Source organism: Pyrgilauda ruficollis, unplaced genomic scaffold (assembly GCF_017590135.1).
Source record: "Pyrgilauda ruficollis isolate IOZ18807 unplaced genomic scaffold, ASM1759013v1 scaffold23, whole genome shotgun sequence".
NCBI lineage: Eukaryota > Metazoa > Chordata > Aves > Passeriformes > Passeridae > Pyrgilauda > Pyrgilauda ruficollis.
Genome location: NW_024522539.1, coordinates 8,817,625 through 8,946,084, shown reverse-complemented (window position 1 = coordinate 8,946,084; position 128,460 = coordinate 8,817,625). Strand labels below are relative to the sequence as shown.

Here is a 128,460-nt window from a genome sequence, read left to right as displayed (position 1 = left end):
GGGAATTTTTCTGGCTGGTCCAACTGTGCTGTCACACCTTCTCTAACACTCAAACAAGAGGAGCATGAGCATCAAGGAAGGGAAATGGACTGCTCCCTCCTGCAGGTGCTGATCACCTTGGGAGCAGTTTGGCAAAACTGCATCTCCTTTGCCTTTCATTTGCCAATCAGGAAAAATTGCTATAATCTGTCCCCTTGTCCCTGAATGTTAGAAGAGAGCTACATAACCCTGCTGAATTATGCACAGTGCTGATGCTCTAATGCCCAGAAGCTAAGCAAGATTATAGGGCAGATCAGGTTTCCCTGAAAGCACCTAGAGAAAATGCAGCCTGATCCCAGACACACGGAGGTAAATCTAGAGATAAAACAGAGTCCAGTGGCTCCTGCACTGCCAGGAGAGTCAATGGCAACTGTGCCGTGGTGGTGCACAATAATCTTGCCTCTCAAGAGGCTTATTTTTCAATTAGGCCCTGCTGGCTGGAATGTATTTTTGTGTTTACCATGGCCTATATTTTTCTTCAGAAAGCCTGGACTGCACTTAGTGGTAGCCAGTCCTCATTTGCTTGTGTGAAATGAAACAGCGATGCCAAAGTGTTATTTCTGTACAGCTCGCCCCTGACTAAGTACCCTGCCCTGCTAAAATGCACATTTACTACCAGAGATGGTGGAAGTGGCTAATACCTATGTTTTACTCCAAGTCTAATAAACAAACAGAAGAAATCATATCACCATCCTCCATGCATAACTCCTGTGTTATTTGTGACTATCATGAAAATTAATTAATGTTGTCTTTATCCTAACACAGAAGATGCCTTTTTTTAAAAATCAAATCATGCTTCAGCAGCTGGCTTTTTCTCCCCTGAAGTATGGGCATCCTTTTATTTTGGGGGGTTTTGTTGTATACAATATAATTCAAACTTTGTTTCATTAATAAAAGTACTGCTGAGGTAAAAGTTAAAAGCCCAACTATATTGTAAGACATTTCACACAGCTTTTGTCCAGGTTTAGCATGATCAGAGAGTGAATGCTTTTTGTCCAAAGTCATGCCTGAAGTTTGTTTCTGAAGAAATCCTTGAAATGATACATTTTTCTATTGAAAGTGTGCTCAAGAAAGATAAAACTACAGTAATAATTGCCAAAAGCTACCAGCCCCAAATGATTACATATTATTTTTTACATATGAAGAAAATTATTTTTTCCACAGTGAAGGCCTGGTTTTCAGTCATCATGTCATCTTGATTTATGAACGCCACTGAGACCTAAACCAAAGTACATTTAAGAATACTGCTTCAGTGGTTTTAATGGCATGAGCATTTAAATACAGCATAGAAAACCTCTGGAGTTTAGGTTTGTTTAGTGCAAGAGCTCTGTGGGGACACACATTCTCCTCAGATCAAGCTCATATTACTCATTTACCAGCCACACACTTGAAACACAAGCTCTGAAGTGAGCTGGGGGAGCATCAAGCCTGGGGTACACATATGCTCCTCTAAACCCCAGCTAAACTCCTGCAAGAATGAAAAGGAGCTTTACCCTAAATTGCCAACATGGGCAAATCCTATTTTTCCAGGCTTGCAGCTCAGAGGGCACTTCCATCAGAAGGAGTAATTTATTTTTATGTTCTAAGAGAAATGGGAGTAGAGAGGTGTTGTTACAGTGCTGGCAATGAAGGGAAGGAGCACGGCTGAGATAAAGGATTCTTTCATGGCTGTTCCCCCAGGTGTCCTGCAAAGGAGAGTAAGTGTTGAGACTTGACTGCTGGTCATCAAGTGACTTTATGGCCACATCACAGCCTGCAGGGTGGGAAACAAAAAGCAAAACCCAACCAAATTAAAAAAAAACAAAAAAACAAAACAAAAGAACAACCAAAAAAACCCACCAAAAACAAAAATAAAAAAACCCCAACAAAACAAATTCCTTTCTCCACAGACTCCAGGGACCTCCCCAGCATAGAACAAGCTGGCAGAATGCAGAGGCTGGAAGCAGTTAAGCAGCTGCCTCATTACACTGGCACAGCTTAAGCCCTTAAGTAAGGTGGACAGATCCAAGGGACAATAAACAAATCACTGTTTATTACATATCCTGCAGTCTGGGCAAATCCAATTGAAGAACCTCTTTAGACCCCACCCAGTAGGATTTTAGTTTTTAGAGACAAAATGGATTTAGTGCTAGATAATAAAAGCTAAGCCTAATCTTCCTTCTCTCCACACCTGCATTGAACATATTCTTACTACTGACCTAAAAATGGTTTTTTAAACCTGATACTGTTTTTACTCTTGCCTTCCTATCCCTGCCACTTCCTGGCACTTATTTCAGATACAGCTCTTTTACCAGTTTCTCATATTCTGAGCACTTCTGAAGACAAGAACTCTGAAAGCTACTTTAAAATGCTAAAAAAACAATTCTGCCACAGTTCCAGTCATTCTTCCAGAACTATAAAGAAAGTGAAAAGGATGTTTTCAAAAATAGAACCAGACATGCATGTTACATGCTCAGCTACAAATCACATTTAATGCTTTTGTGTCTCAGCTTCTATCTGTAAAACTGTGGTTCCCTGCCCTGTTTTCCTCTTCTGTGCTCTGCATTTTGGCTACAAAACCTACCAGGCAGCAGCTACTCCATATAAAGCTTAGGTATGGTGCATAAATCTCAGCTGGGGTCTGTATGTTGCAACACAATGTATTAGAAACATTCTGGTGAAGAAATTAATTTGTTTGTTGATTTTAAAATATTTTTAATAACCCAAAGATACTATGAAGGCAGTGACTTGTTTTAAACAGTGTCTTTACATCACTCCATAGTTAAATAGCATATATAAATATGTGGGATTCTTCAGCCTAGGAAGCTCTCAAAGCTAGACCTCCAGTAAACTGCAGTAAAACTAAGTGATTCTAATACTATGGGTATAGTAGAAAAAGCCTTAAAAATTTAAATGGCATAAAACCAGCCTCATCATAGCTAAGAGGTGTGGGTAGTCCAACACTGAACTATATAGAAGTGATTAAAAACTGAATTATATACAGGTGATTAAAAATAAGGAGACAATCTACTCAAACTAGATTTCACATCAATAAACCTTGTGCAGTTACTGTATAGAATGTGCTATTCATGTATTATTAATTGATTTTATAAACATTCTCACACACACCAAACAGTCATAGCAAGGGTGAGCGAAATTCCAGCCTTGGAAGTATTACAGTACTTACATTTTTTAAAAAACCCTAGTAGATGCAAAAATGTTAATGTAAACAACTAAAATTACATAGTTAGACATCTGAGTTTCAAAAAACATAAAAGGTAAAGTTGTTCTTTGCACCTACAGGAAAAGAAAATACAGTGGTAAGGGGAGGAATAGATGGGCCAACTATGATGGAAGAGGGGATGTACTGGTGAACAAAAGAATGACGGATCAGCTATTGCAAAAAAAGTATCTTATCAGAAATAAAGTTTAATTCTAGAAGTCTACTGAAAGGTCAGTGTCCTCAGTAGCTGAGAAGAGGAAACCATATAACTGAAGGTAAAACAAAAATCTATTTAAAAGTCATCTGTAATTGATGAGAACTGGAAGACAAAGATGGCATCACAGACTGTTGGCAAGAGAATCCCTCCATATGGCATCTATTTTTCATTAATGCTCCGGGGGAGGATCCTAGACATCCCAGCAGGTCCTGTCGTGACTTTGGATTCAAAGCTGTCCACACACTCAGCTGCTCTCTGGCCAAGCTCCACTTTTGCTGCACATAATGCCAACACAGCAGTGCCAGGAACAGGGTAATGAACGGCTTCTGTCTCTTCCATCACACCTCCCATACTACGTCTGGAAAGGTGGAAACCTGTCCCTGACCATGCCACCCAAGGCACGGCTCTGAAGACCTTCTCACATTCTTCCCATTTTCTACTGATAGTATAGAAACTTTTAGTATTTCCTCTGAAAGCTGCTCTTTGAACCCCTGGAGCTCATTGCTAATTCCTTCTCTCAACAATAGTTTATGCCTGAGAGCTCTTCACCCACTACACTGTTTATCATCAGCTATGGATTGGTTATTTTGGGACAGTTTCATTGTGGAACAGTGCATGGCAGTGACTTTGTAGTATTTTTGTCTGTGCCACTTGGGAAAAAAGCAGCTTATTCAGAGATCCCAGCTGAGTTCAGGATCCTTACAGCACCTACCAACATCTCAATGGAGCACATTGCTTGTAAGAGACAAGATGAGTTTAATATGACAATCTCAGTAAATTACACAAGAGTGCCTCAGTTTCAAGAGCTGAGAGGAGGTTATTAAACAAAGAAAATTACTGTAGGTAATAAAAATCACTGACACCTCAATGGGAATTGCCTGGGTTAATACAGACAGGGTGGAGAACACTACAGACTTGAAAACAAGAAAGGGTCAAAGAGGAGAATTTATTCAAATTCCTATGGATTAAGCTGCTAAATAAACCACATTTTTTCCTATGAGCATAACAGATATAAATACATAGGAGCAGTCAGTCCACTGCAGCATGCTGAGAGCACAAACAAATGTTGTAACGCATGAAGGATCTCGGGTGTGCAACATCTGCACCACGAGCGGCGTGGGGCAGTGCCTCGCTGGGGCTGCTGCTCCCGGTGTCCCCGGTGTCCCCGTGACCCTGCCAGCCCGCAGGCAGAGCAGGCTCTGCACACTGTGCTCCCAGGGCTGGTGATCTGCCAGCAGCTGACAAACTGCAGATTCCCATGCAGTAACAGCAGGGCCTTCTGTTTTAACTAGCAAAACACTATAGCAGAATCACTGATCTGTAGCTATGATTTTATTTAATTCGTTAAATTGTTTACTCTGTGTCCACATCTTACTCCATTTCCAAGTCAAATTAACACATCACTTCAGACTAGGATAAGCAATACATCCTGAATACTGATACAAGCTAGAATGTGATTACACTAAACTCAGTTTATAAATCTTCTTCTTTGACTCTTTGTCAGGAAACTTCACTATACACAGAAGGAAATAAAGGGATAAACCAAAGATCGTATACTGAAGAAACAACTAAAATGGGTATTTTAATTTACATTTGTAACTTTCTAAGAGCTTTCAAATTTATATGGCTTTAAATAATAATGATTTTGACAAAGACCATTTTTTCTTCTGTGAAAGGTATTAACAAGAAATTGAAAAGCTCAAGGAAAATGAGGTTCCATTTTTCACATTTGTGATGAGCCTACTCTGACTGTGCAGTGGGAGAGGTATTTATCATGCATAGCCTGTCCTCCTCCTTGGATGCTGTCCTCCAGTTTGGACTGGAAGCACTGTGTGTTAGAGGATCATTAACCAGGGTCATGTACATCATCTCTCCCTCACAAATGAACACTGTCAACACTGCAACAGCCACAGAGACACTGTATAATCAGGGCCCAATGTACACATTGTGGCTCGCACACGACAAAGCAGACAGACTAAACTGCGCAAAAGAAATCTGTTTTTCCCTGAAACATACTCGTTCCAAAGCAAGGGCAAGGCAATACCCTCACAGCTGCTGCAAGGCTCCTTGGAGCTGGTCTATCCCACATGCAAAGCACAGACCCTACACAGACACCTCTGGCCCTGAGGGATCCTGCCACCAAGAGTTATCACAAAATTCGATTACCTGGCTTCCAGATGGACAATGTCCTTATCCCTTGGATTACACAAAGTTTCAAGCACGTGACAGGAGCTTTACACTGTGAGTACATTATGAAAGAAGACTGGAACAAACACCATGTTACACTGCCTGGTACAAATCACGGTGTAGGGAATGAGAATTGTTTCATGGAGCAAAGATGTGGGTCATAGAGCCATGTCACCTGCTGCTTGCACATCCACACACTCCGAGAAAACACCGGCTGCACAGATTTACAAAGCAATCAGATTGCATGGTGAGAGGTATAGAGGTATATGGAAGAACTGTTTTCTTCACATGTATATTCCTGTCTCTGAGCTCTAAATGCAGTTATCTCTGACCACTATTGCACTGCTAAAATTACAGGAAACTAATTATTGAAACTGAATTAATGTCCATTAAGTTTTTCCCACACAATCCTGTCTCTTACATGGCACTCTTGACCCCTACCATTCTGGAAATTATTTTAGGTTCCTCTTTTTGCCATAAAAGAGAGGAATGCAATGCAGTACTGAAGAAAACTGAGTAAGATTTTCATCTCCTTCCAAGGGTCTCATGATCCACTCTTAAATCTTTTTCCATTACTATTTAATGGTATTATAATTACTGTTATTCTCCAGTGTTCAGAATAATCACAAAACAAATACAACCTTGATTATGCTCATATTATTATTTGTATTACAGGAGCAACAAGAGATTTTGAGCTTTACCAAAGGAACAGCAGAATGTGCATCTCCAAGAACCCCCAACTAATCTAGAATGAGAATGAGAATTTGTAGGTTATTATGAACAGAAAAGACTGGAGAGAAGGGGTAAAATAGAGAGGTTGGTACACCTTGTTTATATGCTCTTATTTTCTTACTTCAGAAGTCTGACATTTTTCTTTTGAAAAGATTCTTTCCTTCGTGAAAATGGACACATAGTGTAAGACATATAGGATAATCAGCAGTCCTACTCCATACAATTGGCTCAAACCTTAAGGTTCTTCTCTAAAATTAATTAATTGCTGCCAATCCAACATTTGCAACAGCCTTGATAGCTTATTCTCTGCTGCCAAACCTGCCTCCAGTCACACTTTTCTGGTGCAACTAAGAAGTCACAGATTTATTTATCCTCTAAAACTGTGGGCTGTATTTATCCTCTAAATCTGAACAAGCATGTAGCAGTAGACCAAAGGCTCCTTTGTGGAGAAAGCATATAATCTGGAAGGCAGACGGGTGTCTCTTCTGCTTGATGCTGTTCACAGACAGCAGAGCAAAGGAAAATAAGTGTTTGATTCACTCTCTCACGCACTACACTATCAAGTGAGTCAGTTAATCAGAAAACCTGATTTAAGCATTCTCAAGTAATTTCACTTAAACTGTGAAGTGTCATCCTCTTTTGGTATTTGCACTTTTTCCAGCAGTGACAATCCATGCAGCAGAGGGGCAGGTCTGAACTTCAGAGATGAAAGGTCCCAGTGATGACCATGAATTTATCCAAGTTAAATTTTATCTTTAATTAATGTCTTTATACTTTCTTTTCTGACACAGGAGAGCATGTCTCACATTTTGAAGCATTTTTTAATGCAGTCCAGAGATCTCTTCCTCTACAGAGCCAGCTCACCATATCCACTAACCTGACCGAGCATTTCTGGCAGCAGCTCCTCCTGGCTCAAAAGGCTGGAGCCTGGGCTCCCAGGGCTCCCACCTCAGCGTCAGCTGAACCTGGGGGAGGTCTCACAACACTTTGGACAAAGCTCTGTAGATAAGACAAGAGCTGGGAGCTGCAGTTGGCTGACCCTGGTGTCAAGGAGATGTGCCAGCCTCTCACAGCAATTACAAAGTGCTAGTCCTCCCTTGCTGCAAGGGTAATAGTTCAGCCACCAACACAAAAAATATTGGCAAGATGTAGCTGCCTTTGTAGAATCAGTTTACCTAACTAAGATGGGAAGGCAGAATAGATGAACTACTTACGAGCAGTTGATCAACTTTCTCATCTGAATTTGTATTTTAACCCACACAACTCTCAAAACAAACACATCAATAGATACTCTTTTTATATTTCACATCAATGGCCTTCATGTAAACCTATCATTTCAGAAGATGAATCTTTCCTGTTTGAAAATTTCAGATTGGCAGGACTCAGGAGTCCCACTAAGAGGGCCATAGGTAATATCATTTTACCACCTAGATTCACAGACTGCCAGCAAGAAATAACTGTGAAATTTATATTGCAAATTATTAGATTTACAGTCTTCGAAAACCTGACAGGTTTTTTCCCCATTCTGACTTGAGTGCTAAACAGCAGAGGAGGTGCTATAAAACATCAAGAGTCTATCACACCCTCTGTTCTGTGTATCTTCTTTCCCAGCAGAGTTTAGAAGGACATGCAGGACAAGCCTGCAAAGTCCATAAGCCAAGTATTGCTCCTAGCCCAATAAATTACCCTTCAACAAAATTATTCCATCCCTCCCCATCATGTTTTATTTACTTGATTTTTTAATTTGAGATGTTAACCTATTACATAAACCCAAGAGTAAAACAAATAAAGTCTGTTTCTTCAGATGGTCTGATCAAGGTAACATTGGATAATCACAGGGCAAAGCCTAAAACCCAGCCTGAAACCGCTAAGTCCTGAAAATGAGCTAACAGGATTTGCTTATTTATGTTTGGAAGTCCAAGTGTGTAAAACCTGGAGCACTTCACTAAATTCCTTCCCAGGCAAAAAGACCAAGTTCTTGAAGTGAGACCAGGTTCACTGAAGTGAGCAGGAATTATATGCAGCTGAGAAACCAAAGGTTTTCTATGGGTTTCCTGTGGAGGCCTACCTTACAGCAAGATCAGTGAAAAAAAAAAAAAGTTTCAAATTCAGATTTGCAAAGGCGGCCCCATAAAGCTGGCAGAACAGCTTATGGCAAGCTCTGGTATTTGCACATTCTTTTTGTCTTTAAGGGCATAAAAAGACACCTCCTCTGACAGGGTCACTTTCCTTGTTTTTGTGTATTTAGGATTTATATACTCTTCAGACTACTGAAAGTAGTGTTTAATTAGATCTTACACCTTCTCTGCTTTTACATACACAGGTACTTGACAACTGAAAGATAGGCCTTGCCTCACATCCTACAATTTAACCACAGCTATTGTCAAATTAATGTTTTCAGATGTTCTATTTTCACATTTATCTTCTGCCAGAAATATTGTCTGGAATGGTATTAAATAAAGGAAAAAATGTATTCCAGATGATATGTCACAGCAATCACAGCAAATAGAAATCATAGACTTTGAGAACATCATTATAAGCTGATCATCCCTTAAAAATATTTAACAAAAAGCTCCTGGGTCTGCTTTAGCAGCTGAACCTGAACTCAGCGAGGAAGTGACTGAACAGAATCAGACATTCTCATTAAGTAAAATTAGCCAAGTGCAATTTGCCTGGCTGGTTCTCTCTATGTATTAGCATTTGTATTCAGTCAGTGATGAGCATAATCAAGTTTTTCTGAACAAAAAGGAAAAATCTCCTCAAAACCCATAAACCCATCAGGTTTATTAGTAACAGTTTGCACTTCCATTGTAAAAAGGCAGTTAAGAAACTGAAGAAAATTGCCTGTTCAGAAGTGCATCTGAGTAGCTACCAGCAATCTTTCCTCATAGCAGGAACATGACCTCACATACATGCTGGCTGATTGCTGTCACATTTACTGGAGACAAAAGGAGACATTTCACTAAAGGGTAAATGCCAGGAGGCTACAAAGAGCTGCACAGGGCCTCACTGGAAGGGACAGGTTTGCCCTCAGATTGCAAAGATTGTATCACAAGGTCTTTTCCCTCCTTCCTCAATGAATGCACCTCTAAGGGCTGTCAGGCCCAAAAAACAGAAAAAGAAACGTGGTGGCATCTAAGGAGATAAGCATCAGCAACAATGCTGATGTGACAAACAGAGAGCAGAAACAACCCGAGAGCCTGGTCCTGCTGGAGGGCACTTACCTGCAACAGCAGCAGCAGAACTGAAGGCGAGAGGCTGCAACAGCACCCAGAGATTGCAGGAAGGTGGCTGCAGGGGCTGACCCCGTGTGCTTATACCTCCATCAAAAGTAACCCCACACCCCTTCTGAACATCAGAAGGGAAGCAAAAAACTTAGACTTTAAGACATGCCATGGAAAGTAGCACTGGTGAAATAAAAAGGTTCCACACAAATAGCTTGTTTTATAAAATTCAATTTAGTACTGCCCCTGTCAGACAGCTGGGCACAAAGTATGTCCTAACACATGTTGAGAGCTTTGAAATTTGTTATAAATTATGCCTTAGTGCATCCTGGTTTGCAAAGCATTACAGCAACAAAAGCTGACCAAAGGAACAGCATTGCTGCAGCCCTTCCCACATGCACTGCACACCTACAAGGTATTAGGAAAAAACCAACTTAATGACAATCACCTTGGAATTACAGTTTGTAACTCTGGTTATTCTCTTAAGGAAGACAACTGCTTTATCTGAGCAGCATGAAATGAGGCTTTGACCGCTGTTGTTTGTTCCTCTTTCCTTGGGTCCGTGGCTAACTGCTCTCTTTACAGCACGTTTCTATAGTGACCAACTGCTGAACTGATACTCAATATATTTCACTTTTCACCTGCCATACTTCAGATTTGGAAACTCAGAATGTTATTTAAACAATATTCCAAAAACGTACCCTCAGGCTGTAGTAAGAGATGGCACAGCGGACACTTCATCACTCTAACTTCCCCAGCTCTTGAAAGAACAAATAAATGCACCATTTACAGATGAATGAAAATTTATCACAGCTCAGTAACAATTACTTGAGAACCCAATATATAAAGGATCAGGAAGAAACAAATTTCCAATATCTCAGAGAAGTACCAGACTCCTCCTTTCAGGCAAGCATTTCATTTCTTCAGAAGCTTTTTTATTGTGCCTCAGTTGTATTAAGAGCACTTTGCCTCAAGTGCAGCCCCTTCCTAGAGAGTAACAACCAGGACAGCTTTTACAGGAGGATAAAGCATTGTGCTCCCCAAAGGAGACAGGGGAGCCCATTTTTAAACCCATCGAGATGGCAATGAATCATCCTCCCAAGACAAACACTAAAACATCACGAGTGGAATACAGTAGGTAGAAGTAATACAGAAACAATTTCAAAAACTCAACTGGTTCAAGTTTTACACATGCAAATAAACATTATGAGAGGGGAAACAGTGAAGTACTGAGCAGGAAGATCAGGTGTATTTATCTTCCTGGAAGCTGGAAGATATTAAACTGTGCTTTCTGCTAAATTGCTGCTGCCAGTTATTGACAAAGTTGTCAGTTATCCAGGATTATTTAGACTGATGATACCTGAAGAAATGAGGATTTAGAAATACTTAGGACTAAAAGGGGAGACAGGAATGCACTGCAGATGATAAGTGAAGTGGATTGAAAGAAAAAGAGCAAAGAGACAGTTTCAGAAGTTATAATTAAATACCCTTAATTAGCATATTACACTACTACAATGAAACCAACTTTCAAAGCTGGATTTTAGAAAATAAATATAACTGAGTGGATGAAAGACTAAGACCCTTCTATGCCATAAGACTGGCATAGAATTTATTCAGATAACTTCTATTTTGCTAATGTTTAAATAACGTAATTATACTTTAAAATTGCACTGACTGTGCAGGTCTGCAAGCAGTCAGATATTAAATCACCATTAGATGGATTTTACTGAAATTGGTCAGACCATGCATTAGGGAAAGAGGACAGTGCTTCATTTCAATAGTTGAGTAATCATGTAGCTTCATGCACATGGATAAAGCAGGTAGCAACAGCTAAAAGTTATATAGCAACTGGCACAATGTTTTTAAATTGGTCCTGGAATAAGAATTTATTTTGAGCAGGGATTTGTAAAGTGTCTTGAAATTCTGGGACGCAGCTTCTTACAGTATCACAAAGCTCTGCTCTATGAAAACATACTCTGCTGGAGTAAGGGATACTTGCTGCCACAATTTTTTCAATAGTATGAAAGATATTTTACCATGTTCATGAAGAGACAGTTGACAGGTTAGGATTTCAATGCAAGACTTGCAGGAGCTAGGCCTAAATCACAGTTTTGGCATTGTTTAGTCACCCATGTTATTTAGCTCTTCTCTACCTCTCTGCATATATGATGTGTCACAGTTGAGATGGCCGTGATACACAGAGCATCATCATACAATTTCAGAAGGCTACAACCCATAGAGTAACACCTTACCACCTCAGAAGGCTTCAAGCATCTGCCCATGCAGAGTAACATCATTCCACTTCAGAAGGTTTCAAGTGTCTGCCCACTCCCAGTCAACACAAACTGTGTGCCTACAGCAATGGACCAGCAGTTCCACCCTCCCAGGCATTTTACCAGGTTATCTAAATCCACAACCAAGGTATTACGGATATGATTGATACAGGGATATACAGCACAAAAAATATTGACATAAGAGGCTATCAAGTATGATTCTATTATTCCATATGGCAACATCCCAGTGTTACTTATACAACCATTCCAAAATAATTTTGGTTACTCATATTACATAAATTGCACATTCCCAGCATGTAAAGGCTTTATTTGCCACACTATCAGGAATTCAAGTTACTTTCATTGATCAGGAAGAACAGATGCAGAATGGCAGCTGAAGGTGTTTATGAAAGGTGAAGAAGCCAAGCAGAAGCCAGCAAAACCTAGGCAGAACATGCTGACAAGACAGAGAGGGCACTGAAAAACTAAATTGGCTATTTCAGGTAATCATCACTGAAGATCAATGGACTGCAGAGACTGTATCTGTCCACACAGCTCCTCCCTCAGTCTGTGTCTGAAGTCACAGGGAAGTGTAATGAAATACATTATTTCAACAGAGTATATAAGCATTAAAAAACTTTTTATAATGGCTGTTGCAGTATCCAATTCCAAATGTAATTTATAAATACAGAATTCCTCAGTCTTTTAAATGCAGTTTTCTACTTATCATTAGGAAATGAAAGGAAAAACCCCCAACAACAAACCACTAACAGTTAATCTTGGTTTGCTGGGCCTTAATCTTTCTGCAAGACACAGCACCCCTCTGCTGGGCAAGAGCAGATCCAGCATCAGGGAGGGGTGAACCAAAACTGATGGAAGAGTAAAACAAAATCAGCCTGCGCAGACTGAAAAGACAAGTAAGGAAAGAGGACTGAGACAATGTATGGCTGCCCACATGCCTGAGAAAATGAGGGCTCAGGTGCAAACCATTAAACAAACAGAATTCAGAATTTAGAATTTATTTCTCCAGAAAGTAAGATTCTTCATAACATCTTTGAAATTAGTCACCTTGAAGGAACTGCCATCTTGACAAACACCAGTTCTCTAACTACAAAAGCAACTGTTGCAATATTAGGGTAACAGGACACTGAAAGAGTTCCCTAAAGTGAAAGACTTTTGCCCATGAAAAAGCTGAATTATGATCTATGAAGCCTGTACTGCATCAATCTGGCAATGTATCAGCATAAATGCTTATGCATTCATAACATTGTTTTCCAGGAGAATGTATGACAAATCTTAAGCAAACCTTCAGGATAGTTTATCTTTTTTTCCTTTAGCCATTACTTTCTTTTTAACATGACAACCATAGGACAAATACAGGACAATTTCAGACATTAGCAGTGATGCAGAGTTAAAAACAAAGTCCTACCAGAACCATGTGTGGTATCACACACATCTTTGGGAAATGCAAGTTAAATCCTCTTCTGACCTCTGAAGCATGATAGATAGAGAAGTTCAGCCTTTTTCTCATCAGCCCTGAAATTGGAGTATATTTGCCCATTTCATTTCAAATTTCTTGTTTTGCTCTGTTCTACAAATGACTCAGCTCTGTTCTCTAGGGGTTGCATTACTACTCATTTTTAGACCAAGGAAAGATTGTAAAAAAAGGCTGTTTCAAAGTAGCATTCTACAAAGATACTTCTAGGAAACAACCCTTTTCTTTGTTAAAAATATAAACACAAACCAAAGCTTGATAATACTTTTTGTCCCTTTTATTAAAAACAGTCATTACAGGTGACATACAATTAGCAAAGATATATATATGAGCGAATCTCTACTTTTAAGGAAATTATTTACAGACTATTACAAAGTGACTCCACGTGTGCCATGATCATGACCTGCGCTGGTTTTTCATATTGAAAACTTCTGGTTTTCTTTCAGTTGCTCAGGTGATTCTACTTGCAGTTTGTCTGTGTGATCAACAACAGCACACTGGCTTCAAAAGACATTTATTTTAGATATGTGTAAGTGCCCACAGTGAAAAGCTGCACACAGTGCCTGCTGTGAGATATCAGACAGAACAGTCTCTTTTATGTCTCTGCCATCCAGGTTTGTCCTTTTGTACCACTTCCCACATGGAAGGCTGTCACTCCAAGCCCCTCACTTTGATAACCAACATTTGCTCCACTACAAAAAACATTTCCTAAACCATTTGTTTAGGGGCCAGGAAAGAGGACAAATCTTACCCACATGAAACCATCCAGAGCAGAAGGAAGTCTGTAGTGACAGAAGCAGACACAGAGTCTCAGTTTTCTAACCAAGCCTATAGAAAAACTTCAACTGTACAGCACCCATATTAACAAGGGGAGGGGAAAGAAGTATCTTCCTGTAGTCATTACCCACACTCTCAACAGCATTGCATTAAGTAAGAAAGAATATCAGTCCATGTAAATGCTTTTTCCTGTTTCCTGCTCTTGTTTTAGGTCAACTGGAAGCTTCTTTTTTCAGTTTTTCTAAAATCTCATCTGGTGTTGCTGATGCCGAAATCTTCACCACTTTGTCCCGTGATTTACCCCCCTGGTTTAGACAAACACAGAAAAAACCTATCTTTCAGAGAATCACCCTTTATGGTAAGAAAACAGTGCAATTTATAAAATGTTGATAAACAAATGAAGCAGTTTGCCCATGATTCAGGAAAAACAAGACTCACATCTTTTTGTCTCTACCCTTTCACAACATTTCCTTGGCCATCTTATCCTTTACTATTAGTCTTTAAAAGATTTCTATAACTACTCCAACAGAGTAAAACCAACAGGTAACAATAAAAAGCATCATTTTTCATTGTGCTCTTGTGTTTATAAACTATAAATGAAAACGGCTGGAAAGACTGACTTCAAGTACAATGAATTAATAAAACAAATTATTTATTCAGTGCAATGAATAAAACAAAGAGTTTCCACTCACCAAAGTCAAGACATGTAAAGTCTAATACAGAGAAACTCCTGAGGCCCAGCTACAACTCAAGTGCTTACATACACTCTCAGTTATGTGTGACAGTTAAATGTCAGAATCAAATACAGAAGTTATCAAAATAAAAAGTGAAAAACTATTAATAAAATGCACATTCTCTGCAGAACACAAATTCTGGGAACTCATTTGACATGAAAACAAGAGAATCTTGAAGAACACAGAAAATATGAATTACAGAGATTTGCAAAAGATTATCATGATAACTCTTCTGGTTAAAAGATCTCAAGATCAGCCATAGTTCTTCCTACACTAAGTTTGTTCTCAATGAATCATTCCAATAACTCAACTAAACTATTTATAAAGTGCTTTTCAGACTGAACTTGGAGTAGCTCCCCGTACTCAATGTGTAAGTTCCAAATTCTTGAATTTCAACTGCAGTAGGGCAAAACTGAAAGGAAAAAAAGGAAGTACCTTCTCTAAAATAACATCACTCTTCTTCACTTCAAGCACCTTAGCGAGGTAGCGACACAGCTCTGCATTTGCCTCCCCTTCCGATGGAGGTGCAGCAATAGCTACACCTACTGCCTCAGCCGTCACATCTATAGCAAATAGTGGGAGGATTTTATGCTCAAAATATTCAAAACATCACATCATAATTTCCTAAAAATGAATCTTTATGCTTCCAAAAGCATTTTAATTTAAAACCGAGTAAATGTATAGATTAGCAGGTGATGGCATTTTCACATTTCATGAATTCCCTTGACTGTCGGCCAGTACAATCAAATATAAACTCCTGACAATACAAGCAGTGAAGCCTTCATGCTGTAGCAGGGTGCAGCCATGAGTTACCAGCCTTCTCACAATGGGGGCACCGCTCTGAGCCCCCCTCAATGGCCCGTTCTTGTGCAGGTGTTGTCCTGCTTGGCACCACGTAACACAAATCAGGTTACACCCCCAGCTCCACCCCAAAAAGCCGCTTGTTGAATCAGTCTGCTCAGAGAGTTACGCTGTTAGGAAATTCCCAGTAAATTCCAGCGGGGCCTGGACACTGCCACAGTCCGTGGGCGTCCACACACGGGGGATGTGAAAGCAGCCCCAGTGCGTGCAGGAGCAAGGCCAGGGCTGTAGAGGGAGAACACGTTTTATCAGACCCAACTTTTATGGCTCTAATAAAACCGCACAGACCCTTGAGACACAAAGAGCCTGCACGAAACCACCGATGCCAACCGGAAGGATTTAGGATGAGGATTTACCCCGTGCTCAACGCGCCACCCAGCGCTACACAGGGGGGACGCGAACGAGCTACTCCTGCAGAGCCGAACTCCTCGCTTCAGTTTCCGGCTGGGATTTTGCGCGTTCCCTCCCTCCGCCCCTGTTCCTCAGGGTGCAGCGATGCAGCGCCCGGTGCCCCGGCCCACAGACCCACCTGTGACGGCGCTGCAGCGGGCGCCGGGCTTGGCGCGCACCGCCACCCTCACGGAGCCGCCGCCCGCCGCCACCACCGGTCCCGCGGCGGCGCCCGGCTCCGCGGGGCCCTTGGCGGCTGCTTTTCCCTGAAACAGAGGAACAGGCGCGGTCACCGCGGGCACCACTCGCCCCTATCTCCCTTCCCTCTCCTGGCCCTGCCCGCACCTTCCCGGGCATGGCCCCGCCGATCCGCACCGGCGCCGCCCGCACCCGCAGGAACCCAGCGAGGCTCGGCATGACCGGGGCGGCCCTTCCGGCAACCGCGCCGGGCCCGCCCCGAGGCGCCTGCGCGCTCCGCACGGCCCGGCCCTGTGCCCTCAGCGGCTCCTCCGGCACAGCCCGGCCTTGTGCCCTCAGCGGCTGCTCCCCCACGGCCCGGCCCTGTGCCCGCAGCGGCTGCTCCCTCACGGCCCGGCCGAGCCCCATCCCTGTCTCGGAACAGCGCCGTGCCCCGGGACAGGAGAGCGCTGGCGGAGTGTGCACAGAGCTGAACGTTTGACAGACACTTGTTCTACACACAGTCTTTGGACACCCCAAACCTGCGCGACCTACCCCTTAAGAAAGGAAATTTTCTTATTTTTTGTCCTGCATTCTCAAATTTTAGTATAACGTTGGAAAGGGTACAGGTCTTTGTACACGCAGCCATTCTGTTACTACATGGTACTACTGCAAAGCAATGAATACTATATACATACAGCAATTGCATCATATTATTGTATGCAATCTGTAAAACCCCTTGCACACCAATAATCCTTAGGTTTATACTCATTTTTTTTACTACTAAAATATCCAAAGATAAAATAACATCATTACAAGTCTCGTATTCTCATTTTCACATTATACATCTTTTATAGGCACATATGTATATATACAGTGGCTATTTGCATAACCAGTTCTATATTCCAAAGCAGCCCTTCTGAATTAAGAGAGATTCGGGAAAGATCTGTTTCTTGCTGAATTTGACTGAATGTTTATTTCTTCAGTGCTGCTGCAGATGTTCTCTGCAGTGCAAAGTTCATTAATTCTCCATGGCTCTTGGAAAAAGTCAAGATTATGGCAATATGAATGCAGCTTTGCTGACGTACTTCCAAAAAATACAGTAGCAATCCATGTCCATAGGGTCAATCCAAGGTCATTTTGGAAAGAAGTGCAAGATGGGACTGGGACTACAGCAGCAGCTTTACTGTCTTTTAAGGACAGATTGGAGAAAACATATACAAGTTGTTCATAACAAGTAAGGATTTTCCAGTTCAAAAAATGAATTTTACTACATAAGAAACAAAGGGGTGAAAACACAAAGTAATTTACCACAAGGTACTACTTAAAACAAACTTTTCAATATACAGAGTACTTATTCCATTAACATCTCGTTTAGAGGAAAAGCTAAATTACAATCTACCAATAATGATGCGGGAAAAAAAGCTTTTCTGGTACCCCTCAAACAAATTAAGGGGTTTTTTTACACATTAAAGTAATTTAACAGAATTTTTTAACTGCTGCCAATAGTGAGCTGAAGTCCACTGAGACACAAACATATTCCAGATCATCATGTGAAACTAAGTATAAAATATTATTTCTGGTATCTGTCCATCTTCTATTGAAGTACCATTGTTGTTACCTGGTGAACTATAAAAGACAAAGCATGTTTTGCTAGCAGTAGGAGATTCATGGATCACTTTCTTCAAACCTTTTGTTCCATAGTGGGAATCAGGACCCTGAAAAGCATCACAAGAGATTAGCAACAGAATGGAAGTGGGCAAGATCCAAAACCTGCTGATGGTCAAACACAACTGACTTGGGCTATTTTAGTATAACAAAAACATATTTCTCTGACAGCAGACTTAAACCAGTTGATTTTATCCAACTAGTAATGAATACTTTCTAGTATTTCTCCTTATCACACAGCTTGTCTGTATTCTTACTTAGTTCCCTGACTCAGCTGCTTTTTATGTGCAGTATTTTTCCAACCCAATGAACTCCGATTTCTGTATAGGGAATTATATTTAGAAGAACATTAAAATATTTTTGAGAAATAAATTTGTCCACAACACTAAGAGGAGACTTTCTGAGAACAATTAATTCTTGCCTATTATTTCAGCGCCAGTATATAAAAATAAGATTTTAAAAAAAGCTGCTTTCTTGAATTTAGCTAGTGTTTAGAATATCCTTGATAAAAGAAACCAAACTTAAATTTTGATAGAGAGCTGCCAGATTATGTTTTCTAGATAGTGCTTTTTTTCCCACACAGAACCAGTGACTTCCATTTGAACTATTCTAACTCCTACATCAAACAAAAAAGTGGGAAGGCACAAAGGATCCAGTTATGAATTCCATGCTGTGTCCCAGAAGAGGTGTAACAGTCTTAAAAATTACAGTGGACTTCGAACTACGTCCTTCTTTAGCCCTAAAATTAAAATAAATTCAAGATCTAGAAGACACTTTCCCATCCGAAGACTGATAAAAGAGTAACTCTTGCATCAAAGTAACACTTTCTGCTGTCCTGTCAGACATTCTTACTTTCAAGGTTGCACAAGCTGTGTAGCAAACCGTGGGCAGGATCTCTATGGGCTCCTTGAACATAACTCTGAAGGTACTGGCTGTTCCATCACAGCTAAATCCAGTGTCGTTCTGTCCCAGCGTCTGATTCTTCTCATAATCAATGATCTGGGCAAAAGCACGAACATTGTAGCTTTATGTATTTATGGCATGAGAAAGGTTCTGATTGTATGCACATGAGAAGGTTCCAAGCAAACACTTGCCTACCCCACCCAGCCTTGCTGCAAGGACAGTGCAATCTCAGCTGGAAAGGAGCTGTGATTTCCTGATACCACTGGAGCTGACGCAGCAGCTCGGAACGATGGCTTGCGAGTTTCACACGGGCTGTGGGCACTGTTCCAGCCAGGTTAAAGTCTGTGCTTGGGAGATGGAGAACAGCTCTCACACCTTCAGCTTCTGACCTTCATAAACAACACCTAATCCTGTGCTTAGGTTTGCTGATCTCTGTACACCTTCACAGCCCACATGAGGGAATCTCATTTGCTGCCTGTGGCTAGTTTAGAACACAAGTTTTTACAGATAATGTAGGCAGTCAATGACACCTTTGTAAAAGAAAACAGAAACTTGTGCTATGTTTTATACAATTTATTTCTAATCTTGATTCAGTATAAAAATTCTACTGAGATCACACAATATTTATTTTGCCTTCAGTTTCAGTGGCGAGTAAGAATCACTAGTTCCAGTGTAGTTAATAGCAGATTCCTTCCCATTTTGGACTGCAATCCTGATCCATGCTGCCCAACACCTCTTGCAGAAACTGGATACCAGAGCTTTAGAGCAGAGTACTTCTTGTGATTACTGCACTATGAAGAATCCTGTCAGCTTTAACAGTTTCTTATTAACCTTCCATATATCTTCTAGTATTACCCATCCATGAGATGAAGCTTTATTTTAGGCAAAATGTACTCTATTTTTTTCCCCAGCCACAATCAACAGAAATATGAACAATTATAAGCCCTTTTCACATAACAGATGTATTTGCAGTACACATTTATTACTATTTTATGGCAAGTTTTAAATGTTTAACTCTCTGAAGCTCTGCTTGTACTGATGTAGAGCCAAGAAGAAAGCTAGAGGCACAAGACTTAAATAACTGTCTGAAAATACTGTGACAAGAAAGTTTCAGGTTCATCTGTTATTAGGGGTACTTCCAGGGTAAAGAGAACCTAAATAAGATGGATGGCCTTAATATTAAGGTTTATTTAGCCTTTCAGTTTGAATTGGGAGGATTTTTTTCAAGTGAATCTTCCAATCATTCCCACTTAATATGCATTGGTTTACATTGAAAAAATCAGAATTCTTTTCAGATTAAATAATTCAAGCAAACATCCTGAGGGAACACACTGAATGCTTTCATCTGCTAACAAGAATTCAGCTGAGAGGTTCAAAAAAGGGTTTATGTGAAGTAAAAATCCCCAGGTATGTTTAGTATAGCTGCCAGGTTCCCGAGATCAACTCTTTTGTTCTATAGATCCTGTCTAGTGCACTATGCTACTCATTTACATGGATGTATAGTTTGACAAAACCAAACTGAAGATACTTCAAATAGAGGAATTTGAGCTTTTCAAGTGAGGAATGTAGAAAAGCCAAATTCCTTCAAAATGTCATTCCAGATACATTCTGTTTGAAACATCATTAAAAGGAAAGGCAAAACATTTTTTCATTAGGAGAAAGACACAAATCCCTATCCTTAAGTACAGAGTAGTCAGATAATAATCATCATCAAATAGGAAGCAGAAGACAATTTTTCATTTAAACAGAATGTCCATTAATGAACTGAAATTCCAGCACATGCTGGAAGTCTAGAAAGATATGGACAATAGAATTTCTGCCCCTACATGAAGTCACAGATTATTTATTTCACAAAATTTCTCATGCACCTAATAAATCAAGGTGACATGATAGTACCAAGTTAGGAAACACACAGCACAGGATAAAACTGTGCCAGTCATGGAATCCTAATATCTTGTTAAAAAGCTTAGAATCTAAACAAAACTAATCTCTACAAGAAAAATAATTCAAATAGACTGAAATTCCGCACTCAAAAAGGAAAAAAAAATATAGTGCTGGATCAATACTACTAGAAGACATTCCTGACCACAACATGCTAAGGGATCCAACAGGTTACAAGAGCAGGAAATATGATTTTAGTGGTGTCTTCAGTTGCCTGCTGGGACCAGGCAAGGGTCACATCAGGACATGAAGCAGGGGGACATTTTTAGATGCTATCACTGGCCACTTCATGAGCCTGCTAACCAATTGCTCAGCAGGAAGAAACGCAACCCTTGATTTGGTACTGAGTGATGAGCAGGATCAGATTCAAAATTTCATAATGGAAACACTATGTAACAGTGTCCATAATATACTGAGAGTCAACACTCCCACAGGAACAACAAAAGCAAATCCCCCACAGCTGTGCTAAACTTCAAAAAGAGAAAAATGAGGAAGCTTGCTCAAAAGAAACTAAAAAGGAACAATTAAGACAATTAAAAAGGAAAAATCAAATCTTTATAAGAAGCACACAGGCTACTGAAGGACATAACATACCCAAGTACAAAATCAGTACATACTTCCTATTAGGAAAGGCTTGAGAAAAGAGGAAAAAAGCTAAATGTTGGGAAACACCTGCACTGAAAATGATTGAAGGACAGGAGACTACAGGAGAAAGGGAGCAGCGTTCCACAGTGTTCTTTTGCCTAGACACCCACTTACACCCACTCGTGACAAAACACAGCTCAGACTCCTGGCCTGTCAATTGCTCCCTCCCAAATACAGACCAAAGCTTCTGCAAGCGCTACAAGTGTAGCTTCCTTCTGCAAGTTCCTACAAGTGTACAAGCCTATTTAAACATAATATACTGTACCTGTATATTAACTTGATAGTCTGTGGGTCCATGAATAGATCCATATAATCCAAATCCCACTATGGAAATTCTTCTGTTAACTGTGAACCTGGTAAGACACAAGAAAGGAATTCAAACAATTGTGGTGAATGTGTTACTTTATTTCAAGCAGGAAAAAGACTCCCACTGAAGAGTAGGGAAGTAAACTGAGAATGGCATTGCATTTTTTTTTAATATAATTTTTTGTTTAGATTTCAATACTAAGAAAAATGCTTTGCCAGCTTCAGGTTAAAGCTTTGCTAATTCCTCAAGATATTCAGTATTAATAAACAAAACATAACCAGATTCTTTTCAGTATCTCCAAAATAAAAACAGATCAAGACTTGGTATTTCAAAAAGAAATATACAGATCACACTCAACCATTCTAGAATTCACCCAATTCTCCCAAACCTCATTCTCATTTTTATTTCATGTGTGTAATAGCTAAAAAAAATAGGAAAGGATTAAATGTGTGCAACAGAGCCAGCATGTTTGCTACTGTATCTTATAGCAAAAAGTCAAAGTTGAATGATTTGTTCCCTTTCTCCCCACCCATTTCTGTCTCTCCTTCCAACAGTTTCTGAAGCCCCACCTGATGCGGTCGCTTGTCCCGCTGTAGCCCCAGCGACTCTCCACCTGCTGGAACCTGTTAATGCTGCATTCCTTTCCTCTAAGGCAACACCTGGGTCGGTCAATATAATCTACTTTAGGTTTAGGATTGACAGTAAAGTGCAGAAAGAGATTTACTACTTCCCGATCCGACAAGATTCCAGATTGAGCAGGGCCTGTGAAAACATAAAACTTCTAAGATGATCTGAAGGATTACTCCAGCTGTTGTACATATTCACAAACTGAAGACAACAATAATATTTTCCAATGGCCAGACCATAATCTGCAGAAGGTTTTGCTTTCATTTGTGCATCACAACTGTTATTAGTACAATATTAATAACAGAATTGAGCGTTAAGCATCTAAACACAGTTAAACTGTTAGACCATGAGACATGGTCTAACAGTAAGACGAAGAACTCCAAAACTCACCTGCTGCAAACTCTTCAATAGTCATTAATGGAAAACGGATTAAGGAAAGAGCTCTTCCAAGGACTTTCTGTTTGTTCTCGAATGTCACAGCCAGTTGTTGTCTTTGACATTCTGCTTCTGCCCAGCGAACAACAGCTCCAAAGAGCCTACTTTCCCGAATGCTGAGAGTGTCCCTTTCTAGAACTGCACATAATGTGTCTAAAGAAAACAATGTTAGCAGCTTTACATCAGTTTTCATCCAAGCCAGAAACAGTGCTACACTATGTAAGCTTAAAATATTAATTACACACTAACAACATTCATAACAAGACTATTAGCTTTGTCTTATTGTTATGTGTGTATATATATTACACATAATTTATCTTATCTAAAAAATAATCTCTCAACAACATATAGATGTCAAACTAAAAGTTAATTTTCCTGCTATGAATACAGGATATGAGCTTTCTTCTTGATTCCTAAGAGTGTAACTAATATAGTTATAATGTAACTAATATAGTTATAGTGATAACAAGTATCCTGAAGGATTTCCATTGCTAGGGCAAGATCTAAACTGAAAGTGACCAAACAGTGAATGCACACTACAAAAAAACCAGGCTGCTCATGATGACACTAAAAAACCAAGTTACTCACTATGACAGGGTCATATTCTTATCTGGGCAGCCACCTGCCAATCTGGATCAACTATAGCCACAAGCAGCAATGGTACACAAAAACCAGTTTAAAGATTAATGAAACCATCTTAAGCATTGACATATTTGCTATTCACAAAGCCTGAAGGTGAGGCAAGGTACACATTTAAAAAGCAACTTACCCTGTATTTATTACTCCTTCTGGCCTTCTTTGAGTAACAGGTATGCTCAAATTGTCATCGAATACAAGTCAAAAAATAAATGGGTTTCTTTATTCTGAATCTTCTGTCTTTGGGAATTTTTATCTGCCTTGAATTTAAGTAAGGCATGTTTGCAGTTATAGAAAATAGCATATTGGAAAGTCAAAACAGATTGAGACTTACCAAGACTAAAGATTGCTCAGTCTGAGTACAAATCCTACTGAACGTGAGTTAACAATGGCTTTAAAATTTCTTTATGCTGTGAAACACTTTCCTTCAGTCTGAATTTTTCCCACAATCCAGCTGAATTGGAGTAAAACCTTAGATACATATAGTAGCAATGAAATTGAGTAATTAAATTTACCACTGCTAGCTTTTGATAGAAGACTAAACAGAGAAACTAGCAGTTCATGTGTTCATTTTTTAAAGCAGATTTCATTAATTGTGCCTGATCTGTGCAACTTTGAATAGATAAATACCATGTTGCAACAGAACAGGTATGATTCCTGTTGCACACAAAAAGCAGTTATGGATGCCTCAGGCATGAGGCACAACCCTCAGCAAGTGAAAGCTTTGGCTTCTGTGAAGTGTGGTGTCACCAGAGTGGGAGCCCTGGGACACCGCCACTTCTCAAACGGGGACACAGTGCAGTGTGTGAAGCCCAGGAGTGAAGTTCAAAGGAAAGCACAGCAGGGGTGGATGGCCAAGAAGGGAAGAAGTGCTTGGGACTCTGCACACTCAGATGGGGGAAGGAACTATCCTGGGCTACTGTCACTTCATGCTTAGGACAAACAGAGTGACTTACCTATGTCGATATCTGTAAAGCCTTCTGCACTTATGGCATCCATAGTGCTTTTGTCTATTGTGTCGAGACAAAGACTAGCAAGCTGAGGTTCATCAAACAAACGAGCCTGGAAAGACAAAGAAATACATCTTAAGCATAAAGCTGACAAATTGCTAATCTTAAAAAGCAAGCGTTTTACCTCTAGTATAGACAGAAATTAAAATAAGTTGATTTGTGTAAGTACTCTTTGTGTTTACAACTTAAAGAGCACCTCAAATCTCAAAGGAGTAGATAATTAAGGAGAATTAGTAATTTCCCTCCAACTGGGAATTCTTCTAGTAAATCAAAACTAAGCTTAAATTTACCTACTTGAGTAAGCAGCATAAAGGCATTATCTGCTCGGAGATGCTTTGTTAGGAAATCCACACAATGTGCTTCCAGGGCAGGGACTGCATACTTTTTAGCAGTGTATAAAGTAGTCATGACTGTTTCTGGACCAATTTGAACTTCATCTGAATAAAGAAACCTATAAATCAATACACAAATACAGATCATGAAAACATATCTTTAGAGGGGCAGCCAAACACAGCAGTCTCTTTGCATTTAGAAAACAGGCCAAAGATCTGCACTGTGAACAGTGCAACAGCTGACCTCATAGCATCTTTATAAATAAAGAAGGTAAGTTAAAAGGTTCAAGAAAGACTATTATGTTAACCTAATGGCATACATTTGTTTTAAATATGTATTACTCCCTAGGACTGATCTGGCTGTACTAGTTATACATAGCTCCCCAACTGTAAACAACAGCTGAGCTGCAGAATTACTTAACCTATGAATGCATGCTCTCAGTTCATCAGGAAAATATCAATGCACAATCCTCTATGAAATTCATTTACTGACAGTGCACACTGGCTTCCCCTCCATGAGGGAATAGTGACAAGGACTTAGATTGTGAGAACATCTTATGCCAAAGTTACCCCTCTGTAGTATTCAGAGAGGAAAGGGAGTACATTCTAGCACATGACCTTGACTCTTCTACTCCTGCCACACTCTGGCTTGTCTTCACTGCCTGAGGCAAGAGGATTGGTTGAGATTTCAGCATAAGCTGTGAACCAGAAGATAGGAGCCTCCATCAATACCAGGAAAAAAAACTGTTCCCTGAGCAGTTGTTGTCTTCTTAAAAATAACTTTTCTTAGAGGTGACATTTAAGATAATTTTAGCAAAATTTCATCAGTCTTTCAGATAACAATCAAGAATAGTCTGTGATTTACAAAAATACATTTGTCTCCAACACACACAGGTAATTAAATATAATAGACCAGGGCATCCTAGCAAATGCAAAAATTCCACAATGAAAACCAAGTCTTTATATTTCATAATATTTGTTGTTCAGAACATCCTGGAAATGAATGACACACAGAGACAGAAGGTGTGTTTAGAAGGGTTTTTTAAATGTAGTCAGCAGTTTGTATCTAACAAGAGAAACTTGTGAAAATAACAGACTCGTTAAACGTCCTTGCAACACAGAGAAATTGAAGTAATACAAACCCAGAATTAAAGTTTCAACCAAAGTTCTTCACTGTTTATATTTCTTATATTCTAAGAAAACTCTAATTCTCAGTAGCTGCTAGCACACAAATAAATACGGTGTTCAACATTAAATTTGCTGCCACAACACAGGCACATATGTACCATCAAAAGACTCCAGTCTACTCAAACAGCCAGCTTGCACATCACTTTGGAGATGTGAATGATGCTCTAGATTCATTTTTTTTAACTGGATTTAAATTGAACAATGTTTAGGAAGAATTAATTTAATTAAATGCAATTTTTTTTTTAAAGTAGAAGTTTCATACTGAAGTTTCATCAGTTCAATTAGAACTGATTTATGAAAGCTATGAACTATTATTACCTGTTGATGAAAACAATGGGCTGACTTTTCATCACAACTGCTGACAAATTTACTTTTAAGAAACAAATATTTCACAGATATACTTTACATACTAAACTGACAAGCTCTTAATTAAAGCACTAGAACAGTGCATTTCTGTTTTGGTTCTAAGATTTAAAATAATCAGTTTAGAATGCCTGAACTTTTGTTGTATGACTTTATAGGAGCTTAGAGTCCAAATCACATAAAAGTTGATTAACAGGCTGTAAAAAAGCACTACTGCCATGCAAACTACAGTATATCTTTTACCTAACAACAAAAAAACCCCAAAAACCAAACATATCCCAAGTTGGTGTTAGAACATGATTTTAGTTTTACTCTTAAGTGAATTCAATCTGAAGCCAATGAAGTGACACACCATATGGGCTCGTGGGGCTTGTGTTTCACTTTCTGCTATACCTTCCAAAGAAGCAGGGTGCAGTCCTAGGTGTGTCTTCCCTCTACAAATTCCCTGCTCCTGTGTGCCAAGAGCTGGGTCTGTGCTACCTCTCCCCACTGTGGCAGGCCTGAACTAGCACAGCTTTATGTTTACACCTCTGCTCCTCCTCCACTCAACTCAGTGGGACTGACAATCACTTCTCCTTCCTCCTCTCCTTCCCTTTGAGACAGAAACAATCCAATTTTATTGGCATCCAGGATGAGGGAATGGGAAGCTGGGGATGTACGTGCATAGTGGAAGAACATTTTTGGTGACCATAACAAACAGTTTTTCCAAGTGACCAGTCAATCATTCACTCTGTATAAGCCTCTCATACATTTTATGCTATTTTTCTTTACTCTCAGGTTAGCACTTCCTTCTCCTCTTGTGTGAGGATCCTCTCAGTAGCTGAAATGTTTTCACCATTATAAAAGCATACAGGAATCTTTTTTTCAAGTTAGTCATGATTACCCCTTATTTACTGCTTGCCAAAATTCTCTGAAAAGATTTTTGGAAGACAGACTGTTAACTTGTGCCATATCATCACTTTTCTTTATTCTGTGATCAAAGGACAAGTTAACTTATTGTAAAATATGAATGAAAATTAAAAAAAAAAAAACAAAACTTAGTAAAACCAGCAAAAAGAAACCATAAAGCAGAAACCTACTGAGACAACCTGAATTTTCTTGATCAGTGCTATTCAATTTGTAGTTAGAAATACACACACAAAAACTGTTTCATTGGGAAATAGATTCAATCTTTGTGACTTTGATATTATTTCAGCTCTTAAGAATTTATCTGTCAAATTATTTTTTTCATAAAAAAATATTTTCCTTTAATTTACAAGTACCATTTGCCAGTAGATCCTTATGAAACACAAACTACAGACATGACTTAACAAATGACATAAGTAAATAAAATGGAAATGAGTTGAGGAATATTAAATAATTAGTAAATTATGCCTAGAAAGTTTTGCATTACTTAAACATTTCCTTTACTTGATGTCCATTTGCTATGTGTATTCAAAGACCCTGACTTAATTTCTAGCCAATATATCTCAAACTGGTATTTTCAAACATTACAGAAACGTCCTGTGAAATGTAATTATCATTATCTGAGTGATTTACTAATGACAGATAAAAGAGACCAACAGTGCAAGGTATCATTCCTGCCTCTTTCAGTCAACACCAGGAAAAGACCCCATGTTGTTTCCATCACAGAAAAAGCCCAGTACTGGCATGTATTACAAAAGTTCTCCCTGGATATGTTTTTAAGGTATTGCAATGTATATTTATTTCAATATAAGCTCAAAGAAATATACATAGCATGGAAGAATGTGCTGAAGAGCTGGCACAGCCAGCAAACCTGAGCTGTTTCAGCAGTCCAGCAGTGTGGGGATATCCAGACAAGACACAAGCACAGCCAGCTCACTGACGCAGGTCCCCAGCCTGCCAACACAAGTGCTTTTGTTTGCTTCTAACAACATCTCTCCATTCATTCTCCAGTGTTCAAATACCATCCTTCTTATCTTTACTTAGGAATCTCTTAGAAATCTCTGCTTCTGTGTTTCTATTTTTTTATCCAGACAAACTTGTATTACTATATCCACTTTTCACTGTCCAGTGTTTTTCCCACATATAGATATACAAACATATACAAGTGCACTGCCATTTACTTTTAACCTTCAGAACCAATTTGCTTGAAAGACACTTCCCACCGCCTCTTGCTCCTCTGCACAAAAAATCCACAAAGAACGCTCCATTTGCTAACAGCAACAGAAAGACATTGCTGCTCATGGGGTTTTTGTGCACATCACTTGCTTTATCTCCTGTGCCTGTGATTACCTGAGGACCAGGTGACACTTCTAACTGTTCCTATCTCTTAGGCCTCAGCAAAAGAAGAAAGCCTTGCCGAGACTTTGGAGTTTTTCCTGTTACAAAAAACTTTGAGACACTACATATTTCCAGGAAACAGTATTACTTGTTTCCCAAATGTTCAGTACAGAGAACTCTTACATATTTTATGGTTTACATTTTTTGCCTAGCAGAGTGGTTCTCTGATAAATACCTTATGGTTATACAGTTTAGTCATGTTACCACACCACAGCCCAAGGCACAAATAAACTATCAGCAATTGTTTCTATGATCACCATCAATTTTATTTGCTCTACACTGAGTAAAGAGAAATGGTAGGCCAACTCCTCAGTTTTGTGAACACGGGAACTAGCAGATCCTACTCTGCCCAAATCAGGAATCACTAACACACTTTATATCCTTTCTGCTATCACTGCGCTCCCAGTCTCACACTCAGATGGCCTGGGAGTAAAAATCAGCTGGTTACTGCCTTCTGCTGCATGTTCCCTCTCTGCCCAAGTATGATTACAATGGGTGTTACTATGGCAAAAAGATGTAACAACTTATTATCATCTCTGACAAAGAAAAGTGAACAGGATGATGATTAAGGCTCCAAAGTAAGTATCAAATTTCAAGGTAAGTGTCAAATGAAACTAAAACCTGGTACAACAGCCTCTGTCCCTTCTTAGTCACTATTAGAGGATGGCTGAATAGTTGCAACACCAAGGGGACCCACTAATTCCTATTATTTTACTTTAACAAACCAAAACACTGAATCGAAGAGCCCAACCAGACACCCACCGAGCGCTTCCCTAACCGGACAGTCAGCTACCATGGAATTAGGGCACTTCTCTCGGGAAAACAGCGCAGGGTAAAGAGCAAGAAGGGACCAAAACACGTTGGGGGGGCGGTGTGACCTTGCGTGGAGCCCACAAGGTATTTCCGCGCCTTCCCTGCATCCCCCTCCAGGGACGGGCAGCAGGGACAGGCCGGGCTCTGTGGGGACAGGAGCCGGACGGGGCCGCGGAGCGAGGAAAAGGCACGGGCGGCCAAGCGGGGCCGCGGCGCGGAGCCCCCGTCCGTGCGCGGCCGCCCCCGCCCCGCGCTGACCTGAGGAGCGCCAGGAAGGCGGCGGGCTCCACGTCGGGCAGCTCGATCTCGGCCGAGGTGGTGGCCATGCCGCCGTTGAACATCGCGTCGAACACGGCGCTGCCGGCCGCCAGCACGAACCGGTGGGCGGGGATGCGCTGCTGCCCGGGCCCGGGGGGCGCCGCCCCGCCGCCGCCGCGGGCGCTGCCCTTGCCCACCACGAAGTGCACGTCGCTGAGGAGCTCGTTGGAGAAGAGGAAGGCGAAGCGCTCCCGCAGCGAGCCCTTGGTGGCCTGCCAGTTGTACAGCGGCTCCCGATGCAACACCGCGCCGGCCTCGGCGGCGGTGACACCCGCGGCGGTGGCGGGCGGCGTCTCCGCGGGCGCCCCCCCGGGGAGGTGCCCGGGGTGTGCCCGGGGTGGTACCCGGGGTGTGCCCGGGGTGTGCCCGGGGAGGTACCCGGGGTGTGCCCGGGGTGGTACCCGGGGTGTGCCCGGGGTGTGCCCCGGGACTGCGCCACTCGCCGGGCCCGTCAAGGCGTCCGGGACCGGCCGTGCACAGGGAATGCGCTTCCAGAGCCGCGGAGAGGGAGCGGAGCGCCGCGGCAGGCACGGAACTGATAACGCTGCCCGTGGGAGCGAATACATGGCAGCGATTGTGCTCAGGCACGTGAAATGCAAATTCATTTTCATAAGGCCCGTTTCGCTGTGGTAACAGGGAGAACAAGGGCCGGTGACCTATTTTAAATATTTTTGAGGTGAAGTGGAAACATCGGCGGGTTTTAAGGCACGCACACCCTACAGTCCTTCTGCGCGTTCCGCGTGTGTGGACATTCGGTGTTTCAGCTCCCGGGGGGAGAAGTCAAAGCAGGGAGGCCGCGTGTGCCCCAGCAGCGCTGGAGCAGGCGTGCAGGAGCGGGTTAACCTGGGCACTGTCCTGCTCAGCTTTTAGCATACAGAGGGGAAGGGAACAAGAGGTGTTTGCGTTTTCGCAGTCCTGTCAAACCGCTGCAGAAGTGAGGCGATTCCTTTTGCCATCTGCTGGGGCTGTGCTGGAAGCACAGCGGCGATTTCCACGGAGCCGTTTGTCACCGCTCCCGACTTGTCAGCATTTATGGAAGCGTGTGGCTAAAAGAGGAATAGAACATGTCACCGCTCTGCATTCAGGTTTATAATTAGGACAAAACTGAGACCAGGCAAATGTGGTCCGTTTCGCAGAACAAGTTTTTGAGAACCTTTAGCAAGATGGAAGCAATTTCAGCAGGGTAAACTATAGTGGGAAAGGGCACCAGAAGATACAGTGTACCAACCAGAAAGCAGCAGCTAGCTCTGCACAGAGGCTATATTTAAAAATAAAATCATGCTGCTGACTTAGAAGAATGAAGGTATCATCTCTGCAGTTTTCTTCTCCCAAGGTGGACAAAGAAGGGAAGGAAGGAAAGCCCCACATTCCCCTGATAGCTTAGGGACAGAGATGTGAAACACTGACACCTTGGGCACAAATGGATAATTTTCATTTAAATGGGATTTTTTTTTTTTTTTAAGTGATGGGGTGGCCTGAGTATTAATGAGCATTTCTGTGATTGCTGTCTTTTTGCTTTCATCATTCTGTGCCCAATCACAGGTTAATCTGTCAGCTGAGAGCCAAGAGCCATGCCTGCTCTGCTTAGAGAGAACCTTCTTTGCAAAAAAAAGTGTCAGTAACACTCTAGAGGAAGTTAACAGGGGTGGAAGAGCACAGAGGAAAAAGGGAAAGCTACACCAGAGAAGTAAATGGAGGTCGGCTGGGGCAGACAAAGTGTGTAAGACAGCTTCAGGGATGGGAAATCAGTCATAAGAAGGCAAAGCTATGCAACGCAGGAAAAGAATGGAAAGACCTGTGTCATGGTCTGAGAAAGAAAATGGAGAGAGAAAATGAGGGGAAAGAAATAAAAATAAAATAAAATAAAAGTTAAAAATAAAAAGTCTAAAAAAAAAAAAGCAACTAAAAAACAGGAAAGGAGACATAGGCATGGGACAAAGAAAATGAGAAATGTGACCAGGATGTCCATCTGATCTGTTCAGCTAAATGCCAAATGCACTAATTGAAACAGTTTTGAAAGTGAGATCTAAGAAAATATTAAGTAACATATTTCCTTTTGACACTGGGCTTTTCTTCATGCAGACAATGAGCCTCAGACGTTTGTTTCACCTTGTAATCTTCGTGCTAGCTTCCTTGAAAAAAAAAAATCAGCCAAGTTTTCTTTGGCATTCTCAGTGGGTGGAACACAGCCATTTTTAAATGTGATGTCATGGGATTGTATTTGCCAGTCCAGATCAGAAATAATATACAATGCTTTTCCCAAAAGGGCTACACGTGAATGTCACTAAAATGCAATTCCATTATTTGCTTTCTCAGTGTGTTCAGGTTTTGTCTAGGAAATATAGCAGAAATTAATATAGGATAAAAAATATTTATGTAAGCAGTTCAAGAAGACATTGCTTTGTTTGATCTCACATATCAAAATGGTTACAAATCAAGGGCTGCAAACAAAAGTTCAACAGTATTATGTAGCTGTGAAGGTTGTCCTGATCTCTTGCCAGCAAAACAGAATGTCAGGGAGTGTCTACACTTTTGAGCAGCTAATTTTCAAGATCTACACAACAGCCTGAGCATGCCCATGCTGACCTGGTGCCTTTTTTCTGCGGAAATTCATGAAGGAAGTACTCTCCAAGGCTTGAGGTTCCTTCACCTGTCATCAGGGACAGAGAGGACACCGTGTGTTTACATGGACTGAGGAAGAAGCAGAGAATGCTGTGACACAGGAATGCCTGCCCAGTGGCCCTGGCCTCCCCTGCCCCTGGGCAAGTTCTCTGAGAGCCATCAAAAAAGTTTAGGTTTCTAAGAGTATTGTTTTCAACCATTTGTTCCTGAAATTATTTAAATTCTCCTCCCTTTCCTTCTTTTCCCCACATGAACTCAGCTTTGTGTACACTCCAAGGAGCTGTTTGTTGTTATGATCAGAGTTCTTGAGCTGGCTCATATTTTCACAGTGATTAGCAATTGTTCTCCTAAGCAGTGAGCATCCTTTCTCTGCTTCAGGAGGGAAGGGAATAATTCAGAGTAAATCACAGATTTGTTTCTGATTAAGCTTCCTGGCTGGAGCCATTTGATGACATATTTTCCTTTCCATGCTCAATTAGACTGTTAAAATCCCCTACCTCTGATCCATGCCACTGCTTTGAATGACAGACATGCATATTACTGTTCCCATCACTTGAATTACCAGTAGCATTACAGTTGCTCAAATGTGTCATTTTTAATAACTACAGTTAATAACAACCACAAAAACAATGTTGTATCTTTGGGCTTTTTCTTGTGGTTGTTATGGTTATCTTCTCTCTGCCTTGCATCCCTGTACTGTTGGGATGTGGGGTCTGCAGATAACAGATCCAGTTTTTGGAGCACAGGATCCACTAAGGCACAGAAAACTCAGTCTTAGATCTGAGTAATGCTAAGGGCAGGAATTAAGTTTTATTCTTATGTCTTGTAAAGTGACTATTTGATGTTGATTTTAAAAAGCTCTGGTATAAATTCACCTGTGTTTGAAAACTGACCATAAGAATTCAACACTCTCAGAAGTTTTAAAATTCATAATAATTCTTTTTACTATCATTTCTACAAGTAATTCTTGTATCTGAGGATTTTATTTCACATTTCCAGGTGTGCTGGCTAGCTGTCCTGGAGTATTAATTGTGTATCTTGTGCCCTCTATTATAGTGATACTTTCCTTATTTTTAGTGACAGTACTAATGATTTGTTCCTTCATTTCTGTTACTGTATAGTAATTATTACTTACAGTACAATGTTACCATAAACATTCCTGCTAATTAAAGCATTTATGTGAAATTTTTCAGAATCGTGGCTTTGAGATGTGTACATCTGATACAAATGCGACGTGGAAGTTTTTGAGAACTCCAGTTGTGGAAGTTTCTCTTTCATTTCTCATTCAGCACATTTATGCATTTCAAAAACATACAGCAAGAGGCAACAGCAACATTCATCACATCTTTTCTCTGAAAGTAATTACAAAACAAAACCAATTATTTAAGCCAAAGAAGATTCTACTCACCACATTCCTATTTTACATGTAATTTCAAATACTGACGTGGCTGGTTCTGTGAAAAGTGCTATACTTTGACATATATTTGAAATAATTAAAAATATTCTGTTACTGCATAGCTGAAGAAGCAGAGGAGAAAAAATTATTTTATTTGTTATGACCATCATGTTTTATGACTGACCAGTGGCTATTTTGTGAAGCTATTTACCTTTCAATCCCTGCTAAATGTGTTGAGACACAGCAGTGTTCAAGAGAGGATCCTTATCTCCTACACTTCTACCAGGGTATTTAGCTAGCAGCTTAATTTCCACATAATTAACGAGATTCTTACTGAGAAATCACGCTTCCCATTTCCAGTTTAAGACAAATAGTACAATTGTCATGCTCCCTTTTGATGTAATGCTTTAATTTTGATGTAATGTATTAATTTTACTCTGGCATGTCTTTTTTTCCTCTTGTTTGGTGAATAGAGAGGTTGTAGCACAAAAATCAGCCCTGCTTTTGAGGGACCGATACTCATATTTGTAAGTGGAATGGTCATGGATCACTAGTTCCTCTTTGGATTCCTCTTTGATGCTGTGATTGTTGTTGGTGAATCCCCCCAAATCCTCAGCAGATCATCAGCACATGGCCTCCTGACCCCCATGTGAGCTGCATTATGTTGTCTCTGATGCACCACGCAATCTGAGATTTACAGTACAGCATCATTTATTACCTGTTGCACCCTCAGCTAACGAGAAATTCAGAAATAGAAGAAGTTGGCTTTAAAGCTGTTGGAGGATGGCAGTTATGTGTGGTCTAAGATGCTCTCTCAGCAAATTAACACATTGAGAAAAATGTGTTAATGAAGCCAAACATGAAGCTTTTAATTAATCTCTTAATTCACCTTTTAATTCACTGTCTTATGTGGACTGACTTCTTTTACTGACTTCTCTTGCCTTAAAAACTCACTTGCATATACAGGAAAGTAGAGCCTTCAAAATGTATCAGCTCAGTTCCATAAAAATTGAATGACACAAGTTGTTTTGTAGCAGGATGGCATTTTGTAGCTGGCATCATAATGCAATGAAGGCTTGCTGCTTGGCAGAGCCCTGTGTGAAGACGAGCAGTGCTTCCAAGTGATATAAATAGTGTCTCTTAATCCTTGCATTGATCTTCATGAGCTTGCTTAAGGTTCAGCTACCTATGTTTGTTTAGATTACTGTGGATTTGAAATTAAGACAACTATGTTTTAATACAATGTTTAATCCAAAATGTAGTTATGATTTAATGGGCAGTTATTAAAGGTAAGAACTTTTTCTCAGGTTAAAAGTAGACACAAAGACCTAATGGCCAGGTAATCTCCTACTTTGTAGATGACCATTAATAAATTACCTATTTTTATATTCTCCACAGGGTTTTTTTTGGTTTTTTTTTTTTTTTTGGTTTGTTTTGGTTTTGTTTTTTTGCTGGCACACTTACAAATGCCTTCTCAGTCCTGACATCAGAACTGATCTGCCACCATTTGGTAAAGAGACTGGAGAGAAACAAATTCCATATGATGAGAAGTGATTAATGCTCTGATGAAGAAGCCAACAAACATCAGTCCAAGCAAATTTGTTGCTCGTGAGTTGAGCTTTGCCAGCTGAGGGGCCACACAAGTGGAATTGACTTCTTGCTGTGGCCAGGATTCCCAGTGAGGAATCTGACATGTGGCATAAGGCTTATACTTGTGATTTGACAGAGAGTTGGGTTGCCTATTTTAAAATGACCATTTAGACAGAAATTACATAACTTCTGGCACAAGAATGTTGCAGTGTGGTCAAGGATCACCAGTTCTGGCACTGTGCTGCTGAAGGGACTATCTTTCACATGAAACATAAGCTCAGAACTCCAGAAATCTCTTGTCAATAAATATAATCCTCTGACAATTTCTGCATGGGAAGGAGTCTCCATGTCCATGTTTTCATTATTCTATTTTCCTTTCCTATGCTTAACTGCAGTTTGTGTATGTAATTGTATTTTACAATCTTATCCTGACATTTAATATTGCTAAATAGTTAAATAGTTGTCTGATTTTCTTCAAGTTAGGACATTCACATGTCTCATATGATGTTACCATTTATAAAATCTGGGAAAAAAAAAAGATTTTGCAACCTCAAGAAATGAATATAATTGAGTATGTGACAGGGAGCTGGGAGGTTACATTTATTCTGGTGACAGCAGCTTATCAACACTGCTTTCATATAACACTTTGATTAGTAATTATGTTGTTAAAGACACCCTATTCCTACCTTCATTTTTATATCACTGTTCTGGTACATGTGAATAGAGGGTGGTGTTACAAGCAGTTGAAGTTGAAGTTCTTCTTTCCCCTTCCTCCCCCACAAGAACACTTAGAGTTGTCAAAAATGCATGTGTTAGTTTTTAGGACTCCTGTTTTTTAAGTGAGGGTGTTGTTTGATCAGTGAGATTGTTTGCTCTTTGACTTAATCTCTAATTTAAGCCAAATTTTGAACTATTTGCCTTTGGGGAAGTTGGTCAGTGGTTTTTGACAGTGCCAACCAAGCAAGTTTTCCTTTTTCTCTAGAATTGGTTTCATCTGTAAAAATAAAGTCAACAAGAATGCTGGTGGTTTTATTTTCTTCCTAAAGCCTGAAATAGAAGCCAGGATATTTTGGCACAGAGCAGGAAGGCCAGAGTTAGAAGAAACTGTAGCGAGAAAAAAAAACGATTTCTGCTATGGAAAGTGTGGCACACCAGAATCCACATGTTCAGCGCTGTCATGGGCAGACTTGGGGGCCTCCTCTGTCAGGACTTGGAAAGGAATGATGGAGCTGGAAGGCTCACTAATGTTTCTTTCATAGGATGAGAGATGAAAATGCAAGGGGAAAACATGCCCTTTGGACAAACATTTCAAACATCCCATTGCAGGGATCTCTTCTGCTAACAGATGCTCATAATTATTTTTCTAATCAAAAGTGGATAGATCTCAATACAAAAGACTCAAACAATGCATCTCTGCTGTTGATTTGCTATGTGATTACCACAGAATGTGCCTTGACATTTTCTATTCAGAAGTTTAAATAGGACTTGAGGAACAAGCTGGATGCAAATCAGAGCTGGAATATGCTGGCAGAGTGGTAAGGAAGACGTTTCCTATGTAGCGTTTGACTTCAGAGACACAGGAACTGAGAAGCCAAGCTTGAGACATGAATCTTGAGACTGCTCTGTGGCAGCTGCATACAAATAAGCAGCCTATACATTTGAAAGCTTGAGAAGTGAACCGGCTGTGCATTGAAAGGTAGGCATTTGGAGGTGGTAAATTTAGCCCTGACTCATCCAATGGCAATTTTGACACTTGGGTGGACTAAATTACTTTTAGGACTTGCATCATGTTTTTATCAGATAGTTTGATTGAGCATGGTTTAACCCATTTGAATGCTTATGGTCAGATTCTAGATCTTTCTCACTTGAAATAACTATGCAAGAATAGATAGGACATAGATATGTTCCAGGTCACCAAGTTCCTTTCTGTGAGAGGTATTATATCAATTAATCTATTGCTTAAATTGACCAAATTTACTGTAAAATACTTAGAATACCGTTTATTGCTCATAGCTGTTTCTGAAAACTAGTGACAGTTTCTTCACAGCTTCGTCCTGCAAATTAAGGAGTTCTTTCCTCTCGCTGGTGTTAACTCCTCTAGTATTTACAAGAGAGCACTCCAAGCCAAGCTCTTCATGCTTTTCTCGCAGACAGGTGCTCTGTTTGCTCAGGCACCTTAGCAGTCCTCCTTTGTATCATTTCAGCAGGAGGGAGTCTGAATTGTGCCCATTATTGCAAAGGGTGTTAATTCTTCCAGAAAGAGCTTGCCTGGCACGCTGGAAGTGCATTTGCTGTTTTCTTTAGGCAACACATTCTCACTTGCCAACGTCCTGGAATTAAACGCTCAGTAACTTCTAGGAACAGCGGTTTTCATTTCTGTTTGCCTTGCATACAAGGTTCGTTCCACTGCTGAGACTTCAGTGTTGGTATTGAGGTATAGGCAAAGTTCGAAGCCCGGAAGAAAAGGCTGATGGAAAAGGTCAAACATATACCTAGGTTTTGCTAATTTTTTTTTTTGGCACTTAAATGGAAAATATGAACTCATTTTGTCCCCCAACATTTCTAATGCCCTTGTTAATAATAACCTAGCTAAATACTGACGCAAAAGAGATGCATACTTTTTTTTAAGGGTTTCTCAGGGAGTTCCGCACTATCCGGACCAAGGGACCCTCTCTCCATCCACCACCTCCCATGACACCGGCTCGCTTCGTGCCCCGGCTGCCGCCGCCGCGGTTCCTCGCCGTGCCTTGAGCCCGCGGTTAACCCGCGGCGCCTCTGTCGCGGCGCTGGGCTCGGCTGTCACAGCAGCCCTTGGCACGTCGCCTCCGTCGGTCACCGGAGGAGCGTCCGTCCCCGCGGGGCTGGACCCGCAGCCCCTGTCCCGAGAGGGCGGCATCGCCCGTCGGGCAATCCCCAACCGCGGGGCAGGGGCCAGGGGGAGCGGGGCGAGCCCCGGGGCGGGCGGAGGCGCTGCCCGAGCCGCCGGAGGAGCGCCGGGCGGCTCCGGTTTCCGAGGCGGATTTAACCTTTGCGGCGCGGGCGGGGGGGTGCCGCCATGGGGCGGGCAGGCCCGGCGGGCGCGGGGCCGGGGCGAGGCGGCGCCTCAGGCGCGGCGCTGGGCCGGGGCTGGGGCGCGCAGGGCGGCCGCCGCCTCCCGCCGCGGGGATGAGCGCCTCGGCGGCCACCGGCGTGTTCGTGCTCTCGCTCACCGCCATCCCCGTCACGTACCTCTTCAACTGCCTGGCGGCCACCGGCAGGTGAGGCGGGACGGGCCCGGCGGGGCGTTCGTAGCGGCGGCGCGGGGTGAGCGGGACGGGGCGGGCGGCGGAGCGGGGCGGCCTCGCCTCGCCGCTGCCGGGTCCTGCCCGCGTCCTCAGACGGGAGCCGAGCCGGGGTGCGGCGGGACGCGCTCGCTGCGGGTGGCCATCCCCGGAGCGCGTCCCGGGCCGGCCGTGCCGCCGAGGGCGCGGTGCCGCCCGGCCCCGGGGCAGCGCCCGCTCCGCGCCGGGACCGCGGCCTCCCCCCGGGCACTGGCACCGAAATCCAATTCTGTTCCAAAGCGAGCGGGGAGCTCGGCAGCCCCGCAGAGCTCCCGAGCCCAGGCTGCCCGCGGGCACCCTCAGCCCGCGCTGTCGCTGGAAGTGACCCCGCGCGCTCGCCCTGCCAAACACCGGGATCCCGGGAGAAACCGCAGGTCTAGGAAAGGAAAGCCTTTCCTCATGGCAGAACCCGCTTCACTTAAAGGTCTGCGTGGTATTTTGTGATCCCACAGCCCGGGGTGTTTTGCAACTTTACTGCACAAATATTTGCTTCTTGTTTTTTGCTACATCTGTTCCTTCCCCATTTTCCTCCTTCTGGCCCATAATTGAATTTTTTTTGTTTCTCATTGCTAGAGTAATATCAAATAACACATGGTGACTTACTTGATTAACTGCCAATATTTATTTCAAATTGATAGACTGCAGTGAAAAGTCACTGCAATATTAACAGCTGTAACGGTATGAAGAAATTAATCACTGGGAGAACAGACTAGCAGAAGATTCAAAGCATAAAGTAAATCAACAAGCTAGTACTGCTCATCCTGACTTAGAAACTATGTGTGTATGTTTTCTGAAATATTTGGTCTTGTAAATTCTTTGCAATAATTTTAAGTCAAGTTTCGCTAAGGCTGATATTGCCGTAATATAATTTGTTCATACACAACATGTTTTCTTGAAACAGGGTGGTACTATGTGTAAAATTATGTACCAGATATTTTTAGCTTATGCTTCTGGACTTTACCTAATTTTCCCCTCCATTTTTTTCCCTTGCACAAGGACAACAGTGAAGACTGAGGAGGAGAATCTTACCTTAAAGAGAGCTAAAGATAATTTACACCCTTAGATCTATGAAACAATTTTAAACTGATTTTCCAACTTGCCTTTTCTTGGGGAAGGAGACAAATTTGCTTTGTGGCAAAGATTTTTTTGTGCTTTATGCCACTCCCACTGTCCATGCAGTAACATTATAGCTCCATCTCCAGGGAAAAGATCATTTTGCCTGAGCCCACCTGTGCTGGTCACTGAACCTGCTCAAGTGGTCCTGCCTTGTAGGGCCAGAGTCTCTGGTAGCACTTCCATAACTGAACATTAGCCCAGATCCATCAGAGGTGCCCAAACTATCCTATTCCTTGGGACTGATGGGATTTATTTTTGAATTTATAATCTCCTGAGTAGATCATTTATTACTGAGGTTAGATAAAATGTCCCCAGTGATCCTTTTTGGCCTTGAAATCTCTGTGGGTTTGATCCTCATCTTTCATTGCCCTTTCATTTTCCTATAGTTTCTGTTTATTTTAGTATGAAAACTGATTTTAGTCAGACAAATCTAGATTTCTGGATATGTTGTTCATCTAGTTATTTTCATATTTTCTTTTTTTAGCTGATCAGACATGCAAAGAGAGGCACATAAATTCTGCAAAACTATAGGATGAATACCATGGCAGACTATGCAATAAACTTTAAATATCTGTATTTTAAATTATTAAAAGTTACTTCATGAGTATGTGAGTTTGAGGACAGCTGGCTGACAAAGCAAAATTCTATCAGTTTTTCTTTTAAATTCTTTTTTTTTTTTTACCATGCTGTTGCAGTTCCTGGGTGATTGTTGCAGTTGGATTGCTGGTTCTGGTTCTTATTGCTCTGTCAGCTCGTGTTCTTGTCAAGAGGAAGCCACCCAAAGACCCTCTGTTCTATGGTATGTCCTGCTAAAGCTGGCTCACAGCAGTGACTGCCTCACCCGCGGCTTTGCTCTAGGCTGCTGTGGCTTCTGCACTTTGCCTTGCTCACCTGCAAAAATGACAAGTCATGCTTTCCTCTCTGCTCCTTTTTGCTGTCCTTTCTCCTTTCCTTTCACAGTCAAGGCTGTAAACTCTGTGTGCCCAAGATTTTTGAAAGGCTGCACAGTCCTGTCTGCAGACACTGACCTTCCGTGGGGGCTGTGCCTGCAGCTCCACAGAATTTCACATTCCTCAGAAAAGCTTCCTAAGAGCTGTGTTAACCAACCACTAATTAAAAAATCCTGAGCTATATGGGAGAGTCGTATTGTGTGCTGAATGTCTGTGACCTCGAAGTTGACACATCCAGTTCAATAGATCTCTGCCTGACAGTTTATTGGACTGTGAAGCAACTGTGTGATTCCAAGAATTTTTTAATTAATTTTTTTCCCTTTTTCCTATTACAGTTTATGCTGTATTTGCCTTTACCAGTGTAGTGAATCTAATAATTGGACTGGAACAGGATGGAATTATTGATGGATTCATGACTCATTACTTGAGAGAGGTAAATAGTAGTTTGGCTTACAAATGTAAATAAAATCTTCAGTAAAAATAACTTGGTGTAGTATTTGTCACAGAAAAATAGCCACATTCAAAACAATCTCCTTGAATTTTGTAGCTGACCTGCTTCGTTATTGTTATGGATAAAACCTTCATTGGCTTGCAATCTCCTGACTCATTTGGCAGCAATAATGTAGCTTTCAAGCTCCATTGTTGTTACAGTTAACTTCAGGAACCCTGTTCTGTGTTAACTTCTGTGGGAATTGGAGGGCCTGGACATGATGGCAGAAAACCACAGAGAGCACTCAGCAGTGGATGAGTTACCATTCCAAAATGTGTTACCAAGAAGAAAACAAAATTGCCCCTTTATTTTTGCCTAATCACTTTACCAGAGGAATTACAGTAGAGTTAAAAAATGATGATGCCAGATACCTAGTCAGCAAAATCTGCTGGCTGCTGAATATCAACATCCACCAAAAATAGCTCAGTAAGAGCTTGACAGGAAAGTCACTGAAGTCATTGAAAAGATTCCATGAACTTAAGTGTGAAATGAGTTGGACCCTACAAGGTTTTATGTTGACATCCATATATTCAGTACTGCTGTAGATCTAGAGATCTAAATACATCTGTGTTTGTTGTATGCTAAATCTATTTTTATTTTGTAGCTTTTTATCACTAAAATATGGAAAAGTCATATTTTCATAATGTGGCAGAGTAAAGCTGACAGTCACACACAGGAGTTTCCATCTTGCACCCTTTATTGCAGATGTGGAACTCCTTCAGTTCTGCCTGATCCTCCCTGGGTCAGCTCTGTGCTGGGAAATGTGAATTGTCAGTCAGAAGCTGAAATGTGGATTGTTAATCAGAAGCTGAAATGTGAATTGTCAGTCAGAAGCTGTACCACTGCTTGAAGGAACATTAGTTAGTGTTCTGAACTTGTTTCTTGCTGTGCTTTATGGTTGTTTGTCTTGCTCTAAGCTCTGTATCTCCTCCCAAACCCCGTTCCCAGGGGGAGCCCTACCTGAACACCGCCTACGGCCACGTCATCTGCTACTGGGACGGCTCGGCACACTACCTGATGTACCTGCTGATGGTGGCAGCTATTGCCTGGGAGTGAGTCTGATCTGGGCACTGCTCACCTGGCTTGCATTCTCACATCATCTTTAAAGGCCTTTCTTTTCCATGCAGTACTTAGGCTTTTATTTCGGGGTGGTTTCATGTTGTAGGCCAAAGCAACGCTGTTGAAATTTCATCCCTTTCAGGGGTTCTACCCTTGCCAAGTTACCCTTCCTCTCAGCTGACTAAGCCCAGAAAATGCATGGAGATGGATCCTGTCTTCACCCTGCAGCAGACTGTAGCACATCCACATGGCTTTGTCTTAGCTAAAAGCTGAAAGAGGATGTGCATTAAAAGCACGAGTGAAAAAAAAATTGTTTTTCAAATAAAAAATTTATGATAGGAATAATATATTGCTTAACACCATGATGATCTCTCATCCCTGTTAGAGAGTGACATGAAGTTTAAGGGGAAAAAGAGGTTATTGCTAGAGATTCTTATGCTTCTTGCTGTTGAATGAAGAGTTTCTGAGAATAAGCACTTAAATTCCAGAGACAAATATGCCTGCTGGTAACAGTAGCATTAACAGTATGAAATTAATTGTTAATTGTCTTATAGTTTTATACAGCCTGTGATATGCTAACTCGTGCAGTCAGCCTTCAGAGGAGTGACACAACAGCAAACAACTGAGTATGCCCAAAGCCTGTGCTGAGAATGTGATAACCTTGTCCCACACGTGTAGGATTTCTCCATGACCCCTCTTAGAGGCAACAATCCACTCTTGACTTGTGGTACAGGTTTTAAAAGCCTCCACTTGGTAAAATACAACCTCAGCAATGACTGTAATATTCAGGGTAGGGAATTTTTAGAAATAGTTCAATAATTATGTCTTGTTTCCTTTTTTTTAACAGACAAAGCTATAGAACCATTGGTCTCTACTGGCTGGGTTCCATTATCATGAGCATCATTGTCTTTATGCCTGGAAATATTGTGGGTAAGGAAGTAATTTATATGACCAGCTTTTTCCCGTGAAACATTTTCTAAATTCAGCTTTGTGCTATCTATAGTTTAGTGCAGTGTTGGTTCATTTCTGTATTAATATGAAAGAGGCATTTTAGGAATGTAAAGAGACACAATATATCCTAAAATTTAAATATGAGGAAGAAAAGATGAAGACTGGGGAAAAAAACAAAAAACCCTTTACATTTACTTTGCTTTCAAGATGAAAAAATAAAGTATTGTGTTTTTGTATATGTATAAGGTTTAATCTAAACCAGGTTTAAGTAATGAGACAACGTCTCAGTATCATAAAAATATAAACCTTACTTTGCATAAAATTTCCAATTTGCTTAGAAGTCTGACTTTCCAACAGCTTACAAGAGGCACCCAAATCACGTTTAAAAGTCAAATCTGGAAGTTATTCTGTTTTCAAACTAAATTTAACATTCCTAGATTTCTAACATAAATCTGTGCTGTTAGAGGTGAGGATTTCAATAAAAATACTGACATCAGTGTTACTGGCAGGTGATCCATTAAGGGTGAAACCTTTCTCAAGAAAAGGTTTCCTTTTAAGCTAAGCTTAAACTGTTGCAAAGTTGACAAATGCTCAGCTGAGAAAAATGTTGATGTGTCCAAATCCTGCAGTAAGCTTTAGGGAAGGTCACTTTGGTCCTGCTTTTCATGCCAGAGGAGAAAAGCTGGCCAGCCCAGCTCCCTCCTCTGAAGATAGACTCACCACAGAGAAAAGCAGGTTTAGTGGGACTGTCCCTTCCTCTGTTCTCTTAGAAGCCTCTCAAGAGCATGCCTGCCACCTGCCTTTCTGACACAGAGTAGCCAGTGCCACAGACACATTTTCCTGGTTTACCTGAGGCTGAGGAGACCTCTCTGAAAGTTTTGTCCTCAGTACAGGCCTGTGGGAGAAATCAGCACTTTGGAAAATAAATGCAGCATCAGATCTTGAAAAATTTTTTACATTTTATCCCCCATTTTAGAAAGAGTGAGGTCTCTGTTTGAAGCAGGTCCCATTGAGAGGTTTGAAGGCTGTCCCATCCTATACCCAGTGCAGTGACAGATGTGGCTTCCCATCTTCTCAAAAAGTCCCTAATTCTGAAATGGCTTCCTGTCTCATGGGCTCTCTTTTACCTGTGTCTCTACTTCTGCTGAGGATGTGATTTTCAAGAGGATTTGTGTGTTAACATTAGTGATTTCTAATGTTTTATCTTTGTTTACATGACCATAGTTGCTTCAGGTTTGATGTTACATAGCATATTTTTTAATTCTTCTGCAACAGAGCTTACAAATTCTCATAAATCTTGTAATAATTTTTTAACAGGCAAATATGGAGCAAAAGTGTGTCCTGCTATTTTCCTAAGTATGCCATATGTCTGCCTCCCCATATGGGCTGGGTTCAGAATTTATAACCAACCTTCAGCGACTCACGACACCCCAGTCAAGGTAATTCTATTGTATCTCAGTGCTGGCTCCTGTCAGGGCAGCTGACAAGCTGGCTGTTTCTGGTGGGTTTTATAGGTCCCCTGATGGAATGTGCTGTGACTGCTCACTCTTATGACAATTGCTGTCTGGCTCTGAAAACTGCAAACATATCTATACTGCAGGACTATTTCATTATGGTGGAATAAAGAAGAAGCAAAAGAATCTCATGTCAAGAGTAAAGAACCCATTCACAGGTGTAATTGTGTTTCTAAGCTCTATTCAGTTTCTGTCTGTTTCAGTTTCTTAGCCAATGAAAATACTGGCATTTACCAGCTTCTTAAAGCACCACAAAATCCTGTAGAAACACTGCAGGAAAGTACTCTCCTGCAGATATGACTTACAGATCTCATGTAATTTAATAATTTTTGTATGTGCTTTCTGTAATATTAGATTTTAGAGGTGAGACCCTGTACATAAATTGATACAAAAATTCTTTACACATTTCTTGTAAAAAATCTGTAAACATTTTTGCTTAAAACTTTTAACACTTTTGCCTTTGAAATAACTAGATGGGTTGTAATAAGATTAACTGAGACATCAAAACAATGCATTAATAGTTTATGCACTGTTTTATAAAAAAGGTCAAAAAGCCCCCTGCAGCACATAGCACAGAAGAGATCTCTTAGTTGCTGTAGGCAAGCCAGTTTATTGCTGCAGCACTCCCTATCAGTTGTGAGCAATATAATCAATTAATATTTTTGCATCAAAGAGCGCCTGAGGCTCAGTCAGGTGCATGCTGTCCCTGCAAACAGGGACAGAGATGAAGGATTGGTGGCTGCTCAGAGCCAGCAGGCAGCCAGAGGGGGAGTGGCACAGAGTGACAGCAGGACAGGAGGACAGAGCTGCCCAGAGAGGTGGGAACACAACATCCAGCCAGCCAGCCCTTCTTCAGGAGGAAAGAGAAGCACAGAGAGGTGTTCATATCTCCTCAGGGCTGAAGAACACCTACAGAATCACAGCTTTTAGGGTAAATCCCTGTGGAAGGCAAATTGAAGGAATCTTCAGGTGCTAAACCTTCTGCTGTCCTGCACAGGCTTACAGGAAACCACCTGTAAGCCCAGGAAACCACCTCCTGTCCCACCCCAAAGCCACTTGAGCTGATTCATTTGAAGGAGCCACTACTTCTGGCCAGAAGCACATTCTTTAGACTCATCAAGTGTAGTTAAAGGTAGTGATGGCAATTTTTACTGCACACATCAGTGAGAGCAGCCTTAGTGTGGAGCGTGGATGAAGGTTTGAGTTTGTTTTCCTGGTATTAGGAATACTATAGAAACAGACATTATAGAAAATATGTGACGGACTGATTACTTGCTGAAATACAGCCATGTCTCCTGGCTTAGCAGGAGATAAACTGCTTACCTAGGTTTGATATTTTAATTTAGTATATATTTCAGAGAAACTTAGATTTAATATTCTATTTCAAAAAGAGAGTTCAGAAAAGCTGGTGACCTGAAAATTTAACATTGCACTTCTTTGTGAATCCTTTCTTGGAAACCTAAACTTCCTTGCCCAGAAGGTTATAGAAAAAGCCTTGATTCCTTTCAGTGGGACCTCATAGCCCACCCAAGCTGTTTGCTTTTCAGAAGTTGTATTTAGTCTTCACAAGTAAATTATGCTCCATATCTGAGCATGCCTTTAAATCTTAACGTGACTTCTCATGAATTTTTCATGTGACTTTTTCAGTCCCAAATTAAGAATTGTTTCCAGGAAATAATTGTGTTTAATGGTACTAATCAGTGAGATAATCATTATAAGTCCTGAGCATTTCAGTAGATCATTTGGAATTAGCTGTAAAATTTATCTTTTTTTGAACTATAATTATTCAGAGTTGGCATGAGAAGATTTAGGAAGAAAATGTAACATGGTTTTAAACATGCTATAATTAGTATACAGGAAAATACTTACATGAAAGCAACAGAAGCAAAGTGTATTCTGTTGGCCAAGGTATACATTGCTATAATATTATTACAAACCTGTTAGTTAAAAAAATAATCACTGTGGGGGCAGAGGAAAGGTATTCAAGTTTTGGTTGCTTTCTAATAGAGGGGGTGCAGGGGAGTGGAATGGAGCTGTGCCCTCATTTGGAATCAAGCCCAGCTCTGCTGCAGTCTTTACAAAGCCCAACAGATTTATCTGCAAGTATATCAGCTCAGAAAAGTTTAATGGAATTTAAAAATCTTTAACAGAATTAATACACAAATTCAGACTTGTACATGAATTCTGAAGGGACTGACTTTTACAGACAGCACAAAAGATTATTCCATTTCCCTAAAACTGATGACATAAGAAGCCTCTCAGAAGTTATGGAAAATAGCTTTTTCCTGGAAGTCAGAGGAATTGCAAAGCATGCCTGGCCACTTCCTTCTTCCTTGCTGCACAAAAGAATCCCTGGGGCTGCAGAGATCTGGGCAGAGTTCAGCGTTGTTTGCAGTGCATGGGAAACCCCTGGCAGGCCAGCTCTGCTTGGCCAGATGTGTAACTTAACATGTAATGCAGCTTAGCTCTGCTTGGCCAGTGTTCTTAACATGTAATTCAGGTTAGCATGGGGTGGGTTAAAGAAAGGTAAGGAAAAACTGCTCTTTAGTAGTCAGCAAAGTGCAACCTTTCAAATTCTTGCTTCTGCTTTTTTTTCCTTTTTTCTTTTTTTTTTTTTTTTTTTTAGCTTTGCATTTTCATTTTGTTTGCATGCATAAAGAAACAAGGTGTGAGTTTTCTGTACCCTGGCAATTTCAAAAACTAGTACTGCACCAAGGGTTGCTTCCACTTACAGTGGCTTTGTCTCCAAACCCTCTAAGCACAAAGTCCTATTGTAGCTTTGTGATTAGAGTGAGTGCACACATCCATTTAATATTAAAAGAGGACTATTGAAATGTTTGAAAAGAGGAGATTATACATATCTGTAAGCTTCATACATAGTCCAAAATGGAAAGCAAATATATCAGCTTTCCATTATCCTAGGTAGTCTACAATTGAAAATGATTTGTAACTCAGCCATAAGTGGCCTTTTTCTTTCATAGGAAGAAATATTTGAATATAGGCATTCTTTGCAGGTAATATTAAAAATACTCCTACACCAGTACTCTGAATACTGTGAAGTGACACCATACTGCCAAAACCTGTTACTTGTGTTAGAAAATCAAACAAAGGTGTCACCTTTTTTTCTGAAAAAGATCCTTTAAAATAAAATCAGAAAACAATTGTTATGAAAGGGATGGCTTATTTTTGCCAGAGCCTTATTTTTGTTAATCTGTAATCCAGATCTTGTACTATTTGCTCAGAAATTGTGCTTGCAAGATTGTTTCTCCTGTTTCAATAACTTTATTGTGAGTATCTTGATCCTGTGTGCTTTTAACTGTGCCCCTGCATCCTAATTTTTGTTTTGCACTCTGGAGACAATTCTACAAGTGTATAACAGGAAGGAAATCAGGTTTTTCTTTTGGTGTGTGCATGCCAACAAACGGCCAATAAAAAGGAAGAGGAAATGAGTAACACAGATACATGGGGAAGTTTTCCCTCTGAACTACAGACAGATACTCTGAGGTGTTTATAGTTTTGTCTGTGACTACACAGTGCAGAAAGTGAGGCTCACATGATTTCCATGTAGGTTTTACCGTGTAGGCAAAGAGATGCCTTTGGTTCCCCCAAGGCACCTTCCCCATTAGACATGGAAATGGCCTTTGCCCTGCAGAGTGTGATCCCCTCCCTTCTGTCCCTGCAGCAGGAGGGATTCCTGTGCTGAGGAAAGGAGGCACAAGATGAGAGCCAGGCCTTGGAGGTGCCTCAGTGCCATCCCAGGAATTCCCAGGGTTCAGTGATAGAAGAGGAAGGGTTTCCACATACTCCATACACACACATTTCATTCTCTATTTGTGCATTGCACACTGACATACAATATTTGCTCACTGAACTCAGCAGAGGACTCAACCAGCCACAGAAAAGCTTTTATTTTATGCCAGTGATAGTCCATTAGTTTTAATAGTGTCAGAAGCTGCTGAAAACCAGCATTCAATAATGAGATGGATCCAGTCCTTTTACAAAGCATACTGAACTTCAAATGTTTGAGACAAATCTACATTTCCAAGGCTTTTCTACATAGGAACATTCAGGAAAACAAATTATTTCCAATTACAAAAAGACAATTTTGAAGAAATTATGCTGCTTTAAAGCCTTAGGTGATTGCAGAGTTAGTGTTCATTTGATTTACGTTGCTTGAAATGACACTAATCTGTATTGAGATGGCTTCAGTTGGATCCATCCATTTCTAGAGTTCATTCAGATGAATTTTCCTCACTACATTCTATAAAGTCTGGAGTTGCCTTTTTAGGTGGAAATTTTTCTGTCTCTGAAATCAATGGATAGATGTGATGTTTCACCACCCTACCCTCTTTGCAGTGACTGATCTGGAATGGCATGGAGCCAGGCTGTACCTACTGACCATGTTCTGTGTTGCAGGTGGTTCAGGAAGTCCAGAAGAAAGGACTCTTAAGAAGACCAATAGATTTGATGTTAGCTGCATACCTCATTCTAGCCACAGGATTTTGCATATTCAGGGGCATGGTAAGTTGAATATATTTTAATAATTTAAGCTAATTTTCAGTTGAACTTTTGAGTCTGTGTGAAGAAGCATGTACATTGTGGTCAGGGGAAATCCTGTAACATTTGGGTTCAAACAGGCCTTAGATATAAAAGGATAAATTATATATGATAACTATTGGTGCTTTGCTTCTCCATTTTGTGCTGTTTGCAGCATGTTTTTCAAAAGGAGGTGCACAACCACCAGAGTAAAGAGCATCCCAAGAGAAAATCAACACGACCTAAAACTGTTTTCATTGGTCTGTTGTTCCATTTATGGCCCAGAACATGGAGAAAAAGCAACTAAAGTAATTCTGTATTCATGTTTTTTCTAAGCAGTAATGCATATATAAAATTATATACAAAACCAAGTTAGCTTACATTGCATGAGTTAGAGGAGAACATTTCCACCTAAAAGGAAAAAAAATTATCCACGTTGTGAACAATACACATTATTTCTACTTTCCAAGAGACAATTTTAAAAAATGGTTGTTCTCTAAGCATAGTTGATTGAATCAAAATTTCTGAGGGAAGGAAGCAGTACTGAAAATGCTTTCAGGAGTAAATCCAGCCATAGGTAAATCTATTCCCTTGTCAGCCCTAATGCATTTTCTGTCTTAAGCAGAATGAAACTCAGTGAGCACAGCTCAAATGTTTAGGCATCTCAGATAACTGCCTGCTTGCTTGATTTGTAGATTTGATCCTTTCTGGAATCATTCAAGTAGAAGGTGATGATAAATACCCAGCAACATTTTATTTACCTAGCACAGAGTGTCCTTTTGTAGTTGTGCTGCTCACATTCCTCTCTCACCTCCTCTTTCTCTTAAAACTTGCCTCTCAGAAATATTTTTTTTCTTCTGTCAGACTGCTTTATTTCCTGTAGATCACATTACTTCAGGGAACCACTGACACAGGTGAAATCAGCTGGTTTACCTGTAATTTTACTGTGGAAAATATTGGTCTCATGGTCTTACATGGCTCTGCAGTCCCACTTCGTTTCTCAGAGGAATTAGTTTTGTTGATTTTGAGACTGTGGTAATTTCCTTATATATTTCCTTCACCAAGCAGGAATTGCTTGCTGGCCTTGATTATACATACAGAGATTAACTGAACATCTCTGTAAAATGCAGGAACCATAATTTTGTGGAAAAGTTCCTAAAACACAATCCATTATAGTCCACTCAGACCTGCTTCTTGGATACCCATGATGGAAAAGAACAGGGAGGAATATTGACTGTAAAGTTTTGCATTTCCTCCTCAGAGTCACACAACAAATGCACATGAAATTGAGCTGTGCCAAACGTGCTGTTCAGCCCTGTAGCCCAGGCATTAACGATGCCACAGACAAGCCCAGGGACAGCTGCTCACATGGATTGCTAGCTCAATTTAGAGCAGAATTTTTTGTAGTAGTTTTAAGGCCTACCACGAAAAGGAACTATTTTTTGCAATTTATCCATGTTTATTTGGAACTTTTTCTTCCTATAGGAATGTAAAATCCAATAATCTCTCCTTTACTACTCTCAAAAATTACTTTAAGTAACACCTATCTTATGCGTTGCTCTCCACTGCTGCCTTGTCCCAAGTGCAGCTCTTTTCTTGGACTACATCCATAGCTTGCTACCCTAAAACTGGGTGCTTATCCTCAAGTTTCCACTCTTAGAGCAATTTTCCATTGGAAAGTTCATTTGGTGGGATCAAAGGCTATTTATCAGAGCAAATCAATAGCAATTATACTTTTACAACAGCATAGCCAACTGGCTAAATTCTCTTCCAGTCAAAATCTTCAAAGCAGGCTGCCAGCATTTCCTCACAAGCCCACTGAGCAGGAGCTGAGAGGAGGCTGCACTTCCCCTTTTATTTGGGGACCACATGGATCACCTTTGCAAGATCCAGGGTAGCTGTGCTGCAGACCATGAGTGCACCTAGGGCTGGTAACATGTGTTAAATTGGCTGGTTTCAGAACAAATTGATCACTGGAAGTTTTAAAACCCCTTCTCAGATTGCCCTGGACTGCCCTGCTGAGCTCTGCCGGCTGTACATCCAACTGCACGAGCCCTACATAAAGGATCCTGCTGCCTATCCCAAGCTCCAGGTAAAGCACTGGCCATGGAGTGCTAAAGAGGGATTTGTAAACAAAGATGAAGCCATGGGTTCCAGAGATGAAAAGATTAATATGGGAATTACCATTCATGGCAAGTTAAAGGGTATTTTCCAGTACCATTTCTAGCCATTGTAGGATAGCAATCCTTGTTGTGATAAGCTTAACTTAGGTTCAAATTGGTGACATGGAGCTACACATCCTAATTACTCAGGGTTCTTTTAACACAGCCCATGAAACAGATCTGTGTGCTTTTTGATGTTCATTTCCCCTCCTTAGAAAGGCAAAGTAGACTTTCAGTCAGGAATTATGAGGCAGGAAGGGGTGCAGTAGGACTAGATTCCTTAGGCTCACATTGCACTTCCATCCCCAGTGACACACTCTTGAAAAAGGGCACTGCATAAAAAAGGCATTGCAGATGAGGGAATGTTGTGCTTTCGTTCTGTAGAATTTGATGCTGACATTCTTTTGCAAGCCTGGCTGCTGCAGGGGACAGGGCCCAAAGCAGTCAGAGGGCACAGGGGTGAGGAAATGAGCAGAAACCACGTGTCAGTGCTGGTTGAGTTCTTCCTGGGAAAGGCAGGGCATGGCTTGGGGCATGGGAGAGCTGTGTCCCACAGCTCCCAGCTGAGAGTGCAGTGGAGCCTGACAAAGGCTCCCTGCATTAAGGAGTTAAGCCAGGCCATCCTTTTTGGCATGGTCTCAGGATAGTAAGGGCCAGGAATGTATGTCCTGGATGAAGTGTGTAGGGATGGGGCAAGGAGACAACAGCCACCAATATCAGGAGAAACCTCAGGGTAGCTGGATCCAGTCAATAGCATCCAGGTGTGACAAAAAGGCCTGGGAATCACTGCTGCCAGAAGTGTAGTTTTGAGCAGTCTCAACTCCTCAGTGAGCAGCTTACTGATTTTTAAATGCATCTCCCTCACACTGCAAAGCAACTAATATTTGTGTTTGAAATGCAGATGCTGGCATACATGTTCTACTCAGTGCCATACTATGTGATTGCTCTGTATGGCCTGCTGGTGCCTGGCTGCTCCTGGATGCCTGATTTGACCCTTATACATGCTGGAGGACTAGCTCAGGTATTTCTTTGCAAAATCTTCACTTTTAAATTACATTATAATAAGTAGAGACCTATGGAATCAATGATCTTCCCATGTAGGTTTTGTACTGATGTAACCAAGATCACCTTTCATATCTGTAAAAACCCATTAATTTAAGGGAGTGAATAATCAAATCTACTACTCTCTAATGACCACATTCTTGCTTTGCAGACTTCTCTCCTTCTACACAATGTTTTTATTGGGCTTATTTAAACCTTATTAAGCACCATGCACTCTTTAGCTGGCATCATGAAGGAAGCCCATCTTAAAGCTGTGACAGTCAATCGTAAAAAACCCAACAAAACCCAAACACAACACAACAGCACAATACATTGTTTCCATAATAAGGGTTGGTCAATTAGGTAGTTTGAAATATATAAAGAGAAAAAGTGTCTCCTTGTCACACAAAATGTACAATATCAGGGGATGATGTTGAGAGAACTCAGGGAACCTCCTGGGCCACAAACCACAGTAACACTCAGAAGTGTTTGTGTTCCCAATGGCAGACAATGATCATTTTTCTTTTACTCATTCCACTCTGGTTCTCTTAAATAAACAGCTGTAGTTAATTACTAAATGGGGCTGATGCTTATGAGAAGACTGACCAAAACAATTCAACAGGAACTAGTAAATGACTCATGACAGACAGATGAGCATTAAACAGATGAGACACAGGGACAATTGGTTTGTTCTGTACATAGGAAATGAAATGTGTGTGCTCAGAACATCAGACAACGCCGAAAATAAGCACGATAATCCTGCCACAATAGTGACAACAACGCACAGCAATAACTGTAATTCAAATACCACTGTGAGACAAACACAAACCAACACTTGGTTCCTCAGGTCTGAGATAATCATAGGTACAAACTACAATCCACTTTAATTGCCCAATAAGAAGAGTGGAGTGGTATTTTCTATTTGGGAGCAGTTATCACAGAGAATAGGACTTCTTTTTTCTTCTCTACCAGTTTATAGAGAATCTTGAACTATCATGTGATATCAAAACAGAATCTGGCAAACATTTATGAGGAAGTTTAGATACTCAAAAGGTATCATAAATACTGTACAACTGTGTTTGGCCAAAATCTAATTTAAAAAAAAAAAAAAAGCACAAGCTAAGTAGGCAAGGCTGTGTTGGGAACTTTCACTACTGACAGATTACTCAGGTTCCATAAATTGCCCAGACAATCAGGGAAAAAAACACTCCTTCAAAGATTTTTTAACACAAGAGAAAGTGAATCAGAAGTCAGAGTGTGCTGACTGTCACAACCTTGCAAACTTACCAGAAAGCTCAATCTCCTAGTCTGGGGGTGATTTTTTTTTGGTAGGTTTGGGGTTTTTTCCCCACCTTTTATATGTTTCCTGTAACAAATAATCACCTTTTTTTTTTTTTTTTTTTTTTTTTTTTTTTAACAGTCCTTTGTACCTTTTAGATGTGTGAATGCTAAACTTTGTTGCTGAAGTCTAAAACTCCTCTGTTGTTCTGTCTCAGGATGTCCATTTACACATTAGACTAACACTCAGCATTTCCCATTTCACTACTTAAAGCTTGTCCTGGCACCAGCAAATGGTGTGGGCTGACAGAAACTGATTAAGAGAACTCTATGTTGCTGTGGACTCTTCATATTTTATCTTGCTTCAAAAAACAGTTCTTGACATTTGGGAGTGGTTTTGACTTTAATGCACTGCAGGATGAAGTTCAGTTATCCTACAAATGAACGTGATTTAATTGATTTGGCTTGGTAAATTGTGACCAACCTGGGATGTAAAATGCATGTGACAAAGAATTGAGGGCTCTTTCTTGATTATTTGGGTGCTTTGTCATTTTGAGGCAAAAAACACATTTACAGGTTTGTCTACTGTTACCTTAAGTTAAAACACTTAACTGATAATTAATATGTAGTTACCAAAACACACTTTGCTTCCTCTCACACACAAGGTCCAATAAAGGTGTCTGGTGGTGGAAGCAGTGGGCACTGCTCCCTGGGAATGAACACTGCTCCTACAGATGGGGAACATGGAGATTTTAATTATTTTTATTTTTATCATTATGATGTACTTTTTACAAAAACAAGTCACAAAATACCATGTGATGCATCTAAACTAAGAATCTCCAAAGTGCCTACTAGCCTTTCACACAGACACACATTTACTGGTTTTCAGAATTACAAATAACTCTCAGCTGGAATGACTCCATTACTAACATTCAGACTCCAAAACCAGTTGTGACCCAATAATTACTAGACTTTCTGAAGCTTCAGGAGGAGCTCTTTGAATTTCATATGAGTGAAGTACTAGGAGCTTTGATTATACAAAAGGGTTGGAACAGCCTCTGAACTTAATGGAATTGGTATTTCCCTATGCAAGTGAGCCATGTGAGAAGGGATGAAGAGCCACAGCCTTACTAGCCAAAATCAGACTCACCAACTCTCTGCAGCCCATTTCTCTGTTTTCTCAAATGTAGAGCTTACCTCTATTCCCTCTTAGTGTTTTCCATAACCCTGCCTTTTTTGTGGCTACTTTCTGCAGTGTTTCTTGTCTACCAGAGACCCTAAACCCAAGGAATGTGTTTTTCTAGATTACTCCCCTTCTATTTGTTGGCTTTGTTAGGCTCATGAGACCAGGTCCAAACCCTTCCAAAGTCACAGTCTTTGCCTGATTTTAGTCAGTCTTAGAGAGAAGGCACAGAGTGAAGAAGGACTCCTAACCTTTTTCTGGGTCCTTCTCTGTCCTTAACTGCAGGGTAAAAAAATACTTGAAATACTACCTATGATAGGCAACAAGGCAAAAACTGTTGTAAAAAGCCCAAATCCAGACTGCTTCACACAGACAAGCAGGTCAGTGAGAAGCAGGCAGACACAGAGTGCAGTTGCCAAGACACATCCAGCAGCTTCCACCTGCTGGGAATGCCCAGGGAGCAGAGTGGCCAAGGCTTCAGGGGTGACAAAGGCTGCATGTTGGGCATGTAAGGCTACCTTAGAAGGCTACCTGCAGCATCTCATCTGGTTAATTTCTCAGCCAAATCTCAGCTCAGAGATTTGTTGGAGCCTCAAAATTCTCCACTTGGAGAGGGGATCAGTAACAGAAAGCACCGAGGAATGGCTTATTTTCTGAGAGACCCCAGTCACAGTGAGGTAACACAACAGACTCAGGGCTTCTCTCACTGAGCACCAGCCTGCTGCACACAGGCACAGAGCTCTGCAGGGACTGACAGCTCAGAATTAGGGGTTTGCTGCCAGTGTGCCTGAAGAAAGAGCAGCACTTGGCCACTGGTGAGTGAGAGATCTGCTTTTAAGATATATCCCCTGCTCCAAGTAAGAAAGAAAAAAAGAGGGGAAAGAAAAAAAAAAAGTAGCAGCAGAGAACAGTCATGGTAAGAGAAACACAGGAGATTAAAGACATAACACAATTTTCACAGAGGCAAATCAAATAAATAAAAAAAAAAAGAAAAATACTTTACAGACATAAATATCCTCCTTGGTAATGAAAGAAGAAGCCATGTGTTACAGTGAAAAACAAGTCTAATAAACAATAACTTCATTATATGGTACATCATTAACCACTAAAAATCTTTGTAGGCTACAGACAGGACATCATGTTACTGCTTTTTGGTTTTACAACAATTAAAGCTCACTAATGTGCCACAGCTCCTGTAAGAGACAAGACCACACAGTAAGGCTTAGATACTCAGGCATCTTGGGGGCTCTGGGAGTTCTGGGTCTCTCAGAAGCATCCCCTTACAGCCCCTTCTGACAAGGTTTACTGTGAATGATGAGAAATTTACTATCAGCTTGCTCTGATGCACAGCTGGCCACTCTTGCAGACAGGCAAGTCTTACAGTCCTCCACAAAGAAGGAGCAGCTTTGCAGCCTGTTCACCCCAGACAAGGCTCTAAAATGCAACCCAGAGGCTCTCAGTGTCTGGGGGAACACCAGATAGCCCAAACCTCCTGCCTGCAGCCTGCTGGCAGCTGTCTGTCTGTCCGTCTGCCTGGAGTCTGCTACGAGAGGGCTTTGCTGCTGAGCTGCTCTGGCTGCCTGGGCTGAGGAGGCTTCCCCAGCAGGATTTCAGGCAGCAGGGATTTCAGCCAGCCCACCCAGGGGCCACAGGCAGGGCCTGCCTGGGGCAGGTGAGAGCAAACAGGCTGCAAGAGACAGAGTGAATTACCAGGCTGATATAAAAAGGCTGACAGTGTGCCCCTGAACATCTGTTTGCTGTGCAATAGCTATTTACAGAAACATGCTAAGTGGCACTCTGCTCAAGTGTGTTTGTATTTGATTTCGTTGATTACTTTGTTTCCTGGCTCAGGTTTGCTCAATGAGCTCTCCCAATTCAGTTGAGGTGGTTGGAATCACCTGAAAACCAATTTCTGTTTCTGTTTTGATGGATGGTCTCAGCCTAACCTTTTGCTGGGGTGATGTATTGAAACACCTGCACTTTATTTCCCCTTCTACTCTGCTGTGACCAGAACCATGTGAGGCCAAAATGACTCCTGCTGAAGCCAGAACAGAGGATGTGATTTGGCCATAGTGTTCCTCTGTGTTCCTAAAATCCTGGTGTCCCAGTGCCCTCCTTATGATCAAATTGATGTTCACCTTCTCAGATCTCCTCCACTGCTAGCTAACTAAATAGTAATGAAAAAATTGGACACACAATAGTTAATGTGAATGAGCTGTGGCTTGAAATAGCAGGTAACAGATGGAAACAAAAGACACCGACTATCCTGACACTTCTATCTTTAAATGTTTGTTTATGCTAAAAATATGCTTCAGGCCAGCAAGCCTGTCTGTGCCTATAACCTTCACTGTATGCTCAATCTATACTTCAAACCAGCCCAAGCCTGAAACCCAAATATTGCAGACATTTTCTGAAATCATCAGGAGTTGTGGGATCAGAATCTGGAACAATCTGGGTTTAAGATTAAAAAGTCCAAACCCAAACCAGAACTAACAGACGTTCCAAGACTCGCCTTTCTAACTTTATTCACAGTGACTGTCTGGCTGCTCCCATTGATGCCAAACTCCCAACAACCCTCCCAGGCAGGTGGGTGAGAGCCCTCCCCCTGATTGGGCTCTGCAGGGATGTGCCCTTCAGTGGCCACTTTTCTGGGGAAGGATCATGCACAAATTGTGACCCAGGAAGCCAGGGTGGAATCCTGTACCTGACGAAATTATCACTGCCACCATGTGCATAAAGAAACCCCTTACCATGCCACTGATGGTTCCAGTTATGCCTCATACACCAAGATATTAATGATTTTAGTTTAGACTGTATTTTTATACCACTGTGCAAAAGTATGATGGATAATTCTGGAATAAGAATAAGGGCTGGCTTGGAAAATGTCACTGGAGATGCAGACTTGCACGCAGATTATGCCATCTTTCCAAAAATATACATCAACTTTACCTTTTTTTAATATATGTGTTATATACACACCACAGGCTCAATTTTCCCATATTGGTGCTTCTCTTCATGCTCGAACTCCTTACATCTACAGAGTCCCTGAAGAAGCAAAAGAGTTTTTCCTGATCTTGAACATAATGTATGGGATTCTTCCTCAGCTGTTCGCTTACAGGTGTGTCAACAAGCCAGAGTTTTTCATGAAACCAAAACAAGAAGAAAAACCAGAATAGCAGAACTGTTTCCAGCTCCTGTACTTGGCTATGTATATAACTGGGTTGGGATGTAACTGAACTGCTCAGATGGAACCCAAATGAAGCGTGTGAGATGTGTAACATTGCACAACTGTGTAGTCGCACGGTCTGCTCTGTTTATCCTACTGAAAAAGGGAAAATAAAGACAACTGCCTTTAGCACCACTTCTCAACATTGTGACTTTGCAGTGCATTGCCAGTTCCCACAGCTATTTTTAAGTAAGCTGCTTTGACAGTTTTAGAAATACTGCATGAAGTTAAATAATAATAATGATGTCAGTGTTTAGCCTCCGCACGCTGAAGAATAGCAGTGCTAGCAGTCCCTGCACAGAGCTACTGCACAACATGAAGGCCAGCATTGTGAAGCATGAAAAATTAACATACATAACTCTGTCACATGCACATGTTTTATTTGTCAAAAAGTATGTCTTGTGGGTCGACCTTGTTAAAAATCCCAAGAAATCTTTTAAGAAGCAATCAACTCTTATAGTAAGACTCCATATATGATAAGCAAATCATATAGTTTTGTTAATTCCCTTCAGGATTCACTTCTGCAAGGACTGCTCCCCTGCTTGAAGCCCAGCAGGTGCTCAGCAGCACTCGTGGCTGGGCACAGAGGGCTCAGGACCGTGAGCCACTGGGCTCAGGCCGCTCGTGCGTTTCCAGAGGAGGGGTTTTGGCTGTGTCTCTGCAGCTACTTTTGCTAATGCTGCTGGCTCAGAAACAAGCAGCAGCAAACACAGCGACCTTGGTTTGGGCAGCTTACGTTTCTATTTGCAATTACAGCTATTTCTATGCCTTCTATGTGTATTTATATTAAAAGCAGTACACCTAGTGCCTTTCTCACAGATGAAACTAGCTGATACGTTTTAACTGGAAACACTTTATTTGGGTTTGTTGACTTCTTGGTGTTTGGATTGAAAGAATTTTACTTTTAAGTCTAATCAGTAACAAGGAAGCAGCTGACATGCCTGTGTGCTGCACCCTGCACGAAGGGACCTTCAGGGCACTGAGAAATGCAGGCTGTAACTCTCCTGCTGAACACTGCAGCTCCCAGCAGCACGCAGAGGAGAGGCCCCAGGTTTTACACCCGCAGCCAAAGGGGCAGCTCCAAAACAACCACAGCACACCTCAGGCAATGCTTGTTGGCACCCAGCATCCCTGCTGCAGCTCCTTAGGCTTTGGGATTGCTCCATCCCAGGGCCTCTTTCTTCCCAGGGAAACAAACCCAGCTGGGCTGCCGGGCTCCCACAGGACGTGCTGGCTCACAAACAGGTATTTGAGCCTCTGGTGTTACTTCTGATGTCTTGAAAGAAACTTTGAATACATTCAAGGTGAATTTAATGACCTCCTGTTATCCAGAAAAGGCAAAGTACAGAAAAAAATAAAGATCTCACCTGCACTTGTATCTATTATGGTCAACTCATGTTAACAGAATGTTTTGCTTTAATACTTGACTTACATTAATACCTCACATTATTACACGTATGAAGCCAAATATGACGCTAACTTAGTTGCTTACAACCTCAAACCTTACTCCCAATACACATTCCAATAAATTTATTCTGTAAAAACAATACATTTTTTTTGTTTCCTTTTTGTTTTCTTTTGGTCTTTTTTTGGTTTTTTTCCTTGTGGTTTTTTTTTAGTTTTTTACAGTAAACTCATCAACTACAAACCTTGAATACGCAAAAGATGTTCCAAGGACAAGCATAACAAGGATTGATAAAACCAGACTAAATATGTTTTCACAATAAAAGCTGGCATAAAAATAAATAAAAATCTCTATTATCACAATAGCAACAATAATGTACACAGAGTAATGGATTTGGAATGCTTACTTACTAGTCTAGTTCTATTTCCAAAAGGAAAAAAAAAAGCCAGAATGACAGCATCCTTTTTTAAGCCTTTCATTATTTAAAATTGATGTTTTGTTTTGGTTTCCCATAGGGCTGTATATCACAGTAAGCTTAAAAATGGAAAGCATCCAAATGAATGATTTCAAATTGTGTTGGCATTGGAAAAATCTTTGTATTAATCTAAAGAAACACAAAAAGACTTTCACTAACTCCACATATAGGAACTAAGTCAGATAGTGTACATTACATCATGGTTTGGAGAAGTATTAAGAGTATAACTAGCTAGGTACTTCTAATAAGGAAAGATATTTTATTACATTATTGAACTTGGTGGTGATTTCAACTGAAGAAGAATTTTTCTTTTATGTTATAAATTGATCAAAACCCAAGAGAGAATGGATCTAGGAAAATTTAAAATTATGTTTGTATGTGGAAGATTATTGTAGCATTGTATGGAGGGGACTCATTTCTAAGATTTAGTTGTGTTTAAAAAATGTTGATTTAGAATGATATAATTTGGAGTTATACCTTTTCTGTCTCGAAAAGGAATCTAAAACATGTTCAAGTATGCGATATCTTCATAAACCTCAGCCACTGGAAAAGGGCAACTTCATGCAACCAAATAATATGAAAATCAAAAAGTAACCCTTAGAAAAAAGGGTAAAAATGTCATTTCTGCAAACACAACAGATAGGAATGTGAATAATGTGCATACAAACTGGGATGCTGTTGATGGTACTAATGAACAGATGTGGTGACTCATATCAAATCCAAGAATATTAGACAACCAAACATGTAACCTTCTTGTGTTTTCCCTTAATATTCAGCAGTCATTATGTTGGTTAAGTCTGAAAGAGAAAGAGAAAGAAGTCACATTTAATGTAAGAAATAACATGCTGCATCAAACTTGATACAATTGAAGTTATATTTCCACACTTCTAAGTCACAGGTACAAGTAACCACCTGCTCTGTTCAAACAAATTTTTTTCTAGAAAAACTGCTTTGTTATATCAACTAAACATATCATTACAAAATATTAATGAGCACAGTTTAAAAGTAAACATTTAGAGCTGTATTCAATAAGCAGCTCCAGTGATGTATGTGGGTGGGATTTTCCCTCAATCACTCCATTACAAAGCTTGTTGCACACTTCAGGCACAAACAAATTTTGGTTTTTTCCACTGCACAAAATCACTGATGAGCTTCATGCAGGAGCTCAGGCACTGCTGCATTCCTGGATGTCCAGCCACAAGAACACCCTCTTGTTCAAATACAGGAAAGCTTAGCAAGAATGAGCAAAGATAAACATTTTCATCGCTAAGGGATCCAAGTGCTGCTTCTGAAAAGGAAACAGCTTGGCTCCAGTTCACTGTAAGGTGATGACAGAAAAGGAACTCCCACGGGTGAGTCAAGGTCAGCTCTTGCTTTCCCTGACATTAGTGGGATCAGGATCAGACTGTCCCCACATGATCACGGCAAGTGATACAAGTCTGGGTTTCCTCCAATTGAACAGAGGTGGCAAAATTCACCTGCTGGCCTGGGGACAGGTTATATTAGCCAGCAACACGACAGCATGCAGTGCACCATGACCACCCACCTCTGGGCAAGGCATCCCTTCTACAACACTACAATACCTTCCCTGTCTTTGGTCAGTGCAGTTCTCTCCTGTGACAAGTGGTTTGTCAAGAGTAAAAATGGAAAGCTGTGCTTTCCGTGTGGGAGGTCCTGGCACATCCTGGCTAACAATCGGGGGTTATTATCAAGTGCTCAGGCATGCAGCAATGGCTTACAGGAACTGCTGGAGCCCTGACTCCCCCAAAAGGGGTAACCCTGTGCTGTCCATCCAGCACACCACACTCCAGAGGCCTCTCTCCTCTTTCAGAGTCAGTGAGATCATAGAGATGCTTGGGGGGATTCACTGCTGTTCCTTTCCCTTCAGACTCAGACACCCGTTAAAACAATTTCACGTGATCAGTCAATCAAACAAACCCTGCTTTCTGCTAAGATTCCCATTGGCAGCAGCTGCCCAGCACTGACAGGTAGGATGGGATAACACAGCTGCTTCCTGTGCTGTAACTTTCAGATCCAGTACAGGAAGATGTCCCTTGGGAGCATGACACCTTTGCAATTGTTAACCACAATTCCCTTCTGGTCTACATCCAGAAGACTGGGTAGGATCATCCTTACGTGGGTGCTGGGAACATTAATGCCTCTCCTCCACACTGTGTCACAGCTGTTGGGCCACAGCGTGGCGGGAGGGACAACAAAGAGACAGATAATGCAAGTCACCCTCCAGGCTTTTCAGTTTCCAGTGGCATGTCCCATCATGGCCTTTAGGTGCAGTGGCAGTGGCCCAGAGGCAGCAGGGGCTGTCCCCAGCACAGAGAGCTGCAGGGCAGCGCTGCTCAGGGATGCAGCTGAGCGAGTCCTGCAGCTCCTGCAGCTCCTGCTGCTCAGGGATGCGGCAGTGCCGAGCACCTCCCCTGGTCTCCATGGTTTCACGTCTCTCCAGAAACAGATCAACTCTCAAACATCTTTGTTTGAACAAGTCTCTCAGCTTCACTGTAAGCTATGGTACAACGTGTGCCATGCTGCACACAACGGAGAGAGCACAGGATCTGACTGATTCGAGAGCAAAGTTTCTGTTATCAATGGCAGCACACAGAAAACAGAGCAGGGAACAAAACTAAACCCACAAACTGCTGTCTGTTTTTCTGGCACTGAAGATTACTCCCTTAACAGTGTCTGGCAACCAATTCAGCCATCCTGTACTGTAAAACTGCATGGGCAGAAAGATAATTGTTTACTTGTACAATAGTTGTTAATCCGTGTTGGTTTGAGGTCAAAGTGGTTACGGGATTCAATGTACACAGAGCTGCAAATATTTCCTCTCTACTGGCTGCTTTAATCTCAACTTGCATTCAGACATTTATGTTTCCTCTGAGTTATGTCCCATGTCCTTAGCCAGCAGTGCTGTTATCCTGAGCTACTGGAAGGCAGCAGACAACACAACTCCTTACACCATATACTATGCCACTATTTGATTTTTACATAGAAATTTTTACTGTGCAATACTTAGACACATTCTTACAAATATTATCTTTTGCTTTGAAGGGTAGATTTTACTGTACCTCCAACTGCAGGAAAAGGAGACAGAAAAACATACTTTGTTTTCATTTTTTTGTACAAAAGGCTTTTAGATTGAATTGAGCTCCAAATGCAATGCTTTCAATGCTGACAAGCCCCCAAATCTGTTATGCAGCCTGACCAATGTTATTCCTGATAAGTAAAGAAGAGCAAAGGGACCAAACATCTCAGAACCACATCAGAAGGACGCAGTGAACCTGCATTTCTCTGGCCAGTTTGGCCATTACACTTGTACCTCACAGCAGTAACTGGGATTGTTGCTACCCCACAAGAATGCCACAACAAAAAAGCCTGGACACAGGCTGTTTTAAATATGTTCTCCCAAATGCAGTGGTGTCAGATGGCAATCATTTTGGACCAGATTTTGATCCCCTTATTCATGCTGGCAGTTGCCTCCACAAATAGATCCACTGACTCAGTTGGTAACTGATTGTCAGTGTGAGAAAAAGGATCACAGTCCCTTACTCCATTTTAATATTCAGGCTGCACCAGAAGCAAGAAAATATATCTCATTTCCAGCAAATCTATTCTTCTCTGAAGACAGTAAAATCATTCACCTCCTGCACCTGAACACCAAGCAAACACTTCCTTTACTAATACACTGCCCAGACTGTCACTGAAACAGTGAACACCAAAACGAAAACTTGCCACACACCCTGTGTGCTGCCCTGGCCTCCAAACACTCTCTAATAAGGCCAGAACCACAGCCAGCTTTCGAACATGAGTATGTGGCCATTCAGAAAGTAAAGTAAAAAGCAGTTTAGGTGTTCAGTTACAAAGATTCAGAGTTATGCCAGCCAAGAACTAAAGACACAAGTCACCAGAGATTTAAATGAGGAATGTAAATCTGCTGCCACGAATTCTCTGATTTATGAACTAATTTAATGCCATGAAAGTAAACAACACAGAGCCATGAATACCTTTCCACCAGAAAATTCTCTTTACATGGTATTCTGAGAAAGCCAAAACAATTTAGTATTTAACAGCAGGGAACACTTCTGGGAAGATTCTGTGACTCAAGATCTGAGCAAACTCTGGGATTGGCTGTCTTAGCTAATAGACTATTAGTTAATTAATATTGGATGATTAACTCATGAGCTTCAGGCTGTGCATCTTCCTGGGGAAGGAATCAGACAAAGATCAACAGTTAGGGAAAGAGCTTGAAAAACATGTAGTGATGGGACACAACTACCAACTATGATTGGGAATGAGGAAACATCTCTTTGTTGAGAATGCCTGTAGCACTCAAGAATAGCTCAGAAACGAAGGGATAGAGTTAAAAAAAAAAAAAGAAAGCACCTTTGTCTACCCAAGGGATAAAAAGAAAATCACAAGTTGAGCCCTTGAACAGTATGAAATTGGCTGAAAAAAATATAATAGCTCTGAAAGTACTTTTATTTGCTCTGGGTTTGAGTCTTCAGGAAGCCATCACTTCACATTTTCAAGCTTACCTCTACCACCTGGAGGTTAGAATTTTCATTAAAAAATATAGGTGAAGGTGCTCCTGCAATCATCTGACTTTGGCTGTCAGCCCTTCAAGAAGATCCCTATAATGCTGAGGGTAAGAGCGTGATTAAAAGGCAGGGTTCCATCTGATCTGAGGAGCAGAGATGGGTCTTCAGCCTCCAGTCCAGGCATTACAAAAGGTAATTACTACATCATTATTAGTAGTTTTATTAAGAGAAGAGCTTGTCTCCTCCAGGCAGCTCTTGCACAGGGGGCCAGAGGCACTCTGAGCCCAGGGGAGTTCCTTGCGAGGGTGGCCAAGCCTCGTGTGCCCGCATGGCGGCCCAGCCCCGGCGAGCAGGCAGCCCTCCAGCAGCGGCAAAGCACGGGGTGGAACACTCCTGTCCTGGAGAAGAGGGCCCTGAAGGCCGGCTGTGGGTGTTTGGTATCTCTGTACGCGGTTTTGCAGCGAGCGCAGCCCCGCACCCCGCGGCCGCTCCTGGCGGCACCTCATGGCAGCAGCACCGCCCTGGAGCGATGGATCCGGGGACAGAGGGACTGGGCTGGGGGAGCCCATCACACTGCCTGCTGCTGCTGGCCCACGCTCTGCTCACGAGCTCCGTGATCCTAAGGAGACCATTCTCTCCTCTGTGGTGGTGTCTTCAGCTGGTCGAGACATTGGTCTGAACTCACGTGTGTGAACAGAAGGATCATATCCCATCTCTCCAGGAGCACGTTGGTGTTTTTCAACCTTCCTTTCCACAGCAGAGAAGCCCAAGAGTGTGGGCTGGAGGAGCTGGGTGCCCTGCATCAGAGCCTCAGTCGGGGTGTCCAGCAGGACGTGGCTGCAGTGTCCAGCAGACAGCTGGCCCCGCGCCCCAGGTCACCAATGCGGACACTGCGGGGCTGGCTGTTTAACACCAGCTGGAAAAGAACCTGCTGCTCTTCCCCCAAGTGCCTGTGTCTTCTAAAAGCACACCTTCTGAAAGGACACTTGGTCTGGCTCTAGGAGCAGCAGGAGATGGAGTGTCCCCTCCTGGTCCTCAGAGAGAATTGCACTGCTGACAAAACCTCAATGAAACGCTGAAGAGATTCCTGTGTGGAATGATGACTTTGCAGCAGAAATGGCCAAGGTGAAATATATGGATCAGGATGTGAACTTTTCCAAACTTATTAGTGATTTTATCTCAAGCTGCCCTTAAAACCACATCTCCATTTTCTCTTTAATCTGTATTACTAAAACTCCACCTTTTCCATAACGTTAAAAGCACCCAAGACCTAGCAACAGACTGGTTGCTCAAGCATGAGTTCAAGGCTGCGTGGTGGGGCTGCAGAAGTCAGAGCAGAGCCACCTCCCCACATGGGTATGACAGTAGTGACTCTGGATATTTCTTCAAGTTGGTCCTGGCAGGAAGGATAAGACTGTTGACAGTGTTTCAGTATTTCAGCACAATATCTGTAATCCTGAAAACACTGAGAAGTACCACGATGTTGTAGCATGCTGGACTCTACCTCCCAAACATGTCACAAGCCTGTCACATCCAGAAGAAAGAGCCATATGAATTTCAACAGCCACAAAGCCAACATCCTGTGTGATGTTTTAGCCACTTAGTCTGTGACTGACCTAACTCAGTGAGCATTTCGTCCTTACATGGAAAATGTGCCTGAAGTTCGCAGACATATCCCCTGTCACTGCCACAAACACGGGAAACACAGCAGGGCCTGCTGAACTTCTTGTTACCTCAGATGCACCTTACAAACAGTTTTCTCACCCAAATACCTACTTGAAGACATGGAAGTGTCACAGGGTTCACTAGGCAGAATGTGGGCCACCCTTATCAGCCTCTGACACTCTGTGGGTGAGAGGCTGGGAGGGCACAGCTGGGCAGTGTCCCCTTGCATCAGTCCCTGGCTGAAGCCAGCAGCTGGTTCAGAGTGAATGGGAGTGTGAATTTTCCTCGTGACCCCACGAGCCACCTATCGAAGTCTTTATAAAGCAGAGTCACAAAACAACTACACTGCACTGCAGAGAGACACAGGGAAAGGAAGCTCTGGGAGGAGTCTCTGAGTGGGAGACAGCAGCAGCTCCCCAGAGGCTGTGCTTTGTGAGGAAAGGCTGAGCAGGCAGCTGGGTGCTAAGGCACCCCAGCAGAGTCAGCTGAGAGCTGGGCTGGCTGGCCTCCTCTCACACCTGGGGATTCGTGTCACTCAGCTCCTGCCACAGCCCAGCCCGGCTGCTGCCCACGTGGCAGAGCCTTGGCATGGGCACTGCACAGGGACTGCTGCTGAGCTGGAGCTCCAAGTGTTGGAGCAGAGAGGCCTGTGCTGCTCCAAAGGCTCAGAAATAGCAGGGGTTGTTAAAGGTGGCTGAGTAACCAGCTGCCATGCTAATCCTCCTGCTCAGCCTTCCCCTCTTGTTGTTGTGGCCACAACAAAGGAATATTGATATGAACACACAACTGACAAAACACACAAGGAGATTGAACGAAGCTGCTCTGGAGCAGATTGCGTATCCCATCCTTGGAAGGTCTAGCCCAGGGCAGCATCTGCCCTGGAACCTGCAGTATGCAGAGTCTGTCATGAGCACATGAACCCTCAAGAACCCCGAAGAAGACACTGGGACCCCACAAATTAAACAAGTGTGAAAGGGTAAGCAGGCTCCCTCTGTTAGTGAGCCAACATGCATTATGCAAACAGTCTGATTCTGCTCTCACATCAATTTTGCATCATTCCAGCTCATGGTTTTCAGTAGCTCCTCTCAGCTGACATCTATGCAAGTGTCAGAACAAAAATAATGCTTGTTTCCAGTCATCTCTCTAGAGCAAAATTTGTACCACTGCAGGCACCAAGTCCATTTCTGCTCTAGACACATTCTGAGCACTGAAATGTAACCCAAGAAGGTGGCACGTGGCACACACAGGTCACCCTGGCTGCAAAGCCCCCCAGGAGCGAACTGCATGGGAACTGAATGACAGGAACAGTAGATTACCCCTTCACTGGTTTTCTGCAAGTCTGAAGAAGTGTTTCTTGTGTCATTGCCTGCGTCCCCAGCATCAGAGCTGCTCTTATTTTCTTCCTCTTTGCAGTCCTTATCATCTTCATCTCCAGGAGATTTCCGTGACTGCTTGGAGGATTTCTAAAATGATCAACAACAAAGTTAAAATTAAAACCTGAGCTTCAGCCATAAAAGAAGTATGTGGAATACTGTCTGATCATGCATTTCCCTGTTCAAGGTGAATATTGGGCAGGATACATGGGGTGAAAAACATTTTTCAGGTGAAGTAGCTGGAGTTACTGCCACCAGTGAAGGAAATTTCTCAGATTCTGTGTTCAGCACAGGTTGGCAGCTCAATTGACTGAAAGACAGACACAGTAATAGGAGCTGGGTATTAGTGCTGGGTCACCTGTAGGTTTTGTTAGTTAATGAAACAGATGGTGCCAGCTTGGCAAAAGTTTTGATTAAACACAGAGATGTAAAATGAGAATAACATTAGCAGAGCTGCTTTCCATACTTTTTTTTAGTGCTGTCAGCTTTAATATATTAACATTAGAGCCATGTGGAACCAATACATCTTTTCCTTTACATCCCTTTATGTTATGCAATTCTACAGTACAAAAGGATAAATTGTGGCATTAAGCCACCATTTTCATAATCCTCTGTTTGCCCAGAGTCTTCTGGAAAGAAGATGGTAGACCAGACCTGAATTTCTGATGTAAAACACACAAAAGGGGTGAAAATAGATTTTGTTTGGTGGATCAACCACAAAAATTCACACTCTCCCCCAAACTGTGCCTGGATCAGATTGTTTGATTGCTTCTTCTCATTTCCATTAGTTTTCACTTTCAGAGAAGAATAACATGAATGTGAATAAATTGACTCTGCCACACTTTACTTTTCAAGGGAATGCAGCCCTGGAGGCACACACAGAACCAGAGGAAGTGACTATAATGTTGCTCCCCTTTACCCAGTGATGAGTACCCAGGGACAAGTGGGAAGTCTATCTGAACCCAAAGGTGTCACTTCTCAGGGGATTTTGTCCACCAGCCACTGTGAGACAGACACACCACTCTTAGCTTCCTGACCTACACTGTTACTTAAGACATAAACAGGGCTGGTGGGTACTACAGTGCAGGTCTAATGTCTACAAACTGAGCATCCTACTCCCTGGTTAATGAATTAGTTCTTCCACCTTCCCATCCTGTATCTGGACTGAAGTGTTTTACACTCAGCTACAAGAGGAGCAGTTGAGCACTTCTGGCCCTACCAGATCTTTCTGGGAGATGGGAGGGGGAAGCTTCAGTTCTCCTGGACAGGACCCAACCTGAGCTCATGACCCTCAGGAGGCCACTCCTAAGGCTTTTTTTCTTCTTCTTGGGGAGAGACCTATCTGAGATGATCAAACCTATCAATCCATCTTTGCATGGGTTTTCTTTCCAGCCCTAGTGATCTCCTTCCCACAATTTCACCTTCTCAGTGTGTGGGCACTAGAACAGGGCAGAGTATTTCAACTGGTGTCTCACCAAGGCTGTCTACAAAGGAAGAGCACTCCCCTTTGCCTATTTGAACACCACTGTCATGCTATCAGAATCAAAATGCCAAAGGAGGAAGAACAAATTTCCATGAGGTGAACAGTATTCCAGTTATAAATGCCCATGGATAACAACAGGAAAAGTCAGAAGATAACCTTTGAAGTATAGGATTTTTTTCGTTTTGAGCCGGCTTTTTCATTCTTTCTTTTTCCTTTTCCATCCTCTTCTACCCGATCACCTTCCTCCTCACTGCTGGCATCTGCTGTATTTCCTCCTTCTCCTTCAGTTTCTGATGAGCTCTGTTGCTGAATTGCCTTTAAAATAACAACAACAATAATAACATCAACAATAGAAATATCACTAATACCTATTACTTGATTTTTGTTCTGCATTGAAGATAGAAAGATGGAAATGGACAGCTTACACTTTAATTGCTATAGTTAGGAAGAGCTCAGGTTATTTTTGCAATTATCAGGAAAAAGGGCTGCAAAGGCAATTTTCTCAGTCACCACTTGAACTCAGTTATCAGTTGCAGATTCTGGGATAGCATGTTCTGAAGGGTTTACATAGAAACAGAAGATCCAATAACAAAAACGTGTTTGCTGGAGGAGAACTAAGGGCTGCTCAGTGGAGAGACCTGGCCTGTTCCACTCTGGGAAAAACTACTGAAACTTTCAGACTTTGGCTGCAATAGCAGAGACTTTTTTGTGAGAGAAGATGGCTGTTACACTCCCCTCAAAGGACGAGATCTCTGTGTTTTGGAAAAGCACACCCTGACCAGCAGGCTGAGCACTCTTTGACAGCCCATCTCCCACAGACTATTCACTGGATTTTTTTTTTAAATCCCCAAGTGTATGCAAAACATGTGTAGGGCTGAAAATATGAAACAGGAACTGAGAGAGGCAGCAGCTTTTCTGCAGGTGGTCTGTATCTCTGGCTTGTAGTGTTTTGTGATAATAATGTAATAGGTGTTTGCCTTCTTTTGGAGGTGATTCCTGCCTTCAAAGGGCCACATTTTTTTAATGAGAAAAGTTCTTTGTTTTATACAGCCCACCAACTACTCTTCTCCCTCTCCAGCTTCACTGACTTTCTGCTCTGGACACCCAACAGGGAGAGCTGTTGTACAGCAGCAACTGTCTCCTACCAGCAGCTTAACCCTCCACCTCTCACTCCTCTTAGCTTTGGCACTGCCAAATGTAAAAATCAAAAGTGCAGTGACCTTAAGGTCTGTGTAAAATACATGGAGCCTGACACAAAAATAAACAACAGAAAGAAGTCAGAAATTATTCATGTTTGTACAGGAGTAAATAAAACCATCCATTTTTAATTTAACTAAATGTGTTGCAGAATTTTCCACTTCACCACCCCAGAATGTCACTGAAAGCAAAAGGCTCTGCAGTACGATTAAAGTTCCATTTGTCACAGAGTGTGAGACCACAGTTGTCTTTACATTACACAATTACCAGAGCTGTGAAACTTTCTTGCTCCATCAAAACCAGAACCTTACACATCACTCTTAAAACACTCACTTTGACAAGAAGAAAAGAAGAAAGATAGGAGCAATAGATGGGAAAGTAATTTACCTGATATCCAGTAAACTTTACTCCAGGGTTGTTTTCTATTTCCCACAGGCCTTCATTAAATCCTTTTCGCTTGTTCGATTTCCCAAACTTATCTTTATATTCTTTATATGGGAAAAGGTCTTTGGGCCCCAGGAACGCACTGCATTTTAACAGAGGGAACATTCAAAGAAGGACTTATCACTCTCCTCTTCAAAAAAGTCATAACATTAACAGTGCAAATGCTTTCCCTGTTCTTCTGCTCATTCGACAATTTATTTTCTAGGGGTTTTGGTTTTTTTTGTTTTTTTTTTTCACACTGGCTTTGAGTTACTACTGTGAGTCTGATTTAATGGATTGGCTCACCATCCTGATGTTTGATGTAGTAAAATCATGCTGGGTATCTCTAGAAACAACTGAAACATCTCTATTTTATTAACTGCTGCTGGGAACTGGCACTTGAACAGTTTATGAAAGTTTATGAAACAGTTTATGATGTCATTGCTTGCGATAGCAAGGGACCAAGCTTCCAATCCTAGAGTTATAAATCCAGAAAGGCCTCAAAGATGCCACATGAAAAGCTAAGCATGTAAGGAGTGCCTAGGACCCACGAGCCAAAATTTATCCCTTGTACTATGGGATAGAAAAAGCGGTGGCATTTATTATTATCTCTACTGCCAGTAAGCCTGGGAGCTGCTTTCTTGGAATTAGCCCCCCACATACTAAATTCTGCACAAACACAATAAAAATGCTCTTTCCCAAAAATCTTATAATTTCATATAAGAACAAAAAACAATGGATGAATATAGGCAGATGAGTAATACAAGGAAACAATGAGACACACAGGGTGCTTGTGGCCAAATAGTTTTTCAGACAGCACAGCAAAGGATGGATTTTGTGCTTTGCTGCTGCCTAAGTCAGCTGTGCACTGGGCCAACTAATTTCAGGCACAAGCACCACAATGCAGGGAAAAATAATTATTAAAAAAAAGAAGAGTGATGATTTGTCCTGCTTTTTCTACACACATTACAGTAAAACTCTAACTTCTTAACTCTTAAACTGAAGGAATAACTTTCTTTCAGTTGGGTATCTGTATCTACTGTATTCTGCATGGTGACATTGAGATTGTAATCACAAGCCAAATTAAAACAATGAAGGCAAAAAGACCCCTTCATTCCCACACGTAAAGATTCTGTGTCATCAGAGACCAGAGCTGAGCAAGTCCCAGTGCCCTTCACCAAAATCACTGTCCTATTTTCCTGACGATCTTTGCAGTTCATGTTAACCCTCTGCTCTCCATTACTGAGGGATTGTGGAGCTCCACCACGTCCAACACATTTATTGTTGTAACCTCACCACGACATTGGGACTCTGCCCTTTTCTGCAGATGGGATTCTGAGGCACAAAGATTTGTCCAAGGTCACACTCAAACTGATAGCAGAGGAAAAACCAGCTCGCTTCAGTCTCAGTCTAATACCTTAATCACAGGATAATATTTCTTCCTTTCTGCAATCATTATTTCAGATTAATGCCTGATTTATGCCCTGCATTTATGAATGTGCAAAGTCCCATTCACTTAAATCATCACACTGGCCAAGCAGTTTGCCAGTGCAGAGCCAAATGGTTGCTAAAAAGTCACCAGATGACAAGTCCCTGAGGAAAGAGCTTCCTTCAAACTCCACCTGAGACAGCATGGGATCCACGCTCATGGGATATTGAAAAATATCTTAGTTATATAATTACAAAGCCAAGAATGCACTTCTACCTGAAAGCCAAATAGTGATTTCCAAACTAACAGATGTCATGTTAATATTAAATGCTACACTGAATAAATTATGTTATCTATGCTTTTGCTAATACCAGGAGATGTCTCCTTGTCAAAAATATAAACAAACAGTTCTAACACAAATAACAAAGGAAAAATGTATGAAACTTAGTATGAGCTACCTTAACTTAGCTCAACAGCAATGTATGGAAATGTTTCTACAGCCTTTTATGTAAAGTAAACACTGAAAAACTGTCTACATCTTTGCTTGAAATGCATTCATTGCCACTGGGAGAGTATAAGTTTCTACTGCTCTGCTATAAAACTAAGGAGCTGCAATCTACAGTTCATTTTTAAGACTTAGGCTTTTACATTTATAAGGTAGGAACTACAAACTCTTTTTCTGTTTCAGATGCTACAGTGAGATCATGAGCTCACAAAATCCAAATCAAAAGAGATTATCAGTCTGGGATTCACTCATTTTGGAATAAAAGTGGTCAGTTTTTTTCTTAAATGTTTCTCAAAAATGATGTTTCCATTTGAAAAATAATTACATTTTGGTTTCTGATTTGAAAGCATCGTAAGTGTATTTAAACTTTACTATTTTCAGATTATTTTGTGACAGTACCAGTGGACTACAATATATCAAAACATCAGGTTGTTTCATTCTAGCAATGAAACTAGAAAAAATAGAAGAACTATTTTAACTAAAGAGAGGCTACTATAAGCTTTATAAAGCAGAAACTGCCTTTAAAGATTTTTATAAAAATAAAATGTGATGTATGAGCTATGGAGCTTATAATATTCTGGAATAACATTAAAATTCAAAAATAAACAATAAATTTTTAATAAAGCTTCAAGCCTCTAGCATTGAATTTAAAATATCATCAGAATTTCATTTTTCCAGTTTTAAGGAATTCTAGAAAACATGTTACCTGCAAATGGGGAAGGAAAAGTTTTGAAATTAAAATATTTTTCAAAATGGAATGTGACTTATTTTTTGGCTATCTCAGACATAGTTTAAACTAGAGACATGTACATTATAATATTGAAACTCTGTACCTTGTAGCAATTATGCTGAGACCTAACTTACCTCTTGTGCTCTGATTCCTTTCTTTCCCTATCAGCTCAGGCAGCTCAGTTCTTCCATCACTTCTGTGAGCTCCATCCTACAATACCCCAGCACAGATCCCAGGAATGCACGTGTTTTGAAGCTCTGCCTGAGACTCTGGGGTCTGCTTCCTTTCACGTCACAAACTACCAAGCGAGTTCTCACACAGGACACAAGCTCAAACACGTCCAAACACAAGAGCCTGATCTCTGCTATCATGGACATCCAAGTACAAAACGTTTGCCCCTGCCTCTGAGTTCAGGGCTTTTTCAGACCCTTTAATGAATTCATGCCCACGCATTTCCTTACAGGATACACAGCTTTTATGGTTAGCTCATGGTAGACCGTGAAGGCAGCAGCATTCCCAGCTACTTTCAGCTTTCACTCCCATTTGTTAACACCAACGAGTTGGGCTTGCAGGACCTTTCTCTAGGCTCCCAATGGCTTCAGTCAGGATTTGTTTCAATGAAATCAGAGGAAATTATGTTAGCTGCAGTGGAAAAAGGCATTTCCAAAGGAACAGGTCATGCTCATTCACTTACGTTTCATGAGTCCCAAAAAAGAAGATGGGGTATTTGTTTGCTGGAGGCTTGACGGCTCCTTCAGGAAGTTCATCAATCTGTAAGACAGAAAGCAGTGGAAAAAAGATTATTATAAGTGGTGTCCCTCATCCAAGCCTCCCTACCAAGCCATGGAGGTGCTAGCACAGGTATCCTGCAGCCCTGGGAGGTCCTGCTGTGCCGGGGTGGGGAAGGGAAGACAGCTGCTGCTTTTTCAGGCAAAGTCAGCATGACTGAAATACTGCAGGGAGACAGCAGAAGACTCAGGAGCACACACAAAGTTTTAATGATTTCATGGGCACTATAATACACAAAGGCAATAAAATCAACTCTGCTTAATTTAAGTGTTAACTTCAGATGCTGCCTCATCAAAGGCATCAAAGCCCAGAGGGTAATCCTGCCTGTCTCACACAGACACCTCAATAACTTCTGCAACAAATGGGGAACAGATGGGACTCTGGGACTCTGCAGCTGGAAAACAGGACAGTCTCCCAGTGGTGTTTGCTGTGCTGATGGTGGTACACAGTGTAAAATGTGTAGCACACACCAGGGAGGAGGGCCAGGGACTCTCCTTCCCCTGCAACACCCTGATAACTGGATTTGGTTACCACTCCCCTCTGTACCCTCTCTCTCCTTTCACATTTTAATCCTGACATTGTATTTCTCAGGACACAGTTGCAGAGCAGTGAGGGGAGGGATGCTGAGGGTGTTCTCCTGAAACAGAGCTGGTACTGGAACAAACCCCTCAGGCTGAGAAATGCCCAGACCCCTTCTCCCAATGTCTGAGTGAGAGCACTGGTTGTGAGGCAGGAGGTGAGGCACAGGACTTAATCTTGTCTATGTCTAATTTTGTAGTCCTTTGCAACAAAAATAAGAGAGTCCAGGTGCCTACCCACATAAACCAAAAACACAGCAAAGCTTTAAATAAGATCCAAGAGCCTGCCTTCCCAGAAATGGCACTTCTGAGCATATGTGGGTGTGTGAAATTAAGTGTCCAGAGAACTCTCTGGCTAAGAGAGAGCCTAATGAATCTAGATATCTACAGGGCAGCACCAGTGAGCAGGTGAATGGCCTGGTGCCTGGTCTAAGGCAACTCAGTCTCAACATAAGCACCCTGCCAAATGTCACTGCAACTGAGAGCAAAGTGCTGACATAACAGTGCTATACAAAATCTGCTCCTCAGCAGAGCACAGGGATGCAACCTGCATGTTTTCACTCAGGAGACCAGACCCACATGTGCTTTCCTTCTCTTTTCTTGCTGGAGGACCCCTAACACTGAATTCTTATTGATTAATAAGCACCAGATTGTTTTCAAAGGATGTCCTCTTTCACGGTAAAGCATCTGCTTGGCTGTGTAGCTTTCAAAGGAGTATGAGCTTTGGTAAGAATTCAAACCCTTTTGGTCTTTCTGCAAGGACACCCCTTGGGGATGGAGAAACGAGAGCCACATGCAGACCTGTAACATCACAAGACTCCTCTCTGTAGAAGAAATGGATGCCTATCTTTTTGGTCTAACTGGAACATTCTCTGAAGCTGCACCAAAATCTGGAGCTCTGAGAGCACTTCCAAAGCATTCCCTCAGGGGGGTGTATGGTGGGACACACCGTGTCACCCAGCACCCACCTCCCAGCACAGTCTGCAGGAGACAATTCGGGATTGTCACAGGTGTCACATGTCTTGTGGGCACAAGCAATTACTTCTTTCTCGTACTTAACAAAGCTAACAATTTGATAAATAAAAGGAGAATCTATTATTTAAATGTACATAGAAGGAAAATACACACCGGTGGAGGATGAACACGTGCATTTCCTTTTAGCTCAGCTGTGTGAAAGGAGGAACTCAAACAACATGACAGGATTTTTGGTGTCCTCTTTATCATCAGGACTACATAGAGGAAAGCTGTCGAAGATACTACTTTAGAGCTCACCATTTTCTGACACTATTTGTTTTTTCAGAAAGTGCCCATAAGGCTGCTATTTGCTCACAATTCATTATTTAAATACAGGTATTAGACTTATTATAAGAGTGATAAAAAGACTGCAGGTCAAAACCACTGCAACTCCCTTTCCAAACTGATAGCAAGTCAAGGAGATATTGCATGTCTGCAAAACATTTCACGCCTCCTTCAAGATGGAAGCATCCACATGTCAGAGCAAAAAAGGCTGTGCTGGCAGTTTACCAAGTACAGGGAGAGGTAACACACCTCGACTGTCTGGATGCCATAGCCATCCTCCTCTTTATTGTGACAAGGAAGATGTCCAGATACCAGACCCCAGAAAAACGTGGACTCCTTTGACTGAGACAAACAGTGTCTGCTGGGACCTGAGTGCAAATCTCATTTGGCCACTTGAAACACGGCTCCAGCTCTGGGCTGCATTACAGAGCAGCACAGCCCAGTTACTGCCTCAGCCCTCTCAGAATCTCGTGAAATAAAGTAAACAGCTGTAAATGATCAGTAAAGGGGGGGGGGAATGAAGACATGCTTAGCAGAGAATGCTGATCAGAAGGGATTGGGATCTTGCATCACACAATGTGCTATGCTCTAAAGCAGTGAGGATCTCCTAAGCAGAATCCCAAGTGGAGTTAAGCCTTCTCTCTTATTCCCAGCACTTGTACTGTTAGCTAAGGAGCAGCACCAACAACAAAGGACAGAACACACATCAGTCACGCAGCTCACCTGCTCCCCATTTCGTGGCATATTTCTTTATTCATCCAAGTATCCCTTCTGACTATGTATCATCACAGGAAACCATAAAAAAGCTTTTCATAGCTTTTGGGAGTTGGCATACACATACAAACACACGCAGTATAAATCTGCACCAAACAGCTCAAGGAGAGACTGTTAATGCTCCCACTCTAACATTTCACTCTGCAACAGAGGTCAAGACTTTTCCTGCCTTCACTGATATTGCTGTGAGCTCCCCAGCTCTGGGGCTTATGTTGCTAGTACTGTAACAAGGTTGGATATAAAGTGACAGTGTTATCTTAGGGCCATTGAACTCCGCGGCAAAAACTCCAGGGAATCTAGTGAAGGATGAGACCCTCTCTGCCATTAGGAAAGATCTCTTCCCCTTTTACCTCTTTCACACAAATCCCGGCATTAGAGACTGTGAGAGGAGAGCTTTGCCCAGTCTCCCTGTTCCCAGTAAAGCCACCTTAGCCCTCTGTGGAGTCCCTACGTGCTTTTTTAGCTGCAGAACAACCCTGGCACTCCATGACAATTGCTGTTGTTTTGTTGTAGCAGAAAGCAAGCAGTACAAGCAACCATACTGCAATCTCCTGCTGCTGCACTCAGTCACAATTTATTCCCATTCTACAGGATGTTTTGGTTAAATATGCTGCAGATTTGGATCCGATATTTTCCCCCATATCAGCAAGATCAAAGACAGAGAGAGGGAGGGAGGGAGAGGAAGAGAGTGAGCGCATGAGCACAAGAGCGAAAAAAGCATCGCTGCCTTGAACCAGGAACAAAAGAGGAAAGAGCACCCATACTAGAACACAGTGCTGTAGTCACAGAAACCTTACTAATGACTAAAGCATCTGTCTATCAGAGAGGCAGACTGCGACTGTGTTTTGCTCCTGGAAGGAAACAAGCAGATTCTGAAGCACCCGCTATAAGCTGCAATCAAACACGAGCTCCATCCCTGCCTGAACCAGAGCGGCTGCAGCTCGCTGCCTCAGAAATCAGTGTGAGCAGCGCATGGCGTGCAAATCTGACATGTGCATCAGCAACACCATGGGCAGCCGCTTCAATTATGGCTAAAATTAAAGCAGGTGGTTTCAGATTTCGAGTTTTATCCCCTTAGCTCCCGTTGCTGTCATCTGCTTAATGAATAACAATTGCTTTCTTTTTGCACAACCTCAGCAGAGCTGCACTGCCCAGCGTTTGTTTGCCAACCAAGCAGCAGAGCTTTAAAGATGTAACTGCGAGGTTTTTTCCAGTAAACAAATGCCAGGCTTCTAGGGTCAAGAACACGGAACAGAAAATTCAGCTCGGTCCTCTGCAACCAGAGCGGGGCTTTATCAAGCCGTGTTGCTAGTGACTACCAACGTGGAGGCAAGAAATCTGTCAGATCCTTACACTGTGGTTTACTGGCTAGGATGGGTGTGCAGCCCAAGTATTTTGCTCTCGGTGGTGCCGAGCAATCGCTGACTTCCCAGGGAGTGTTTCCCGCTGGCTGCCAGGGTGGGTTTGGCAGCCCTCGCTCTGCAGTGCTCCCTTGCCGGCTGCCCCGAGGCCGGGGACCCTGGGGAGCGGGGCTGGCTGGGTGGGCTGGACCGGCGCCGCAGAGCAGAGCCCAGCGACAAGGACAACAACAGCGGCTCCCACGAGCGCAAACCATCCCCGTGCCTGCCCGTGGGATAACGTGGCGTGTTCCTGACAGGCTGAGGAGCTCGCTGGGAGGGCTGGTGCAGGAGCAGAGGAAGCTGCACCCCCTCCCGGGTGCTGTGCTCTGCAGAGCTCCGCATTCCCTGCGGAACGGGAGCCGTGTCTGTGCTTTGTCTGCTCAGCCGCTCCGGGCAGCCCGCTGTCGCTGCGGCGGCCAGGAAGGCGCTGCGCTGCCCCCGGCGCATCCCACCGGCTTCTCCTTCCCGCAGGTGTCATGTTTTATGGCATCACAAAACCTCCGTGCTGTGGATAAGCTGCTGCTCAGAAGCACGAATTCCAGGCTGTCAGGGTGGCTTTCCACCGTCCTATTGCTTTCCAGCAGAATTTTACACGCACACACAAAAAAAGATATTATGCAAAATACCTATCAGGTCCCCATTTAGAGAAACCTTTACATGCAGGGATGCTTATGTGGGCACCAAACCCACAAGATTTCCTTTTATTTTGCAAAAAGAGGTAATTAAAACTGCAGAGCAGTAATCACTGATTGTTTTGAGATAGTGTAAATGCCGTTGATTGGCAAAAGCACACAGAGCCATTGCCGAGATCCACATCTCCCTCTGAAATCCCTGGAGCTGCTGCACAGCAGTTGAGCAGAGGCCTACAGTATTTGCTGGAAAGTGGTTCAAATTGCTTATTATTGCCCAACACATGCAAGCAGCTTGATCTTTTGCAGTTAGCTTATTAGCAGAATTCTAGATGGATAAAAGCAATACTCTTCAAAATCCATTATTAAAATAGGATATTTTGCTTTACTACAACATTTTTATTCCAATGGATTTATTATGCTTTTTAATAGCTAGTGCTACTGGGAGTCAGCAGTATAGCAGTATCTTTTCTAAACCATTATTTAAAACACTGTTCTGTAAGATGTAAAATATTAATTTTTTTTTCCCCAGAGGATCCGAAAATGTGAAAAAAAAATTTAAAAAAATCCAACCTGCTTCAAGCTAAAAACTGTGACTCAAATTCCACAGTGCTTAAATTGAAGAGCAATCCAACTGAAGCTGATTGGAGACTGCTGACTTTTTCTCTCATGTACCAAGACTGATATTTGAAGCAGAGCACTACTCCCCAATGTACATCACATACCTGAACTCCTAGTGTGGAATGCTGGCATATGCACTTTTTCACCCATTAAAAAAGAAATCCCTGTGAAGGGTGAGGCTGGAAGCAGAATCCAACTTAATAAGGCAGAATTGCACAGCTACAAAAGTAAAAATTAAAAAAGTCTCTGGGCATGGAAGAGTGCCACCAGCAAAAACAAAAAGCAAAACAAGATTAAAACCAGCAGAGCATACTTTTGAACACTGCTGAAAATGGCTGAAGGGTATCCTGCAGACAGCCAGAAATGACAATATAAAGACATCAATCCTCCTGTTTTTTTTCCTGTGCATGCTCAGGACCTCAACGAGATAGAAGACAATGAAGGGTTAGTTGGAGTCCAAACAATGCTGGCAGCAATATCTCACTAGGAGAGATCAGCAGTCTTGCAGCTGAGTTCAGCCCCTTTACATCCCTAATTAGCAGCATATTTTTAAGACAGAAAGTTGAAATGCACTTTCTGCAGAGCTGCTTTAATCTCCAATATGAAAACGGGGCCAGAGCTTAGTTCTGCGTGACTGCTATCTATATGCATGACTTTGTAGATAACTGATCTGCTCATGTGATTCAAGTCCTCTCTGCACTTCTGGGGCTGCTGGATGGAAGACTGTCAGAGGAGGAGACTTGGGGGATGCAAAGACAAGTCCTCTCTCTGCCACTGGCCCCTGGGACACCTTGGCCACATGAATCACTGCATCTCCTCCAGCCTCAATCTATGAATGGGGACAGTGGGACTGTTCTTATAGAGCACTTGAGGTCCACTGCTAAAGTGAGAGGAACTCCTAACAATGCACCCTTCCAGCTCTGTCAGAGTTGCATTTCAGGTTACCAAGCTGTCATCCTCCCAGTGAGCACACCCCAAAGCCAGGCTGCTGCAGAAATGCTCTGTTTCTCCAAATGAAGTGTTTCCCTGCTACTGTGAATAATGCAATGGTGCTACCACTAGGATTCTATTTTTTCCCAGTCTCTTCCCTAAGGAGAGGAAAGGATGTGATCACACTGTTTTCAGTCTGACTCTTACCTGCAATAACTCAGGGACACATCAGACAATTCTGCCAAACCAGACAAAAGGAGAAAGGCCAGAGAGATATTAAGTTTCCCCATGTTTTGTGATAAATAGGCTGTCCAACAGAAGATGGGCAGACAAGTAGTCCATATGCTGAGAGACAGCTTGCAATGCAGGCTGAATCAAAACATCAGACACTGGGAAATCCACACAAAAGCAAGCCAGAGAAAAATAAACTTCTTAAGTTTCATGGCTCACAAAATTACTTTTTATTTGTGTATGGGTGGGAAGAGCTTGTTTATTTTAAACAAATATTGCCAGCTCTGAGGCATTTAACATTTACTTTTCTTCCCTTTAAGAACAGGCTTGCTTCTTCTTCATCTGAATTATCCCTCAGATATCAAAATATTTTTTGCAATGTACATCCACCAAAGCAAATCAAAAGAGTGAGCCCACTAACACCTAATGAAAGCAGTTTCTGATGAAAAAATTTGGTTATCCTACTTTACCATCTTACCACAAATATTTTTGTCTTGAAATATACAAGTGTGCAAGAAATGCACATATGCACAATGTGTTTAGAAGACATACAGCAAATAAAAATTAAATAACCAGTCAAGACATCAAAAAGTGAGAAATTTCAGGGACTGGGAATTCACAAACATTGTATTTCTGTCCTCCTACTCTCTTCTTAAAAACCAAAGAGACATGAAAAGTCATATGACCTTCCTCCCCAAAGTGTTCAGATAAACCCTGCCACCTTCTGTGTCTCATCTCCTCAGAATGCATGGATGGTATAAGAACTCTTTAGACTGAGAAATATTTTTTCCCTCCCAATATTTACACTAGAATGTTACTACTTCATTGATTTTGTTTGGTTTTAAGGAAGAATGTTATATTAATGAAGTAGGATTTTTTTGCCAGTTAACTTGATCAAAACACTTTCAATTAGATGCAGCCGGCCTAGAGCGTTGACATTTGCTCAAACACACTGAATTTATACTTGAGGCTCATTTGTTCCACCCAAAGCTCCATATTCCACTGTCCAAGCTTTTATTAAAAGAAGTGTTGCAAGTCCTTATACTCCTATCAGCACACTTAAAGCCAAAAGGTAAGCAAATTTCCAGAAGACTGCGGTCTCCTAGACTTGGCTGACTTGATTTACCATTTCTTTTTCAGTATCATTTTCTACCCCAAAAAGTCAGTTAGAAAAATCAGATTTACACAATATTTCCAGGCTGAAGAATACGGAATATCTCTGTGCAGTATTTAGTCCAGCTTCCCAAAAAAAATACACAAAACCTTACTGACATTACAACTTGTGGCTAAGATTGTTTCGGGTAAGGAAACGCGATCGATGAAGAACACAACCCTCCGTTTTGTGACAGGGTGGACACACACTTGAGACAAAGAAAGGAACAATCTCCTTCACTTACTGCAGCCCCTTGCTCCTGCTAGGGAGGAGTCAAGCTTGAGACTCTGGAGATTCCACTATTATCTGGGTTTTTGGGTACAGCAAACCCTCCTGTCTCCTCTGTGACCTGTTTTCTTACCACCAGTTGCAGCTAAGGGGTGTAACATCAGGGGCCTGAACAAGTGCCTGATACAGAAAATGCTTACTGTCACCTGGGAAAAGACCACAAAATCTTGGTCCCTTGAAAACACAGAGCATTTTTAGCATCCTGCAACCCTCTGAGGTTCAGGTGCAGCAGCAGAGATGGGACTGTGAGTGTCCTCCCAGTCCTCTAGAGGGAATGGAGACACAGCCAAGCATCTATTAGTCTGAATTATGCCGCTTTCTGCGGACCCACAGAACATCAAGCCTCACAGTCTTAATGTGTCACACCAGAACACCTATTTACAGGATTTCAGCAACTCCTTCAAGCCCAAGTTCTGTTTGCTGGGCCATGAGCTGATGGAGCTGTCAGGCAGGCAGCCCTGGCAGGCACAGGCAGCTGCGCCAGCCGAGCTGCGCGCGCAGCGCCGCAGCCGCGGAACATCTGCAGGCACCGGGGCTGCCACGGCACAGCCACCAGCACAGCACCCAGAGCCAGCTCCCACTGTGCCCCGTGGTGCACGGGGACAGCCCTCACAGCACACCCGGGGGCTGTGGGTGAGTCTGGTCACCCAGCATCCCTGGCACGCAGGGCAGCTTTGCTGTGATGCAAGTGACACGTAAAAACCAACAACGTGTACGCAGGCCGGGGGAAATGAGAAGCAATGAAATCTAATTGCAAAGGCAATGAAATGGAGTGATTTGCAATAATTTTGCAAAGGTAGGTTTTCTGTTTACTCTGCTGCCAAACTGCAAACTCGTAGGAGGGCTCAGGGTCTCTGAAAGCCCCTGGTCGCCCTAAACCTAACAACTGTCTGTAGTTAATTGTTTCCTTTACTCCCCCAGCCTCAGCCACCCTCTAAGGCACAAAACGAGCTATTAAAGCCCCAAACCATTTTGCTAAGATGTAACGTTTGCCTGTGTCACCTGGGTTGCTAAAACCATGGAATGAAAAAAAGATCCATGGAGTCACAGAGGTGTCTGTGCAGCACTTGGACCCAGCTGTGGTATTTTTACTGGGTTTGCTTTCAGTCTCTGCTGGTATTTCCAGGAGCTGCCATTGGGGTGTCAAATGCCTTTGCAACGTCCCCCAGTCTAGGTTAAACTCTTAGGAATTTTAATCCTCCTGCCTAAAGAGACACAGGAACAAGTTTTTCCAAGTCAAGTCATACCCCTCCCCACCTGCCCAATTTCTGCTTCCAAAATCACAGAATGAGAGTTTTCATTTAGTTTTGACTCTAAATATAATGTTGCCTGAATTTACTTATATAGTCTCTAAAAGAATAACAATCTTATTTATTAAAATGAACACTTTCCTCAAACCCAGCCCCCCAAACTCAAGCAGCAGCTGACAGGAATGAAACTATATCAAAATATACAAAGCACTCCATTATGTACTGTAGACCTATAATCTTAGATCCTAATTACTAATCCATGTTAGAAAAAAAGAAATCAAATAATGAAAACATGAAAGACAAAAAGATGTATTTTTATAAATATAAGTGGCATTAATGTCAGAGACAAGATGAATACACCAATATGGTAGTGACCAGATTTGCTAGGGTGGCAGCTCATCATTATAAAGAAAAAAATTTACATCAAAACCACTAAACAGGAGTTTTAAGCATGTGAGTACTCTTAATTCACATGCATTAACCATAGGCTTGAAGTTGCCTATATGTTTACATGTGTGTAGGATGAAGAGTTACTTTTTAATACCCACTGTTTCTATCCAATATGTTAAGCTGAATAGATTTATGAAGTAGATGTCAGTATTTTGTGCTACTCTCAAAGAACCTCTCAGAACACGGTGTTGCCATGAACACAAGTTACCTACAAAACCCAGTAACTCAGCTGCAGTTATGTCACAAAGTTTACTCCAGAATCTGCTTTCTTCCTCTGATTTTCTCTAACTTTCCATCTCTACACCTTCTGCCCATCACTGTTTCTCATTTCTATCCCAAACTTAGAGAGGTAACCGCAAGATTAATTTTAAGGATCTAGCCTGTCAAGGAACAAATTACATGTGTGGAACTGTACTATTTCCCACATACATTAATATAAAATTTTTAAAACCTATGAATCAGGGATGGCATCCATACTAAACATGTTTTAAATCAGGTTGATATTTTGTTTTAAAAAGCAGCTATGAAGAAACAGCATATTATTCCAACTCATGTAGTGCAAATAAATGGAAAAGGCAATTACAAATGAAAGAGGACTTGGTTAGTGATACACATATCTGGAACTAGGAAGGGCATTAGGGAACACTGCACATACAGATTTATACTGGGATACAGATAGAGTGTTTATACAGACCTCATACAAACCAAGAAAATCCAACCAAAAGCCTTTCTGTCAGTACTGAAAATTTTAAATTCTGTCACTTGCCTTTAGTTTTTAATGCACTGGTGATGACACATGATGTGTCCAAACCACACTCCACAACCACAGTGTTTTAGCTCACACTGCTTTTACCTGTCAAAATCCCCAATTCAGCCTCACATGCAGCATTCAGGATGGCATCATTTTCAATAAATCTGCCTTGGTTCCAACCCTGACACCCCTGTCATTACAGCAGGTCACTTCCTGGCTGACATTTGACAAACAAGCAAACTAACACCATCGTCAAGCAGCAAATGTTTCAGAAAAAGTATAAGTGTCTCATTAAAAAATTGTTCTGCTTGCTCCCACATCTGCTAAAGAAGCTGGCATTTCTTCTGAACATATTGCCACTAAAATCTTTATTATTATGGCCTTCTAGAAAGTTAACAGCTAGAGGCTTGATCCTGCAAGCACAGCTGGGCACACAGTTTGGCAGCATAAACAAAGCCATTGTCTTTGTATGATCAGACCCATCCAGCACAATAACATGGCAATTATATTCACAGGTGAATCCATTCATTTGTAAGGCAGGAGATGGCATAAAGCATCTTCTAAAAGATATGGAGCAAACATTCACAGCATTTTAATGCTGAAGAGCCCCATCTGACTTCTCTATGTGTCTTCTCTAATGTTTTCATCTTTCAACAAGGAGTTTTTGTCATTTTACCAGAAGCACCAATTCAAAAAATCTGTTCACAAAACTGACCCACTACCTTACAAACATTAAAAGGCTCCAAAGCAGAGTTGCACAAATAAATGCAAAGAAAACAAAATATTATCAGAGAGAACAAACTTATGCTTTGCAGACATTAAAATTCTTACCATGAAGCTTAATAGTTTTATGCTACCTTCTTCTACAAGCTGTGATAGAAATACTGACTGTGGCAAAGGAAAATAAAATTTGCACAAGAGGAAGATTTTGAAAAATAACTTCTGATAAAAAACAGCAAAAGGGGTACCTGCACATATGCAAGTCCAGACACCATATGAAAAGAATTATCTTTTGAGTTTGCTGCACCAATAGTATCTTTCAAAAGTCCTGGTATCTGGAGAGGCACTGCAGTAAGGAATGTCAGATTTTATTTTTTCTTTTTTTAAGATGAATGTCCGCCTTCTCCCTTAGGCTGTGGTCCTACTTTAGGCTTCTACAGGCATGTCAGCACACATGTAAGCAGTTTTACTGAAACCAAGAAATCCTTATGCAGTCAAACTCATTCTCTGCCTGTGGGACATGGTCTTCAGAGAGCAAAGTTCTGGGACAAGGTATCACCTTCCTTCTGCTATTCCATAACACCCAGGACAGCCATGCAGTGCATCTGTGCAGGGCAACTAACACATGAAATTCCCCAGCCCTTTCCTACTGGGGGATAATGAAATACAGCAGCAATAGTCAGCTGCTAAGAACACAGGAACCTCAATTCTGCAAACACTTCCACATGTGATTAATCCTGAATGAACGCTACTTAATTGGATTCCAGATAATAGAGTCTGAAGAAATCCTTACAGAAATACAAATTTACACTGGCTCAGATGGAAACTATGACATCTGGGCTGAAAATCAACAAGCAACTAATTAGTTTAAGAAAAAGATGACAAAAAGATGCCACTACAGTAGGACACAGTGCCTGGCATGAGATGCCTTGCTTAGATGCATTTCTTGCCAGGATCTGCCTCCCTCAGCACCTTTTTTCCAGGTTCTGGAAGTGACATTTGGGACAGCAAGGTGGGAACCTTTGTAAATATTCAAAGATAGGCTCGTGGGTGTGTATGCAGAAACGTGCAGTCAGTTCCCTACACCCAGTGATTGTAAACCCAGTGACAACTGACTCACAGTCCTGGGTCTGTGAGAAATACGAGCTGCACGTAAACTGAAATTCAGTCTGCGCAGGGAAAAGCACAACACAGCTGGGAAAAAGGATTGGCAATGTCAGAGAGAGAAAGCTGGAAGCAGCAGTACTACAGGAAGCCAATAGTGGACCACAAGTTACATTTGAATAACTAGCGTGCTGCAAAGGTCAAGGCACTCTGCAGCAATCCCATACACAAACACAAGTCCTGCCAGCGTGGGCAGAGCCCCACAGGCTGCAAATGCACCTGGGAGAATGGCCCAGCCCTTGTGCAGGACACGGATGGACAGGCTGGAACACGTTAAATGAAGCTAAGGAAAAATACACAGAAGCTTAGGGCACTGCACACACCAAAAGCAATCAGTGGGGCTGGTGGGATTGCTTTAGTGTTCAGCAACCAATCCTATCCCAAGAAAGGAAGGAGGCCATAAATGGACAGCTTTGCTTTTCCTATGGGTGCCAAACACAGCCCTCCATGGCTGCTGGCTTTGGAGGCCCTCCTCAGCCTGTGCCTGGTTGGTCTCTGCACAAGCAGAGGTAGGAAAGGGAAAAGCAAAACTCAAGAGGAGGAAGGAGACAAATCTTCCGAGGTCCAGCACTCTGCTTTCTGCCATCCCCTTATGCTGCTGTGTCAGGACAGACAACCCATGGCACAAGTGAGTGCAAACACTGCTCCGTGGGCACCCCCCTCCCCTGCTCCCACCCCACAGAAGATATCCACAGTGCCATAGAAAGGTGAACTGAAAGTGCCCCACATCCAAACATTTCCCAGAGGATTAAGCACAAGAGGAGCAGCAGGAGCTGCCTCCTAGTTACCAAACAACAGGTCAGAGACTAGGGTAACAGTCAGGGATGGAGACCTGGATTCTTGTCTTCTACATGTGGAAGAGATTCCAGATGAGGAAGATACACTGTCCTCCAAGAATTAAAAGAAAGGGTTCACAGTAACCCTCTATGGAGGTGTGAATGCTGTAAAATATAAGTTTTGTCAAGTTGAAGAGAAACTAGCAAGAAAGAGCTGCTTGGTTCCAATGACTTTGTATGCAAAATCACATCAGCAGATCAAGGAAATAGCAGCAACTCCAGAATTTTCTTTGCAACTATAGCTTTTGCTCCTCTCTTTGCACTTTTCTGCTTCTCCCACCTGGATTGCATCTCCAGACTGATGCTACACGTCTCTGTAAGGTCACTCCCTGTGTTATTATTAAGTTTCAATATGTACTTATATTTAGTACACTCAGTAATCCAGTCTGATATGGGATTGATTCCCAGAAATGGCTTGCATTATTGTGCAATTGTATCTTGAGCTCCCCCAGACTTAAAGTTTCTTCTGCTCATTGCCTTTGGTGTAGTTTTTACTCTTTGTATTTTAAGTGGCTTCATAGGTAGGTGCCTTCCAAGGCCAAGCAGGACAAAGTTCCTGAATTAAAGGCTGACACACTGTTTCCCAGTTGACATTAGTGACACCACAGTGACATCCGTAAGGTCCTTGCAGCCTGGAATTTTTTTCCTTCCTCCCTGGCCCTACTTTGCTGCATGTAGGATGTTTTGTTATCTGATGGTCTTAAGGAAATTCTTTGGTGTACGATATTCCTTGCCCTGTTTTTCCTCTTTTGTTATATGATGTCTTCTATTCAAGCAGCCAAACCAGAGCTGGCAAACAGCCTCTCTCTAGGTTTTTACACATTGCTGCAAGGCAAAATAAACAGTTGTTTCCAGTTTGCATTGTCGGGCTACAGATGTATGCTAATTAACCTTTCAAGCTGCTGATGGAAAGCTGAAAGAGATTTAAATGTACTTTTCCAAGGCAGAGACCGAAGTCTGTGGACACCTGTCCTTTCTAATGTTGGGCTCTGTGTGGCCCAGAGCAGAGGACGTCATGTCCTCCCTTTATGTTGACTCTGAAGGCATTTTCAGATTTCAGCAGAGCTTCACAAAAGGCCAGGAGGCAGAGATAAAATCCTTCTGAAACTCAAGGACATTACGTGTCTTTTTGGAGAAACACTGATGCCAAGGGTAATATTTGAGTTGACCTGAGACCACTTGAAGGATGGGGAACTTCAGACTGGGGCAATAGGAACTACTTCATAACATGGGAAGTTCATTGTTTTGTTAAGATGCTGCAGTATTGACTCAAATTTCTTACCTTCCTTTTGTTTTCTAAAGAGAAAACCCCACAAACAAACAAACAAACAAACAAAACCAATCCCCAAAGCCAGGTCTCATATACCCTTCAGGCAAAAGCATTATCAAGCCTCTCATGTCAAACAGTCTGAGCAGAAGAAAGGAAAACGAAATGAATCTGCAGTTTATATCCAATTTCAGTATCAGGTTTAGAACTGGCTGCTGCACAAATGAATGAAACAATCTCAGATGTGCAAAGCCAGTACTGCAGAGACCTTCCCAGGAGGAGGAAGCAAGGATCTGTTTCCTTCTTTAAGTTTTAAAAGCTTTACCTCATGACACTGCCTTGTTTGCCAAATATTTCTTGGAATCTTTCAAATAATGGTTCATTCTCATTGCTCCATTGTGCTTCAGCCAAACCACAGGCTGTTGATGCTGCCTCTGCTGGAGCCCAGAGTCAGCTGATGCCCTGCCCATGTGCTGCTCGTGTGTTCTCAGATGTGATCTTGTCCAGGGCAGCATGTGCACAGGACAGGTGTGCCTGCACACCCAGACACATCCCTGGGGGCTGGGACCAGGGATGGATGGCACTTGGGCAGCCCTGAAAGGTACCAGGGTACCTAAAGAAACAGCACAGTGCTGATGTTCAGCTAACTCCTAACACCTTTAAAAAGCCATCTCATCTCCACATCCTCTTCCTGCCTGCTCCACACAGAATACTTCCCAGTGTTTGTTGCTGTATTTACCACTCAAACTGCAGTAGTACTGAGAGGCCACGGGCAGCCTCATTCTTCCTTATGCCTCTCAAGTACACAGAGGAAAGGTTTTTGCTGCTCAGGCACCACCATTTGGAACAGTTAAAATGCCCAGGCCCTCCCCATTGTTATAATTTCTGCAGCATTATCAGGAAGTCCTTTCGTCTATCCTCAAATGACAATTGTATATACTTACTGTCAGCAATCACTTGCTTACAAGATGTTTATTACCCTAAATACAGGAAGACTTGTTAATGTGTTATTATGACAGGAAAATCAGGAAATGGAAGAGTTAAGGCTGAAAACTCTGTCTCCATTTTGCTACCTACAAAAAGTTCATTCTAGCTGGGAATCCTAAAAGGTTCTTTACTGAATAAAAAAGAGATCTGTCACTTAATGAGGGGAAACTAATATTTCTCCTATCTTTTTGTAGTAGCAACATACAGATTGACTTGACAGGCTACAGATTTCACTGAAGTGGAACTATTCCTACATCCAAAATACGTATCAAATGATTTCCATGAGATCAGTTGATGAAAATTATTCAGTGGCTTCAAAGTAACATGGAAAAATATCTCACCAAAAAATCCGAAGAGTATGGGTATGAAAAACTTTTTTTGCTTATTGCCTCAAAACTTCTGAGACAACTGTCTTTACTCTTGTGTTAGCTTCATTTGGACTTAAAGTTGTGACACTGCAGGAGAAAATGTATTCATCTATTGTCATCTACACAAAAAGATCAGACTTGCACATTTGGGGCTAATTATTTAAACTAATTAAAGAGGAAAAGAAACAGCAGAGAGATTTAAAGAACTGAATTTTAAAGATGTTTCCCCATACACCCCTGCCATGCTAACAACAAACATGGAACATCTTGGCCCCAAAATTATTTGTTTGCCAAACAAGAGCAAAGGTTTTACTGTAAGCTATGGTTCCACCTCATGTATAAAAACGATGACATTTTATGCTATAATCCTCAGATTAAATCTTTTTAATTCACACCGAAAACTGATTGCAGGAAGATAGAAAAAGACCACCAGCTACTTAAGTTCCCTACTTTCCAAACACTAGGAGAATTAATACTTCAGTCCTTGTTATTTTTGTTTCAGGAAATGAAGGAATCATTACTCAATGAACTGATTAAGTCTCTGAAAATGCATTCACCTGTACTCTAGGATATGAGCAGGTATCTGTTTAATAAGTTTAAATGCTGTCTAAGCAACATGTGTCAATGTGGTGCAGAAGAATTAGAAAGTACAAACAATTCCATAAAGGACTCGTTGCCTTAAATGTGCTCTCCTCCCGTGCACCACAGCAGAAGTCAAGGAAGTGCTGCCTAAGAAGCCACGACCTCACCATCAGTGCCCAGCACAAGCCAGACCTTTGCAGTGATCAGCAAATCATGTCTCATCTCAGAGAGGAACAAACAGAGACCTGCCAGGAGAAATGGCTCGCAGATCTCCGAGGACTGATGTATGAGTGAGGTACAGAATTGAAGAGGCAGAGAGAATGAAGAAGCTCTGAGTTGGTAAAGGAGAAGTCACAGGGGACTCATATTTAGTAACATGGCAAAAGTGAGATCATAAACCAGAGCAACCAAAAGAGGGAAAGGAGAAAAGCACATGGTGCAGGACTGGACAGGTCCCAAATGGCCAAGGAGAAAAGCTCAAAAGACTGCAGACCAAGTTTTGGCAGAAAAACACAGAAAAAGATCTGTTGTCTATTTTGATGGGCCCTTTGAAGTTTTCTGGATCTAATCTGATTTTTGTCTGTCATTCTTTGCCAAAAAAGATAAACCCTGCCAGGGAAAAACCCACCTTCCCTTATTCTTATATTAATACAAAAACAAATGGTCTGTTTTAAATATCAAACACTTAAAACACAGAACCTTTCTTCTATGATGTGTTGGAGAGTTCAATATTTGCAAGCTGTCACACTGGCCATTATAACAGACTAAAGTTGTTTCTGTACCTTGTACTTTATAAAATGATATCAGAATATAAGCCTTGGTCCTATTTCTACAACTGCACCAAAATCAACCCTCTGGCTCCATCCACCCTTCACTGCACTGGATGACAGAGGCTTATTTACTAAAATGTCTGCATATAGGGGTGTTCAAAATATATTTTTGAAATTTTTTTGCTGATACTGAAAGTCTTCTGTTACTCTGTAGTAGTCATTTCTTTTAACAGTGTCTAACATTATATTACATTATGATACCACAGTGTTAGGAGCCTTTCTAGGCTGTCATCTAACACAATCTTTAAGCATAAGCTTACCTTTAAACCTTTCCTTTGAATGATTTCAGTTCATTCTTTCAGGTGCCTTACTTCCATGCCTTGTTGGAGAGGGGACACAGTCAACAATACTGAAAATACTGAGCTGAAAACTACCATGTAATCAGTACATTCTGATGGCTCAGCCTGCCACTGACACTCGTTCCCATTAAAATGACAGCATTTACTATGTATTACTCTAAGCAATATACTGAACATTTCACATCCATTTGCAACTAATACATTGAAGTGCCCAAATCCCATTCTGCCATTGCTACTGGCAGATGTTTTTTCACAGTGGCATTCATAAGAGTGGCATTCATTCATTGTTAGCTAAGTAGCAAATCTGGAGTTAAAGTATGTGTTAATTCAGAGTAGAAATAAAGGAAATGGGCAAGACAAACAGGAGTCCAGCAAATGGGAACTTCACCTTACAAGATGGCAAATACACCTTCATAATGACACCAACACTTTAAAGGCTGTGTTCTCCTCCCACATGTTCTAAACAGCTTTAAACATCCATGTGTTTTACATTAAAATACATTGTCTTACCTGCTTGGGTCTCTTGTATTATCCCAAATAAACTTTGCCATCCCTACACAAACTCCTGCTGCTTATCCAAATACAGTTCCTGTCTTCCCAGCTGCACAATCCTAGACTTCTGTTCAATAATGGCATCAGCCATTTATTTGGGCATGTTCTTATTTTATTGAGGTCATTCCAGACTTTTTCTCTGCTCTCTACAGTTGCATTAACAGCTTCCTTCCTATTTTTAAATCAGTAGCTAATTTCAGCAACTAAGTGCCTATTGTTTCTTCAGGGTCACTCATAAAACAAACACCATTATTGATCTTTCTGAATCTACCACTAGTTTTCCCTTTTATCTCATCTGAGTGACTATTCAAGGGGCAATTTCTCAATAAACCAGGACATTTATCCTAGATAAACTAGGGTATCTGAAGGAAGAGATTTTTCTGTCCATGTGTGCTAATACAGCTCCTATCACAGCAGCATCAAAGAAACTCATAAACCTTAGGGATTTTGTCTCCACAACACCTTTTTAAAGGGACAAGAGTTGTTAACTGTCTTTTACAAACAAGGAAATGAGACACAGGAGGATTTAGTGCTTCAAAGGCAAACACCACTTATCAAATGTACAAAAAATTAAATTCTTATTTTCTACATTTTAACCACAACGGCATCTTCCCTCTATTTTTGCATGCTCTCTGGATACACAATTGTTTACTTGTTGGATTGGTGACCTGGCCAGTTTATACTTATTCTGCATTTTTGATGAGCATCTGAAGACAACAGACATCACAGACAAAGATAAAAACCATGTTAAACCAAACTGTATTTCCTTTACCATTATTATTAAAGTTCAATACCATTCTAAACATATTTGTTGTCCTTCAGTCAAGCTAAAGGAAATTTTGGCTTTGCGCAAGAAAAAAAATGTGATACCAAAAAGCAAAGCAGCCCTTCCAGGTAATAAGACCTAAGTGACCTCTTTTCAGTCATCAGGTATCTGGTCATTATTGTTTTGGCCAAGTATGGCAAATCCAGTCATTCTCAAATGAATTCTAGACCAATCCATAAAGAAACATTAAATGCAGTTTGACTGCTAGAGCACTCCATCAGTTATAAGACACAGTTTTCCAATGGTGCCCTGGCATTTCATCACTATTTTGCCACTTTCTGCATCTTTTTCTCTCTTTACTCATAGGGATGGTTTGTCAGGTTTGTTATTACTGATCACTGGATCAACACAGCTCCAAAGAGAGGGGTGGGAAGCTTAGGCAGGAGTTGAGAGGGCTGCCTGTGCTGGGTTTGTCTGCAGTGCTGTGGCACGTGGAGCTGGCTGAGCCCACAGGCACCATCCCTGGGAGAGACAGGAGTCACTGGGCTGGGGGCAGGTCTGCATTCTGCTGCTGGAGCCTCTGGGATCTGAGGAGCCTCCTCTGCACGACAAAACCCATGTGCACAAAAATGCACAGCTGATTCTGAGCCAGGTCAGTTATGTCTGTGTTTCATTAAAGGGCAGGCAGATCGCTTCTGTCCTGCTCCAACACTTCACAGGTTTATTAAACACTGTTTAAGAAGTTTGTCCCTAGACAGGAAATTCGTGCCAAAGGTCTCACTGATGCCAAACACCACTTGGTAGGGGCAATAACACTGCCATTTAAATGTATTGTTACTCACATTACTAAAGCTACTACATTAGCATGAAATATAGAAGTTTTTATGAGAATACAAAGATCAAACACACTAATTGCATAATGAATAGAGTAGTAGCTAACAACCATTCAAGGATCTGGAAGCAAGTGAATCCCCTGGATAAAAGGCATCCAGTTAATCAGAAGTATCTGAGTTGCATTCTCAACTCAAATAGTTCTTCGCTTCTTATTTGTATGCCATAATGTTTTCTGAGAAGCAAAGTAAAGACTAGTGTTCTCACTAGGTTTTGCCTTCATTGAAGAAAGCGTGCATCAGGCAAAACTTGGCAACCAAGACGATGAAAAGTCCTAGCAAAGGTGGCATGAACTGCAATTTTAACAAGGCTCAGGCAGACATCAGCCTGATCTACCATGAAGCTGTATGTAAAGGCATCACAAGTGACAGGAGCACGTTCTGGGCACACTCTGCTGAGCTAACAGCCAGCACTAATGCCCCCCTCTCCTGACAGCTCTCTTCCTACCTGGTGGTAGATTCTGGGCTTCTACAGCTTCTGCCTCTACTTGCTAAGTCATGTTAAAACTAGAGACTGCTTTGTCTTCACTTGAACTTTACATCCTGTTAGTCTGCACAAAGGAAGTGAGTTATGTGAACAGCACACCTATTTTTTCCTAGTCAAGATGTACTTTGTTGGATATTATTGCCATTCAGGTGCCTATTTAGTAAGCCAGTCAAAAGCTATGACCAGCTGCATAGCATATAATGATTTTTTGAAAGGAAAGAAAACGCCATTAAAACAAAAGGCCCTGTTCTGCTTCTGAGTAAACAAATGGGAGTTTTACAAAGGCTCAAAAAGGAAAGGGATTAACATGCTTCAACGTGGTAATGGTCTCAACTGTTCACATTAAAATTTTCACAGTAAATTAAACCATGACAGAGGTAGGAAAGAAGTCAATTTTCAGTGGCTCATGCTGTTCTGCTGACATAAATTGCCATTTTTTAGGTAGTATATCCACCAACCTGTATAATGATAGAATTACAAAACCACAACCCGTTGTTGATTATGTTCGGCCTTTTGCATGCTAATTTTAGCCTGCTCTGCCAAAATAATTGCATGCACCACCTCATTACCAGGCTTCTGGATATTTAGAACCCTACTGCTATTCTTTTTTCACCGACCTTTGCTTAAGCCTGCTGTGTTTGCCTTCCCTCCTTGTACAGCATCTGCTGTTCAACACTTCTGCTTCCCAGTCCTGCCCAGGACACCTTTCCAGCACTCACACCCATCCTTTTCCAGGGCTGTCTTGCCAAGGCTAATGCTAAATGCCAGTCCATCTCTACCCTGCTCATCAATGGTCCCCTGCAGGTTGCACACGACTCTTCACTATCTTCATGCTCTTTACAGTCTACAAAGAACAGCAACTTTCCTTGACAAGCAAATGATGGCATGAAGCACTACCCAATCATCCCAGCAAGGCCGGGGAAGACAAGTAAATACAGACTCACTGGTTGATGCCTGCCAAGAGTTCCCACAACACGTGTTCCTGAGTGAGTTTACACAACAGTGACCAAAGAGAAGGGAAAGGACAGGCCATGTAAGTGTGCCAGTACCAGACCCCCCATGGAAAGCTCTGCCCTGCGTTATTGTAGCAGCACCAGAAATGGATGTTCAAGTACAATCAGCGCTTATCTGACCGTCAAATGTCCACAGTGCCTTTGCATCTCAGTTGTATCACGGCAGCGTAAAACAAAAAATGACAAAGGCCTATGAAAGAAAGTCAACCCAGTAAAGGGCAAGGTGCGGCAGGAGGTGCGGGAGACCCAAAAAGCCTGGGCGCAGTGGGCGGCATCACGGCTGGGGGCTGCCACAGAGCCAGACCCGATTCACCTCAGCAACCTCCCCGAGCCGGGCTGAGCCCGCCGCCCTGGGGACACGCACGGCCCGGCCCCGGGCCTCGCCCCCTGCAGACTGTCCCTGCCCCGGGCCGTGCCGCTTCCCCGCAGGTCCCCGGGCCCGGCCCGCAGCGCTGTCCCGGCCGGTCCCTGGGCCGCGGGGCCGCCCTGCCCTGCCCTGCCCTGCCTCACCCTGCCCGGGCCGCGGGGGGCGGCGGGGCCCCTCTGTCTCCCGGGGGAGCCGGGGGCCGGGGCGAGGGAGGGCGCATAATAAACAGCATCGTTTTCATGCAGGCAGGGCTGCCGGCTCCCCAAGCCTCCTCCCCGCGATAACAACCCAGGTACAGCCCGCGCTCGCCCCCCTCCCTCCCCCTTCCTCCTGCCCGCCCGGCCGCGGGGCGATGGGGGCGGCGGCGCGGGGCCGGGCGCCCCCGCCGCGGTACTCACCCGGGCCGGCCAGTGCGGGTACCCCTTCATTTTGGCGAACACCAGGTCTCCAGCCTTGTATTCTCGGGGCCGCGGACGAGCCATCGGGAGCCGCCGCGGGAGCCGCCGTGTGTCCCCCCGCCCTCCCGCACGCCGCCCCGGGGGCAGCCGGGCGAGCCCCCGCGGGGTGCGATGCGCCCGGGCACGGGGCGCAGCCGGGAGCGGGGCCGGGCCGCGGGCGATCCCCGATCTCTCCCCTTCCTCCTCCTCCTCCTCCTCCCCCTCCTCCTCCTCCTCCTCCCGGGGGGCCGGGGAGAAATCTACAGATCAAAGAAAAGATGCACAATAATAGCGGGGTGGGCTCGCACCGCGGCCCCCCGTCCGGCGGGGCCGGAGCCGGGGCCTTGTGTGTGTGTGTGTGTGTGTGTGAGTGTGAGTGTGTGTGCGTGTGTCTGTGTGTGTGAGTGTGTACGCGGGGGAGGGGGAGGCCTTGGACACAACCCCAGCAGCCCCCGGTACCAGGGAGCGGGCTGGCCGGGCGGGGGCGGCCGGGGAGCCCTCGCCCCGCGGCGGCGGCGGGCGCGGCGCTGCCCGCGGCCCCCCCGTGCGCGCTGGGCTACGCCGCCCGCACCGCCCGCTCCATCCCCGCCGCAGCCGCCGCGGCCCCGGGAATATGGAGCCGTCTCCGACGAATTACTCCTCGGGCAGCGACCGAAAACAGGATCTTCTTATCCCCCCCCACCCCGCCCGCGCCTCCCCCCGCGCTTTCCCTTCCTGTTATTTTCTAGGTACACAGATCGGTTTCTATGAAAATAGGAGAGCAGAGAGCGCTCCAGTCCCGCCCGGCCCTCCCTTCCCCGCTGAAGCATGACATGGTTCTTTATGCGCGCCCGACATGGAGGCAGGGCGGCGAGGAGAAACCGGCCGGTGTTGGCAGCAGGATTCCCGCTTCCCCCGGCCAAAGGCGCTCGGCCCTGGGGCCTGGGAGTGCCCTGGCCCCGCTGTCACAGAGGCCCAGGCCCAGCAAGGACCGGCTCCTCCGGGTACCTGCGCACCCATCCTGAGCCCTGCCCATGCCAAGCAGCCAGAGCAGACCCTAGGTAACGGCCTGGCTTCTAAGACAAGGCTGTCCCAATTTCTGTACCCAGCCTCTTCTCCACTGCCAGACCCTCCACCTGCTTTTTCAGCTTACAACTAAAACCCACATCCACCAAGCCATGGACCTCGGAGCTGCACAATGGTGACATCCCCTCGCAGGGTGTTTGGGATCTCTTGCTTGCCAGGTGATGCCAGTTTTTCCCTGTGGAAGGGAAGCCCTGGTAACTCACAAATCCCAGATATTGCTGCTTTTACCATAATGTTATCAGTTCAGCTGTAATGTTCAAACATCAATTATTATTGACATTTATTATTCTCAAGTACCTTATCTAGTAAAACTAGATAGGCACCTGCTAGGTGGGTCACAAGCAGCAAAGTTTAAGAAAGGTTTTTCTGCAGGTCTGGCTGAAACTCTAGCAATAGGTTCCCCAACCATTCCCACATTTAAGATGGCAACTGTCCTCTTTGAGTTTAGGGAGACAGCTCTGGCTGATACTCCTGACTCCCAAGGAAAGCACCTGGCCACAGGCAGTTCCTGCTGATGAAGAAAGAAATAGATGGCTGAGGACTGTAGGGTCACATTTTGGGGAGGGAGTAGATGGACCATAGAGAGCACTTCCAGTCTGCAATGGCTGGTAATGGCAGAAAAATAAGATAAATAAATGCTCCTTCTAGCACCTGTTCCTGGGTTGGCACAGGACCAAGAAGACTTGCTTTTTATGGCAGCCCCAGATGTAGCTCTGGAGCCCAAATGCTGCTGTTGCTAGTATGTAAGTCAAGGAAGTTTTCACTCTGGGTCATAAAAAAGGATAAGCACTTCACTGCTGGTGGAAGCACTGCTGTAAAAGCTCAGGCATCAGTAGCAGACTAATAATGGAAGAAGAATTCCAAAAAGCTGGATAAACATTTAGATAATTAGCCTGCACTGTGCTCAGTGCTGTTACCTGTTCTGAAGTACTGATCAGTGACAGGGTTGCCAATGCAGCCACCTGCAGTATATACATCTGGCCAAACAGCTCACTTTCACATCAAATAGGATTTTGTATCCTCTTAAATTGATACCTAATTCCCTTCAGAAAAATGTAATATGAAGTCTCTGAGTATAGGAGCTGGGCACTCTGATCTGACTCTCTCCAGAATAATCCTATGTGCTGTCTTACACACACAGGATTACCTCCCAAAACCAGCCTTCCCTCCAGAACACTTACTAGAGAGGTAAAGCTGCCTTTTTTTTTTTTTTTTTTTTAAATTTTCTTTTTTAAAAATGCATTGTTTGCTTTTCATCTCAGATATTAATAGCTCTTTCTAGTAACTTATTTAGTGACCTTAAATCAGAAAGGAGCAGGATGTGTGCCAGTCAGTTGCAAACGGAAACTCTACACTTCATGTACACACCCAAACAACAATGTATTGCTAATGTCGAAATAGCAACATTTGAAGTGACTAGATACAGAACTGAAACATCTCATGGCAACGTGCACATTTGTATTTCCTTTTGTCCCAACATCGGTGTCTGCGGAGAATGCAGTGAATGGTTTCTAGTCTGCAGTGAAGATAATCATATACTAGAGCTCCAAAGAAAACTCATCCCATGGACACGCAAGGATGCAGCTCTCTTTTCCTCGTGAATAGACTGCAAAGGATACATGAGTTGCTAAGGTAAGAACTCTGTTCAGGTTTGGCCAGCTGAAAACTTAAAACACTCTGCAGATAGTTCCTCCATCAAGCTATGGTTAAGATGCTGGGAAAAGATGGAGAAGAAAAAAGCTAATTTCCTTGCTGACAAATGAAAATCCAAATCAAATGTTCCACACATTAAGAGGAAAGTAAAGAACATCGGCACAAAACACAAAGGAGTTTGGTAGTGTGCATAACCCCCTCAGCCACTTATCACAGCACACAAAGCCTGAGATCTCCTGCTGGCTCACCTGTATTCTGTTCCTTTCTCTTCCCTTAAAAGCGGAGTTCATCTACTCCTTCCGTAAGGAAGTGGAAAAGAAGAGGGATGAGAATTTCTTCCAAACACTTCAAGAGCAGTTTCAGATCATAACAGGGAGTGGAGGGGTGCAGAGGCTTGCTGATAGATGCACTGCATATACATAGGCCTGGTCCTAAGTCTACAGAAGCCAAGAGCTGTGTCTGCTTTGGGCACAAAGATCAGCAGGTCACAGAGGCAGCAACAGCCATGTCCTTACAGAGCAAGGGAGGGATGCAGGGATGGGTGTCTCCTTCTCCCTAAACTGCCCAGCATGATCATATCAAGTTCTCTCTCACTTCTCCCCCTGCCAGCCAGGTGCTCTATTCCCAGAGCAGGCAGTCTACACAAGTATGAGCAGGGGAGATGGTAATGACTGAGGCCCAGCAGGATCAGGAGGGAGGTGGCAGGGCCAGCACATGGTCAGCAGTGAAACCCTGAGCCACCCAGGACAGATGGAGTCTGAGATAACTGCTGTGAAGTCATTACCACACTACTAAATTTTGCTTTCCCAATAATTCCCAGAAAACAGTGTTCTTAAGCTACTGAGAAGCTTTCAGCTGCTTCTGATCATTTTTCCCCAATTCATATGAGGAAAAGAATAACTACACACTCCTGGTTGAAAACTTTCATAGTAAAAGGACTTCATTGATTTGAAAGTGTAGATCAATCTTTAAGAAGAGAGCATGTGGACAAAAAAGGCCTAATTTCAAAAAACCTTCCAAAGTCCTGAATAAGTTTTTAAACACACCTAAGTTTTGCATTAAATATTCCATGATCATGGTTTTGCACACACCTGTTTGCATGCAGACAGTCTGGAAAGGGAATCCTGTTCATGCTGGTATCTTGCACTTGCCATTTTTTTGAGAAGCTGTCTATATTGTGTCTCTTGAAGCCACGTGGATTATTACATTTGTCTCTAACATTCTGTCCCTGGCCACCTTACAATTTTTGCTTTCCCTGCTGAAATCTCTTCTGAGATCAGACTGAAAGTGCTCTTCAGCATGGCCACCTGTACAATCAACTTTACTGTCAGATCATGAAATAAAACTATTTATTTTTTACTTACATACCTATGGCAGATATAATTTTCTTCCCTTCTGCATTTCCTTTTCCTGTATGTAAAAATGTGTAAGTAATGATTACTGTTATTAGTATTTTGCCTATGACCACAGTAAAGTAGTGCTTCTCTGTTAAATATTTTAATAGGAAATTGTTCCGAATCACAACTGAGCCATTCCCCTGTGCAAGACATGTCTGAGAGCTCTGTCTGAAATCACAGAGCTACTTCATGTGAGGCAGAAAGAGACCATGATGGTTTATGTCCATCCCAACATGCATAGAAAGGCACTTACCATGCCCATTAGGATATTCTTAATTACTGGAGATAAGAAGCTCACCAGGGGATCTCAAGCTTTCTCTTTAATAAGCTTAGAAGGGAGAAGGGCGTGTATCGTAGCTGGAGCAAGTTATCTATACCCAGTTTCATGAATCTTCTTACGTTACACACTCCTAATCATATTAAATTAGACAATCTTTAAGGTGATTGCTTTACATGTTGCAGAGGTGTGAACACATATCCTAGCGGCAGAAGAGATAGAAGCACTTCAGTTAAAATTAACTTTTTCTCTGATTGGGAGCTTTTCACTCCTAGGTGGAGAGGTTTGTATGGGATGGAAATATTAGCAAGTATGCATTGCTGCCATTCCTTGTTCTCTACAGGCATTTCAACTAAAGCTACAGCAGGCAAAAGATGCCTACAGTCAGTGCTGCTTAACATGTTCCAACTCAAACCTCTGAGTTTCTTGCATACATTTCATAATTTAACCATTAGAACTGAAATTTTCAACAAATCGAAACTCTTCTGACAATGACAGTAAAAGAAATAATTGTAAAATTACCAAATTTCCAGGTACCATATAAACATAGCTGAGTTTCAAGTATCTGAAAAGCATTTGTACACACTCAACAGGGATTAATAAACAAGCCTCATGTTCTGTCTGGACTAAGCATGCTCTAGGCTAAAGTGAATGTGATTCAGCTCATGCTGGAGATGACTGTGGAAGCAAAGCTCATGAGAGCAAAAAATGGCTCACTGTGAGAGAACTGGGGAAAGCTGGAAGGGAAGCAGGAACTAAAGCCTGGAAATGATGTAAGAAAAGCAGAAAGGGATTAAGAAAGAGAGGTAAAAGCAGACATGTGTATAAGAACACAAAGATTTCAGAGTATCTTAGTATAAATCAAGAAAACCTGCACATTGTCTAACAAAATTCTGTAGCCCAGTACATCTTCTTCTCTGCTGACAAGTTCTCCATACAAAGACTAATGACTGTCACTGTGCTGTCAGTTAGCTCATCAGCTTATGTGGAAATCCACACTCAGTTCAAAGGTATTGGACTTTATGACCTACCAATCTCTTCAGTGGTAACCAGCCTGAGATTTTCTGGGGGGGGGGGGGGGGGGGGGAAATAAAAACAAATCTGAAGGAAATTTTAAAAGATTGTATCACAAACCTTTCCACCAACCTGAGTATTTCACAACATTAACTACCTGACTTTGCAACTTCACTGTTTGAAATTTCTCTGTGTCATGTGAAATGTTTTAGCAGCCATTTATTAAGAAACACTCATAAAAATCTAGTACTTCCAAAAACATTACGCATGCTATGAAGATTATCTTGATGGACAGAAGTTGCACAATTTACTTTGCTGTTCCCATAATTTTATGTGTTTGTTATAGACATTCATTATAGTGAAACTAGTGACTCTCATTTCCATTTGATCGCTAATCTGTAAAATGCTTCTTCAAATAACCAGGTGAGAAACTCCAACTCTAAAGCTATAAAGCCATAGTACCTAAGAAAGAAAACCTGCAACAGATATTTCTCCTCTGGACAAATATTTTAGATGTGCTGTCTAAAGTCTCAGAGATTTATTGGGTGTGAAGTATGTTGAGAGTTGACAAGAACAATAAATTTAGTGCCAGATTCGTGACACTTACCCCATCGTAGTTTCCCCTCATAAATACTGGAGAAAAGGATTTCTCTCACATGCCCTCTAGTACATTCATCAAAATGCCTTTTGAAATGTGAATTAATGAATAATTACATCCCAACATGGACAACAGAACATATTTATTTAAGGAGATTTGTAACTTCACTTGTATCATCTGAATGACAGTGTCAGAAGCTAGGAAACAGAAATAATGCAGCTAGCATGCAATTTCTGGAGATTGCTGCTGTTTTGTACCATAAAACCCCTCTCAAGAGCAGCAGTTTGATGATGGGATGTACCTATTGCTCAAGAATTCACACTTCCAGAATGCAAGCCCTGAATCTCATCTGTTGTGCTGCAGTCTAATGCATAAGTGTTATAACAGGGAAAAAATAAAAAAAATCTGGCAGGAGTTTCTTCCTGGATAGGTTGGCATCAGCAAGAGTTTAGTAGAAGGCAAACTAAATGACACAAGACTATCATCCCTACTGTGTTGAAATCAGCAGAAAAACTATTAGCATGTCACCTCTGAAACTTTCTTCAGATCATCCTTCTCTATTCCACGGGCAACATCTGCAAACTCTCAGCGACTCAAATCACTACACTGGGTCTCATGCCCATCTCTCTCCATGTCTTTTACCTAGGCCACATCCAAATCTCACTGTCTTCCTTTTTCCATGAGCATTTCTCATCTCTGTGAAGGCACTTTTCTCCTGATATGACCTCTGCAGACCTTTCTTGACCTTTCCCATCCACATGCCCTCTTTCTCCAGTTCATGTGAAGCAGTGCCTTTGAGGATGTGGCCATTCTTTATAAACTTTGCTTTGCTCAAGAGTCACTCAGAAACATCCTCTTCCTGTCATACCTGTGTCTTACACCTTGGCTTCACAGCACTGAGCATCCTGCTGCTTCTTTGTTGTGGGTTAACTCCAGTAGGCAGCCAAGTTCCACACATCCCTGTGTGGTCAGCACCACTGGTCACAAATCCAAAACACAGCACTGTGAAGCTACTGTAAAGAAAATGAACTATATCCCAGCCAAAACCAGAACTTTTTTTTCATCTTACCAGCCCCATCCTGCCCAGACTTACAACATCATCCCCCTGGCACCTGGATGATGAGTCCTAAAGGGGACCTGGGGGTAAGGACTGAGATACTACTGGGTTTGAAGCATTGGGTAGAGTCCTCAGGCTCTGTGGTTGTGGTGATGCTGAGGGTGACGACCACGTTGCCTGCCAGCATGAAAAGAGGCATGAAGAAGTGCCTGGGGAAGTGGATATGGATGGTATTACACCTGATGGGTTGCAGGGGAAGTAAGTCATCACTGATCAGGCAGAAAACATGGCAAGTTACCTTCTCTCCCTTCATCATTCCCAACAAATAAGGACTCTCTGGGCAGCTGTTTCTTTCCTCTCCAGGGCATATGGGAAGCTGGGATGCAGGGACCAAAGAGGGTGAATCCAACACCTCCACCACACTTGGTCTGACATGCTATCGCTTAAACCTTGTGGTGAACCCTTAAAGATCAGCACACCACCCTGCACAAGGCAAGAACTGGTTCCAGCTGCCTCCCATGAGAACTTCTGAAAAGCACATTTCTTCACACATTCCACATACCCTCTACCTCCAGATCATGTTTCTTGTGATGGCCTGCGAGTCTGCCCCTTCCTACTTGCATCTTGTCATGTGGCAGCCACATGTTGATTGTTTCTCCATTACCCAGACCTAATATCCTGCTCACCTATTTGTCTCTCAGAGATCTGCAGCCTGTACTCCTGCTCATGATGTCCTTTTAAGAATTATAACCTCATTTCTTTTGAATTCCTTTCTCAAAACTCCATCCCTCCCAGAAAACCTAGGATAGCTGATTAGGTTTACCACACCTCTAATGAGTGAAGGTTAGCATTGGAGCCAGGAATTAAGTGGTACAGAGGCTGAAAAGGTCAGGAGTAGGTTGTGGAGGAGGAAAGGAAGTTAGCATGCTAATAACAATTAAGATTAAAATGTATAGTTAATATTACCTTGCCCAGTGTTTCAGTGATCCTTTGTTGTATAATGTATCTTTTTCCCCAGTCTGACTTTGTTTTTTTCAACACTGCCCTCTTCAAAGAAGGGCCTTTTCTTCTGAGTTTGGAAAGTTACATGTTTATAAATAATAAATACTACAATAAAAAAATGAGGACTACTGCGCTTGCTAGCAAACAGACAATATGCACTAGGTCTCTTGGAAGTCAGAGATCTGTTTCTGCTGCTGTTTGTGCCACTTTATCTAATTTGATGCAGTGAAGTTGCTCCTGATTTGTATCACTGAAAAACTGAGTTGCTAAAATGTAAAATTGCAATATAAATATAAATATTAAAATATAAATATTACCAAATAATACAAATCCTAGCAGATGTGCATTATTTGCAGAGATGTCATTATAAGCCAGGAAACACAGATATTTCTAGAGAAGTGACAGCATTACTATGTAATGAAAAAGATGTAAAGAGGCTTCATAAGGAAATGGCTTGTTTCTGTCCACTTGTTTATTTTCTTCCTTAGCTGTCATGTTTAAGTGGATGTTATCTTACTGAACATGAACCCCAGTTCAAACCTTCACGCTGCAGTTCAGAGAAATACAATGTTTCAGAAGAAAAATTATAACCTATCTTCACTGAATAGAAGCAGCAAAGGACTTAGTATATTGCTGGAAGACAAACATAAAATATTTAGGCTGGTTAGTATTAAGAAAGTCAAAGTGAATATAATGAGATAAAGCAGTCAAACAGAATTGGCAAGGATAGTCTTATAAGGGAGAGGTATTAATAGACTGCTACTCCCACTGGACATGATTCTCCTGTCTTACTCAGGCAAATCTCCCACTAAAACTTTCAAAGGGCATAATGCCAGTCCAGAGCTGAGCAGGAACTTTGGGACCAAAAGCAATACCCAAATCTTCTGTCCATTCATATAATGCCTTTGTTAATTGCTGCTACTGCATCCTCCCTCTGCAACTTCTTGGGGCCTGGCAGCTGGAGGGCCTGGCAGCTTGCTCTACTGGGCAGATGCTGGCCCTCTGAAGATAGAAATCAGAGTTTGTTCCCAAGTGGGCCATGGTGCCTAAAGAGGAAAAATAGTTTGAACATTCATCGCCGCTTTTTGTCATCCAGTGATCAACAGTGAACTTCTGGAGCATGGCTAGCAGAAGATGAGTAGAAAGGCAAGAGTTGATACAACTGGTTAAGCACTGCAGACCTCTAGTTAAATTGTGCTGTCCCACAAGCCTCAGTTTAAGCAGAGCTCTGGACCTACATGTTATTTTGGACCTGTACAGGAAAATATCTACTTTTCCATACTTCTGTGTGAAGGACAAATTTTAGGCAGCAGTAGTATGAAATTGAAATGAGCTGCAGTTTGCTTTCCCATGCAGTGTCCTCTTCTCATTCCCAGTCTTCCAGGACAGTTTTTACCTTACAGTGGTAGCTTAGGGAACTCACAGGATGTAGAATTCAGCATCCAATATAGAAGGATTCAAACTAATATAAACTATTTACATGGATGTCAGTATTGTCCACTAACATAAAATTAACATTGTTAACAGGGGATAAGAAGAATTGAGATTCAGGGCAGTAATATAAACAAGTAACAGCAAGCTGTTCTATAACCACAAGCTGTAAGTTATTTTACATCTAGTACTGGCCATTATATAAACTTTGTGCAATTTGTTTGTCTGTTTGTTTCAGCAACAGGACTTTAAATGAACAGGAAAAAGATGGTTCTATTTTGTGTTAATTTCCCCAGGTTAATAAAGTGTCAAATTAAAGCAAGGAATTAATTTCTCAGCAAATATGTAGTTTACAATAACTGTAGTTGTAACAAAGGTCAATTGACAAAATGTCCCTGTCTTGGTGCAACTTTGCTGAGGGCAATACAAGAAATAATTTGGCCACTGTGTATCTGGTGTATCCAGCTCTCTGCTGTGCAAGGCAATGAAAGGAAACACACTCACACATGCCTGCCAAGTGTAAAGCTCCCATAAATGCTCATTGCACTCTTGCACAACCAGCAAGATCCTGCTTTTGAGTTCTCTGGACAGAATTTCAGTCTTAAAAATACTATGGAGTTCTTCACATTTATAGACTACTAATGAAAAACTGGTCGATGAAATTTATACTACATGTTGTTTTAACTGTATATATACATATATATATATATATAATGTAAAGTGGTAAAGTGGTGTGCAGTGAAGTATATACACAAATGTAAAGCCTCAGACATTCCTTTATTTCACTGCATATGAACTCACTTTCTCTCTCACACACGTTCTCACACTCACACTGTAAGGAACCTGCTGGTCCTCACTGATCCCTAGCATTCCTGGGGGGCTGGCAAGGTCGAAAGGTCCTAGGAGCTCACTCTGCCACGTTTGCCTTTCCACACAAACATTTGCTAGGAAATCTATCACCTTCAATGCAGCACCATCATGTGCCATGACAATAAAAATGTTTATGTGCAGTCTCTCTCACTGTTTTCCAGACAGGAACGTATCTGTAGGAATGAGGATACTGCTGTACCCTCTCTTTTAACTAGCTCCCCCCCCACCTTTTTTTTTTTTTTTTTTTTTTTTTTTGCAATAGCTTTGATCCTTTACAAGTGTCCTTCTGTCAGTAACCACTCTGGTTTGAATTAAGGACAAATGATCCCATTCCCTCATTTTTTTAGTGAAACGCTCATGCAAGCTTGTTTGTTTGAAGCTTGTGATTCAAACATTTAAAAACTAGGGCTTTGAGCCCATAAATATTTGCTTTCAGATTGATGGCATGTTCATTGCTAGGCATGTCAAAGGCTGCTGCCTCACCACATAGCATGGTCAGCTCCAGTCTTCCATGGAATGGGCAGTGGCATTTGGAGATGCTGCTGCAGAAATGAGCAGAAGCCAGGTCAGAAAATGTACAATTATTACTGCAATTGATGGGAATCTGGGTTATGCTGTGATGCTCCTAGGGCCTGGAGCTGTATTGTAACTGTCTATCCATATACTGACTGAATCACTCAGATGTCCTACAGGAAATTCCAGGAATAAACGACTGAGTAGAATGAATGCTGTAGTAGAGACATCTCCATTTGAAACAGCCCATGGAGGTAATGCAGACATTCTTAATCCAAAAGGCTGAAGATGCCATCTCTTGATTTTGTGTCACTGTGCATTGGGATATGCCTGGGCAGTGTTAACAGCTGAATCTCTACTGGATTTAGTGGAGTCTTCCCCTTCCTGGCTAACAAAATTGCTGGGAATGGGTTTGCTTTTAAAATGTTAATTTATTCCATTTTAAAGATTAGTCCCAGTGCTGGGCTTTTGTTTTTGGGCTGGTCTGAATTCTTCATCTAGGAGGAGGTGTCAATATGGTGACAAAACTGGCTTAATTTCTCATCTGTAAAACCTATAGAAATCACACAGCTCTGCCCTACATTATGGCATACACACATGCACTCTTGACCCATGGCTCCTGCTATGGAGAGGGTAAGGTTTTTCTACATTTTGGTGGGTTTTGCACTACAAGTCAGGGAGGCCCAGCTGAGGGCTCCTGCACTATTTAAAAGGATACCGCAGGGCTGTTTTAGTGTAAAAGTAAAAACAGATGACCCTATGTGAAAAGGGCTTCTTACTTGCTTGCCAAAACCTCTACAATTTCGAAATTCAGCTATGTATCTTTTAATATTCACTTCTGTGATCATTTGCAACATACAAATACCTTTAAAGTGGCCTCCAAGACTTTCTAAACATTCTTGCTTTCCATTGTACTTCTAATCCTCTTATTTGGAGGGTGAAAGGAAGATAATGTTGGCTTTCTCTAAAGCTGGTTTACTTTCAGGAATATATGTACTATGACTCTTGCTTTCCTCACAATGCTAATGATGTGCATAACAGGTAAAAATACTAATAAAAATGGGTATTTAAAAGGATTTGATGGGCTACGTGTTCCTTCCATCTGCAATCTCAATTATTTCATCAGAGTTGAGCACAATAATGTAAGTAAACTTCTGCCTAGTGCTTGATCCTCTGTAAAATAATGGAGTCAATTTGCTGCTTTGTACTGACTACCCTAAGCTGGCCACATGGTTCTTTATGAATATTGATTGTAATGCCAAAAAATGTTCAAATTATTTTCAGTTCAAATTACTCGACCTTTCAGAATATTTTTGAGGATGACATGGAAACTGAGGACTTGGAACAGCTTATATTAATTTTTCTCCTTTGACATTAAAATGGCCACCATAGTACTAAGGTTACCTAAAATGTCAATGCAGATCTGAATGCTCGCAGGAATAAGCAGTACAAAACTCAGTAAAGACATGTTTTTGGTGGAGTGGATAAAAAACTCAGAAACTTTGTTTGTTCTGCACATGTCTAACACATAGCCCAGTGGAGCCTATGTCTGTGACAAATGTTTGTCACAAAATCTAAGTACAGACAGGTTATAAGAACTGATGGCATCTGGAGAAATGAGCAACATTCAGGCCCAATATCACAGCAAGCATTATCACAGTGTGAATTCTATTTATGACTAGTAGGAAATAATGTAAAATAGTTTTGAGTGATTTATTCTGGCATGACAGGGAAACTAATCTTTATGAATGCAACTCTGTATTTTAGAGAATACATTATTTTTGTTTTAAGTATTCTGGGTTGAATATTCTATCTACCACAGAAAACTAGTGTTAGTGTAGATCCAAGAAAAGTCAAACAATGTTTCAGGAAGGAGGTATCAGAGGACATAATTAAACATCAACAACTGGGTCAATGGCCTCTTTGTGTAAGGCAAAAGTTATAAGACCCGTGGTTTCTTCTGAAAATCAAAAGTCAAGCAGCCCAGGGATTCCTAAGATATATCTAGGATTGGTGTGAGAAGTGGTTTGTCAAGTAATGAGGCAGAACTGAAGTCTGAAAACTGACTGAGAAGGAATTTTGAACAAGCAGTCACATACAGAGGCTGGAGGTTTGGGGTTGGCTGCTGGATGAGAGAGCTTTAGGCCAAGATTATCTGATTTTTTCTTTAAAAAGAAAATCTGTGACTCCTGATATTCTTTTAAATAAAGACGTGTGTGAACTGAACTAGTTCACAAGTATTCTGTATTGACTGTCAGTGGGAACAAGAATGTGTTTGTTTGAAAATTAACTGACAGAAACTTGAAGAGAACTATAAAATACTACCAATTTGAAGTTCCTAAACTGGGCTTTGGTCTGAGCATAAGACAAAGTTTTTGCAGATTTTTTTTTTTTTAAAGAAAAATGAGAATTCCACTGGGAAGCTGAAGTTTAGAAACTAATATCCCAACCCCTACAAGATGTCTGTCAAACTGTCACTCACACTGAAAAGTACACTACCATTCCTTGTACACATGGCCACCAGCTACATTCTGCTGAGTTTAAAGCAGAGAAAACTGCAGTTGTGAATGTCCAGGGAAACTGCTAAAATGATTCTACAATGTATGTGTACTATGCAGCTGGTGGAGATTCTCTCTTTGAGCACAATCAAAAACTTGAAGGCAGTAGAAGTCTTTCCATTAACTTCTAAATTTTTCACAGGGGCCATTTTACAGCATAATTTACTCCAAATTGCATTGATTATACTGCTTGTAGCTCTATACCATACCAGACCAATGTACTGACTGATCAGCTTACACTTCTAGACATTTTTGTTGTAAATTCTTGTAGAGTTGGGGAGAAAATAAATGCACATGCTTGTGAGTTGGATTTTCAGAAGTGTTCCTGGATTTTTAAGGTTGAATCCTGTTGTAAAGAGATGAACTTGGGACTCTTCAGCATTGTGTGTGATGGACAGCTGTTGAACCTAGGGGGCTTTGCTGGTTTTCTTTGCTCTCCTGCTGTCCCAGAGCAAAACCAGTTTCCTTTTCAGAAGGAGGAAGTCAATACTTATGACAGCTACCAAATTTTGCAACCTACTGTGAAAAACTATTGGGTTAAGCTCTGCTTTAGCTTTATTCAACCTGCTGTGAGCTGAAGCACTGGCACTGTACTACAATCTGTCCATTGCATCCAAAAGCACAACTGCTGATAAAGAAAAATATCCATGAGGAAGCTTCTGCAGGACAGACTAGCACAGGAACTGTGGCTTCAGCGTCTCACTGATGGTTTGTTGATGCAGGGAATGGCTCTCTCTGAAGCTCCTCAGCACACACTGGTGCTGTACCATGGTGTAGATGTCAGGAGTTGGCTACCTGGACTTTCTCTTCTTCCTGGGGTCCCTGTGTTAGCCAAAGGTGCGCCCCAGCTTGGCTGTCACCAACTCCATGGACACACTGCAGTCTGCCCAGGCACTGCTGGGTCAAAGGGACTGCTGCTTCCCACAGGCAGCTTGGAGGGTTGTCATTGTTGTACTTGTCAAGAGATCCAAGTTAGTTTATTTTCTTTAGAGAGTGTCATTCAGCTCTCCTAGAAAGGACAGAGAGAAAAGCCACATAAAAAATATCTATGCTGCTGTTAATGTAGTCCTTCCCAGGCCTCTGACCTTTCTCACCAGGAGGGTTTTCCAAGCTTTGTTCCAAAATACAGATCTGCATTTCCCTGAAGTACTGAACAATTTCCACCAGAGGTCTCTGTCTACTAATAATTCCAGTCTGGTAGGATTGCTTATGCACTGCAGGGTTCCCAAGTCAGTGTTAGGCTTTGTCTCTTCACAGGAGTAAGAAACAAAACCAAGACTTCCCAAATCTGAGTGCCTGGGAAATCATTATCTACTTTACAGGGCAGTAATACCCATCTGTTACATACACAGAGATTTTCAAAAAATGTTTTCTTATGTAAAAGTTATTTAAATAGCTCTCTTGAGCACATGTAGCCTATCAATTAAAACCAACGTTTCAATGAATTTAAGAATTAAGAGTGCTTAATCAGAGTGCAGAAACTATAAATATCATGCTTTTACATGCAGAACAGGTAAGTTCATTTGAAGCAAGGAAAATAAACTTCTATCTTATCAGAGTGTACTGTGATCCCTAACTTGAGATATAACTATGCTCAGAGGGAACTGCTCCAAGAGACATTTAGCTTTTATGCTACAATATCTTTGCCTCTCATCTGGCTTTAATACAAGTGCACCATCTGCTTATGACAAAATTATTTATTTTTATGCCTATATTCCCCTGTCTTTATTTTATTTACTAATCTACTCCACTCTATGGGATGCATTAAAAAATGCAAGGTGCTAAAAATACGGATTAAACATTTCTGCCTTGAGGTCTGCTCTCTAATTGCTCTGTGCAGCACCTCAATTTACCAAGAAACATAAAGAAGTCTCAAAGAGAGGCTCTTTTGAAGTTCAAACAATGTCATCAGGGTGGGGCAAGTTCCCTTCCCTCACCTCAGGAAAGAGCCTTATCCTTCTCTGTGCCAAGACATTTGCTGGTGTTTTGTTATGGCAGAGGATGGTGTGACATGAGAATCTTGCAGCAGAACCACCACGATTTCCCCAGCTCACAGCAGAACCACACCACCTGCTTGTGTGGCACATTACAGTCAACAAAAGGCTGCTAATAGCTGCTCACCCTGAAATCATCTCAAACATATCCCGGTGTGGTCTCTCAGCTGAGATGTGAAAGGTGCACATTCCTTTCATCTCCAGCTGTCCGAAAGCCACAGCTCCATATCTGAAATTGAATCAAGGCCAGTGACCAGTCCAGCACATCTGTGTCACCACCAGCAGCTTCTCTAAAGAGAAGACCAATGGACAAATACCATGGGAGCAAGGTCAGATCCTGCCCATCTCAGTGGGGTGACTCACAGCAGTAGTTTTTGTGGGGAATACCTGAAGAATTACAAACCAATTTCTTAGCAGCTCTTACCCATGCCATAAAACATGCCATTACTATATGCTAAAGTCATATACATACATACATGCTCTCAGCCCCTTCATTTCTGCAAAATATTGCAAGTTGGGGCATTGAAGCAGTACTGGAAGCTGCAAATATTGCACTGAGAAAAATACTGAAAACAAATTCAGCCTTAGAACACAACAAACAACAGTTGCAAGATGAGAAAATGTATTAATGCTCTTTGCAACACCTGGCACAAGGCCTACAGCTTACCTTAGCTGAGGAGCAAAATTTACTCCAACCTACAACAGAACTCCTACTGGAGTTAAGGTGACATTATATGGAAGGATTGTAGGCTGAATTCCAAGAGCACTGCAATTCTTTGTTCAGCTTTGACTCACTCCCTTCTGTTCATGCACAGATAGCAGAAGGGGTATTTATTGGATGAACAGATTGATAATGGGCTCACTTACTCAGTGCCCACTGCTATAACAGTCCCTTTGGGATTAAGTGAAAGAGGAACTGCATGTGATTTAGGACAAGGAATTTTAACCAAACAGCAGAAAGTTCCACTGTGTCTCAAACTGAATATTTTAGGCAAATCAATGCCTGCACCTGTCTTCTGCTTGTAATTCACCATGAGACAGAAGTCCCTTGGTAATGTGGTAGAAATTCTTGCAGTCCTTTGAAAAAATCACTTGTAATTCAGTAGTTCTTTGATTTGCAATCTCTGGGTAGAATTTGATTCATGTTTTGTTCACTCTTTTCCAGCAAATATCCACATTCCAGAGAAAGCTGATCCTTGTTTTGTTAGTATTGTCTCTGACTGAAGATGGTATGTTCATTTTTTTGGGAATGCACCATAACCTAACCTCTCCTACCTTGCATTTAGCTGCAGAAATGTGTTGTGATTATGATAATGGCGAGATGACAGGCAGACCTGGTTATCAGGGTTCAATTCCAGTTCTGATACTTTGCAGTTTGATTCTTTCCTCCTACACAGCTGTTGCAGGCCTGGATGACATTGAAGGTACAACTCCCTCCTCTTTCTGCTCTGCCAGAGCATGTTATAACTGAAAAGCCCTGGAAGAAGCTACAGACTGAGAGAGTATCGTTTGGGAACAACACAGAGATTTAACTTGAAGCTATGGATGTGGAGAATCTCTAAAAATTATCTAAAAGTCACAACAGTATCAGAGATTCCATCTGAGGAAACTGTCCTTCCCTTCTCTAAAGCCAAGGACATCAATATTCTGCTTTAGGCCCAACAATGACAAAGATTATTTCATTACAGCTCAAAAGCTCTGCAGCTTTGACCTATTTGATGGACCAGAATGAAGAAATGTCTCCACTAAAAGATGCTTTGGTCCTGTTTTGTGTCCAAAAGAGACTCTTATATTCACTTCATGTGAAAGAAGCAGAAAGATGGAGGAACTTTCTGTCCTTGTTTAGTCTCTAAATAGAGATAGGTCCCTCCTTTCCTGCTGCTCTAAAATTTATGGCCTTTCAGTAGCCTACAGCTACCTTCAAGAAAATAAAATAGGGCAAGAATGGACCAGGGACCCAGCAGAAGACGAGGCATAATCTAACCAGTGAAAAGGCATTATAAGTATTTTTTCCTTGTCATTTTAGGAAAATTCTTTCATAGCAGAGAGGTCACACCCATCTTACCACATATCTTTTCCCAGTATCTATCCTTTTGCTTTACATCTGCTATAGCAAAACATTTAGAAGTGTCCTACTATGGAGAGAGATTGCTATTGGCCTGGGAAAAAAGACTTTCGCCCCTAGATACTGACTTCAGCAGAAATACACACTTATTATATGAGAGCAGAATCTGAGAGTAACAGAAGACAGAAGTGCACAAATTATCCAAGAACTTCACTTATAAACTTTGAATGTGCTCCAGCTTTTAACAAAGTAAAAGAAAACAAAAGAAAAAAAGCTCAACAATAGCAAAAACATTGCCAACAATTTGGAGAAATGTCTCACTGCTCTCATGTGAGCAATGAGATTAAAATTCTCTACTCAGTTTTTGAAGCCACAGACATTAAGATCTCAGCAAATATTTCAATACTTTCAGAAGAGAAATCATTTCTTCTACCTGCAGATATTGGTCACAATGCTGCCATCATTTGTTTTACAAAACTGAGGTCCATTAATTCTGTTACCTGCTGGTGTGAATTAAAGGCTTTTGACTGATGAGACACTGTAATTCTAATAGTCCCTGTCAATTCATACATGATAATGTTGCACAGACAGTATTCATTTTTAAAAATTAAAAAATAATGTACTTTTGCTGTATGCTGCTACTCAAAGTTAGCACTCTAAAAGTGAGAGTCACCTTTTCAGGGCAAAAGGCCTGAGGAAAAAGGAAGGCCATGATCTTATTATGTGAATAATCTTTCCTTATGTCACAGTCCACATGAGAAAGATGTTGCAACATGGTCCTTGAGTAAGGATGCAACACTGGGCTTGGTTTCCACACTGTAAACAACAGATAAAAATGGAATACTGATAACACTTGGAATTATAATGCACTATGTTTTGAGCTGGCTGCTTGGTGGAATATGATGATGACTATCTGAGCCTTCCCAAATCACATTTATTGTAATGTGTTGGTGGCACTAATTTCTTTAAGCTGGGGTCCTTTTTCTCACATTTTTCATCCCCACTTAGCTTTCGATTCTGTAAGAATTCTCAGGACTAAAAGTAAAACCCCTTTTTTCATTTATTCAAATTATAGTTCTGAAGTTTTGCATTGGTGCAAAGCCACACAGCTGCTAAGAAGAATACAGAACTTTGTGCCAGGATCCTAGGCTGAAAAAGGGGGATGAAAAACTCATTGTATCACACAGAAAAAACCTCAAAGTACACCCAACCCAACCATACTGTGGGTGCATTTTAAGCCCTGAAGTTTGCAATGAAAATAACCCTGGGTGCATGCCCTTGTATGCATTAAAGCACTAGTCCTTAAGACACAACAAGGCTCTAGGTTGAAAATTGCACCAGGATGGACACAGGGTCACCCACCTGGATCCAAAAACTTGGACTATCCTGCAAACACAGCTCAAACAGGCAGCTTCTATAAAGCTTACAACTGTCTTGAATATCCACTTACCCCTAGCTGCTTCTTCCATATGGTAACCTCCTTCTGCTAACATGGCAGCATGTAATTATTCTAACAAGACCAGCAACAACACAGCATTCAAACTGTCCTTGTGACTCAGTCCTGGGCCTTATTGCGAGGCCAAAACTCTGAGGAGGGAGCATTCTCTTTGCAATGTATGTTTCACGTGAAAGCATTTTCTGTATGCAGAATTAAACGTTTTTATCTTCATTTAAAATGCCCTGAGACTCTCCTGTGATGTTGAATTAGGAAAAAAGTGCACTCCTTGCTGTTGACAGAATTTGTGCAATTTTGGGATTTTCTACTTACATCCATGTTAAAGCACAAGAGAAACACATCCAAGAAAGAGTTGTGATTTAATATGAAGATAGAAAGTGTAAATCCAAAACAAGAAATTGGCAATCAGAAATCTTCCCTTCTAGAAAAGCATCACTACTACTAGCATCGTAAGGAGTCTAAATTTCAGAAGCAGGATGCCAAGTAGGGTGACATTGCAGGGCTGCTCTGCTAAACCATGTTCTGCAGAGATGTCTGGGATAGAGTGTGCTCACTTCAGTTTGTAGGATTCTTTGTGGTATTTATATTAGTGCAAAATTTGTTGATGTTATGTCATGATGGTGGTCTTCTGCCCAAATCCAACATGTAATTAATGTGATTAAAACCACAACTTTTCAAAGAAAATTTGGCATACTTTTCTAGAATATGCAGACTTCTTGTGTTTGTAGTACATATCTGAATGCAAATGCATGTGTTTGATTTCCCCTGAGTGCTGTGTGAACAGTTACTATTACTGACCTGGAAATTATTCTACTTTCCCTATTTGACTATTGTTTTTGTCTGGGTTAATGCATCCCTGAAACCAGATGTGCAACACTGGCTGTATTTCCATTACTTAACATGATCATGGGTATTTATTACCCTGATGTTTGAGGCAGTAACAGTTGGTTTTTGCTGCCCACTCCATGACCTTGGTCTGTACAATGATCAACAGGCCTCAAGGACAAAATGCAGGGTGCTGTAAAGAATTCATGTCAATGGGGTATTACTGCAATGAACCACTTGAAACAAAAGGAAAGAAAATTTAGATTTTAGCTCTCTAAAGCATGACTGTGTTAGATTTTACACAGGCATCTACCATGTGGCAGAACCAGCATCACCTCCTGCTGTTAGTAATGAAAAGGTTGCTCTGGCCAGTTCTAATTCCAGCCAGAAGAGTGCAGCAGGACATACCTGTGTTGAACATGTCCTCACAGGGTAGACCTAGAAAATGGCCAAAAAAATTTTAAGTATCACCCACTCCCTACAATAATTGCCTGACATGTAAAACAAAATAAAGTCCAGTTAACAACAAATTGATTTCTTTCAGTCACAGAAAAGGGCAATAGAAAGAAGAAGATAGTTGACCAAACAGTGGTTATTGCTCCTTAACTGTAAACCCAGTAATTTACATTGCTGTAAACAAAAGACTAGTAATGGAGGAAGTGATTGTTTGTGAATATTGAAGATTTTTTTTAAGAATAAATTAGACTGGGGGAATATAACATCATGCAAAAACTACATTTGCAATAATCCTCCATGGGGACACAAAAAGGGTTTTATGGAACCAGATTCTTAAATGTTCTGCAATATCCTAGTGTACACCCAAGCCTTTGTGTTACTCTCACAATTTTCTTATGAGGTCAAAAACTACTGCTCTGAGTGTGCAGTAAAATGCATCTGCAGATCTTTGCTTAATTTTAAACAGAAACTTAAGAGTTATGGCTGGAGTTTTCATGCCAACCAGCTCAGTTACCTGTAGATAGCCTTCCCTGCTCTGCATGGAGAGCACGCACCAGACCCATCTTACATCTGCTCAAGGGCACTAGCAAGAGAGCAGAGTGTGTGCAATGCAGTGCTGACAGCTCCATGTGAGAACAGGCACCTCTTTCTGGAGTTTTGTTCCAGCTGAACTGCATGGTCTGAGTAAGGGGGAAACCCCCATCCCTTTATCATAAAAAGATAAAGATACAGAGGTACAGGTTAGATACAGGTTACAAAGCTACAGGTGGGAAACTGACACTGCTTTCCTACTGTAGCCTTGAAGAGGTTTCTTCATACAATCATAGCAGAATACAGGAAAAATAAGGTACAGGAGCATTCCCAAATGCCACAGGGAAAGGTGTAGGAACAGAGAAAACAGACATTTTCCCTTTCACTTCAACATGCAGATATTCCTCCATTTCTGTTTCATCCCCCACGCACTGGCATCATCCACTCACTGGCAGTAGCTGTTCAGCTACACAGCTTCCAAAATGGGTTCTTCTCCATTCAGTTCCTACTGTTTTCTTCAACAAAGAAAGATTTTCTCCCTTTCTACTAAATATTCAAGAAGGAGCTCTTCATCAAAGATGCTCTGTCTGTGGATGGTGGTAACCAAAAAAGTGCACAAATGCCACCCACAGTAGTACCAGTGCTTCTTGCACTCCTTCCCCCTTTGGAACCACCCTGTGGCTGCTCTCCAAATTACAGTGCCCCAGTTTCATGCTCAGATACTGCCCTTCTTCATTCTTGTTTGTGCAAGGCAAAATGGAGAAAAACACACAGAGACTGGAGATTTTAATCAAACTCCACAGAAGTGAGTAAACCTAGGTGCACCACCCCTCACCTCCCCTGGAAAGGACAAACAGCTGAAGGATAAGGATGGGCACAGCAGAAGCTCTAGCTACACTGCCTTTTGTAGTCAGAGGGTGAAGGCATTTTGTGCTAAAGCAGAGGGAGGCAGAGTGCTGGGAAAGCTAAGTAGGAGTTTTTCCTGGATATGATGAGGAAGGCAAAGGGGCTTACAATCTACAGGCCATTGCAAAAAGTGGAAGCTCTGCACACAGCCCTTTCTGAAGAGAGAGAAGCCCCCATTTTTGTAGATATCATTACCAAGCCTTGCATAACTTTGCATAGGATAGCTTTAGGCAAGTTGCTGGCTTGGGGCACACTCCCTGAGAAGCCTGTGTGTACCTCTTGCTTGCACATGGCCTGTCTGTGCTCAGGAATCCAACGTAAGGTTTATATCATCCCACACAGAGGTGCAGATGTTGGCTTCCCAGAGCAGCAATAACATGTCTCCTCTCCAGTAAGTTATGTTGTTTTCCTAGTGTCTCTTCTGAAGTCACTCTGGCTGCTCCTGGTTCTTCCACATCTCTATACTCCATACACTCACACATTTTATTCTCTTTGAGAATTTTTGGCTGGAGACTGTCGGAATATCATAAGGCATATCTGTCCATATTTTGAACTTGACTAAACTGGCCAAGCTCACTCAGAGTCAGTGTTTTATATCTAGGCAGGATCTGTTTCATGCTCTCTTACCAGCAAAGATAACACTAGTACAGTTGTTACATTGGTCAGGTAGAAATATTGCCTGCAAACGAATCATTTATTGTGGAGACGTGGGTGTAGAAATGAGTAAAAACTTGTTTTTTCTTTCAAAGTGTAATATTTTGACCTGTTTTAGTATGTTAGCAGTTACAAAGCACTGTAAGCAGCCAACATGGGCCTATTTACTCACACATGTAACTAATGATCCTTGTTGAGACATGATTCCAATATTATAAGCCCTGTTCTACTAAATTCATTGAAACTACTCCCAACTTACATTACCATAAATGAGAACAGAATTAGATTTAACATGAATATGCAGCCCTATGCATATGCAATTTCACTATGTATTGATATATATGTGTGCATAAATCACCTATGCATGAAGTGCATATACATACTGTCATTCTTATAAATCAGCAGATTCAAATAAGATATTTTCCTAGAAAACAGCTTGTATAATGACTACAGTTAAAAAAAAATTTGGAATTAAAATGAGAACTCAGGTTGAAATCTTTCCATCTGCTCAGTTTTACTGCAGTGCAAGTTGCTCACCTTAACAGTAATATATTACTTACAACTATGGGATCCTCTTTTTTAAAAAATCAGGAAGTCATTGCAGTTTATTGTTGTCACTGAACAAATGTTAGGACTATTTGTTTCTAAATTTAAAGGAATACAAAGAGGAGGTGATAACAATCCAGGGTAATTCAGTTCATCCTTGAGAGTCACCTCACTGGCTTTAGGCTTCAGTGAGAAGGGCAGACTGGGCTTCTAGTCTTGAGAAACAGTGGTCTGGGGTAGGATATGTACAGAGAGAGAGTGAATAGGAAATGTGCCACACACCTTAGGAACGTACAGTCTGACTCAAAGACTGAAAAAGGGCAAAGAAGCTTCAAAAAGTGCAGAGTTCTCTCTCTCATATCATCGAATGACAGGGAAGGCTTGAGCTTTTTCTAGTACATCGTATGTCCATCTAGGACCTTTTTTCAAGCAGCCATCAACATGCTTTTCCAAAAAGTGGTAACTAATTCCACAGTCCTGATAGTTTCTCAGACTTGAAAATACTGGCAGAGCATACAGTCATCAATGACTGCCTCTACCTAAACTTGCAAGCTTCTAAAGAGTGGCAGATACAGGAGTTAACAATAGCAGCAATATTATAAAAATAACACATTTTGGAAATTCCTACACTGAATGAGAAGAAACTACAGAACAAAAAGAATAATGACCAAAGATTTAAAAGCAAAGAATCAGCTCACACTTAAGACATGTTTGGATTGGCCTTAAGTTATTAAGAGGAAAAAAAAAAAGTAGAATGATGGTGATATATGGTGCTCCTCACAGTCCAAATTATGAAGAGTCTTGCTAGAGACTTTGGCAAGCACAAGTGTGACAAACCCTTTCAGTACTGCACTCAGCAGTCAAAGCAACTTCTCTGCTTATTAAACACAAGCATCTGCAGGCAATAATGGATGGCAATTCACAGTAAGTTTTACCAGTTTAGGGTAGGAGCTACAGAGACACAATATAAAAGGCTACAAATGCTTCCACGAAGCTTTAAACCAGTGCAGAATTAGATGAAGTGCTCACCAGAGAGGGACTGTCACTTCACGGTGTTACCTTTCCTCTGCTTCTTTACAGACCACACATAAAAGCTGGAGGGTGCTCACAGGGAACTGAGCTGACAGGGCCACAGCTTAACAGGATGATGTTTCAACAGTACATTTCCAAGTTAGCAACCTCACATCATCCAAGGACTGCCAAAAGGCAAGGGGAACCAGAGGGCGAGGGGTGAAGGCAAGGGGAAATTAAAAGCCAGTCTTTAGAATTGATTTACCTTCAGAAACATGCTTGCTGAGGTTATGTGGAAATTTCTCTAGCCAGCAATCAGTTCAAGAGTTTTCCAAAAGTTTTCCAAGTCATTCAAAGCTGGCTTGATCATGCTATGCATACTTAATTCTACTTCAAACCATGTCTTGCCCTTCCCTCAAAGCAGGGGGACTGCCAGTAAATGCTGATCTGAACAAAACCTTTGATCCAACCTTCCTCCTCTTATTGCACTGTTGTCTCCTTCCCAGTTCAAATTCTCATTTCAGCTTGGAAATGAATGCTCACTTGCAGACTGAATGGAATCCTTATGGGCTGTATCTCAAACTCTAAAGGTGTTTTTAGTTTAGCTGCTTTTCTTAAATCTATGCTTGCTGATGAATCAGAAATTGCTCGTGAACCCTTTTCAAGGAGCACCTGGCACTCTACTTAAAAATCTCTGGATTAAGTCCCAGTAGTTTAGCTGTTTTTTAGGCTTTCCTATTCAATGCAGGGCATCAGACAGGTATTTTCAGAACTTGTTTCTCCACTTTACTGGGTTTTGCAGTGTATAACTTCAGTAAAGATTTACTAGAAACAACAGCCTCTGGTTTTGCCACAGTTCTTTTGAAAGTACTTAGAAAACTGGGGCTATAAAAACAGATCCCTTACACTCCATTCAAAATAGATTTCTGCACTTACTCCTGTAAGTACCAGGACACTCATTGTTCCAGAGGGACATAGATTTGCTACCACAAACTATTCAGAATACCTGTTTTCTGAAACTGGATGCTCGGAGTGGCTACCCCCACAGTGTGCATCCGTGCCTTCTCCTTTGGAGCCACAGAAAGATGACAGGATCTAGTTTTTGAGGTTCTTGTTTTCTAAGGGAGAAGAAAAAAAGATAAAAATAAAAGAAGGAGCAACATACTGAAATAGCAAGGGTGGGCATGCTCAGGCCCAGTTTGAATCTCAGGCAAAGCTTTGAGCCCCCAACTGCACATACTCACAGACTGCAGATATGAACATCTCTGGAACTGAGCCCCAGCCAGGGGAAGCTGCTTCAGCTCTCCAGACTGACTCTGAAAAGCTCCAAAAATAATGGTACTACTATTCTGAAGTGAGGTTACTTCCTTCAACATCTGTGGTGAATATGTGATATGGGCTGCTATAAGCATCACACATATTTAAAACTAACAGGGGATGTCAAGGCTTGGTCCAGCCACATTGTGGTCATTAGGAGGAGGGAGCTACACAAACACTTCATGAGATACATATGCTGCTCTGGGGGTACTAAGGGTTAGCCTATTCTGAGAAATCTCCCATGCTGTCCAGATTTTTGAGAAATAACAAACCCCCCCCCCCACCAAACCCTTCCAAAGTATACAGGATAAAGAGGGCACAAAATATATTTCAGTGTAGTTCTCAATGGTGAGATATTTACCTTCTGTTTAGCTGACAGCTTTTAAACGAACCTCTACCCTTGCCTACTGCACAAAGAAAAAAAAAATCAATAAAATATCTGACAACATTTATTACATTACTTCTAATGGCTCATTAATATAATGACACTTCCTTATTATGGAATAAGTTAGTACCATTGTCAAACCAGTGCTCTCTACAGACAGAATATGTTCTCAGAAAATGTTTTTTTTTAAAAATAAAAATAAAGGATAGCAGTATTTTCAAGCAAAAAAGCCTACTTTTCTGAATCAACCAGAGGCATTATTATTGGTTTTTATTAACACATACAAAATTATTAGGGTATACAAATGTGTTTCTTTTTTCTTGACACAGTGAAAACTAAATAAATGGGCATTACATTTGTTTACATCACATTTTGTTTCAAAAAACCAGTTAATGATTAAACAAAGAGGTTTATATATATATGTATATATGTATAAAAAAAAAGAGCTTGAAATAGCTGGATAACAAATAATTGATTTGTACTATCAAAAGGCTGGGAGCAATTTTGTCTCCTGTGATTGTGCCCGTAGCTTTCAAACTATGACCCCCACTGATAGGAGTTTCTACTAAAAATCCAAAGAAAACAACAATGAAAAACCTCAACAAAACAAACACCACTCTAGTCCCCCCCAAAAACCAAAACACCGGTTCCCCCCAGAACACAAAACCTCAAAGCAATGGCACAACTTTCCGCAGGCTAATATTTTTTCCTGACGGCTTCAAGCACAAATGGATTATTTTAAATATCACATAAACCTACAGTAAATTAAAAAAATAGAAGATTACTTTACACAACGCATGGAAACCATTTCTAGTGAGCACAAACATTTACAACTGTGTCATGTTTTTTCCTTGCATAACCCATACTCACACACAAACCAGTTTTCAAAAGAATTGGTGAAATAATCAGTCCACATTTGTTTCTTTTATACAATATGAAATGGTTACAATACCATAGTATTTTTTAGAATAAGTTAAACATCAAGACATATGGCAATAGCATTGTACTATTCTTTCTACATACATATGAAATCCTGAATTTCAGTCTATTTTTACTCAGTCACAAAAATGAATAAAGACTAAGATCCAGTTATACTGGAAAACTAGGCTAGTTCTAGAAACCACAAATACTGTAAGCACTTTGGTATAATATGTACAGATTGTGCTGTCAATGTCATGCTTGCATACTAGAACTGATCAACAGATTTCCACTGGTGAAATAAAGTAAAAAAGGTACTGTAAAACTTGCTTTCTTATTTCTTTTCCTCTTTGCAAATGATTGAAAAAGGACACACCACAAGTACACACACAGCATTTGTATGATGTGATTACAAATTAAATATTAAAGTGTTTTTAAATACAATGCAAGGCCAGTCTTCTTAAGTGCATAGAACGTAATGCAGAATACTGTTAATTACAGGGGCAATGTCAAGATATGAAACATTTTAACAGATATTGAACAAAGTTCTTATAAAAAAAAAAAGAGGTGTGACTTGGAATAAGCATTCTTCTATTGTTACAAAGATCAACAGATGTTATCCCCCACTGGTAAGAGAAAATAACTACTGCACCATAAAAGATGCATCTATCTACTGCATCCATTTTATCACTTTCTCTCAGAGGCTTAGAATTGCACCCTCAAACTCCTAAGCAGTTTGGATATTTGGTTGGGGACTTTTTCCGTTCTTTTTTCCTCCTATTTTTAATAAAACTTCTCTTTCTGAAAGTAGAACTCAAAAAGTGCATTTTAAATTAAAGGGCTTACTTTCCCCCTTATTTTATGGATGCATTTGCTATAGTTTAGAAATTTTAGCTTAACCTATTAATTCTTTCTACCTCTACAATTTATCAGAATGTCTCAGATTTATTCAGGCTATTCTGCCAACAAGTTAAGTAGCCCCTTTTCCTGCAAAGCAAATGGTATTAAATTCTAAGAAATCCAAAATACTGTAATCTTTACTGAAGTGAAATGCAAACTTAAAGAGTAAGGACTACAGGTTTTTCAGAAGATTTGGACTTTATGCAGTTTTCCCAAATTTGTATTTTCTCCTTTGGATTTTGGGCTACAGTTAAGTACATATAATCTGTTCCACTAACACTGCAAGTCAGCTTCAGACTAAGATCTCAGGAATGAAATGGTAGCCTCAAAATTCTCAACCCAACCAGAGGAAACTCACCCCAATCATTACTCATTTCTTACACAACACAACAACCCATTTAACATGTAAACACAAGCAATGATGGTTCTCATTTGAAGCTCCAATTGTGGCAAGTAATACTTCACAGGTATCAGAAACACTTTAATTAATGTCTCCCTATTTCTCCCATTTTTAAGATGTCTTCTTTTCCTTACAGAAGTTTTAGCTGTTCAACATCAAACAATTGCACAAAAACTACAGCACCAAGCTTTGCTAACTGAAACTGCTGGAGAGCACACACAGGAGAAAAGAATTTGACTGAGCTAGAAGTCAAATGAGCTTAAATAAAACTAATGTTAACACATTCCTTAATTGAAATGATTAATTCTTAGCAGAAATAAATTAAGATCAGTCTGATCTTACTGTAAGCTAGTTGGTGACCCAGCCAGACTTTTGTGCAGATTGGGGTTTTGACTGTGCCTGTTCCGACTGCGAACAGATGAAAACATTGTGTTGCAACCTGGGATTTTGCATTTGTGGAGCTGGCGGAGATGCACAGTTTTGTAATGAGCCCTGAAAGTTCCTTTATTACTGTATGTTTTTTGACATATATGACAAGTTATTGGCAAACTGGAAGGTAAGTTTATAAAGTTTTGATTAGCTTTCTCAGTTAGAGAACAGTCTTGGTAGAGTTCATCACTGGGCATTAGGCTGGGTCCTTCACAGCTTTCATCACTATCATCCAAGGGCATGGTGCATATCTCACTTCCTCCATCAGAATCCCAAGAAGAATGAGCACTGCTCTCAGATTTAACACTGGAAGTAGTGCTTAGATCCAGAACAGCTCCATCATTTAATGGATCATATCCATAACTCTCAGAACAGGGTTCTGCAATTTTGCTCATTGGAAAAATGTAGCTGCCTGTTCTGTTCATTCCTTTGAAGATTACAGAAGTACGTCCAACGTGTTGTTTTAAAGAGACGTCTTGGCAAAACTCCTTAGCCATGTCTTTCAAGAGGTATGTTGCATTGAAATGGTTGTTGAATTCCAGTGTATCTTTAGTCAGAAGTTTATGATGAAGATTTAGGTTTGAACTATGTCTAGAAGAACAAAGACAAGCTTAGCAAGAAAGTGTTTCACCTCACTTAGCAGCTGTTTCATAATGACTATAAACAAAAAAATGGAAAATCAATATTTAGTAGCATGCATGAATTGTATACTTCAGATTTGACCAACTACCACACAGAGTGCACATGGACAATTTACACATGAGACTGGGTTTCTGAACTTGCTTGTACTGACATATATCAGATTCCATGCAATAACTCTACAGCAATCAATGTTTCAGATTCTCACTGGCACTGGGGGTAGCTGTCTGCTCTGCTAGATCTAGTGCTAAGCCTAAAAGAGGTGGAGGCAGACTAAAAACCTGTAAACTGAACTGAGATCAGAGAATGGACTGAGGTGGGTAAGAAACAAGATTCCTTCCCAATGGACAAAGCAGGAAAGGATTGACACTTGAGTTTGCAAAAAATGTTGATGATCCTATGTACTCTAACCATGTCCAGGATGGAGCTGTACACAGCAGTACAAAGCCTTTTCTTGACAGGAGTTTCCTTGAAAAAGGAAAACTGAAATATATGCAACTTCCACTTTTCAAATGGGCACCTCTGGGTTCAGTTTAAAACCACTAAAACATACAGAATCACTGTTCCTCATTGAATATTATTAATCAGCTCACTGGGAACTTACAGACTCTGTCTAGAAGGCTGAGCTTACCGTAATACTGGCAAAAAATTTGTCTTTCTCCTTGCCATCATGGTTTAAACAGAACCATGAATTGTTCAAAAAGGCACAGAAATATTTAGCACTTGCAGTCACGCTACTCTATGTTAAAGTCTAGAAACTTCTGCAAAGTTGTTACAAATAACCATTGTTTTGTACAAAGCTCTTGAAATGACTTCTGAGCTCGCTTGTCTTTTTTTTTTTAACCCATTTTCCAAAAGCACCTATGTGAAAACTTATCTCAACATATTGGTGTGGGAAGGAATTTGTGGCATGTGAATGCAAATCTTACTGCTGGCCTTCTTTCCTGTGGCCCATATCGCAATTACAGTGGAGAGGAATTCACATCTGGAAAGATGCAGGCAGCAGGGTATGAAGCCCTGCCAGCAGCAGATGAATCTGTGCATCTCAGATGCAGCGGCCAGTCCTCAGAGACCGGCTCATCCTCTCTCTGGATTGCATCAGCTGGCTCCAGCACTCCTAGCAGATTACAGACAATCTAAACCTTGTGTCACTCTGAACTACTATCCAGGCACGCTTCCTGCAGCCAAAAGCTGCTCGGACACTGCTACACACTTGGAAAACTTGTAACACTTGGTTGCACTTGAACAGGTTTGTTACCTATTGCTGACCGCTTCAGACACATTACTGATGGTCAATGACAAAGCTTCAGCACTTGTTGCTCAGTTTATAATAGGCTGAAATAAAATGAATTACAGCAATACAGTACTGAAATGAACATTAAACTGCATGAAGCTCATGTTTTAGTTTAGAAATTAGTATTTAATCTCACAGAATGTGAGATTGTGGATAAACACCAGCTAGTGTTAGTTTGACTACCACTGCATAAGGTTACTTTTGGGCTGACAAAGAGTAATCTTGCTTTTCTCATGGTATTTTTCTCACCAGTCTGTTCCAAATCCTTGAGTAAAGAAAGGACAAGCGAAGATTTCCTAAATTGACCTCACTGCTTTTTCTTTAAAAACACTGTATACATTAAAATATACATTAAAGTACATATTAAACATGTAAGTCCACACATGCATCTACTGGAAAATTGCTGAATTCATTCCCTTATGGCTTTCACTTTATGTACTAAAGTATTCTTTCAACTACTGCAGTCTTTATCAGTTATGAAATTTTCATGGCTTTATTTAATACCTTGTAGTCTTGTGGAAAGGAAATGTTTCTTTCAATGGATTTTCATTTCAAGAACGTTCTGATAAGTTATCATACCTGTTATACGAGGATACACAGAAAATATTTGTAGGCTCCATTCCTCAAACACTCATTTTAATTTCAAATTAGGCTCCATTGTGATGGTAAAATAAATACAATTTTGTTTATAATTTTCTTACCTGTCTCGACTTCTACGAGAAGGGAAAGCAGCATTACAGCCCTCAACTGTGCAAATATGCATTTCTTTGAGATGTACATTTTTGAAATGCATTTTTACACTGTAAGGGTTTTTAAAAGTCTTCTTACAGATGTCACAATGAAAGCGGCTTTCTTCCTTCTGAATCCCTAGTGCATGTTGACTGACATGATCCATATCTTTAGAGTCTTCAAAACAAGGAATGGCAGCACCCCTGTTTGACAAAGTGCTGAAAAAGCCCCCAGTCAGCAAGTGGTGTTGCAATTCAGGGCAGTCATTTTTAGGAATCCTGTGCTTTGACTGCTCTTTAATATACATGGGGGGTTCAGTCATTGGTTTTATAACATCACTGTGGTGGTGTTTTGGATCTTCATATATAATCTCATGGGAAACTATTTTTAATGGCTGGTTTTCTTCTGGTTTAACCTCTTTCTCACAGTGTTGCAATTCATTCTCAGAGATATCCTCGATGTATTTGTTATTTGGTGCAAAGACAGATTCAAAATACTTTGGGCCCTCTACCCCAGAGAGAGATTTCCATGAATTACCTGAATGGGGGTGCTTTTCCACCCTGTCGGTCACCCGCTTCTCTATCTTATGCTCACAGGTCTCAAGCTCTCCATCGCTTACCCCCTGCAGGCGTGAATCATCTTCAGAACTGGCAACATCGCTACTTTCATTGGGTGTCTCAACAGCTTCTTTCTCTATCTTAATGGGCATACTGGACTTCCGAGACTTCTTCTTGGGGAGCACGTCAAATGGCAATTCATTGGAAACAAGCTGCTCTGGTATTGAGGAGGAAACAAGAGGCAGAGAAGGAAGAGTACCTGGAGTATTGGCAAGCTCAGCTGGTGTGACTGGACTACGGTAAAAAGGAAGAACGGGCTGTACTGTCTTCAGGTTTGGAAAGAGAACACCGTTATGTCCAATACTGGAAAATCCAGCCTGGCCTTTTGAATCTGTACAAGAGCTGGCATAGCTGGAAATAGTTCTGCTATCCGGAGTTAAAATTGTGAATTCTGTCCTTTTACTGTCTCCAGGTCCAGCAATGGTCAAACCATTTCTTAGGTCTTTGTCCCTGTTATTTCTGTTCATTGGCATATGGAGTCTGGGGTTAGGATTTGCACTATGACGATTTCGACTACGCAAAGAGCTAAACACCATATTGCAGCCCTCAATGGTGCATTTGTGCTTTATCTTCAGATGAACAGCATTGTAATGTATTTTCAAAGTACCTTTATCATAAAATGTTTTTTCGCATGCAGTGCAGAAGACACGCCCTTTCCTTGGCCCAGTATTTTTTTCAACAGATTTCATTTTGTTTTCTGGAGATAGTGCTGTCATTTCAAGCTTGGCTGCTGTATTATGTGAACTGGAATCACTTAAAAGGGCATCATCTTCTGTTT

At 41.7% G+C, this 128,460-nt stretch overlaps 5 protein-coding genes across 8 annotated transcripts in view; 1 reads left to right on the top strand and 4 right to left on the bottom strand.

Moving 5' to 3' along the window:
* Nucleotides 1–13,631: 13,631 nt before the first annotated feature.
* CUNH15orf40 (chromosome unknown C15orf40 homolog) lies at nt 13,632–16,886 on the bottom strand. 2 transcript variants are annotated; one of them, XM_041468773.1, is made up of 4 exons: nt 16,477–16,886; nt 16,271–16,397; nt 15,316–15,443; nt 13,632–14,451 (listed from the first exon to the last, which is right to left on the bottom strand). In XM_041468773.1, exons 1-4 carry the CDS (start codon nt 16,735–16,737, stop codon nt 14,359–14,361), a joined length of 609 nt encoding a protein of 202 aa, XP_041324707.1. In that variant the 5' UTR covers nt 16,738–16,886; the 3' UTR covers nt 13,632–14,358. The 2 variants fall into 2 exon arrangements, with proteins under 2 accessions (XP_041324707.1, XP_041324708.1); XM_041468774.1 differs by lacking the exons at nt 13,632–14,451; nt 15,316–15,443 and adding an exon at nt 15,450–15,966.
* A 248-nt stretch (nt 16,887–17,134) lies between these two features.
* Nucleotides 17,135–30,106, bottom strand: BTBD1 (BTB domain containing 1). 2 transcript variants are annotated; one of them, XM_041468772.1, is made up of 8 exons: nt 29,739–30,106; nt 24,775–24,931; nt 24,427–24,532; nt 22,790–22,987; nt 22,342–22,534; nt 21,731–21,818; nt 18,829–18,975; nt 17,135–18,026 (listed from the first exon to the last, which is right to left on the bottom strand). In XM_041468772.1, exons 1-8 carry the CDS (start codon nt 29,819–29,821, stop codon nt 17,868–17,870), a joined length of 1,131 nt encoding a protein of 376 aa, XP_041324706.1. In that variant the 5' UTR covers nt 29,822–30,106; the 3' UTR covers nt 17,135–17,867. The 2 variants fall into 2 exon arrangements, with proteins under 2 accessions (XP_041324706.1, XP_041324705.1); XM_041468771.1 differs by lacking the exon at nt 29,739–30,106 and having other exon boundaries at nt 17,135–17,498; nt 17,930–18,026; nt 24,771–24,912.
* An 8,317-nt stretch (nt 30,107–38,423) lies between these two features.
* Nucleotides 38,424–58,367, top strand: TM6SF1 (transmembrane 6 superfamily member 1). 2 transcript variants are annotated; one of them, XM_041468822.1, is made up of 10 exons: nt 38,424–38,663; nt 40,538–40,641; nt 41,128–41,225; nt 42,231–42,334; nt 43,189–43,271; nt 44,610–44,731; nt 49,223–49,327; nt 51,342–51,434; nt 52,406–52,525; nt 57,991–58,367. In XM_041468822.1, exons 1-10 carry the CDS (start codon nt 38,572–38,574, stop codon nt 58,180–58,182), a joined length of 1,113 nt encoding a protein of 370 aa, XP_041324756.1. In that variant the 5' UTR covers nt 38,424–38,571; the 3' UTR covers nt 58,183–58,367. The 2 variants fall into 2 exon arrangements, with proteins under 2 accessions (XP_041324756.1, XP_041324757.1); XM_041468823.1 differs by lacking the exons at nt 44,610–44,731; nt 49,223–49,327; nt 51,342–51,434; nt 57,991–58,367 and having other exon boundaries at nt 38,444–38,663; nt 52,406–52,491.
* A 224-nt stretch (nt 58,368–58,591) lies between these two features.
* HDGFL3 (HDGF like 3) lies at nt 58,592–96,350 on the bottom strand. Its single transcript, XM_041468824.1, has 6 exons — nt 96,137–96,350; nt 74,162–74,238; nt 70,768–70,906; nt 69,340–69,498; nt 67,644–67,790; nt 58,592–60,909 (listed from the first exon to the last, which is right to left on the bottom strand). The coding sequence occupies exons 1-6, from the start codon at nt 96,218–96,220 to the stop codon at nt 60,904–60,906; spliced, it is 612 nt and encodes a 203-aa protein (XP_041324758.1). The 5' UTR covers nt 96,221–96,350; the 3' UTR covers nt 58,592–60,903.
* Nucleotides 96,351–124,312: 27,962 nt separating this feature from the next.
* The window catches only part of BNC1 (basonuclin 1), an 18,614-nt gene continuing 14,466 nt past the window's right edge, over nt 124,313–128,460 (bottom strand). The window contains exons 4-5 of the mRNA XM_041469173.1: nt 127,038–128,460; nt 124,313–124,994 (exon numbers count right to left, since the gene is read on the bottom strand). The exon at nt 127,038–128,460 is cut by the window's right edge and continues 499 nt beyond it. Of these exons, the coding sequence (XP_041325107.1) occupies nt 124,313–124,994; nt 127,038–128,460 (2,105 nt within the window). The remainder of the gene's footprint in view (nt 124,995–127,037) is intronic.

Excerpts from the sequence above, each read along its gene's own strand:
- CUNH15orf40 (XM_041468773.1), bottom strand. The coding sequence starts at position 16,737 with ATGGGGCTCGGCCGGGCCGTGAGGGAGCAGCCGCTGCGGGCACAGGGC. Across the intron at positions 16,398-16,476 it reads GCGGGGCCATGCCCGGGAAG|GGAAAAGCAGCCGCCAAGGG; the intron begins GTGCGGGCAGGG and ends CCTCTGTTTCAG. Across the intron at positions 15,444-16,270 it reads CCGCTGCAGCGCCGTCACAG|ATGTGACGGCTGAGGCAGTA; the intron begins GTGGGTCTGTGG and ends TATTTGCTATAG.
- BTBD1 (XM_041468772.1), bottom strand. The coding sequence starts at position 29,821 with ATGTTCAACGGCGGCATGGCCACCACCTCGGCCGAGATCGAGCTGCCC. Across the intron at positions 22,988-24,426 it reads CTTTACAGATATCGACATAG|ACACATTATGTGCAGTTCTA; the intron begins GTAAGTCACTCT and ends TGTTTTCTTTAG. Across the intron at positions 21,819-22,341 it reads GGGACAAGCGACCGCATCAG|GTTCACAGTTAACAGAAGAA; the intron begins GTGGGGCTTCAG and ends GTGTCTTACCAG.
- TM6SF1 (XM_041468822.1), top strand. The coding sequence starts at position 38,572 with ATGAGCGCCTCGGCGGCCACCGGCGTGTTCGTGCTCTCGCTCACCGCC. Across the intron at positions 41,226-42,230 it reads TGACTCATTACTTGAGAGAG|GGGGAGCCCTACCTGAACAC; the intron begins GTAAATAGTAGT and ends CCCCGTTCCCAG. Across the intron at positions 43,272-44,609 it reads TATGCCTGGAAATATTGTGG|GCAAATATGGAGCAAAAGTG; the intron begins GTAAGGAAGTAA and ends ATTTTTTAACAG.
- HDGFL3 (XM_041468824.1), bottom strand. The coding sequence starts at position 96,220 with ATGGCTCGTCCGCGGCCCCGAGAATACAAGGCTGGAGACCTGGTGTTC. Across the intron at positions 74,239-96,136 it reads ACCCGCACTGGCCGGCCCGG|ATTGATGAACTTCCTGAAGG; the intron begins GTGAGTACCGCG and ends TCTGTCTTACAG. Across the intron at positions 69,499-70,767 it reads TAAAGTTTACTGGATATCAG|GCAATTCAGCAACAGAGCTC; the intron begins GTAAATTACTTT and ends GTTATTTTAAAG.